A 144,179-nucleotide genomic window follows, 5' to 3' on the forward strand; every position below is an offset into this window, starting at 1 on the left:
TTTCTCCTTGGCAACCTGAAGCAGAGAGCACCTGCAGGATTACTGAGACTTATATCCTTTATTTAGTTCTCTGGTATTTTGGGACCCTGAAGTGCTGCTGTACCCTGATCTTCCCTGCTTCTCTGCTCATGCTGTGCAACAGTCCCAGCATCTGTGGAGAGAAATGCTTTAACATAAGGCAGATATTTTTTTGTTTGGTTGGGTTTTTTTTTTGGTTTTGTTTTGGGTTTTTTTTTAATGAATAAAAGGGTTGCTGGTTGAAAATAAATGGTCTGTAATATCCAGCAAACCAGCCTAGATGATCTGAAGATTCCTGAAGCCTCAAATTCTATGAAGAGATGGAAGGTTAACCAAAGTAATACATAACAGCAAAATAAGGTCCATTCCTTTAAAAGGGTTATGAACCACAGGATCCAAACATAAAGTCTGAATCTAAAGTAGCTCTTGTTCCCCCTCCCCCATTAGAGGGCAATATTTATGTAGGAAAAATTTCCATTAAGGTCTTCATCATCTATTTACATATATATTCACAGGACTAAGACACTAGTGGCTAAATTATCAAGTTGAACCATCAACCCATGTCTGCTCAATGGTTCTTCAAATGGCATTGAAATAAAAGAGTTTGTGTAAGAACAGGCAATTAGTGATATTAGTACCAACTTCTCCCACATCAGTAGATACAAGTGTTTAGAAAGTTGTGCTGGTTTGGGTGTTTTTCAATAAACAGGGAGATCACTGTAAGGCAACAACATCAAATAAGTTCAGAAACTGAGGTTTCTAATTAAATGCTAACTTTGTTTGCCTTGGGCCTGGAAAAGAGATAAGAAGCTGCTTCATGCTGATAAACAAATATGCATGCAACAAAATGGGACAGTGAGATCACTAACCTTGCTTTGCAATGTGTGGAATTATTACTTTTTCACTTCATTTAAATAAGAATTATAATACTTAACGGAATGTTTGTTTACACAGGTCTAGGGCATGCTCCAAGTTACACTAACGAAAATGAAAATCAAACTTGGTAAGGTGGTCTGTTTGTTGCTTGGCAAGATGTTTTCAGATGAGTGACCTGTAAATTATCAATAAATCCCTCTGTTTCATGAGCACTACAGGTGATGTTTGTCTATAGGCAATATAAAGAATTTATCTAAGTCCCTCCTCTTAAAAGCTTGCTCCCTTCTCACTAGTACTACCCTTGCGTCTGTATCTCCACATGTGACTCCTTCCTTAATATTGCAGTCTTTTGTAGATTATTAGAGGATATGGATGTCCTGAAGACTTAGTTACAAGGGTGCTGACTATGTATATATGCTGAAATCTGTATTTCTTTTACAGCAGAAACTTCCTAGTGCTTATAAGTGGTTGATCTCTTGGTGTTTTTGACTGTGTTTGGAGTAGGTTTTGGAGAGCTAAAGCTTACAGTCCCCAGGTGAAATTATGTAAGTGACCTCCAAACATTCAGTCTTCTTTGTTGAGAAGTGTGATTCAGCAATGGAAAAGAAAACAAGAACAAAAGTCAAACACTGAATAAAACCCCATCACTTTGTTCTTTTATTTATGTTGCTTTAGGCAGTCACTAATGCTTTTTCAGCTCAGTTTGATCCAAGAAACTATTTCACTTGAATGGTTTGCACATTATAAAAGCTACACAGGAAATAGAATATGTAAGTGGAGGAAATTATTTTGTTTCCTATCCTCTGTGCATATAGATGTTTTGGGAGAAGAGTTTTAAAGCATGTGAGTTTATCTGTAAAGCTGGTAATTGGAATTCAGAAAAAAGAATCACTTCTTTTCATTTGTTTCCTTGCTTTCTCCAGCCACAGGTTATGGTATCAAACTGATGAAAGAATGTATAAAAGAAAGTGTGAAAGAAGTGGAATTTGATGCTACATGATATCCGAGAGAGATCTAACTTGACTGAGCAGCATATCCCATTTGTAAACCCATTGAAGATGTAGAAATAAGTGCTTTTTCTCCAAACAGGTGTATAGAAATATGGTTCAGACTAAATTTTCAGACTGTGTCCTGACTTACATCAATAGTATCTGGTACCTCACAAAATACATCTGCAGCTACTGCTGTCTTTCGAAGTTCTTCCAAACTGATTTAATCACCTTTTCAGCTTGTGTGTTCATGCCCATGTTCCCCATTACAGTGTTTGAACTACAAGGAAATGGTCTTTTCTGGGTAGAACTACACTGAAGCTTTTTCATGGAATTGCACTTTCTGTATTGCTGTGCAAAGGTGGTGACAAGATTTGCTAGAAAATAAGAACATAAAAGAATAAGTATGACTTTGTAAGGCAGGAAATTCCTGTTGAGTAGATGATATGGCTTCTTTGCTCACAGGATTATTCTTGGATTTTATCAGATGACTAGGTAACATCAAACATAGCTTCAGAAATGAGAGATGGAGCAAGGAACTTGGTTGGACCTATCTGAGGTTCAGGCCCACATTACTGACATTGTAGTTGGACTTAGCTCTTTCTGGAGACACACTTAGGTACATTCTTCTCTGCTGTATATCTCACTGGGTATTGACCATGGGTCCTTACAGTTGGATACTTTCTGAGATACTTAATCCTTCTCTCAGACCACATAGAAAATAACAGCTGTCTAACCAAAGCTGAATCAGGCTGAAAGACATAATGGTTGTGCACTGTGACGACCTCTTTTTGCTACTTTGACTAGTAAATGTGATAATGCCAGGGAACATTTCTACAGGCTGAAACTTCATCATGTGAGTTGCCAGAGCAGTTCCTGGCATGTTTTTGAGCAGACACTTTCTCAAATGATTCCTTGGCATGGTTCTGGGTTAACCCAGGCCATGGACCACTCTTGCTAGACAACTTGCAGTCAGCTATCTTATATTGGAAGGTGATCTAGTGGAAGGGATGAAAGCTGTTTTGCCTAGACAGGTTTCTCTTTAAAGTTGTTGCTTGCCACATCTTGTGTGCAAGTAAAGTCATAATCTTAATTGTTCTTTGTGGGTCAAGTCCTTTTGTCTACAAAGACCGCTTATAGCCAAGAAAGTTACTGGGCTCCAGGCTCTAATATTCGCTTTCTAAGATTAAATCTGATTCAGTGAAAGACAACACAAATAGACAATCACCAGCTGCTATTTGGAAGTTCCAAATAGTGCAGAACGCAACATCAGAAACCCCTGCACAAGGTAAATGTGACTACTGGTCTTTACACCACCTTCCTCAAAGCACTTCATTGCCTCTCTGTTGGTCTTTCTGTTGCTCAATTCAAATGAATGAAATGAAGTTCCTGTGTTATCCTGTAAACATAATTGCAGAGAACTTTTTAATGGATTTCTCCTTATTTCAGTTCCTTTGTTATAGATACACAACTAGAATCAAGAAAATTTGGGAATATCTGGATTTAAAAATCATTCTGCTTAGTTTACACATAAATGTGGGCTTTCGACAAGAGATCTGTTGATCCTTTATTGTTCCAAGATGTTTCTTGTCAAATAGCAAGGGTTTATTGCAAACCACATGTATTAAATTTATTCAATAATGTTTAAATAATGGCAACAGAGTATTTATTTTGCTCACTGTACCTAAAAATTGCTGAACTGTTTTCACTAATGTCACACAAAAATGCCTCAGGCAGAAAACAGGCAGAAAATGCCATTATGAAAGTTTGAAATTTGGTAAATTTGAGTGTGAGTATAAAGAAATAGTTTTCAAACATAAAATCATACAGCCTTAGCTACTGAGGTTGTTACATAAGACTGTTTCAGTAATAGGTGAATTTATCAAAGTGATTTTCTTTTGCTACCTTTTAAGCTAATCTTAACCCAGATGAGTCCTAAACAATAGGGACTCATATCTGTTTCATGCCACTGAAAATATAATCAGAAGGTTCATTCATTAATAGCAGGATGACTAGAAGCAACCACTGTGATGTAGCTGTGAAAAAAACAAATGTGATCATGGACATTATTGGGCGATGCTTTTTTTCCAGGAAAGATAAAGAAATATGATTAATATTAGGCACGGGTAAAATGCATTCAGTAAAGATGATTCAAGCATTCTGAGGTGGCAAAAGGCACAAAAAAATACTTTATGAAAGTAAAAAAGCAAAAGTGCCTGTGCTTAGACAATATTGATATAGGAACAAAGAGATGTAAAGGAGCTATAAATATGTTTATGCTTGAGAATTACAAGAAGTCTTCCCAGGACTGAGGTTCTGGGAAGCTCCATTATGAATAGTGAGAGGAATCTGAGTTATGTGGATCTTGGTCAGTTTAATACAGTTATCATTGTCTGAGTACAGATTTGATCCAGGGGATCTCTTCCAGCCCTATACACCTTTATCCTGGTGCAACTTGAGTGTACAGGGGAAATACTTCTTGCAGACTCTCCTGGTGCAACTTGTACCCATTGCCTCTTTGTCTTCTCCATGTGGCTCCTTATGAAGAGAGAGGCTCTGTCCTCTTTGTAGGTACCCTTTAAGTACTGGAATATGTAATGAGGTCCCCACCTGAGCTTTCTCTTCTCAGGTGAGAAGAGACCTAACCCTTTCAGTTTTTTCTCATAAGGAGTTTTTCCAGACCTTTGATCATCTTCACAGCACTCCTTTGGACCCTCTCCAGTCTGTCCTCATCTTTCTTGAACTGTGGGGACCAGAACTGGACACAGTACTCCAGGTGAGACCTGACAAGCACTGAGTAGATTGGGGTGATCCCTTAGCCTTGAAACAAAATGTCACATGCAGGTTACCTATTGAGGGTAGTCTCTGGCCTGTACCAACCCTTTGGCATGCCCAATTAATGAGGACAGCACTAGCTGGACCAGGACAAAATCTGTCCCAGGAAGCATTGCAATAATTTAATGGCAAAAGCAATTCAGTTCAAGTGCCTACTTGAACACTATTTAACATACTAGCATAGACAAAACCTGCTATTCTAAGTGATAAGATTGTACTGCAGCGTGTAAGGGAAATGGCTTAACAGCATTTAGGAGAACTGGGGAGGATCACCTCTCACTGTGAAGGCACCTGACATTCCCATGAGTCACGCTGCAAAACAAGCTTTTCTTGTCTTCAGTACTCACAATTAACACATCAAGCAAAGCACCTGGAGGCTGCAGGAACTGGAGGCACAGGAACAAGCCTTAAAAATTCTTATGCAGCTGGCCTTAAAAATTCTTATGCAGGACCCTTTAATTCTTCTGCTCAGGTGATGAACCCTGATGATACTAACTGAGCTAGGTCACTGCAGCCTCTTTGGGTATTTGGGGAAAAAAAATCAAGGTGTTTAACACTTTCAAACAATTGATGCTTGTGCTATTGCATTTAGAGGTCAACATGTCAGCTGTGATGAAAGGGGTTCCTTTAAGAAAATACATGAAGGAAACAAGAAAAAACTCTTGCTGCAGCTTGGCTTTGTTTCACAGCTTGAAAGAAAGAAAAAAAAAATTTTTTTATGATGACAACAATCAATCACTGGAATAACCCCCCAGAGATATGGTAGAGTCCCCGTCACTGGAGGTTTTTAAGTTGCGACTGGACAGGTTGCTAGACAACCTCATCTAGGGCTCCCTGTCCCACAAAAGGTTGAACCAGATGATCTTTGATTCTGTGAATCAAAAGAGATGCCTGACTCTGTGGCCCTGGTAACGTTTACTTTACAAGCACAGCTGTAGTCCCAGAGGTCCTGGCCAGGCTGGCAAGGTTGCCATGAGAATGGCTGGTGTCTCTCTCCGAACAGAAAAGACAAAACAGCAGGTTCACAATGTTTCAGGAGTGCCAGGCTTCTGGGCAACCCCTGGCATCCTTGCTAGCCTGGCACCTGGTGCACGATGCTCACTGCTGAAGAGACAGGGACAGGCACAGCACAAAGCCAGTGCTTTTCTACCTGCATATACCACAGCTGGCTCCTAATGGCCTCTGTGGTTGGGGGTTTGGGAATAAGGTGCTCACTTTGCTGTCTTCCACTCTTACTTGCTGAAGAGCCAGGAAGTGACTTGGACAAAGCTAGGAGTTGATTGATAAAGCACCATCCTCTCTTGTCCAACATGGTGACTATACTATCTGAAGACAAGGCAAAATGTGGCCCTGGGGCAGAAGTGACACTCCATTTTTTGGGCTGCTAGCATTTGTGTGCAGTCTTCCTCCCTCCATTGCACCAGCACTGCTGGTCAGGGCTGGGGAAGGTCTGGGAAAAGAAAAAAAAAAAGTCTGATTTGGCTTGTGGACTCTGAATGTACAGTGCAGATGACAAAAAAAAAAAGGCAGAGCACTTTGCAGCTCCTCTGTTGTGTGGAGAAATGTGCCTAGGAGCATGAGATGGTGTTATGTGTGGTAGATACTGTAAGTCAAAATGGACTCTAGGATGCATATGGTACCAGCTAGCATCACATGGTTTTTTTCCACCTGTGGTATCGAAGAGTTTCATTCCCAGAAAGATTTGTTTTGCCCATCAAACTAAACGCAGGCATTTAATCTGCAACATCAAACAGGCTTTCTGGGTTTTAGCCTGGGGTGTCAGTCTGCCTGGAGCCCTTCCCACTCCCAACTGTAAGGTTGAGGTGGGTGGTAAAAGGAGAGACTTCCTTTAGCAATGAGAAATTATTGGGAGTCTTGTGAAGCTTAATGAGATTTTAAATTTTTTCTTAGCTGTGTGCCTTTCTCTGTGATAAGACCTCAGGTGCTTTTTGTTGTAGCCTGATGGTCCAGTTAAACAAAAAGACTAGACATATATATGTTAAAACAAGCACAGACTGGTGTGATCTACAGACACAGAAGTGATGCCTGAGGGTTTGTTCCTGATTGAGAAGGTGCTGGGAGGACAGTTTAAGGTTGGGCACTGCTGAGTGTGACTCTTCTGCAGCATCAACACTGTTGTGCTAATCTTGAGAACAGGCAAATACCATGGCAGTCAGGGAATCAGAGTACTGGAACACAGCTGAGACTGTCCTTAGGAGTCCAGCTGCAACCTGCAAGACCAGTAAACACTTTTTTGCAAAGCTGCAGAATATGCCAGTAGCAATCTTCATCTCCTGCTCACTGTTTCACAGCCTTCTCTCAGCTAAAATGAAATGCTGGAATACAAAGCATGAAGGATTTTAAAAAACCTGTTGTTTTCATTGTTCCAACAAGACAATGAATAAATGCATCTAAAACTGATTATAAGCAAAACAAAGAATTTAATCCAATTGGGAAGAAAAACTGTTGCTTGTTATTTTCAGGGTCTTGTAAAATTTAAATGGAAAAAAAAAATTGGAGGCAAGAACCTTTTACCAAAACAAAATGTTTAATTTGTTGATTTTTTTTCCAAATGTTATGTATTCTTTAAAAGTTCTGCTTACTAAATTTGGCATACATTTATAGCTGTTAGAAATTTCTGAATTTTGTTCTAATCTATAATAAAGATTTACCAAAATGATAAAAAACTCTGCAGATGTTAAGAATGTAAAAAATCTGCTTTTGTATGAGAATATCTTCCTTCTGAAATCTTTCTTCTCACTTCATCAGTTCACTAACTGCATGAGAGTACTCAGTTTCAGTCCCTGTAAGAACAAGTAGTTTGTTGTTTCAGTGTTTGCTACACTAAAAACTAGCTGTTCAATTTCTGTGTGATGTTTCCAGTTAGGTACACACATTTAGAATCAGAAATATCAGTAAAATATCAAGGTACAACTGTAAAATAACTGCAGGTACATATTTACTTTAATTATAATGACTGAAAGATTAGTGTAATGACAGGAAATGAACATATATGTTTACACCATACAGAAATTAAAATTTATCACAAGGTGCTAAATGTTGACATTTGTCACTCTGAAAATAGATTTTTTTTTTTCCCACTAAAAGCGTAAATTACAGCCTGAGCTGGTATGCTCAGTATGATGTAGTAGCATATAACCATTTCATCAATAATTTCTATATCACTTATTCAATAAGGAGAGAAGAGAAAGAAATGAATCATCTGCAGGTTTGATAAATTGGAATGTTACTAATTCAATGGCATTTCAATTCTAAACTTCCTGTCAAAGGTGTCTGAGAGAGAAGTGGAAATTTCCTCCCAGAAAATGTACAGCCTGAAGCCCATAGCCCTACTGTAGGATTCTGTTGGAGATTGTTCTGAAACACACTGCAATAGAGTAGAAACTAGCTAAAGATGATTAAATAAGATTTGTGAATCAGTTTTGTTTGTTTGTTTTTGTTTTTTGGGGGTTTTTGGTTGTGTGGGGTTTTTTTTTTAATTTCACAGAGGATCTCTCATTTCCACCTACTCGCTATATTAAAAAAAAAAAACAAACCCAAACCAACTTCTGAACAATGCAACTGTGTCTGCTAAAAATGTTCAAACCAAAAATTGCTTGCTATCTAATTCAGTTAATGTTGTGTCATTTTATTATTCACTTGGGAGAGATTCTTATTAGTTCATATAACCTGAGACAATGGTGATTACTGATTATCATGTAATTAGAACATAAATGTTTAATGTTGATTAGGTTACACTTCTTTTAAAATCCTTAATGAACTGTAAGACCATTTTCAAATTTTAATATTCTTTTACAACTAGATGATTCCCTTATACCTTGACCATTTCTACTAGTGTGATAGAAAGTAGATTCATACGTGAGAAAATATAGTATTGTTCTTATAATTACATCCATTTTCCTCTTAAAAGGTTTCTATTAGGAAAAGAAGACTTTTTAAGTACTAAGCACTTTGCATATTCAAACATCCATGAGTTATTTTAACTGTCAGATTATTTTATAACATGTGCACAGTATGTACTTTGCACAAAATTTGAGGAAGTTTAGAAGGACAAAAGCCATTTTTATATTGTAACTATTGCTCTAGGATTTTACTGTCAAATATTGCTTCTCCTGTATTTTTAGTCAGGCATCGGAAGAGACTGTACACATTGGAGCAACAGTTAAGTGTTAATCATACTACTGCTGCTGCTGCTGAATATACTTGTATCAACTACATCTATGACCAGAGCTTTTTTGGCTAGGGCCCAGACCCTCAGAAAACTGTGTAACAGTTCATTTCTCTCAAAATAAAAACATTATTTTAATATATGCTCTTTTACTTTGGACATGCTAATTGCCCATGTCAAGCCAGAACATCAAAACCAACAGCCCTACATGTGTGGGTGTGGAGTTCTTGGTTCCAGCAGGAAACCACCTCCACTCATTGCGGGGGGAGTCTAACAATCTGGCAGAAGAGATGCAGCAGACAACCTTCCTATTACTGAGAAGCTGAAGTCTGCGGATTACTGAATCAGAGAACACTTTATGTCAGAAGGCCACAGTGTTGGACACAACTTCTAACATATTTCTTAATGTTAAAGGATAAGGTAGTAAATGAAATCTAATGAGGCTAGAGTGAAAAATAATGGCTAAATGCCAGAAATATTTATTTTAGTTTAAGTAAAATGAGAAGAGATGCAAAATATTTTATGTCTTACAACGTATTTATCAACAAATTCTGCTACAACACATAATATCATACTGTTATTCAAGGTCTGATACATTTAAGCTCTAGCTATTTGACTGAATTTATGTGTTTACAGTAATTTTTGAATACAATATCAGTCTATAGTTGCTGAGAGCTTTCTTTCTAGATCAGATATTTTTTCATCTGAATCAATTTTTGATTAAGATTAATTCTCCTAAATTTTGATTCTACTTTCATCATTGTAACAGGGAATCATGTCCCATTGTGTGACTTCAATGTCTTTGCTTCTATTGTGTTATCAAAGTCTTCTTTCATATTACCATAAAATCACTAGGTTTTTTGACAAGATTTTTAGGATCTTTTATTTTGAGAAATACTTCTAGGAAGTTTATGTCTATGTCAAGTAATTTTAAAGGTTATTAAATGTGCCTTTCAACATTTCTCTCCTTTGAGGAGAGAATACTCCCATGTACTACCTGGGACACAAAGCAATAAGAAAGTTTCTGCTGGCCTTATAGCAGGTAGAATAAACAAGTAATAATAATGAAAAATTAAAAATATCTTCACAAATTAAGAAATCTCTATCTTAAAATTCCAGCAATGTAGAAGTCACACTAATGCCATGTGGCATAGCTAAAAAAAAAAAAACAAATCAAACTTCTAATAAGAAATTTATTTAAGATTATGTATAGCAACTTGTGTCACTATTAATGACAGGAACTGAAAGCTAACCAGATATTGCAAACACAGGAAAAACCCAACATTTGCACAATGTTGCAGCTTCTTTTCTTTGAGAATTAAAAAAAAAAAAAAAAAAAAAAAAAAGAAAATTGGCCCCTATTCTTCAGTTATATGACTCATGAGATCTCAGTAGATATTAATAGTATTTGTATTAAAACTGCCAGTCTGGAATTTTTGGTGTTAAATACAAACAGTAAAGAACAGTAATGAGAAGTGACTGCAAACTGTACTAACGTGTTATGTTTAACTAGTGTTGATGTTCAATAAAATTATATGCTGTTATCTGCAAGATTTTATAATGCAGTCTTAGAGCTTGCTGCTACATTGAAATGGTCCAGAAAGCATAATGTGGATATATTTGCTTTAACTGAAGATGGGTAAATGTACTGGTCAGTGACCTGATTTAAAAGCCATCAGACTAAAATTAAAAATAGATCCAAATCAAATAGCATGCCCAAATTTTGAGTAATAATATAGGCTCATTAAACTGAAATTAATAGACCAAGCTAATATTTACAAGAATTATATATTTTTTTCTTTTCTAGCTAATGATAGCCAAAGTATTTAAGACTAAAGAAAAGCAAATTTAAAAACGTAACACAGAGTCGTGTATGTTTGTGAGGAATACACCTGGGTGGTTCTTAATACTTTGCACTGACAGTACATATCGATGTTCTGCTGTTTTTTAATCTTTCACATCAGATTATTCCTGCACACTCAGGGGTTCTCAGGCATCTAACACCTATGGATTTAGAAGATAAGTGTTTAAATACCATCAAGGTCCTGGGCTTTGATCCCAGAACTAATTTGAGGAAAGCTGTGTCTATGTAAGTTTGTTGTGTGGTGCAAATAGAGGACAGATGCAATCGAACGGCTGGTGCTGAGGACCTGACATCCACACAGCTCTTTGAGGATTGTCTTCTGGAGCAGCTGGAGAGTGCTCCTGTTGACTGCATACCCATTAGCAACTGGAAAATGTTATGTGCACTCATGAAGCTTAGTTTCATCCAAAAGTAATTGAGTTTACATGCTCCAGGACTCAGAGCACGAAACAAAGTGTAGTAAGAGGGGGAAATGGAGAAATTTGGTTTGAAAGTGTGTTCAGTCTGTTAGATTGAAAATATACTTTATCCTGTAGACAATTATTATAATGGTGTTACTCTCTTGGAGATATGATAAGGTGAGTTTTCCAGGGAACACAGGGCTTGTTTTCTCTCAATCAATTTTATTTTTGTTTAGTACTTATTATACATGAAGCTGACTGGAAAGAGAACAATCTTCTTCAGAAAAATAATTTTGAAATTTCTTTCCATTAACCATATTTTATTGAAAATATGAAACAAGAAAATGTCACAAGTGGATAAACCTGAAAAATCTAGCTGTTATTTTCCTTGCTTGGATCTGGATCTTTACTGCTGTGAGGTCTCATGGCAAAATAATTTGGAATTATGAAACCTAAAATTTTAATTTTAGAAAGGTTTGATTTTCATCTTCTTCATCCCATGGGCTAATACCTGAACTTATTTATCATTCTGGCCCTTGCAATGGTCAGTGCACATACAGGGTTTAGGCTGGATAGCTCTGGCAGTTGTTTTTGTCTTCAGAGTTTATTATACTACAAATCATCCTATTTGTTCCTTCCTTCATGGGGAGAGTATGAACGACTATACTAACGTCAACAGACAGCAACTTTAGCTCTGCCTTAATATACCTATTCTCATCTCCAGGTTTGAATTTTATGCAGACTTTCAGGCAGCTGCTGTCCTCTAAAATGCCATAGATTGGCCCATCTGCCTTCTGTACTTTGTCCATTTGTTGCCAAAGGTCCTAGGGGAAAAGGACCTTCCCCTGACCATGGGGCTGCTGGGTCTTGTTTGGCTCTAGCAGGCTGTGTAGTCGGTGGACTTGGGGCTGAAAAGGAAGTTCAAGGAGGCTGGATTGAAGCTAACTGCATATAAGTTTGTGGAGGAGTTTTTGTTTATTTCTCATTAAATTAGTTCTTATATATCATAAATACTAAGGGGACTTGATCTCACTTTTTTGCATATGAGTTCTTAGTGATGGAAAATTTTGGTCTTAATATTATTAAAATAGATTTAGTTTAATCAAGATAAAAATGAAATGTCTGTGATAAAAAAATTGATTGAAAGTTTCCTTTTTTGCATCAAGCTCCTTGAAACTAGAAGGGTAAGTTCAGACAATTACATAGGGTTACAACCAGAGGGTTGCTTAACATTTATTTCAGACAGCTTTTCTGGAATATTTCTGTTGTAGACAACATTTCAATTTTTTTTAAGAGTATATTATTCACTTGGGAAATGGGGTCTGTTTTGTGTTTACTTGGGATTTTTTACAATATATTTCTGTTTCTATTTCTATGATTTCTATTTCAATTTTTTAACGTCTATTTCTAATTTATTTGGGTTTCTCTTCAATGCATAAAGCTTTCTTCATCACTTTTTGAATGTCTGTATTGATCTTGGCATAATGGCTTCTCCTGTGGCAGGTTCAGACCTCAGTTTCTTCCATGGAAATGTAAGTTCCCCAAGTACTGCAGGAATCAGTTCTGGATACCAGTTTACCATATGATTAAATTTACTGATGCCGAAATCAAATTATGGCTTTGAAAGCATGTTTAAATTTTCAAATTTCATTATAGGTTTGCTAATAAATAACTTCAATGATTCAAAATTAAGTATCTGGGATTTTGTGAAGTCCTTTGTGTTCTACTCTTTGGGATTTTTTACTCTTTTTGACTGAACCTGAGCCTTTGATTTATGAGATATATATTAAAATAACCAGTGGGTTAGCCATGTTCCCACTGGAATGCACAGACTGACAGCATTATTTTACTGAAGGATATAAATCTTCAGTATCAGATAATATGCTGAAAGCATTTTATCAAGTTGATGTCAACCAACTTTCAATCAAACTTCTGTCTTCCACTAGAAGTACATTGTGAAAGAAGTATATGTTTTTTTTCTTGGAAAAAATGTTGAGTCAGTGAAGATATCTTCCCATCATAAAAATGGCAGTGCAACTAAGACATAATTTGGTTTCTTACTTCTTGTTAGGTTATGTGTTCTCTTTATTTGTTTCTTTAAATCATTCCACAGAATAATATCTTTACCTCTGTCATTCCCGAAATAAGACAGAAATATCTCCTTAAGATATTGGTGATCATGATAGATGAAATGCTGGGGGATATGGTGTAGGGGACAACTTTGTAGAGTATGGCTGATGGTTGGATTCGATGATCCCGAGGGTCTTTTCCAAAACTGAATGATTCTATGATTCTATGTTTCTATGTTTTTGGAATGTTACATCTTGTGCTTTCTTGTAACTCATGCACATGGGCATTGACATCTGCTTAATCATCTTTCCTTGCCTTAACTTAAAATAAGGTATTAAAGTCTAGGAACTAAAGACAAATATGGCTTTATCCAAGTCTTATTATTCTGTGCTCTACAGTGTCTCAGGTTTGCATGAGATAACTTCCCAAACAAAGGGTCTAATTCAGAAGCATGGATGTTTGGCCTGTTCCCTAGAGGAGCAGAAGATAATGCAAGTTTGTTCCTACTCATTCTGTACAAGTGTCATTAAAAATATTTTTGATTCAAAGCTGTTCTCTGATCATCCATAAACAGCAAATTTTGAAGGAAGAAAGGAGAATGGGCATACATAGACCTTCCATCACGGCCAAGTCAGGACATACAAAGCCCCTAGCACAGGAAGGTGAAATGGTAGGAGTGGGGAAGTGGGAGGAAAGGCAAAGGCAGTATAAGGAGAGAAATGATGCTTATGAAAAAAAAGGAAAATATGGAACTCCTGAGGAAAATGGTGTCTGGGGACAAGAAAGGCAATAGAAAGAGGGAGTGAGGACTTGCAAACCATACTGTTAATATAACAGGCCAGAGAACATCCTTTTGTCCTGAGACAAAGTGATAAAATCTAGCTTGCATTCATATGCCCAAAATCTATTTTCTTCCAGACTAATTCACTCCAGTCTGTCTCCTGGGAACAGTCTCTAAAACATTTAACAGACAAAGCACTTTACAAACTTAGTTAACTCTGTTATAAAACTGCTGTTTACACTACTATATCTAAAGGAACGATGTTCCAGAATTTTGTAGTTTATTCTTATGGTTTAAAAAAAATCTATCAAGTTTCAGATTGCATTCATTCATGGTAATATCATACCATTTGCTTTAAAGTTAGAATTTGCTTTTCTTCCTTTCTTCCTGGCTCCACCTAGCACATTCAGAGACAGCAGTCATATTTCAGTCCTCATTGACAAAATGAAGCCAGCAAGTTCTTAAAAATGTGTTAAAGTCTGAATCCTTCAAAGAACCTAAAAGAACCACTTATCTTTCAGTATTTAATGTTGTCTAGCTCAATGAAGTCCTGCTTCATACCTGCAATGTCTTGTCACAATTACAGTACTAATAAGTAATAGATGCAGCAAGGATCTTTTTCTGTTGGTGGCATGTTTTGAATCTGCACCTTTTTATATTCCAGGAAGTGTCATGAGAGCTATGAACCAATTGCACTGTATTGTGTGTTGTGTGTGATGGATATTTTAAATTCCTCTGAAAAGAAATGCAGAGCCACAGACATGTTCAGAGACCCAAAGTCTTGAATCACAGCCTGATGAAGGCATCTAATTTCTTTTTATTAGTGTTGAGATAGGCATTAATTCTGAAAGAAACACATCAAATGGAGAGAGATAAATAAAAGCATATGAATGTAGTTGAAATAGAATGAAAAAGAGAATAAAATATGTGTGCCTAGGTCATGTATGAAAAGATTACCACAAAACCCATTCATGGTATCTTCATGGGAAAGCAGGTGGCCGAAATCCTTAGTGCTGAAGTATTATTAACTGGCTGATGTCAAATGTTTTCTTAAATTCTATATTTCCCCCTTTCCAAGGGGAGGAATATTCTAGTGGATTAACTGTATGTCCCAGATTTCTTCTAAATTCTTTGTAAATCTTCCCAATCTCTGGGTGCTTGGAGAACAAATTAAATGCACTGAGATAGTCCTGACTGATACCTACTGATGTGCTTATCCTTATGAATCAGAAGAGATAGCTGCAACTGCAAATGACAACTGGAAAAAAACTGTTAGGAGAATCAGAGCATGGGTTTGAATAGAAAAAAAAGAAAAAAAAAAAGTTTTATGGAGGCATGTCCAACTGCAGCTAAGTATTTAGTTGGAATAACATCCTCCCTGTCCCCATACCTGCACTAGCAAATATAAAATAACACAAGTTGTCCCCTAGCTGGGATAAGCACTTTAATAAGTTCCACTCCAAATGAAGATGTTAAAAAATCTGTTCCGTAAGATTGTGGTTGTCTAAGGAGTCTATGTTTTTACTCTCTGAATACAGTTCATGTAGTGATCTGTTCAGCTGCAACCCTTCTAAAAATTTTTTATCTGAAGAACACACAAGAGATATATTAGCAAAATCAGCTTCCTACCTATTTAACATAGTTGATATGCTCCCTCTTTATCTTGATTGCCTGAGCATCATTACTCTGACTGTCCATTCTAAAAACAATTTATATCCCATGATATTAATATATCTTTATTGTTATCTTCTAGCAAATTTTCAGTTAGGCTCATAGTATCACACATTTATCTGTGTGCAGATAACTGGATAGACTTTAATAATCTTCTATTAATGAGCTTATGTCCATCTTTATTAGTCTCCATAAATCCAAATTTAATCTCTTATTTAGCTCATTTCTACCTTGAGGGCACACTTTAGTTTTATCTTTATTTCTATCAACCTCTCTTTACGCCTTTCTTCCTTTGCTTTAAACTGCTCTGATTGCCTTTGTATGCTTTATTCTACTTTGAAAAATATTTTTCGTTTTTTAAAACAGGCCCACTAACAAAAAGCCATCCTCTGTTCAAATTTTTTCAGTAAATGACCTGTTCAATTCCAAATAACGCCTTGTGGCTTATATAAAACTTATTTCTTTCTGTCATTGTATCAAGATTTATAAATCAAATTATTCTGGACGATTTCTGTGCCAATCTCTTCCTATGTCCTCTTCCTATGTTATCTGACACTAACATCTTCTCATTTTCTATTTTCATGATGGTAAACACACCTTCTCCTCTGAGGGATCTGTCCTTCTGGTTCCTCCTATTTATTTTATTCTAGAAAGGAGAATGGACCAAGGCCCCCTAGACTGACCTCAAAACAAGCAGCATGACTTGACACGGCTAAACTCCATCCCTGGACCCACAGAGAGGAAAAAGCCATTATGGCTTGTCCTTACTGCTTGCTGGGCACAGCGTATACTGCCTAAATATTTTAATAAGGTTGACTCCAAATTAAGATGTTAAAAAATCTGTTCCATAAGCCTGTCATTGCCTAAGGAAGCCTTATTTATGCTGGGCACGGCATATACTGCCTGGGCATCTTAAGGGGGAAATCTTGGCCTGAGTGGAAATTCTGTTAAGAAATGTGTTGATAAATAGTATGGATATGCCAGCCTGACCTGTTGTCTACAGAAGTTTGCTGCTTGACAGAGGCCCAAATTTGGGATGTTGTGAAGAGACTGCTGAGTGTTGTTCAACCCTCTGACTATTACCCCCTGCTGTTTTTTTCATGTAGACACCAGTGGTACTGCCCAGGGCAACCTGGAGAGCACCAAAAGTGGCTGCAGAGGTCTAAGGGTGATGGTTGGGTGTATGTAAGACAGGTAGTATTCTCCAAAATCCTGCTGGTGAGGGCAAAGGGTGTAAGGAGGAGGACACTGGTTCTATGTGTCAACAATTGGTCACAGGGCTGGAACTGGCAGCAGGATTTTGGTTTCTATGACCGTGGGACTTTATTTGAAGATCAATGTCTGCTTGGGAGAGAAGGGATCCACCTCACTAAGCATGGCAAAGGTATCTTTGCCAGCAGGATGGCTGATCTGGTAAGGAGGTCTTTAAGCTAGGAATTCTGGGGGAGGTAGAGAGTTACCAGCAGCTCTGTTGGGAGGAGTGAAGGACAAGTTCAATAAGCAAAAGGCGTGGGGTGATGTGAACAAAAAGAAAGACAAAATCAACAAAGCAGTGCTGAAGCAGGGTCACCTCACGCATGTGCATATAAACAAGGAAATGACTACCAGTCACAACTATGGAACACCTACCTTTGACCCATTCTGGGAAATCAGCATGCTGGGATGCCTCCCTGAAGTGGCTGTACACTAATGCACACATTTTCACATGTCATTCAGATGACGAAGGGACTGGAGCATCTCTTATGTGAGGAAAAGCTGAGAGAGCTAGGACATTTTAGCCTGAAGAAGAGAAGGCTCAGGGGGGATCTTAGCAATGTATATAAATACCTGAAGAGAGAATGAAAAGAAGATGGAGCCAGGCTCTTTTCAGTGGTGTGCAGTGACAGGACCAGTGGCAATGGGCACAAAATGAAATGAAGAAGGTGCTGTCAGGACACGTGGAAAAACATTTTTACTGTGAAGGTGATAAAGCATTGGCATAGGTTGCCCAGAGAGAGGTTGTAGAGTCTACATCCTTAGAGATTTTAAAAAACTGATGGTACACAGCCCTGGGTAACCTGCTTTGGCTGACCCTTTTTTGAGCAAGGACATTGGACTAGATGATCTCCAGAGTTTCTTTCCAGTGTCAACCAGTCTGAGAACTTGTAATCCTGGACAAGTGATGAACCCCATGCCCTTGTCCTGTTCATTTACTATCATAGAAGTAAGCACAGGTTCTCACTAAGGTATTTGAAAGCATTTATTTAAATTGCCATACCTCAGGTGATGTCTTCTGTATTGCCCTTAAAGTGATACATTATGATTTAATGAAAATCAAGAAACAAACTAAGGCTAGATTGTTCTCAGCATATTTTTAAAATTGCTATTAAATTTTGAATATATATCCAGTAGCTTTAGATGTTCTGGACTTTTCCTTTGGACTCTCCTTTTAGGATTCTGATTTCTTGTGAGTGTGTACTTCTCTAACTGTCTCCTTCCCAATGACAGGACATGATAACTAATTAATTCTCCAGGTCCAAAATCTAATTTTAGTTATTCAAGTTATATTACAATTCATGAAGGCATGTTCCTTAGCCAGATTGTTACCGTCAACCAAGTTTCATACGTTAGAAACCAGAGCTGGATGTTTTTCTGATTAGCCTTTAAACTAATTTAATAGAGTTAGTTTTGCAGATCAGCAACTTAATAATAAACACAACAGTGTTTATTAGGCAGGAGAGCTTTACTGATATAAGCAATATCTTGTTCCACATACCTCAGAGATAAAGTTCTCCAAAGTGTATTTTACCTGCCCACTAATAGGAGTAATGGGAATAATTTTTAATCAGAACCTATAATATTAAAGATTTTTTTTTCATCAAGTCCAACAACAGACTTCATTGTTTAAGCTTCTTGTATTACTTGTGTGGGTAGCACTGTTTAAAAATAAGGACAAAAAAGGAAACAAAATAAAACTGGTCCTCTTGAAGGAAATAATTTCTTTAATTTAGCTCTGTACTAAGCTCCACTACTAGAAAGATAAATTGTGTCTTATGTAATTGGATATCACCAAAAGTTTAAAATGCTGAGTTACAACCTATTTCTGTCATTGTCAAAATAGGCTCGATTCTCAATTCTCCCAAGCTTTGTAAAAAATCATAATATCATGCTAGCAGTCTCTCTTCTAAATGACAGGAAAGTTAAAAAGAGGCCCCTGTGTTACAAGAATATCACCTCCAGTCAAGGACTGTGTACAAAGACTAGGGTGGGCTCTGGCCTGTCCTCCTGGGCAGTTGCATCAGCAGTGATACAGTCTACACCTTTATCTCTCTAACAAGAAGCACTGGACTATGGCAGAGTAACACAGATCAAATAATTCACCTTGCCCTTTACTGGCATAAAAGATGTTTTAAAAATTATTCCTTTGTTTCTGAGCTAGAATTTACACATTTTTTTGTTGTTGCTTTTGTTTCTGAGCTAGAATTTACACATTTTTTGTTGTTGCTTTTCCTTGCAGAATAATCCCAGTTTCAGAGTTAAATCTGCTAATTGCCTGTGCCATTTACTTTCAGAAGTCCACATGGCTCTGAGGTTGAGGTAAACCAGTTTGTATTCTTTCTTAGGGAAAGGATCTTCAGGTATACTTTCAGCTGTAAAGCACACCTATGTTGATACTTTATTATTGCATTAAAGTTTTACAGTGTTGAAGGAGGAAAAGCAGATTGGAACTGCCACCTTCCTTTTTCAGCCCATCTCTTTGAGGTGATGTTGGGTTGGCTGATTTTGAGTAGACAAGATGGCCTTGACACTGTTTGCTGCAGATACAGATGGAGCCTGTGCTACTCACAAATGCAGTGAAGATACATGGATTTGGGTTCTGCTAACCTTCAGGTAGCACCTGTGACCTCCCAGAAAAATTATAGTGTAGATATACCCAAGCATCTGGAGAGTGGGATGTTTTGTCCCACCTATTTCTCTCAGCTAGATGTGATATCACCTTTGCACCACTGAAAACTGAGTTCAGAGATCTGAGATGAATCAGAGCAGAAAAATTCCAGATGCAACCAAGAAAGCCAGGAGAAACACTCTTGCAAAATCCAGAAGCATTTCTGACCACTGTATCTTTGTCAGAAACAAATCTACTCAATGGACAGACAGACAGCAAGGAGATTCCTCAGCTGTTCGACTCATCAAGTCAATGTTGCATCTCCATTCAGAAAATACAGAAGTGATTCAGGACCCTTCACTTGAAGGAAAGCCTTTCCTTTGTAAAGAAGGAAAATAGAGATAGGAGGCCAAGTAGGCAGAGAGATCAAGGAGTGTAGCTCTCCTTGACTGGCCTAAGTGGTGGTCCTGTAACGAGGTTTCTGGGCCTTCTCTCTCTAAGGAAATGGATAGGATGGCAGGACAGAGAACAGAGGAGACACTGTCCCTTCTGTATTTGCCAAAAAGATGTCAACTAAAACCAACAGAAACCAGTAGAAAAAAAGGACAGCTGAGGATGCCAAAAAAAAGATCATGTAGATTCAAGAGAGAAATATTTGTATACCCTGAAACAGGAAATTAATCTGTAAACATGAGCTTGGAATACTGATGATTTTCCTTAGAAAGGCAGATCTAATTGTCATGTTTTGATTGCTGAATCATCAAGGCATAATACTTATAATGGGAGGCTGCTCACCACTCATGACAACATCATCATAAAAAACATGGAACCTGTTATGAAGAGAAGTGGAGGATATCCTCAAGCTACAGTGTTCATGTGGGATGTTTGCTTCAAAGAGGATCTAAAGATTATAGTGATGAATTAGAAATAAATATTTTAATATTTTCTGTTTCTTTTCTTGTCAAAACATTTTCCTCCAAATATTAATTTTGCTTAGCACACTGCATCCTTGTTGAAGAATATGTAAGTCTTAATGCGATCTCAGGTATATTCTCTACATTACACGGTTTCTTTTTCTATAACAGTCAAAATATTCATGTAATTAAATAAGATGACTTCACACAGGGTATGCTATGCATGCATATTCAGATACTGTGCATTAATACACCTCTGATTTCTCTAAGAAAGTAACCAAACCTTTTTAAGGATGTGCAAATTTTAAGTAGAGAGGGCTTACACTTTTGGGTAATGATTTCTGGCTCTCTTTAAAGTGAACTTTTAGTGTACCTAAAATCAGGCATATAAAGAACATAGTTAACTTTTTCAGTCTATTAATCACTGATGCAACAATCCTGTAAACATATATCAAAATTAATCCCTTATCCTTATCAATAACATTCAGGATTTGGGATTTAATATTTTTAATAATAAACTTTCTAAAATACCTTTAACTCCTCCAGTGGCAAAATATTAACATAATTTTAGCTCATGATTATCTTAGGAAGACTTTTATAAATGCATCCTAAACTGTTTGCAATTGAAATGAATATGTGCTGTGATTAATAGTTTTGCGTGGTAATTTGGTCACATTTTACTGCTTGATGAAAATGATGATTTAATTATGATAACTTGATGAGGTATGCATTTAAAAACCTCTCCAGAGTTGGTTATTTTTTTCTAAATTCTGATTAGGACCAAGGTCACTGTTCAAATGCAAGGTGATGTGTGAGTAATTTATAGTATAGTTATTCTGGTTTGAATATTCAGATTTCCTCTAATTTTGTTCTGTTTCAAATGTCCAAATCTTATATGTATAGGGATTTTGTAGTGCTCAGTTTACAGCATACGGAATCTGTCATTAGCAGCCACAAAGCAGTTTGAAAATGAATTACATCAGAACAATGGAAATTGTTCTATTCTCTACCATTTTGAAAACATACACCCCCTGTGGCACTGAGCAACTCTTTTTCACTTACAGAGGTAAAGATTCTATTAAGTCAATATGAGGTCAGGGTGAAACGTAAGGTAAGGCATTATTTATTGGTGTTTAGGACTTGTGCTTCCTTGGGGGAAAAATGGCTGAAGAGCTGGTGATAATTTCTGCTGGTGGATATTCTAAATATCTGTGTTGAAGCTGAAGACTTGTCACTTGCCATTTTAAAAAGAGAGTAGGAGGAAGTTATCAGTGCTTTCCAGAGTTGGGTTAAATAAAACAAATTGGAGGACTGTGGCATGACCCTTTTTGGGAATAGCTAATAAATTGATCAAGGAATTTAAATAGATGAGAGGAAAGCCAAACATGGCAAAATAACTGGGGGGATTCAGTTACACATATCTGCACAGAAAGAACAGTGACATAGAAAAGCTTATAGCAACAAGGAGCTGAGAGAAAGCATGTCAACAGTCAACTTCCTCATATGTTGAGCTTTTTCATGAGCCAATTAATCGGAAAAAACCCCAAACTTTTGAAGAAGTTCGTAGAGAGTTAAATTTTTTTTTTTTTTTTTAAGGGAATCATGCAAGGTCTCTTGAAATTTTGAAAAGATTAAAAAAAAAAATGTATTTCATGTAGACCCTCCATTTTGAGGGGTGTCGAAGGCCAAATATGCAAACAGGACCCACTTCATAGGGAAGTCTGCTGCCTCCCTGGGGCTCAGGTAAAGGATCTCAAGGTAAAGCTCCACCTCTAGTGAGGCCCAAGGACTACTACCCTCTCTTGGTTTTTCAGGTAGGTAGCAATGACATTACCAGGAGAAGTCCTAAATCAATGGAGAGAGATTTCAGGGCCTTGGAGAAAATTGTTAAGGGGCCAGGGGAACAAATAGTGCTCTCCTCCATTCCTTCAGTTGCGGAGATGGAGGAAGAATACGGGAGAATTCAACAGATGAACTTGTGGCTCTGAGACTGGTGTTACTGGCAGGGCTTTGGATTTTTCAATCACAGGTTAGTATACAAGATGCCAGACCTTTTGGCATCAGATGGGATGCACCTGTGCCAGAGGGGGAAAAGGATCTTGGGGCAGGAGTTAGCTGGGCTCATTGACAGAGCTTTAAACTAGATTTGAAGGGGGAAGAGGACAACACTGGAACTCCCACACAAAAGCCCCAGGGGAGATTACCAGAGTTTGTGGGCTGTTGTACCAGCAATGACCCTCACCCTGCCATCTCAGTGGAGGCAGGGGTGGAGACATGCAGCACAACAAAGATGTAAGGGACATGGATGGATCAGTAACCATGGTAACACCTGTGAAAGGTCAGAATGGAATTAGAACCTCTAAATGCAAAAAGGTGCTGGGGTCATCAGCCCATCTGAAATGCATCTATACCACTGCACACAGCATGGGTAACAAACAGGAGGAGCTTGAAGCCATGATGCAAGAGGAAAATTATGATGTAGTGGCTATCACAGAGACATGGTGGGATGTCTGCCATGACTGGAGTGTGCCAAGAGATCTCTACAAGCTCTTTAGAAGGGATAGACAAGGAAGGAGAGGTGGTGGGGTGGCACTGTATGTTAGGGACTGTTATGATTGCTTCGAGCACAAGTGTAGTGAAGACAGGGTGGAGTGTCTTTGTGTTAGAATCAGGGTGAAGGCCAACAGGGCAGATGTCATAGTGGGAGTCTACTATAGGCTACCCAACCAGGACAGAGAGGTGGATGAAATATTCTATAGATACTTTGGAGAAATCTCACGATCACTTGCCCTTGTTCTTGTGGGTGACTTTAACTTCCCAGACATCTGCTGGAAATACAACACAGCAGAGCAGGACCAATCCAGGAGATTCCTGGAAAGTGTGGGAGATAACTTCCTGATAGAGCTGGTGAGTGAACCGACCAGAGAAGGTGTGAACAGAGAAGGACTGGTGGATGATGTGGCAGTTGGAGGCTGAGTAGGGCACAGCGATCATGAAATAATAGAGTTCTCTATTCTTAGAGAGGCCAGGAGAGGGTGCAGAAGAACTGACATCCTGGACTTCCAAAGGGCTGATTTTGTCTTGTTTGGGCACCTGCTTGACAGGATCCCTTGGGAGATGATCCTGAAGGCTATAGGGGTCCAGGAAGACTGGACACTCTTTAAGAAGTCCTAATGGCACAGGAGCAGGCGGTCCCCAGGTGCTGTAAGAGAAGCCAGCGGCAGAGAAGGCCACCCTGGCTGAACAGGGAGCTTTGGCTGAAACTCAGGGAGAAAAGGAGAGTTTACAGCCTTTGGAAGAAGGGTCTACCCTTGATCATTACAAAGATGCTGTGAGGCTATGCAGGGCAGAAATCAGGAGTCTAAAGCCCAGCTAGAAATTAATCTGGCTTCAGCAGTCAAGGACAACAAGAAATGTTTCTATAAGTATGTCAACAGCAAAAGAAAGACCAGGGAGCCTCCATCCCCTGCTAGATGCAGGAGGAAATACAGCAAAGAGTGATGAGGAAAAGGCTGAGGTGCTTAATGCCTTCTTTTCCTCAGTCTTCAATAACAAGACTAGTTGTACTGAGGGAATCCATCCTCCTCAGCCAGAAAACAGAGACTGAGAGAATGAACGCCCACAATCCATGAGGAGACAGTCAGCGACTTGCTGCATCACATAGACATGCACAAGTTTATGGGACTGGATAGGATACACCAGAGGGTGCTGAAGGAGCTGGCTGGGGTGCTCGCCAAGCCATCATTTCCATCATTTGCCAGCAGTCTTGGCTGACCAGGGAGGTTCCGACAGATTGGAAATTGGCCAGTGTGACGCCCAGATATAAGAAGGGTTGGAAGGACGATACAGGAAATTACAGGTCTGTCAGCTTGACTTCAGTGCCTGGGAAGCTGATGGAGCAGCTCATCCTGAGTACCATCACACAACACATGCGGGACAACCATATGTTCAGGCCCAGTCAGCATGGGTTTATGAAAGGCAGGTCCTGCCTGACAAACCTGATCTTCTACGACAGGGCAACCTGCTTATTGGATGATGGAAAGGCTGTGGATGTTGTCTACCTTGACGTTGGTAAGGCCTTTGACACTGTTTCCCACAGCACTCTCCTGGCAAAACTGGCTGCTCATGGCTTGGATGGGCACACGCTTTGCTGGGTAAAAACTGTCTGGATGGCCGGGCCCAGAGAGTTGTGGTGAACGGAGTTAAATCCAGTTGGCGGCCGGTCACAAGTGGTGTCCCCCAGGGCTCGGTGTTGGGGCCACTCCTGTTTAACATCTTTATTGATGATCTAGACAAGGGGATCGAGTGCACCCTCAGTCAGTTTGCAGATGACCCCAAGTTGGGTGGGAGTGTTGATCTGCTCGAGGGCAGGGAGGCTCTGCAGAGAGACCTGGACAGGCTGGAGCCATGGGCTGAGTCCAACTGGAGGAGTTTCCATAAGGCCAAATGCCGGGGGCTGCCCTTGGGCCACAACAACCCCCAGCAGCGCTACAGGCTTGGGGAGGAGTGGCTGGAGAGCTGCCAGTCAGAGAGGGACCTGGGGGTGTTGAGTGACAGCCGGCTGAACAGGAGCCAGCAGTGTGCCCAGGTGGCCAAGAAGGCCAATGGCATCCTGGCTTGTGTCAGCAATAGCGTGGCCAGCAGGGACAGGGAAGGGATCTTACCCCTGTACTCGGCACTGGTGAGGCCGCCCCTCGATTCCTGTGTTCAGTTTTGGGCCCCTCACTCCAAAAAGGACATTGAATGACTCGAGCGTGTCCAGAGAAGGGCAACGGAGCTGGTGCAGGGTCTGGAGCACAGGTCGTACGAGGAGCGGCTGAGGGAACTGGGGGTGTTTAGTCTGGAGAAGAGGAGGCTGAGGGGAGACCTCATCGCCCTCTACAGCTCCCTGAAAGGAGGGTGCAGAGAGCTGGGGATGAGTCTCTTTAACCAAGTAATAAGCGATAGAACAAGAGGTAATGACCTCAAGTTGCACCAGGGAAGGTTTAGACTGGATATTAGGAAGCATTTCTTTACAGAACGGGTTATTAGGCATTGGAATGGACTGCCCAGGGAGTAGTGGAGTCCCCATCCCTGGAGGTGTGTAAGAGTAGCTGTTGACAGGAGCCCTGAGGGATATGGTGTAGTTGGGAACTGTCAGTGTTAGGTTACAGGTTGGACTAGGTGATCTTCAAGGTCTTTTCCAACCTAGATGATTCTGTACGAGAGATAAAATTTCCAGATGTGATCCAACAGTCCTGTTCTAAAATTTAAAAAATGCCCACAGTCTCATTAAATTGCCTTCCCACTGGCTTGTGGCTGTCAATGAGAACTGTTTTTTTCCATTCAAAAAATGTCTTTTTTTAATTTTTTTTTTTTCTTTCACAGATTACCCTTCTCTCATGGTCTCTGCTGAGCTTTTAGCTTACATTTGAGTTCTCATCTCCCTCATTTTCTCTTCTGCCCTCACACTGGTTCCTGATGAGGTTTTCCACCACTTCATTCAACCACTACCATTTTGTCATATCTTTGAATCTGCATATTTCATACTTTCTCCCCCCACAGTGGAATATTTTCTGAAGCTCTTGCGAAGTCAGTCTCTCTTCACTACAGACCTGCTTTTTCTGTTGAGTTCTACCATCTGTCTAGCTAAATAATTATTTCAAATCTACTTTAAATCTCCATAGTTCCATCTGTTTTTTCCCACCATTGGCTGAAACTTCAAACCATCCTCTAACATCTTCTTCCCTTCCTCCATCCATTCCTCCATCCGTCCCTCCATCCCTCCCTCTGCCCTCCACCCCTCCCTCTGTCCCTCTCTTTCTCTTTTCCTCCCTGCCTCCCTCCCTGCCTCCCTCCCTCCCTCTCCCCCATATGGGATCATGCCAGTTTCTTGCAAGGCGACATTGTTGAAATGCAGCATGACTTTCATCTCACCTTCCTTTCCCTCCTTGTTTTTTCCTGAAATTCAGTTCTTTCTTGCTGTTGATCTGCATATTTTCTATCAGTTTTTCCCTACCTTTGCTCTTGTTCTTGTGAGCTGTCTTCATCTCTGAAACTCTTCTACACCACTTACCCTTGCTTGAATTTTCCACATAAATTCTCAGTACTTTCTGTATCTTTTACTTCACAGTACAAAAAGGGCAGTCTTTGCTCTTTGAAAAATATCCCACCTTTATCTTAAATTTTCTCCTCATTTATTGCCTTATCTTGTTCTTCCCTTTTACTTCAAGATCATTAAACACAGCATTTACTTCTGCAGCTTGGATTTCGCTATCTATTCATACTCAATTTCTCCCTTACAATACAAGGGTATTACTTTTGCCAAAATCTTTAGTGACATTTTAGCAAAATCTCAGACTTCTCCAATGTATCTTCATAGTCTTTAACCTCTACACTGCCTTTTATTTTGTTTGAAATCTTTTTCTGACTTTGCTTCTGTGACTGATCTCACTTGTGTCTCTTTCTGTGTGTCTAATCATTCCTTTGACATATCTTTTATATGCCCTTCCATATCTTTGCTTCCTGTAGGTGTCCTATAGGTCATGTCCGCCATTCTCTTCCTTTATTTAAACTTTTTTTCTAAATAACCTTATTTATGTATCTATAATCTTTACTCATCTGTGTTCTTTGTGCTGGCCTTTAGATTTAGTTTTCTACACCAGTAGAACTTTCCTTCTGTGCAAACTAAAGCTAAATAAAACTACAGTCTCAGTCAAAAGGCTACGAGTATTGTAAGGTATTTCTTGTCTATAGAGGCATTGACTCTAGGAAAAAAAAAAAAAGAGCAACACACAAAGAAATTTGTAGAGTAAATGAAATATATAATCACTTGAGTAAAACCAATAGCAAACAGAGCTTTATTATGTTAGGGTTTCTTATTTTGCTTAGGTCTTCAAATAATGGTATTCTAGCAAGAAGCTTGATTTACCCATAGCAGCACAATGTAAATTGGCAAAAGTAAGTAGGAAAAGTTTACCATATTAGTTGCCAGTTGACATGGTTCTCTTGATAAATGATTTTCAAAACCTATTTAAATCCTGATATAAAAATATGGTGAGATGAGTTCCTCTGGGCTCTCATTCAGAGGTATTCGCAGCTTGGAGTAAGTAGTACTGGAGTCAGTTCTATGTCACAGTTGTGCTGCTGCATTCAGATGGCTATTCAGACTTCACAGATATTTTGGTAGCTTCTTAAAGTGGACAACAGTCAGTATCAAAAGCACTAGGGAGAGCTTGGAAGGAAAGAGGAAGGAGAAGGAAAATAAAGGCAACAAAGAAAAAACCTCAGACTCTCTAATAGAGGAAAGTAGTAGAATCCCCAAAACAGAAGTAAAAGATACTGAGAAAAAAGGTTAATAAAAACAATCTGAAAAACGAAAAATGTAGAAGAGAAACTGTTACGGCACATGGATGGAGTGAAATTTTACTTCGAAGTTAGAAGATTCAACCTTGACTCACCTCTCTCTTCCAAAGCTTCCACTGAAATCAGAGCAGTAATGCATGTCTCCATGGTTTATTGAGTTGAGAACCATGAACCATGGACTTGCAAACAGGAACTCACAAGACAGGAAATGCAAATGTCACAGTTTTTGTCATAAACTTTACATAGTGATGAAAGGAGATGACAATGTCAGTTTTAGGTTACACATTAGGAATTATTATCAGAGATGGAAGAGTTTTATAAGTCTTTTTTCATAGGTCATAAACCATTAATTTCTTAGTATTCACAGCCACTCTGATCCACAGAGCCTAGGTCTCTTTTCCTCATGTTAAGTGTGATAACTGATATCTTGGCATTCGAAAATAAGCTGGATACTTCAAAGAAGTCTCTGAAACATGGCTTCTCTACAAAAAATTGACAAAAAGCAGAGGGCAGATGGGAGGCACATAAATACAGCAACAGAGTGGCATGGCAGCTTAACTTAGGCATGTAAATATATTTGCCGATTCATTAATTTTCTTTCTCTTTTTTTGCAGCATATAAAAATAGAAAAGACGAATGTCGTGGTTTGAGCTCAGAGGGAAACTGAGCACTACACAGCCACTCACTCTCCCCTTCCCCCACAGAACTGGGAAGGAGAAATAAAGCAAATTGAGATAGAATAGGGAGGGATGCTAACCTGTTATGGTCACGAGCAAAAGGCAGGCTTGTTACAGGAAGAAAAAAAGAACATAAAATTTAATACAGACACTAACAACACAACAGACAGAGTAGGACAGTGTCCCGATCCAATGTTGGAGGAGGTTTCGATACGAACCCAAGAGCGAGATTAAGACACAAAAAAAGTCAAATGCCATATACCCAAAATGGGTTTTTATTATTACAAAGGTGAAGAGGAGTAGCGATAGGACAGAATGGAAGGAAAAGACAGAAATAAAGCCAGGATGCGGGATAGGGCTGCAAGAATAGTCACCACCATGGATCCAGTGGTGTCCCGTTGGTCCTAGGTCTTCAGTTCTTTGGTGGTGGGTGCACACAGATCTGGCTTTGATGGTAGATGCACAGTGAGCAAAATTTTCTGCTGCCTTTATAAGTTCATTGTATCCGCTAATTAGCATATCTGCTCACCTTTAATTTTTTTTCTCTGGTCCAACAGATGTTGTTGCATCTGGCTTCAGGGCAGGAATGTTTGCCTCTTCTCGGTTCATTAGCAATGCCTGCATGGGGTCTGCCCTACACAACAGAGCCACAAATGGCTACAGGATGGGGCCAGCTCAGCACAGCTCTGCCCCTTTGAGGCTTATCTAAAGAGTCCAGACAATGAAACCGCAAGGAAATGGGGGGGTGCATCCTTCAATACATTCCTGCTTCCCTGGGCAGCATCCCCCAGACCAATCCACAGGCCGCAGCAGCTTCTCTTGGAGGTTTGCACAGACACAAGCAAGCTTTGAGACAGTCATAGGACATTTCAGTCTCTCACAGACAGTATTACCACATCTTGAGATCACCTTCCCCACCCCTCCCTTCTTCCCAGGCCCAGCTTTGCTCCCAATATCTCTTCCTTCCCCTCAGCAGTGCAGAGGGCAGGGAATGGGGTTGCGGTCAGTCCTACCACTTCATTGACCTTGTGGCACGTGGAAATTCTGGCATTCTTCTCTTGTTCCAGCGTGGTTCCCCTCTCACAGGAGACAGTCCTTCACAAAATTTCTCTGACATGAGTAACACCCATGGACCACAGCATTTCCTTAGCTGCTCTGGCATGGCTCACCCCTGTATGTTGCAGTCCCCCCAGCACTGACCTACACCAGTGTGGGCTTCTTCTCCCCACAGAGTCCCAGCCTCCTTTGGGTGCAGTCACCTGCTCTGGTGTGGCCCCCCCCACAGGCCTCAAATCGGTATCTGCTCCACTGTAGACCTCTATGGGTGACAAGGGGGGTTGTCCCTTCCATCTTCCCACCGGATAGAGCGGAGTCTCTTCTCTAGTACGCCTCCTCCCCTTCTCCTCCTCCTCCTACCGACCTCAGTGTTCACACAGATGTTCTTCTTGAAACTCCTCCTCAATACTCCAACTCTTCCTTTCAGATTCCCTTTCTTAAATATGTTATTGCAGAGGCACGTGTAATTGTCCCAGCCTTGGTGAGAAGATGGGTCTGACTTGGAGCCGGGGGAGCTTTGAGAAGTTTCTCACAGGAGGTCACCTCCATAGCCCTCTCTTCTGCTACCAAAACACCCCACCACTCACTCAAACCCAAGACAATGAAAGTGTGAGATAATAATAGAAAAACTTTGTTGTTTTTTTTTTTTCCTAGCAAGTCTTTGCCACACACTGTTTAAAGATGTATTAAATTTTTTTAAAGATTTTGAAACATTTATTTTCACAAAATGACAGGTTAAGTAAACTTTTATTGTCCAGTCTCTTTCTCCTTAAATCACAAGTCAATAACAGTACTTTTGGTGAGACAAGGTCAGGACTGCTGAGAGATTACCAAGTTTTTAGTAGGTACAGTGTTGTGCATATTCTTTTAACAGTTACTATGTGACGTTGTCACCAAAGTGTTTACATCAAACCCTACAAAGCTGAATCAAATGCAGAGAAAGACACTCAGTAATTCCTAGCTTAAGAATTATACCAATTATGACTGATCTGCAGATTTTCTAAAACATGTGATCATGAACTGCACTTAATAGTGGCAGTTTCAGTAATAATACTAGTAAGGTCAGAGGGAAAAAAAAAAAAAGTAACGGTCAAATATAGCTAGAATATGGTCTAAAACACACAGAATTTCAGAACAACAAACATAGCACTTAATAGAGATTCCATAAAATTATTTGGCTCAGCAAACACCAGCTGGAGAGAATAAAATGCTATTAGTTTAACTACTTTATCATCAGGTCCTCACTAATGATGTCCTCAGCTTGTACTCCAATCACAGCCTCAAAACTTTATTAGACAACAGGTTTTAGGCTGCCCTCTGAAAGAATAAACTGTAAGTTAGGGTGGTAATCAAATAGTACTGTTAACTTCTGCCTATAAGCAACATTTATATATTTATGATCAACCTTAGTGGAAAACCATGTCTAAAATCTAGATATGTCTTAATGTAACCCAATTTATATTTTTAATTAAACTCTGCATTTGATATATGTTGCCTGGTAACAATATTAGAACACATGACAAACATGTAATGGAGTGAAACTTTCCACTTGTCTGTAAGGGAAGCTGATCTGGGTAAGTGCAGCAATATGCAATTTTGTTATTCCTTTACTGTTAGTGTGAATACATTATATGCATATGAAGGTATTTCTGAACATTTAGGTGCATGTTTCAAACACACAAATACAGAAACTAGATACCAGATGGTGTACTGTTCCTTTCTTATAAAGTTTTTTCTCATTGATTTCTGAGAGCTACCTGGGTAATTTGATTGAAGAAGTTCAAGTGGATGATCAAATTTCTGCTGACAAAAGAGTAAGAGGCAAGCTGTTAGCTGTTTCAGCTTTCTTTGTTCATTCAAGAATTTTTTGTTGAGCACAGATCTTGAAAATCAATATGGGTACTATCTTTTTTCGTTTGTATTTCATGTAACTTAAATGAATGTTCAGTTCAATATAATTAATCAAACCATGTACTTTCTAGTTTTACAAAATCTTAAAATAATCACCATATTAACTGTTACAATTTTTTTCTTGTATTACAATATAATAAAGAGATAGTAGAATCCTCTTCATTCTGTCTTTTGTATTCTAGTACTTATACTTGGGCACTTCACAAGTAATGACCCCCAAACCAGTCAGTGCTCCAGTTCCTGTTTTTATTCCTATTGCTTGTATTCTGTCAAGCCTGATGCCCCATTCCAGTGCACAGAGAGAAGAAAACATTGGTCAGAAAAACAGAGCAGAGAGCAAGGCAATGCATCTCTCTAGTCCTACGGCTGCAGTCTTGGTCCTGGACAGACTTTCTGGAGAGACAACACGAATCCTCTGGAATGTTTCTAAACTGAGATACACAGGTTAAATTTAAAATAAAATCCAACACAGAAAATAATCCACACTTCAGTGAAGTAAAGATCAAGTAATAGATTCCCTTTCAAGTTCTCTATTTTGATATAAATTACTACTGATTCTGATCTTTTCCTGCTTAACAAACTGGTCTTTTAGTATTTATTTAGAGTTCTAATGAAACATTGCCCTTATAGGTGGAAATATTTAACTTTTCATTGTTTACTTACACAAAAATTAAATCAGGAGGTTGGCTTTAGTCAAATTTTAGTCCTGTTACATCACTTCTAACCAAACCTGTTTAAATATACATTTATCCTTAAGCATGCCTGAGGCATTTGGCAGACAAAAAAGGAGTGGCCCCTTGTATTGGCAATCTGAGATACTCTCCATTCCTGTAAGATACCGGTGTCTGATTACATTTAAAAAGACCCAGGAATACCTACTTTGTGCCAGGATGTAATCATTCACCCTGCAAAGCAGTGTGTGACTATAATAGTTTCCTTTATGAGTGCTATGTAATTCAGGTAATGGAAAGGAATATTTACAATTGCAGTGAAGAGTCAAATAAAATAGGCAACAGTGTCACCAAAACGGCATAAAAGAACTTATTGACACCAATGTGATGTAGATAAGCAGACACTCCTTTATTAACAGTTGGGTGTATACGGGAGTAGTCTCACCAATGCACACTCATGTAGCATGTTGATTATATAGGATACAGTGATACATATTAATCAAGTTCTCATACATAAACATGTTAACTCCATAACTAATTTTCTTCTTCCCACTTCTTTCCAGTCATGTGCACTTGAGTCCTGAAATGAGTTGGGGGGCTACTTTTGTGACCACCACAGAATACTGATGTAAAAGAAAGACCCTCCAATGCCCTTGACCCAAGGATTTTTGGCTCACATTGTAATTTTAACTTGCTTCGAGGACCTTTCACAATGTAACTTTTACAGTACCTGGTCTACAGGGCAATAAATCATCCTCACTGGATAGTCTAACAATGGTACCTCATCACAAGTCTTATTCTTTGTATAGAAATCTGGTTAATAATTATCACTAGTCAAGTTGGCCTCAGCCTGGGACTTTAAATGAACTTTGTAACAGTATATATAACTGGTTATATAGTTACTCTAAATAATTCCTTATTTCAATCCAAATCATCAAAAATCATTAAAATCAACTCAAATTAATAACAAATCAGTAAAATTTCCCCCCTTTGAAAATTTTGAAAATAATTTCAATACTTTCATATCAAAATCTATTACGTTCCTATTTCACTGTATGCTGGTGGGAGTCTTGGGATTACTCTTATGATCATGTGATTGAATGCAATTTTGTTGGTAATTTGTTTCTTCAAGCAGGAATAAATCAACATTATAATTAGGAAAACAACCAGCAAGATAAATAAGGTGCCAATTAATGATCTTATCCATGAACTTAAATTCCAACCCAATACACTAAAAATTTTGTCTTTCCAATCTTCTGACATATATTCTCGAACATTTTCAGTATCTTCTTCAATTTTTCCTAGTAATTCTAGGTCATGTTCTACATCTTGTGTCACATTTGGGATATGTATGCAGCAGTGGTCTACTCTATTTTTGAGGTATCCACAAACTCCATGCTCTTTAGGCAAGAGCATGTCTAGTGCCATTCTGTTTTGCAAAGTCATCCTAGAGGTTGCCTACAATTGAAGATTTAATTCTTGAATGCTTTCCTTGTAACATTAACCAGTTTTTCTACCTGTCCTGTTAGTCAATACAGCCACTCCCTGTTTCTATATGATGCTATGGGATTCAAAAGGGATTCTAATGCCCAACCAATTCTTATTCCCGTCGAGGTTTCATTCCATATTTCACCTGTCTCTGATCTTTTAACCTGCTCTAATTTTAAATTTTCTAAGTATACTTTAAAAGGAGATTTCTTCCAAATTGGGCACAATGTTGGCATACCTAAAGTGATCTGTTTTACTTTTCCACCAAGGGCAGATGTGTTGTTCAGGTTCCGTCACTCATTGCCCAAAACAAATGTCCTGGACTCTGAATTGCAGATCTTCTACAGCTAAATAATGTTCCTTTCATGGGTATGTAGGTTTTGGTCAAATTAAGACTGTTTTATGACCTTGGCAAAACCACCCATATTTTAAGGCAGCAGCCAAAGGAGGAATCCTCTGAATTATTAGGTCTGCACTGCTGCAGTCATATACCTTCTCACATTTCCACCCAGACACTACATTTTCCTTTTCTCTCAGTGTGCTTCCTTTATTGTTTATTGATGGTAAGGCTGCAAAAACTGTCCCATCCCAAGTAAAACACTAAGGAGTTTTAGCAATATACTGAACACTGTTGTATTAAATTTCTTCTTATTTTAGCCCGGGTTTGTGCCTCACTGCCAGCCCGACCGGCTGAGGGTGGGGGAGGGGCAACAGCAACGTGCTCTCTGGTCCCGGCAGGGGTTAAACCACAACAGTTTGGAAGTTTCTGGATCTCTACTGACAACCTTCCAGGAAGGGGGCACCTTCTTTCCTCTAGTATAATGTATCCACACATCTGATTCTGCAGTGTTGATAGCTGTGAAGGTAGTCGTCAGTATCTGAAAGGGTCCTTTCCAGCGTTCTTGCAAGGGTTCGGAAGTCCATATCTTCACACAGCTGTAGTCTCCAGGTTGAAGGTCATGCACTGGATTTTACAGGGATAGAGGTGTATTCCACACTACTGCATTCCAGATTGCAGTCAGGGTTTTTCCTAAGGAAAGTAAATATTTATACACATCTTGTTTTCCTTTTACATGCATATTTGGATTTGGTTCTGGAGATTCATATGGTTTCCCATATGGATTCATAAGGATTAACTGATATGCCACTCTTTGTACCCTGATTCGCAACAATGCCAGTGGAAGTGCCTGAGGCCATTTTAAATTAATTTCTTGACATATTTTGATATTTGCCTTTTTAGAGTCTGATTCATTCTTTCTACCTTTCCAATGGATTGTGGCCTCCATGGTGTATGTAAATCCCAAGTAATTCCCAGAATTTTACAAACACTTTGCACTACATCAACAACAAAGTGTGGGCCTCTATCTGAAGAGATCCCAATAGGCACTCCAAATCTTGGGATTATTTCTCACAATAACCATTTCACCACTTCCTTTGCTTGACTGGGATGACAGGGAAAGGCTTCTGGCTATCCTGTAAAAGTATCAACCCTCACGAGAAGGTATTGATACCCATTTTGTCTGGTAACTCTGCAAAGTCTACTTGCCAATAGTCTCCTGGTTCCGTTCCAGATTTGAGCTCACCCATTTGGACCCTTTTCTTTATTACTGGATTATTTTTCAAACACACATCACATTTTGCAGTTATCATTTTGACTGATATGACTTGTCTTTTTAAAAGTGTTATTAAGGCCTCTACGCCCCAGACACATTCTTGATGTTTTGTCTGAATTATCTCTCTCATCAAAAGAGGCGGTACCACTACTTGTCCCTTGGATGTCACCCACCACCCAGCTAAATTTTTCCTAGCATTCATTAATTGCCCCAATTTATCATCTTCTTCTGAATATTCAGGTTTCTCCCTTGGGAGAATTCCTGTCTTGGTTGGAATCAATGCCACTTGTAACGTTATTTCTTTCACTGCTCTTCTGGCAGCCCTATCTGCTGAATCATCTTGTTCAGTCAGGACCACCCGGTACTTCATCATTCTGCCAATGATCCCCCCTTTTGTTCTAAAGCAGTTATCACCCCATGTGGGACGTATACTATTATTGTTCTTCCCAAAGTCAATTTCTGGGCCTCTTGAATAAGCATTACTGTAGCAGCAACTGCTCAAAGGCAAGTAGGCCATCCTTTACTCACAGTGTCCAACTGTTTGGAAAAGTATCCAGCTGGCCTCTTCCAACTTCCCGTTCTCTGGTTCAGCACATCCAGTGCAAGACGTTGTCTTTCATGAACAGGCAATTGAAAATCTTTGGTTAAATCTGGAAGTCCCAGCGCAGGTGCAGACATTAGAGCTTGTTTTAAATCTTTAAAGGCCTGCTGCTGGTGTGGACCCCATATGAAGGGAAAGTTCGTTTGAGCTTCATACAATGGCTTAGCTATTAGACTGTAATTCATTATCCAAAGGTGATACCACCCAGCCATTCACAAAAAGGCCGTTAGTTCATGAACATTTTTTGGCTCCAGTACAAATGGCTTCCTTATGGTCTGTTCCCAGTTGCTGCTGTCCTTTTGAAATGTCAAACCCCAGATATATTACAGTTTAGTTTGCTATTTGGGCTTTATTTCTGGATACTTAGTACCCATATAGTCCAAGAAAATGTAAAGGTTCTATTGTTACCTTTATGCAGGGGGATCTTTCTTCTGTAGCAATCAGTATGTCATCCACATATTGCAAAAGTAAGTGTCCAGGCTTTGGCTGTGAATCATCCCGTTTCTATACTTCAGGTTCCTTTGCCAACTGATTTCCAAAAAATTATTGCACTATTTTTAAATCCTTGGGGTTGTCTAGTCCATGTCAATTGCATTTTTCATCCAGTTTGTGGATTTTCCTACTCAAAGGCAAACAGTTTTCTGCTTTCCTTCTCCAGAGGTATACAAAAGAAAGCATCTTTCAAATCAAGCACTGTAAACCACTGATAGGATTCTTTTAATGCTGCCAACAATGTATATGTATTTGCCACTACAAGATAAATATCCTTAACTATCTGATGCACTGTTCTTAAATCTTGTACTAACCTATATTCACCTTATGGTTTCCTAACCAGTAAAATTGGAGTATTATATTCAGATTCACATTCCTCAAGAATTTTATACTCCAAAAATTTGTCAAGCAATTTCTCAGTTTCCTGTCTAACTTCTGTTTTAATTTGGTACTGTTTAATCCTTACTGCTCTTGCACCCTCCTTCAGTTGTATTTTCACAGGTGGTGTTAATTTTGATTTGCCAGGTTTATCAGTTTCCCATACTGTAGGGATTAGTGCTAGATCTACTTCCTGTGGAACTTCTTGTTCTTTTACTCTTTCTTGTATCATCAGGATTTCTCCTGTCTTTGACTCAGGTATTTTTAGGAAAAGTTCCCCTTTCACAAAAACTATTTGTGCATTTAATTTGGACAACAAATCCCTTTCTAACAAGGTTATCGGACATTCTGGTACATACAAGAATTCATGTGTAATTATTTTGTTTCCAAATTTTAAATCTAAGGGTCGTAGAAATGGCCTGTTTTCTTCTTTCCCTGTTGCTCCCCGTATGTTTGCTTTTTACGTTCCCAATTTCCCTTTACAGGTATTCAGTACTGAAAATGTTGCTCCTGTATCTACTGAAAATATAACCTCTTTTTCTCACAACTTAATTACAACCAGAGGTTCAACTGGGTTCCCTTCTGGATCCCTTCATTCATCTAGGATCATTAGTCTTGCTGTCTCTTGCTGACCACCCCTCATCTTTGGACATTCTTGTTTCCAATACCCTTCTTTTCTACAATAAGCACACTGATTTATTCCTAGGGGTGCCTTAAAATTTTGGTTCCCAGAATTTACAAATCCTTCTCTCCCGGTAGCTCCCCGTCCTCTCCCACGTCTTCAACCCTTCACCTGTGCTCCTGTAATTACAGCCAGTAATCTATTTTCTCTGTTTTTCTTCTCCTCTTTCTCTTGATTGTTATAAACTTTCCATGCAGCCTCCAACATTTTGCTGAGGTTTCTTGAATCTTCTTCCTCTAGTTTCTGGAACTTCTTCCTTATATCTGGTGCAGACCGCCCCATAAAGATTCAAGGCCAGTTGCATCTGAGCTGCCTCAGTTTCCACTCTCAAGTCATTATATTTTCTGGCATCTTCCTTCAGTCTTTCCAGAAATGCAGAGGGAGATTCCTTCTTATCCTGTTTTACCTCTTAAACCTTAGACCAATTCACAGACTTATGTATTTCATGTTTTACCCCATACAAAACCCATTTCTGATACTGATTTAATCTCTCTCTATGCTTCACATGGTTTGGATTCCACTGTGGATCTCCAGAAGGACAATTTTGCTCTAAAGTTCCATCAGCTGTCCCACTCATCACTGGCACTTCTGCCTGTGCCTTACCAGTCCTCAATACCTTTTGTTTCTCTGTCCTGTCCAATAAGTTATCCAATATAATTTGCAAATCATTCCAGTCTGGGTTCTGTGTTCTAATGATCACATCCACTATTCTACCTAGTCTCTCAGGATCTTCCCTATATGTCCCCGTAGCCTGTTTCCAAGCCATCAAATCCATAGCTGAAAAAGGCACTTTTACATATACTGGTCCATCATTATCAACTCATTGTTTCAGAGGGGCTATCACCTGTGCCTTATGTCTAGTTCGCCTAGATATAGGAGTATGAATTACAACTTCAGCAGGTCCCTCATCATCATCTTCTATTTCACTATTTTCTGGCTCTGGCACCTCTATTGCTTGATTTCTTCTATATCCATATCCCTGCCTCTGATGTCTCTTGTTGTCTTTGTAGAGGGGTTATATCTAATTCCAGTCCTACTTCATCCTCTTTGGGAGCTACATATTTTATGCATCTTTTCCCAATGTCACACGCAGAGTAACATTTCTTTATTTTCTTGTTTTCAGAAGTCAAAGCCATTACTAAGTTATCTCTATTAATCAGCTTACATTCTTTCTGCCCATCAGTTCATTGTCTCAAATAAAAGAACAAAACTACATATGGAACTTCATTCTATTTTTCTTTCCTTCTACAAAACAACATTAACTGTAATATGGTATTATAACTCAAAATTCCATTGGTAGGCCATTTTTCCTGATCTTCCAAAATATACAAAGGCCTCCAATGATCCCAATACTCTTATCATTTGGTTTTTATGTAAGTTATCATGTATTTCTCCCCAATGCTCTAACAGACATCCTAATGGGGAAGTTTTTGGTACTTTTTAATCAGAAGCCAAGTTACCAACACTCTTACTCTTTAGCAAATATGTTAGTTTGGATGTAATTTCAAAATATTTTATAATCCATACACACACAACCACTCAAATCTTTCGCTTCATTATTCTCCAGCTGTACCCTCACAGGATAACAGAACCACGGAACTGAGCTCTGCATTCACTTCGTACTCATTTGTATGTCTCAAACTCATGCAAACACCACCAATTTTTATATGTACTTTTTTTTTTTCCTATTTTTTTTCTCCAAAATACAAATACCAGCAAAACCCTATAGCATATAGTTTTTTTCAATATTTGTCCAACCCTTCAATAGCTTTTGTTTATGTCTTACAGGCAGGTATTCCAATACCCAAATTTTTCCAACCCTGCAGTAGCTTTCACTTAGGTCTTACAGGCAGACGCCTAGGCTCCCAGTGCAAAGAGGTACCCTTTGTCCAACCCTGAGCAGCTTTCACCACATCTGACAGGCAGACTTCCCAAACCAAACCAAATAAGAAGTGTCTTACCAATTCCAGGGAATGTCGCAAAAGCCTTATGGATCAGGGATTGATGGGTATCCCAGAGAAATCCTTGGTGCCGGCCAGAACCGATCTGGTCCCTGACTCCTCCAGTCTTTCTCAGCGAGATCCCATCTGGGTCATCAGAAACTATCACCAAAATGGAATAAAAGAACTTATTGAGACACCAACATATAAACTTTCCCACCCCTTAAAGCAAGAGTTCTGTGCAAGATTCTCAGGAGTACCAACTAAAAGAATGGAAAAATAATAAATAGGAACAGCTTCCCAGTTACTAATGGGCTTCTTTGCTGCTTGTCATAGAGACAACTGTATTCTAGGTGAGTAAGGAAAAAATTTCCACTAGACTTCTAGAAGAGCCTGATACTTTTTCCTGCTCAAGCAAATATCTGTCTCACAGTTATGGTTTTTACTTTTTGAGCTGTTATGCATTTTATATTTTAAGACCCTTCTTAAGGATTAGCATCTGTTTTGATTTTTTTTTTTATATATAAAGAGATTTCTATATTGTGACTGTCATTCTTACTGTTATTTATGAAATTTATTTGCTGCCACAACAGAATCTCTTCATGCTCTGACAAGAAATCATTCTACAGATGTAGTTGCAGACAGGCTAATTATAATTCCAGTAGCAAAGCCCTGGATCCAGACAATTTGCTGTGTATGCTACATGGCTTTCGAGCCCAAGTATCTGCCTTTACAGAGTGGGATCTATTAATTAAACATCAGCCATTTATCTTACCATGTATTTTATATTAGATACCATGACAACCACAGAGGCTTTTTTCATGTTCTGTTGATAGATTTTATTAAAAAGTGACTCACTGCCATTAATGAGTCCTTAATTCTTCTGCTGAATGAATTGTGGAGATTTAAAGTGTTTGCTTTACTTTTACCATTTATTATATATTGTGATCCACATTTGATGCTTACTTACTCATCTAAATAGAACTGAACTTGACAAATTTGATCTATGATTTAGTGCTTATCCTACTTAGCTAACTTTTTTCATAATGTAGAATGCTCTGGGATTCTAGAAAGACCTGAGTGAGTAAAAAAGAAGTCAGAACTCAGAATTGCCAGACATATTCACTCCTGCCTAAGCAGGTGTCCTGTCTGGCACCACGGGCACAGGTCTCTGCCAGCTGAAGAGATATTAACCCATTTGTCTGGCTCCCTCCCTACTTGCCTATATTTGCAGATAAAAGCTGCCGAAAAGAAGAGGGCTGAAAGTAGATATACCTTTTTGATGGTATACTATGGACAGGAGAACAAGATGTCTACAAGTCCAAACTAGCTTTATATTTTGCTGTTGTGTTGAGAGAAGCAAAGGCTGCCGTCAGGTCTTTCTTTTTGTTGTCTGTCTGTCTGGCAGACTGGCTCTAGGGAGGACAGGTTGCTGCTGAAACTGTATCGTGTGGGCTTGGGAGAACAGGAGGAAAGTGGTGCAGAGTCATGAAAGGTGGGAAAGCTGGGAGAGGAAAGGGAAAACTAAACTGCTGAAATGATAAATTCTGTTGACAATTCAGAATTTGTAATCAGAGTGATGCCAGAGGTATGGAAATGGACATGTTTTGGAAATAGAGGAAGCTTTTGTTGCTGAGCAGATTGTAGGAGGGGGTGGTAGGAAATGGGGGAGTTTAGTGGGAAGGATGTTGAGGGCCAAACTTTACCTTTCAGTGCAAGTGTGAATGTGAGTATAAGTCATTGCCACATGCTTTGCAGATTAACACAAAGTTCAAATGCTATAGATACATGACTATTACAGTATAATCTTTTAAAGAAGATCTTATTTATATTAACAGTTTGGTGTTTTCACTCATCTAATGGGAATTTTTGATCTTTTTAAATTGGTAAGACTACTTACTAATCATGGGGACTCTGAGCGACCTGAAAATATTTTTCTTCTTAAGATGAAAATGTCATCATCATTTTCATTGATCATATTATATGGATGAAATAGAAACTTTGTATTACATTGATCAGAACTTAAAAAGCACAGTTAAAAAAAATTTCATTAGTAGTGTTAAATTATGCAAATCAACCTTACAAAACAATTACCAGACCCTGAGTGTGACTACAAAAGTAATCTTGATCGATCTTTTTTTTTTCTTTTCACATTCAAACAATAGTTACTGGGATAATGAGTAAAACTCAGTGAATTATGAATATAGAATTTGTATAATCAGAGACAAGAAGCATTCAATTCAGTACCTTCTTCCAAGAGAAAGAAGAACTAGTTAGAAGATTTAAGTTTTGTTAGTACCTTGTTCCATGATCATGGTTCCCTGGTGTAAAACAAATATCTTAGTAGATTAGGGTTAAAATGAAACCTATATCTATAAATATACTATCACAGTAAACTTGTAGAGTTTAACACAGTTCACTGAAGAAGAACAAACTGAGTTCACAGTATCTGAAAAAAACAGCTCAGAGAGATGAATAGACGGTGATAAGACTCAAATAAGGTATTTTCTCATACACTTCAAAGCCTGAAGTCTGAAACAACTTCACTCAAATCGCTACCTGCTCTTGCTGTCAGAACAGAATGACTTGGAGTATTCTGTGAAAAATATTCCCCTTAAACACCATTTCCATTCCACTGCACTGAGCAACAGTTAGTAGAAAAGCTACTTATTTGGGAACTCACTTCAACAATCACTTCAATTGGAAAAAAAAAAATAAATTTCCACCTACTTAGTGGCCTAATATTTAAAGAAAAAAGCTACACACTTACATGTCACAGACATCTGGAAAATCAAGCATGTAGATGCTTGATTTTGGCAGATGACCATTTCCTTCAGTCATTTATCAATATTCATTCTGAGCTGAACTGAGCTTTGTAAAAGTCCCTTAGCAAGTATGCAGCAGCTCACTATATAGAAGGTACAACTCTGCTGATACGTGTAGACCAGGCAGGCTGCTAGCCCATGTTACTGAAGACTGGGAAGCTGGTGGCTGTCTGAACAGGAGCTCCATTTTATTCCTTCCCCCAGGCTCGTGTCAACCTTTGGCACAAGATAGGAATAGCATGTAACTGTTTTACACCATTTTGGGAAATGTTCTGCCTCCATTCAGTACAGGACTGCTTCCATTGAGAAGAGAGGCCTTTCTTTCCAGGCGCTGAGAATTTTGCTTTCAGTGCCAAAGTCTCCATCTATAACCATGTTCTTGTTTTGACTTTCACCAACATTTTCCCTCTTAGTCACTCTTAAATGCCCATAAAGTATTGGGGAATGAAGGCTCTACATAATGTCCTCAAAGCTTCTTCATCACAGTTAAGTAAAACCTGGCCTTTTCTTTTTTTCTTTCAATCTGAACCAATAAGAAAAAAAACTGTATGAAAAAATGTTTCTGAGGTCTCTTTTCTAACAGGCTGAAGTACAGCCTACATGCTTAAGAAGTTCTGAAAGCCTAGGATATTTTGAGAAATATATAAAACTAATTAAAGAGAAGGTTGACAATTGCTTAAGCAATATTATTTGGAGGTGTGCTTTATCTCAGTGCAAATCAGTAATGGCAGTTAGTGGCACTTATGATGATAACAATAATACAGCAATTTAAGAGATAAGGACTCAGATGAGGCACCATAACTACCCTAAGCACCACCATAACTATTCTTGAACTAACCCCTATCCTAATCTAGAAATGTAGGGACACTGTAATACTTCCCTGCCTGGTCTTCTAACAGGCATGTAACCGGGTAAAGAGATCCTGGAGGGCACAACTTCTTATCTCATAAATCATCCAGTAAACACTAGATAATGCTGATTCGCAGGTGTGGGACAATCTTAAAACAGAAGTGTCTTTTATCTAATCTATCTACTTCCTATTATGGCTCCTAAGAGTGTAGTCAGCTGCAGAAAATCATGGTTTTGCTTAGTGGTGGATATTTGAAGGATTCTATATATTTCAGCTCTCATCCACTTCTAAATTTATTCTGAAATAAAGCATTTTTATATAGTTATTATTATTAATAAAATATTACTGTATGCATAACAGGAAAATAACCCATAATATATGATGACATGACATAAAACAAATATTTCTTGTAAACTGTGCATTTAAAATCTAACAAAATACCTTGTATAAACTATATTTTAATGTGACATTTCTACTTCTTGTGTCCCCTTACAAAACCTTACCATTTCAGGTATTATAAGGTTTCATTAACTAATAATTCTAAAAGATTCTTAAATTCACTGATGAGAGAATGTATTCAGGTGAATTATTATATTACTTCATCATTTCAATTAAGAAGCACAAGGACACAGTGAGAATCAGACAGTCTTTCTGAGCTGTGGAAGAATTTTCTTTTTGTTGTACTTCACCACAGATATCCAGGTGTATGGACTGTCATGTCTCTATAGGTCTGTTATCCCTCTTGTCCCTTAACAGTAGGACAAAGATTATTTTAATGTAATGAGGTCATAAAACTAGCAACAAATAGAGTGGGCATTGCCTGAAAAGAATTTACATTACATCTTTAATGTGAACAAGAATATAGTTAGAGACCCTGGAGACTTCACCAGCTCAAGGTTTTAACCTAGGTAAAGAAAATTCTGTACTGCATTTGAGTGTCATGGCTGCATACAGTCAGCATCTAATCAACATTATGGGCTTAAGTTAAGAAATTTGAATAATTTGCTAAGAGCTGCACAACCTGCAATATTTTCTGCTGAGTTTGCCTTTTTCAACTGGAATTTGGATCAATAGTTATGCATCTGCTAGAGCTGTTCCAAACATTTGAATGCAATGTAAAGAAAGTCTTTTCAACATGTGGGAACAATAAAATTATATAAAGATGGAAATAGGAAAATACTCAAAAGCTGAAATAATTTTCAATTTGAAAAACCCTTTAGACAACTAGTTACCTCAGTATTTACAGAATTCTAGTCTTTACTATATGTCTGCCCAGCTACATATAAATACTAGTACTATTATACTATACAATGTATTAAAAATACTCCTACTGTACTCTACTACTAATACAGTACTGCTATTACTACTATCACTTTAGCTGATGCTACTACTACTTCTATACCTAAAATAATACTAATTCCACTTCCCTGCCACCAGAATTTCTGGAGGCTAAATACATTATAGAATATGAAGCACATATAGATACTGTATGAATAACATAAATACATACAATAAGTATTCCTACAATATAAATGACAGAGAAATCTAAAATATAAAGTATACCTTTGGGTATGTACTTCAAACTTTCAGGTGTGTGTCAGAAAATATTCAAATAATAATGGCAATTTTACATACATTTTCCCTTTGGGTTTTATCAACATTTAAGAAATCAATTAAAAAACAGTGAAAAAAATGGGTATTTGTAAAAATTGAGAGAAGCAGATGACAAACCCCCCTGTGTACTGTCTGAGGCCTACCATAATTTATTTTTTGCCCTGATTCCTGGATTTCTATAGCTATGTTCTACCTTTGAAATATTGGGCTGTACATATATGTCTGCTATGTCGATACAGAAAGTGTGTTTTGTGCTGGAGAAGTAACACATGTAGCTGAGGATAGGACAGGTTGACTTTGTTTTGCCTGGAAATACTTTTTTATTGTATAATTTGTGGCTCAGATGAACTCCCACCTCACCGCATCTTGTCTGTGATGAGAACTTAGAGATAATGAAACACTCTATAATCGCTAGGCTATAGGAAAAGGCCCCAATGTCATTCAAATCTCATTAATAAAAGCAGACATTGCTTTTCAGATTGTTGCCTCATAGATCTTGCCTGACATAACAGACCCTCATGGACTCTTAACCTCAAAATGTATGAGAAGGTCAGATTTCCTTGAAATTCAAACACTGATAAAATCATCGCTAGAAACTGTCATCCTAGTCTGTCTTCATACTGTGCAACAGAAGAAAAGATGTTTTCAGCCCGGCGAGGCCCTAAGGCAACCACGCTTCCACCTCTGAATCAGTATTGGAACTGCAAAAGAAGGTATTACATGGTTAGAAAACTGAGACATTTCCCTCAGACTAGCATTCAGCTGTATTCATTCCTGCAACTCTAGAGAACTTTCTTAAAATTAAAGGTAGAAATAGTGATGCTATTAGGAAGGAGGAAGACCATATAGAGGAAGACCACCTCTCCAAGGTGGGATATTCTCACATGCTTTCCCACTACCAGAGTAAAATAACCCTTCTCATCTCTTAGTGGCAGCTTCTGTGGAATAGACAAGTCATAGAAAGAACACAGATGCTGTGACGCAGGAGGAAGATATTTAGAGGAGAGTCAAAGGAAAAGATGGAGATTAGGAAATGAGAAATCTGAAAATTTTGGGGTCTCATGCCTTGTCTTCAGAAATGGAGTACTTCTAACCTCCAGAATTCCTGATCATCAGCAACAGAATGAACATTTCCATGTACTCCCAGAAATGCACTTCATATATTCTCCTTCTCTGAAATGAAAAAAAAAAAAAAAAGAAAAAAAAGGTGGAAATGAGGAATTAAGAACAGTGAGTGCATGAGAATATAATAAAATGCAAATCCATTGTTACAGTTCTCCTGTAGGAAAGCAGTCTGTTCAAATTTAAACAAGTGCAACTATGATAAATGGAAGAGTAAGTACTACCTTAGTAAACACAGGAAACATTTTATGTACAAAATCATGTGGAAAATTGCTAGAATAATTAACAATCAAATTGTCAGCGATGAGTATACATCGGATGTTATCCTTAAATAGCCATGTAATTAGTACAGAAACTTTTCTTTCAGGTATTTCCTGAGCAACTACACCAAAAATTTGTCTTTACACTTCCACCTCAAATAATCAAAGAAAATTTTGCACTTTGGAATTTATGATGTAGTCGATGTGCAGTAGAATAAATAATCACTTGCCCTTAATACACATCTCTGCAGTGAACTGCAGAAGCACATACAGTGAATGAAAACGAAGCATGCTATTTTGAATAAAGTGTGTGAAAAATCTTTTTAACTATATACAGATTTTCAATGCACTGGCTCAATGATATATCAGGTTATTTCCCTCAGTGAAGGTTGTTCTTGCAATCTCATCAGTTGAGGCAGAAAATGAATATTTGATTTGATGTGGTTACATATTTGTGAGTTGGTTTAAGCAGGTGATTTTAGAATAAGTTTTTCTTAGTTTTAGCACAGCTATTTGCATTGAAATTTAACAGTCAGTAACATATTTTTCTTTGCACTAGTGACAAAAGTGTCTTCTGCATGCCAGGCATTCCAATAGATGGCTAGAACTTAGTTTCCATTAAAAATGATAGATTTTTGATCTCAGATTTTGACTCTAACACACATATTCAGGTTTTACAGGCTTCTGTGCAGTAAAATAGGACTTGCCTTTTGCTTTGCACCTCTATTATCAGTGTTGTGTTATTGTATTATTCGTGTCTTATGCCTCTATTTAATTTTTGCAGTGCATAACTAAATTGTATATCAGTGAAAATACTTCTTAACAAAAGACTGCTGATGCATTTACTTCCTTAAAAAGGAAACAAACTGAATTACATAGAGGTGTCTGTTCTCAGCAATTCACAATTGATTCATGTGTTTGTCTTTCAAGACTAAGAATCTGAAAAGGACCTAGGGTTTAAATATCTGTTTCTAGCTCTTAGCTACATTTTAATCACAGTACCCTGCCTTTTCACCTATTAATACCTCACTGTGAAGACATTCCTCAGACTCATAACACTTTCCAGATGCTCAGTGGTGTCCTGCAGTGCTCCCAGGGTGATGGCATTGCAGGACACAGTTGGGAGTAGTCTGGGACATAGCTTAGGTAATGGTAAAGCAGTCAGCCCAGAATCAATATAGTTTCAAAAAAGATTCTTCTGCTGATGAGTAAAGAGTGTATCATATTGGCATTTGTACCCCTTTAGTAATTTCCAAGTTATCAGCATGTTTTGCTATTTATTAGCATATTTTGAGAAATACATGAATTCTGATTAATTTATCCATAGCAAAATTGCTAAATAATTTTACACTGTCCACAATTCAATTTTTAATGGAGTTTAGAGATTCATTAAGAGCATTCTGCTTTCAAGTGTTGGCTGGGAATGTGAAGCAAAGTTCAAGCACCCATTGTACTGGAGTGTAGGGAGTAGACATAATAGAAAAATAATCCCTACTCTGAAGAATTCATAATTTGAGATTAAATCAGTGAAAGAAACAATTCAGGAAGCATAGAGTACTGGTTTGTTCCTGTTCAACTGTATTGTAGTAAACGAAAGAGAAATTCATGCCTGGAGGAAAACAGGACAAACAGCATCAATATGTGTTTCTGTCATGTAAATGTGTACACATACAATTTAAGTAAGAATGCCTTGAATCCAAGACTTGGACTGTATACATTCTCATCTTGACTTTTCAAACCAAATTGTTTTCTCCTTTGCTTAGGTTTTGGCCCCAAAGGACAGCTTTGAAAAGAGCAGGCACTAACGTGCTTCCTTTATAATTCTGGACTCTAACAGAAGTGCTAACTGAAGGTGATGAGAACATACTACATTCTCATAGTAGAATGTAGAACAATAAGCATTTTGTAACAAACCATCACTCAGATAGTTAGTAAGAAGGCAGTGGAGTTATTTTAGATTTTCTGATCTAACTGTCATGCATCCTCACACACATAGCATGCCTTCCTAAAACTGATTTATGCACATTAATAAACATTAATAAAAGTTAATTGTACATGTCCACCCAGCATTCCAGCACTGCTTCTGGAACCATGTTGTGGACCTTCAAGGGCTGTACATGCTAGGAAAAGACAACAATATTAACAGTTGTACAGATTCCTCCAAATTAGACTGCAGTGAGGTCATTACTGACATATTAATTTGATAGGAACAAATAGAAAACTTGCCCATCACTTGCAGGAGAGCTGAGCACGCACACGACCAATGTGATCAAGCAATGCCCGTTTATTACAACTAAGAAAGCCCTTTTATCATGTTCTCCCGCACACGTGAGTAACATGCAGTACAAGTCCTCAAGACTGGACAGTTAACTTAGCCCGCGCTTTAAACCTTCTTATGATTGGATAAAAGGTGCCACGTCACCCTTGCCAGGCTTCCTGCCCTGTGGAACTTCCTCTTCCGTCCCAACCCCTTCCGGGGGTTGTTTGTCTCGTCGAGTTTCTCCCCCCTCATTCAGGGTCACTTCCTTATCACATTCTTGCTTGACTGAGGCTCTTATCAGTCTTGTTCTCACACAGGATTGCTCACATGTCCATTCTCTCGCAGAAAGTCCTCTAGAATCCCAACAATCACTGACATTCATCCCAGCAACCAATAGCTACTTCAACATGATTGTAAGAGAAATAAGCATTTCCAAAAAGAGGTTCATTCTATTTTAAGATAGCTATTTAATATATGGAATGAATCATCCTTGAAAAAGTGTAAGAATAAAAAAATGAGAAACATGACTTGATTAAGACCATGTGCATTACCTAGAAAAAAACATAGTAGGATTTGACAGTCAATGTGGAAAAAGCAGAACTAATAGGTGGCTTGTGTTTAGAAAGTCTTTAAACACAGAACTTAAACATTTGTCAGTTAGCATCCTAATGTTTTCTCTTTCAAAACTTTTTTTTTTTTATTTTTTAATTGATGCTAAACTTCTGTACATAACTTTGATAGGAAAATGTTCAACAGCAAAGTATAAATGAAGTGCACTTATTTTATACTCTGTGGGTCCCAGTGCACTAGCACTCTGAGCAGTAATATACTTGAACATGATGTTCTTACTCCCACAAGTGATATTAGATATCAGTGGGATCGCTTCTGTCATTAATGTTGACGGATTTGGCTTTAATTTCTTTGAAATATGTTTACTTCATTTATCACCACTTGCTCAGGCCACTCTAAAATTATCTAAGGAAAACCAGAATAAAGGAGTACTTTACTACAGATGTTTCCTCAATCTGTTGTCTTAGTAAAACTCATTTTAGGGTTTTTCTCACCTGTCCAATATCTTTTACTGAACAAAGATTTCCTAAAATCCACTAGAACTTTTACAGTAATGTTTGACGAGCCAAAGTAAAAAAATTGTTCAGGTTGAAGTGCATGATGCAGCAAAGACAGCTGCTTATTCATCTCCCCTGTTGTGAATTGTATTATTGGCAGCTGTATTATGAAGGCTGTACCACCAAGACAGTTTCCATTCCTGACCAAATTGAGATACTAGTACCTTTTTTTTCTTTTTTTTTTTTTTTTTTTTAAAACCAGAGTGAATCCTGCATTTGACCTATCAGCTTTACTGCCTGTTAATAATAAAAGACCATTCTATTTTCCATCCAACCTTTTAGTTTTACTTAAATCTTCCTCAATCTGGCTCTTTTGTTCCATTTCAAGAAATACATTCAGTTTGTGTCTCCTGAAAATAACCTTTCTTATTTTAATAACTTATCTTTCTAGTTTTTTCTTTATTTGTGTTATTTGAATAAACATCTCTAACTCCGAGAGCATGATAAATGTTGTTAAAAAAAGGGAGTAAATTGCATTCTCATCCACCGAATAATAATTCTAATAATCTCTGCAGCTATCCACACGATTTAAAGGTCCAGGAAGCCAATGGAAGCACTTATTTACATCTAAAAGGTCCTATATCAACATTTATCCTTAGCATTTATGGTGAAAGAATCCACATGAGAGGAACTGTTTGCAACACAAATTCATTTGTTTGATGAATACACAGCTAGCGAATGTTCTGTGGGATTGCACAGACCACTCTATAACATAACTACACTATGAAATAATTGCATTGGTGAGGCAAGATCCACACAATGGCCAGGGATGATGCCAGAAGCTGAGCAAGAAAAACTGAATTTTGCCTGTGTTGCCTCAGTGATATCTCCCTTGTGGACAATGTACAGGCTCAAGCTGTGTCATGGAGATCTGACCATGTACTGTGGCTTCTTGAGCTCTTATTCAGAAGAATATGCATGCTTGATCACCTGTAAAAGGGAGGTAACATTCATATGAACACCAGGGAAACAAAGAGAAGACAGCACATGGTCAGGCTTTTTCTCTGCCTCTTTTTCTAAAGGTTGAGGTCATCTGTCCCCTCAGAAGAGTCCAGGGTTTCAGAACATGTTTGAAATCTTTGACTCATGTTTCATCATGGTAAGCAAATGTCTTCATCTAGGAAGGTGGATGGTGAAAGAAGAAACTTTTTTCATCTCACAAAAAAAGGTTGCTTCATAGCCTGTCCAGATAAAATTTCTCTTGGGTTATGACTAAACAACAAAAGCAAGGCAAACTTTCATAATTACAAAAATTAGAATAAATCTCAGTGATCTGCCTACATCAGAAACTCTTTATCTCTAAAATAGAACCAACTTATGTTTTGATCAGGAAGAATTCTGTAACCTTTACATTTATGAATAGTGAATACAAGGTATTTTAAGCTGTTATTTTTCCAGTCATGCAGAATCCTATTTGAATTCATTTCCACAAAACAGCTAATTTTAATATCTTATTGATCATCTTGGGTTGAAACAAATCCCTGAATATCGGTTTTGTCATTAATATGTCAAATATCAGGTCCTACAATTTACCACCAATACTTTTCTGCATTTTATTTTACAAATCTTCTCTTCCATCTAAAAAAAATGTATATTTGAAACTTGTTTAATGTTAAGTGTTGTTAATGTTCTTTCTTGATTTAAATATTCAGTTTAAAATCATCCTCAGAAAAGTTGGCTAAAACCTAAGGTATAAACTGAATGGTACAGATTACATTTTATAAATCATTCAGAAATAAAAATTACACTTTATACCATTAATAAGATATTTTTAATATCAAATTTCAAGAATAAAGTTTGCATACTCCTTGAAGAATTGATCTCTATATCCAGTAGTCTATAATATTTTGATCTGTTATTGCTAAGACAGTAAAGCCTGCTGAACAGCTTCATTGGAAAGAAATTGAGCAAAATTAAAATTCTAATACCATCTTGTTTAAATCTTCATGTTTTCGAAAGGATGACAGCAGCTCAATTTTATATTCAAGCAATAAGATTAAAAAAACAAAGGAAAACAACAAGGAAAAAAAAAAAAAGGGAAAAAGACAAGGTAAGAAAATAACTTTGTCACCACATTGTGATCATGTGGTGTGGGTTATCTATATTTCACATTCCTGAAAACTTTTAATACTATATGCACATGAAATACAATAAAATGAAAGACATGAAAGGTAGCAATAGCCTCACTGACAGCATTGCACGCCACAGCAGCAGCAGTGCAGCAGCAGTCACACTGGGATGAGTTTGCCTCATCTTGAAGTTTGCTGAGAAGGTTTGTTTTCTGACAGAGTGGAGTTCAAAACTGTCCAGTCATATCATGGAATTAGATGTTGCTACAAATCAATTGAAGCTCAACTGTTTGTATACTCAGTGGTCTTACCTTAAGTCCCACAGCTTGTACTTTAAGCCTCAGTAGAACAATCCTGCTTCATCTTTGTTTTATCCAGGATATTTCCTGGGCACAGCTCTTACTTGTTACTCCTTTATGAGATATGGCTCCTGGTATACAAATCTCTTTGGAACAGATGAGGAATGAGGAAGGGTGGGGATAGGTCTGGATTGCTGGGTATGCCAGTTTTGTAAATTGGATCTATGTTTCTGAAAAGTGTTAAGACCAAAGTTATGATTTGCTCCAATGTGATGGTCCTGCTGGCTAGGCTGGTGAAATGAGATCTGGTTATCAACAATGAAAACAAATTCACAAATGCTGGACCCCAACAACAGGTGTAGCAAGCAGCCAACCTATAACAGACATTGAAGGTACAGATGCGTACTACAGTTCAGCTCAAAATACTTCTCAATGGATGACTCAGCCACCAAAACACTCACAAGACAGACAAGCCATAGCATTGCCCTGGACACTGCATGCCTTTGTCATGTCTGTCGCTTTCAGAAAGACCTTGAAAAAAATTGTGTGGGTTTTTTCTTTTTAGGAAGATCCCTGTGGAAAGCCAGGCATGCAGAATAACAGGTTTACTCTAACTTTATCTACTACTGTTCATTCTGTCTCTTGAGGAGATCCTAACTCACTCAACATAACCCACTCAACAACCCCTCCTAGCAAACCTACCCTCTCCATAAAGGGCACTGGACCAGAAAGTTGGCCAACACTGTACATTAGTCCCTGAGAACACTCACATGTCAGGCAGTGATAATGCATGATTTCTGCATGATGAGCTGTTTTGCTCATACAGTCTCCTTGCAAAGGCATCCAGCATCACTTATGTGAAGGTATCTTTTGCACATAGCATGGCACAGTCCAGCCTTGAAAGACAAGGATGGGAAGACATGAGGCAGAGTAGGAAAACGTTTATAGCACTTAAAAACATCCTGGGCATTTGATACCATGAACATGTTTGCAGCCCAAAACCCTTTCATCCTCTCTCAATTCTGCATTGCAAAAAAATGGACAGAAATGCTGTCAGACATCTGCATTTATATCCCTAAAAATATCATGAATAGCTTGTACACTTTGGTGGAGGATAACCACGGGCCTGCACACATTTTATTGCCTTATTGAAGCCAGCTTTTACACCTGTGGAAATCTTATCTTGGAATGAAGGCACAGGGACATATTTCTCATCATCCCCAAACTTCAAGGATATAGTTATGGCAAAGTGCACATGTATTACTGACACACATTATCTGGGCACATTGTTTTTCCTGCTTGGATCCCGACCCCCAAAGCCTGTGCATGTAAGCAGCACACTTGCCACAGAGCACTTCACCCTCTCTCATGGTTTAACAGACCTGGCTCTACTGCGGCCTTGCCACGTGAGTACACACAGGAAAACTGAGCAAACTTCTTCCTAGGCCAGACCAAGAACTGCTGTGAACTCAGGCTGCATCCAGACACTCCGAATGGGTCATTTGTATGAGTCCTCTGCTGGGAATGGGTCCTCACCTGCTCCCAGTCAGCCAGGGAGAGGCAGGGTAGATGGCTGGTTACAACTGCTTTTCACCTCACTAGGCAGCCTCTTTCCATGTTGTGTACTGAGAAGAAAAATCTGCTTCTTTTATATCAACAGATGGAATTTATTAACATTTAAATAAAAAGGATTGCATAAACAGTAACTAGCCAGAGTACATGCAAACCAAGTAAATAAGCACATCATATGCTGAGGTCAGCTGATGTTAGCTCTGAAAGTTTTGTAATGTGACTATAATTTCTTTATAAGACTTGGTATTTTACTAAACCAAACTGCAAATATATGACAGGAAGGACAGTAGAAAACCACTAGTAAAAAAAGTGAGTCATAGAAAGTAAACCAAACTGGATCCAAGGACAGTGAGCTCCATTCTTTTGTTCAAAAAATGATTGTATTTTTTGCATCACAGAAAAATGACCAAACGAAAAATATGTTTTTCAAAATAAACATGCAAAATGCAAGTGTAAAAACTATGTGACCTTACTTGAATCATATATAGAATATTTGTTCATATACCTTTGTTATTGAAAGGTAATATGAAAACAGATTGTATAACTATGCATATTGTAAATGTAGATACATACCAAAGAATCTCTATCTATGTATAAAAAAATATTGAAACTCCCTTAACTTTCTGTCATGATTTACAACTGCTGAGGCAGAAAGTCAGTCCCTGGGAAAATGAACAGAGAACTAAGGTTGTTTTGCATTTCTATAGAATTCATATCTCAGTGTGCTTAGCAAAAGAATAAATATATTTAAATATTCATATTGATTTAGAGAAGTTCTGAAAACAGGATGACATAAAAACTGTTTCCCTTTGAGAGAAAATTAGATCAATTTCAGTAGTTATTTAACTGTTCATGGGAACAATTATCCTTCATGATATAGGTGTGAAATGCAAGAAAAACCAAGATAGGCAATCTTTAGATAAGTGAGACTAACTATCTGCAGCTGAGCTGAATAGTTGATTGCTACTCAGAAAAAAAAAGGCTGAAGATTAAATATTTATTAAAGTAACTTGACTTTGACCTTAGCATTCAAATGGACTTATTTCATGGATCATGTTAAAGATATTTTCACTGAGTCTTCAAATCCTTTAGAGTGAGCAGAAGGAAATTCTGCATATATACAAAAGTGTGCTTTTTCTTGCATATGAGAATTGAGAAAATCTTCCCACTTTTTGCTAGGAGTAAGTAATACAAAAGCTATGGTCCAAACAGCCTACTTCATGTCTATGAATGAAAATACTGGGATAGATGACCACCCCAAATCTCTTCTTTAAAGAATGTAATCCTCTAGTTTGGTGAAACTTGAAACATCTTGTTAGTAAGAGAACTGGGCATGTTTATACCAACAAATATGTTGACCTTTTAGAGTCTATTACTTTTGCTCAACTTGCAAATGTACCTGGAAGTGATTAATGAACTATTTTATTTCAGGGACATCCATGAAGGAAATAGCTCATATTACTACATCCCCATTAAGAAGTCTATTCTCGCAGGCTGAGTGGAAAATGTTATGTATGTTTTATGTTCACCATTTACTGTTGAATTTTATGAACCAAAATGTATATAAGCAGTAATGAAAAGTATGTGCCATACAGTGAGATGAATGTAAAGGCTATTCTTTTTTTTTTTTTGGTATAATATTCCGTTTGTTACTCCCTGCTCAGTAGCTCATTTTGCTGATCTGCATAGACTAGTCTAAGAATTGCATTATATTTCTAATGGTACCTAAATTAGGCCTTTGAATTTTTCAGTGCTTTTCTCCTTGAACACAATACATAAGGATGGAGTTTTCAATAATCCTATTACTTAGTACAGAAATAGGCTAGGGCTAGTGGAGTGTCTGATGCTTTCAACTTCCAATTAGTGACTGCAGTTCCTGCATGTAAATTTATGGAGTAATTTAGAGGCAGTTATATTTATCAAACAAGAAACAGGAACATTGCACACCTTCTGAGAAACCAGATTTTGAAGTTATTATTACCTATAAATGACAATATTTACTGAAGTCTGCTTCTCCCATTACATATCATGACTATAGAATACCTTATGCTTCTATAAGATAAATTCTTCTCTCAGGTGACTAGGAAAACAACAAGAATGCTTCAGATGATAGCTTAAACTGTTATTAATTTCTTTATTTGAATTTACATGGCTGCATAGCAACACAAGTTAAATTGTGCTAATATTTTTTCTTCCAATGAATTTTAAGTTCTTTTTGAAATTACAGAGTTTAATTTATGCCTAGAACTTGGCAAGTATCAAGCACTTTAAAACTCTCTCATCCTTTTTCTCAGATAGATACAGACAATTTCTTAGCAAGGAGACGTAAAGCAAGAGATCTCGATTATAGGCAAGTGTATGTGTGAGTGAAGGATGACAAAACGGAATTTATAAGAACAGAATCCTCCTATTTATAAAGTTAAGTATCCAAGTATGGAACACCTCGTGCATTTGGAAATGATGTTGCTAACAGGAGGCAGCACTATAAGTTGGATAAAACCTGCTGGGGTGATTTTTTGATCTGTTCATTAAGATAAAAAATACAACAGTTCGTTCTATTGGGATAAAATGTGGAAGGGGAAAAAAAAAAGTGGCACACATAATGACCATCTTGCTGAAGCTTTGTTAGAGTTTGTGACCGACAGCTGATCTGTTCACAAGAGAATGGTCTAAATGGGGTACAGGGTGCACAGTTCTGACAGAGAGCAATAATGGGGAGAAAGTTGGTAAACACAGGGGGGGCCCTGTGTCTGTGTGATAGATATGGGGTAAAGACTTCCATGTCAGCATGTACCAAAGGCTCAAAATGGTTTAAAAACCAGAAAAAAAAATCTCTTCAGTAAGTTTTTAAATTAGTTTGACTTTTTTCCACCTCTGTACAAAAAAGGGAGTCAGAACCAAATAAGCTTTGTATTGACCCACAGGGTATTGTTCCATGCCAGTGTCCTGTTGTGGGCATGCATGTAATGATAATTTTTTTTAAGATACAATGTGACAGGACTGTGCTTTGAAAAATAACCTGGCTGAATCTTTGCCATTTGTGGTGTGCTAGCCTTGGTTAGCAGCCAAACTCCCACCTGTGTGATCGTTCACACCCCCTCAGAGGGACAGAGGGCAGAAAGCAGGAAGACAGGCATGAGAGAGGCCCTGGGTAGAGAGAAAGACAGGGAGACTTTTTACCAGTCACCATCACTGGCAAAACAGATCCTACTTGGGGAGAAAGAACTTCATTTGTTACTAATAAAGATAAATAATTAGTGATTCAGGTAGAGGGAAACAAAAAATCAAAGTTTAAAACAACATCTTTCCTTCCCACCGGAGCACCTCCTCCTCCTCCTCCTCCTCCTCTGCCCACTCCGCAGCCCCGCTGACAGCGCACGGGCAGACACCAGAGACAGCACTGAATCAAGTCTGTGAAACAAGGTTAGTTTTGGACTTTCCCAACTGTCATGCAATCAGAGGTTCTTCATGGACTTCTGAATGCTTATACCTTAAAAATCTAACTAAAAAGTCTAGTTGAAATATGTAACAAATATTACAGATATCTCAGCAAATATGTGTGTCTAAAGAATGTTTTTTCTTGTATACACGTATAGAGTAAAAGGACACAAGCTGTTACTGTGCAATGTTTCAACCTTGGTGACATTTATTGGTTTCATCACAGTGCTGAGGACTGTCCAAGGTGAAATGAGGTAGGTCCCTGTGTCATGTCCTGTTCAGACAAGGGAGACAAGTGACTCAGATTTGTAAATCCCCAACAGAGTGAACAACAGTGAGACAAGTCTCAAAGTCCAGACATTTATTAACCTCCCACAATGTACTAATTGGATACACAATAATTGGCTAAGTATATAATGAGTTATGGCAAGTGATACAGTATTCCTTGTGTTAATGTAGTGAGGGAAAAGGGGAAAAAGAGGAAGATAGAGAGAGAGTAGAGACATAGAGATCATGGGTCCAGTTTCCTGTGTTAGTCGCTTCCGAGTTTGTCAGGAATTCACCTGTCTTCCTCACTTCTTCATGTCTTCTTTTTTCTTTTTGTATTTCAATCCTCACCCCCCCTCAATTTATAGTCACTTTCCTTGGGTCTGTCCCCTAGGTCAATCCACATACATGCGTATCCCATGTATGGGGACGGGTAAGGTGTTTCACAGGATGATGTAATTAGCATGATCTTGTTAATCTTAGCATATTCAGAGGTGCATACTTAATTATTTTTTACTTTATTTTACACTACTTTAGAATCTAGTATTTGCTTCAGCGTATGTTGGTGGTTGACTGAATTCTGGTGGAATAGTTGGGACCTCTCTCATAATCATGCGATTAACTGCAATTTTACTGGTGAATTGTTTCTTTAGACAAGCATAGAGCAGCATGATCATCAAAAAGACAATTAGGAACAGAAACAAAATTTTAACCACAGATTGTATCCAAGAGCTCAAATTCTATCTTAACCCGCTAAAAATTTTTCCCAGCCAATCTTCTGACATGTCTTCTTGAATCATTTCTGTTCCTTTCTCAATTTTTCCTAGGAGATCTAAATCATGCTCTATGTCCTGAGTGACAACTGGACAGATGGCCCTTGAAGCTTTACAAGATGCACCAGAGCAGAACCATCCTGCCTTCACAAGGCTCCCACCTCCAGCTGCATCCTGTGCGGTCCAGGCGCCTTATTAGCTCCAAACTCCACACTATCTAGCCCGTGACCATAGTTTCACTACTTGTGAGTGTTTGAGACATTCCTTGGCTCGGAGGGTCTCCACTCACCCCCATCCCTTTTCTGTCTCAGGATGTTTTTTTTTTCTCACAGGCCTGTTTCTCTCAGGCCCTGTTTTGGGGAGTTACAAGTTGTCTCTCACACCCTGGTGTAGTCATTAGCAGTTGCTTTTAGCTCTGGAAGCTGTGGCTCTGAGTCCCCTCTTGGCTTCCTTCTGGGGCAGTATGGGATTGTTCACATGCTCTTTAACAGGATCATGATACTCTTGTTCTTTTCTGAAATATGGTCGGTGATTCTCACACATTATATATGTGCAGGACCCAGTGATACGTACTTACATGTCATATATAGGTGAACATACATGATGTGGTATTTTTATTTTGGTTGGAGTCCAGGTCTTTTTCATTCACCTCTACAACGATCTCCAGTGTCAGCTAGAGACTGGAGAGTGGACAGCAATGGCTGTTGACAGACACTTTGAAATGGAGTTGTGTCCTGAACACCTGGTTGCAAATATGTATTGATTCCTGGAGCTCTTCTTGACAAGAGGAGGCACAACTCAAAAGTTGAGGTCATCTGGAAGCATCTCTGTGTCATTAGAAGGGATCTGAGTGCCTGTTGGTGACTTGGTTCTTACCTTGAAATCTTTTGTGAGAAAAGCACACCCAGCAACGACTGCTAGATCTGGGCAGTTAGCAATAGTAGAACAATGCAAAAGAAATACTCCAGCTTTATCATTGCAGTTGTCCATCTTTTCCCTTGAACTTTGCTTGGGCACTGAACATACTGAGCTCATGAACTATTAATCCCCCTTGATATTCCTAGCTAGATGATTCTGTGGCCTTAAATTCTGTGCAAGAAGTCAGTCTGACTAGCTACTTGCCACATGCATACTCCAGTAAATACTAGAGGCAAACTTCTGAAAGCATTATCTGGGAGTCAGTACAGCATTTTTAAATGTTCATGAACAATAAGGTTTCAAGACTTTTTTTTTTTTTTTTTTCCAAAATAATAGCAACAAATATGTGTATCCTTAAATCAGTCAAAAGGGAATTACCTGCAAATTTACCAGTAATGTCTAAAAGACCTCTTTTTTCTTCCTCTCATTGACTGTTGTGCAATGTTGCTATAAAGCATTAAAGAAATAATTATGTTTCACTGTGTTATAGTTGCACTTTGATGACAGCTAAATAAAACTTTTTTATAGATGTTCTGAATGAGGACACATACATTGGATATCTTTCTAAAATACAGTGTTATTTTGTGTTCATTTTTCTGGAGTTACTACAGAATTACTTGTTCCTGATGAAGGTACAGATGCCACGTATACTGGACAATGGTCTGAGAGGGATGGAGGCTTGTGCATCATACAGCTGAAAGACCAACACGAATTCAGCCTTAAAGAATAAGCCATCAAAATTGTCTGGAAAAGATCCCCCCTTGATTTATCTGAAGTCTCATTAAATGTCTTTCGTACCTCAGCTTGTCTCACCGAAGTTTTACCTTCCTGCTGATCATTTTATTCTTCTGAATAGTTCCATAGTTTTGACTTGCACTTCTGAGAGTGTGACATCTGGAGTCCCAGTTTATATCTGCTCATGGGATTTGAGTAGGTTGCTGCATATTCACTGTAGGAGCAGAACGTGTCTATGGGCAATTTAATGGAATAGATGGTAGCTGTGATTTTGTTCCCAAGCTTATGCAGTGATAATTGTTCATCTGATCATAGTGTTTGTAAACTTAAATTAGCCTCTGAATTAGTTACATTCTGCAGAATTTGAGAAATATTGAGTTGGAACCTCTGCCTAAGAGACAACAGGAAGGGAGGAGATAATAGCCCTGTATTATGCCTGCCTTTGCTTGTGACAGAGGAAACATGGGTCTCTCAGCAAAGATGCTTGGTTTCAGACATAGATATACAAAAGTTTTATCTATCTGTCCAGAATCCCTGACAACAGCCTCAATTCTCGCTGGTTCTCTGCTACTCACAAACTACTTTTAGACTCAATCTAAACTTCAATAAACAGTAATTATTTTATAAAATAGGGCACTTGCATCCCACAACCTCTATCATTTAATCAGTCTGATAAGTTTTTAAGTGAGGTCTTGCACTTTGAATTAACTGCTGAGTTTAAGTTTAGATTCAGGCAAGAATGCAAAGGATCCCTTTTAATGGACAGATGTTTTCCATACAGGTTAATCAATCAATCATCCAGTAAATAGATGCTGGCCACTCTTCCATCGTTTATCTTCTTCAAAACATAGTTCTGAAAACTTGAAACCTCGTATCAGCCAAGTATACAAATCAGATAGCTTCAATGCAGGTTGATTAACATAACAGGTTTGGTTTGTCTTTGGGATAAATATCAAAATATTTGCCTGCCTTATTAAATTGGGAACCCAGACATCTAAAAAATTCTTAATTACTCAAAAAAATGTATCATAGACTGATTGTCAGATTATTGTCAGCCATAAAGTACCACCCTAACTAGAAGAATGAGACAAAATCTTTCTAATAGGATTGACCTTTGTATGCTATTGGAAAATGACACTAGCTTCAGGATGCAGAAATCCTTGGGGAAGAAGTTTTAAGGGAAAAGTTATTCTGCAGCTAACCAATAATGAGAATTTTCCTCAGAGAATAACTGGCAAATTAGCTACTTTGAAAAGATTGTATTAACATCAACAGCAGGGGAAGCTATTTGAGGATATTTTTTCAAGCAATACATAATTCACTAGGACTTGCATGGCCATATCAATGCTCATTTTCAATTTTTCTAGTGTTTTGGGGGACACAAAGGACATCTGTGAGTATTGTACATTAAAAAAAGCATTCAATATTTTAAAAAACCTAAGTTTATCAAACTTAGTTGGAGCCATATATCTACCTGAAGAATGTCAAAGAATGGGATCATCCATTAAAACTGTTAACCCTGTGAAGCTGATGCAGCTGGAGATGCAATAGCCAAATGGATTTCTGATTTAACATGTACATCTTTTACCATGTGCCCTGGTTCTGTGGGGGACTAGGCCTGTAGTTATGCAGGCAGTGGGCATATGTGCATGCAATATCCCTGACTAGGGAACAAGAAGCCTGGAAAAGAGGACACATGATTGCCTGATAAAGACCCTGGAGGATATTCTAAATTAGTGCAATCTACGGGTCATTTATTTAAACTCTTACTCTAAAAAGCAACAATAGTGCACCCAAATAAAGGAGGTCTGAAGTATAAACCACTATCCCTGACTCCCTTTATACTGAGTACTGGAATTCATTTATTACACATTGACATGTCCCTTTAGCTGGATTCATTGCTGTCACAGCACTTTGGTCACTTTTAATCACAGTGCCTTTAGAGTGGTGCCATCTGTAGAGGGTCTTTCAGTCTCTGTGATCTGAGTGTGTTAATTCTCTTGTGTGGAAGGAACTGAAGCATCCAGATACACAGCAACACTCCAAAACTGTCTGTGGTCTGAACAGAGGTAGTTTGCAATTAGATAGGGAGCACATACACGTGGTAAATAATTGAAAATGCACAGCATTTTAGTCTGTTGAACTTATGAGCAAGCTGGTGAGTTAATTAATACCTTTTCAATAGAGTAGAAGCAGAATAAGTATGATTTAGGGAAATGATTCTATCTATATGACTTTCATATCTAGTTCATTGAAGTCTGAGTCAGGTCACTAAGGTCCGTAAGTCATCATTATTCAGTTACGTAAATTAAGTTTATGGTCTGATTCCAGTTCCTGGTAGACTGGGATGCAGAAGCTTAATCTAACTGTTGCTGATGAAATAGTTCAGTATCTTGAGGGTCTGAGTTTCTACTTTGTTCCCAGAGGGCACCTTTCTCAAAAATTAATGTGAGTTAAAAATTAAGGCAAAAATATGGTTTTGCTGGATACTTTCTAGTTAGAAGATATAAAAAGCATGTCAAGAAGTTATGTGAGGGGGATTTGGACAGATTTATTCTGTATATACAGAATTATCTGATAGAAATAAACCCCTCATTTGTAAAACCATGAAAATGGAGTCAGAGTGTCTAGTGATGATTAGATAGTAAACAGATGGTATCTAGATATCTATCATAAAACCTAGTAACAGTGACCAACTATCACTTGAAAAAATAAACTTACCTAAAAAGGTAAATGTAGTTCTTCCTTTAAGTTTTGCTCTTTGTTATGAGTTTGACAGCATATGTTACATAGTGCTAACGTATTTAACAAAAGCTAAATATAAGATTGAGGAAAAAAGGTGAAAATCATCCGAAAATCTATAGCCAGAAATGCCAGCACCCTCTGGAAAAGAATGACTGTTCAGCATCACAAAAATGACTGCCAAAATCTTTACACAGAGGATGCAATTGGCAAACCCTAGTTGTCCAAAAACATTTCTGGTGAATACGGCTCATATAGGGAACCTAGTATCTGGTAGTCTATTGTCCTGGAGTTCTGGGTTGGAGAGGCAAAGGGTAGTGATGCTGAACATCCTTAAGGATAATGAAATGATCAAAAAGAGGGGATAAGAGGGAGTGAGGTAGTAAACAGGCACCTGGTAAAGAATATCCGCTAATAAAAATCAGAACAATATTGGAGTCTGAGTAACTAGCACACACAGGATTAAAAACACTGCTGGTATTTGGTAGTACAGATGAAGAGGATGAGCATTAGGAGAGACACTTGCAAAATCAGAGTGGAAGGTAGATGATCTCTAAAAGCCCATGATCATCCTGACAGCTCTTGGTAGGTAAATATGTCATCTTAAAAACCAAAAGGAAGGTTAGCATAAATCAAATAAGGCCAGAATATGACTAAAAGGAGAGAAAAATAATTAGGCAGTGAGTATTGCCAAGCTAAATAATATGGGCGAGAGGAGAAATTGCAATGTCAAGTCATGTAAATCATGGAACAAGATCCCTGCAGCACTCAGGGAAGGTCTGTTTGTATGCATAAGGAGGAGGTTCAAAGTATCCATTGACACTGGAATTTGTATAGTCCTGTAAGTAGTTACTTTCTGCAAAGATATCACCAACTTTTTGATTTATTTTTCAATCCATCTGTGCCAGAGATCTTAGCTGCATAATAGATGTGACCATACAGTTTACTAAGCAGACATTTCTTGCCTAGATTTATAAACATATGAACCAATGTTTCTGGGGGAAGCTGGTGACTGTAAAGTTCAACTACTAGTTTGTCAGGATTAATGATCCACATATTAAGGGAGACACTAATTCTTTAATGGGCTGTGGAGGACAGAGGTTGTTTGGGTACAACCCAATGTCTTTTATTCCAGCAATGCCTTTTACTCCAGAACAAACAGAACCTAGTACAGCAGAGCATCATCAGTCACTGTGGCATGTCACAGAAGAACACAGGTGTTACAAGGGGTCTGTCTGCTGAGCAGCAGGATCTCAGTTATGTCACCGTAGGATATAGACAGTTACACAGAAAATACTACACTACATTATGAGACAGTGTTGTGTCCTTCCCTGAGGGAGGAAATAGTGGGATAAAGTGAATGACTGTGAAGGATCCTCCTGTGACAGAGGAAGCTGTTGCTTTTCAGCTCACATTTAGGCTAATTCAGGCATGACTTCAGTCTGCCAGAAATTTTACTGCAAATACAGGGGAACTATTCCAGTGGTTTTACTCTTCAAGAACGACAATATTCACTGTTGGGGTGTTACTGCTTACCTCCAGATTCCTTTATGAGATGGACTGTAATACTTTTAAATGTGAGCTTTCTTCCACCAGAAATATTCTTTTCAAGGGCCCTAATTAGGCCCAGTGTATTTGTGAAGGCAAAATCTTTGAAAGGGAAACAGCTTGAAAGTTATCTTAGCCTCTGACACTAATGTAGGAGAAGGCAGAAAAATAATGTGAAGATTATTATAAAAGTTATTTCTTTTTTAAGCATTGTGGTAAGGATTGAAATGGAAAGAGATTTTCCATGAAAGGGTTAGAGCAAGAAAGACATTTCTATCAAAGAAAAGGTTACTGAGAACATATTTCTAAGCAACCCCAGGAAATTTTAGAGAGAAGTTAAATCCCAATGAAATTGGTAACCAATTTATCCCTTGCTGAGAGTTTTGACTAGAGGATAGACAAAAACTTATTTTTTCAGTCAGACTCCACTTGGCTTTATGTGAGCAAGAAACCAGAATTCCTGGTGTGGTGCTTTAGTCACAGCCCCTGATCAAGAGCCTCTGGCAATTGAGATGCTCCTCAGACTTAATCATGGCAGTAAGAACAGCAGACTGGAGATGAGGGCCATGACAGTACTTGTTTTGGTTGTTTTTAAGGCTCGTCACCAAGTGGCATTCAACACCCAATCAAACCAATCTTGTTCTGACATCTACAATCACTCTGTGAGAGTATCAGGAAATGTTACTGTTAGGAATGTGACTACTCCAGAAATAGGAATGGCTGAGCTAGCTCATTTATGGTCAAGAGAAGCTACACCTATACATTTTTATTTCTGCATTTTATACAGAAGTTTCACTGTTGTACCACACTGTGCAGGAGGCACTATCTTTCCATTTTTCACAAAGATGTTACCAGCCCAGTGTGTTCCCAGTAATAGCAGCTGCACTGTGACCCAAAGAAATAAGGGAGTTTGTGGTATGTAGTGTTCCTAGTCTTTTAACTGAACAGCATGAAGACTGCCCCAGTGTGTTTCAGCATACTTACCTTTCCTTCAAGGCAAGATATTGCCAAAATCTGCCTGCTTCACTAGGAAGGGGGTAGCGGAAGAAAGATTACTCCTCTGATAATTGAGCATCTGCCTCCAGTGTGCAAAAGGAGTGGTGTGTATCCAGAACTAGGTTCTGCGTAGAGTCAAGATATAGCTGTGTGTGCACCTAGATACTGGAGTGAGGTAAATTCTCGGATGTCTTAGCGTAAACATAACCAAAACACGTTACTGTCTTAACCTGTTCTTCTTCTGTTTTCTATTATCTAAGCTTTTTATTTGATGGAAGTCTACTTTTTAAGATTTTCTCCTTAGAAGTGATAAGGCCCACTACCACACTTTGGTTATCCTTTAAGATCCTTTAATTTCAGTAAATGTCACCCCTCTAGACAGGCAGTGGTAGTGATTTATTTTTTCTTTTTCTTGGGGTGCGAGTGTGGGAGGAATAATATTACACCAGTAAAATATACTGTTCTTGTATAAAATGAAGAGGAACAATTGGAGTTGCAACACAGACAGTAACAGAGAGAATACATATACTTTTTCATTACTGGCAGATTGCAACAGTATGCAAATCCTTAGATATGAGCAATAGTTTGAACTTTTGGTCTGAATGGTTAGATTTAGTTTCACCAAGCAGACAATGATTTTTTTAGCAAACAATATGCCAAGGTTAAGAAGAAATTTGAATACATTTATACCATCAGCTGTTTACATATTCTGGGAAGGGCATCCTCATCTATGAATGCTACGCTTTTCTGAACATATATTTGCTGAGAGGACAATATAATCTCACTTGTGCTCCAAGGACATGTAGATTTTATGTGATCTGTTTCCACTTACTGGTTGGAAACTATCACACTGTACCTTTGCGAGACTAGCACCCTGATAATCCACCGAGAAAGGCAGCTATATAGTGTGCTGTATATATCAAATACATGTTCAACTTTCCTTGTAATAGAATCCAGAACATATGATAAAAGTGAAGATATGAATCTTGCCTGGATTTTATCTTATGATAAAGATACGGCCCTAATGAGCTCTTGAATCTGAGAAATCAGACATACTTCTAGATGCAGTCCTATAGATGTTGACATGTGTTTTTAATCTCATTCCAGATGGTTTATGCCTCTTAAATGGCACCTGAGTACTTGGTGTCTACAGTTGACTTCAGAAATCCTTCCACATAATGGCAACCTTCATGTAAAATAGTCATTTTAGTCCAGCCACTGCTGACCATTTTTTTTCAGAAGTGTGGTCAGAAGAAAGAAACTCTCAATATGTGCAAAGAATTTTAGTCAGGATGACCCAAAGTAATCTGTTATGGAGGCTTTCAAATAAACAAACAACCACCAAAATTAAAAATTTATTATTAACACAATTAACTCGCCCTCTGCAAACTACAAGTTTGAATGTCTGTGAGAGGAGAACAGAACAACTTCCACGGGTTTAACGGCAACCCAAAACGCATAACAAATCTCTACTCCCTAGGGTTTAACGGCAACCCAAAACACTCTATCACTCACCTGACAAGTGAGGGCTCTCACCCGAGGACCTGCTCAGGGCAGCGCCCCGACCCAAGGCCCCTCGAGGAGTTTCCTTGGGCAGCGTCCTGACCCAAGGGGAGAGTCCTCGACCGCAGCTGCTGCTCCAGGGGACGAGCTCCAAATGGCTCCCCCAGGGGACTCCAGTGATCCCCAGGCCGAGTCTGACCTGGAGTCAACAGCGGCTCCCACTGGCCAAAGGCCCCAACTACCGTGAGGCCCCGAGAGCAAAATCAATCAGGAGCTGCTACACTTCAGCAGCCAAGGAGCCCTGTTTCCATTGGGCGGGTGCAGCTGCCACATGTCCTATTAACAAGTGTGGATATATGGCAGACCACATCTGAGTGGGAGAAAAAAATGGAAAGGCCACTGGATAATCAGGAAGATTAGATAACCATTATTTGAAACAGAGAAGAAATACAGTGTACAAGGAAGGAAACCTCAGTGACAAGAAGGGGAAAGGTTAAACAAGGGCATGAATACAGCACTGACTAGGGTGAGATTCTTATAGCGAATGGAATTAGAGTTTATAAACAGTGTGGAGAGAAATCTTAGTAATAGAAAGGTATCAGGCAGAGATGAACATCCTGAACAGGGGCAGAGAGGTATAACAGAGAATTACACTGCAATCCCTGGACAATCTTCAATTTGGTTTTAGGATATGGTTTCGGATAGTGTTATTCTTTCTGTGTGGCCGGAAGAAGAAAGATAATTATCTGCTGAGGGTGGAAGTAGTTGGGAGTGGTCGTGAACAATATAGTTTACAAATTAAAAGGAAACTTGTTTAATCATTTGACATATTAGAAAACATAATTATTTCAAAACATATTTGTTGATTAACTATATTCAGAGAAACCCTCTGTACCAGAGAAATCTGGAACTCTAATTTCAGTGAAAAGATACTGACTGGTATTTTTACTGAGCTCAGTCCAAAGGACAATACTTAAGCTTTAGCTAATAGAGAGAGACCTCCACCATACAGGAGGGGAACTTTGAACTGGACTATCTTGTACTGGTGGACGATGGCACATTCCAAGTTATAAATTTCAGCAAGTATGAATGAATATGCCTTGAGATTTCTCAGAAGCCTTTGCCAATACATTTTATTTTGGATGGAATAACATAGGGAGTGCTTGTACAAGAAAGTTACATGGCTGAATTGAGAAAACTGGTAACATGCAGAAGACGACCAGGGCAGCTGTCTGAGAAAAGGTATAATGGGGACACCAAACACTTTTTCTGTGAATTTGGTTGAAGAAGGAACTTACTCTGACAGAAGATAGTTAGGCAGGACCCTATTAGAGAATTAATATTTTCAACAGCAGCTGCAGTTTGCAGGCTATGAGTTTGCTTGCAAGTTTCTGTGTATTGGAGGCTGAAAATCCCAGGGAAGATGCATAAACAGCAATAAAAGTGATTATGACAATGGCTTGAGAGTGAACAGAAGACCTCAAGTCTTACAGTGTGGAAAACACTGGGGAGTCATGCTTCATGACTTGAGACACACAAAAAAGATTGTTTTTTCTTTAGACTTCAGGTAAACAAATAAAGTTTATCTTCTGTTCCTTTTTCAAACAGACACAAATACCCTGCTCCTAAACGTTGATTGCTATGGTAGACTTGTGGATCTTGTAAGCTGTGCAGTGTACAAGAAAGTGCAGCAAATCACTAGACATCATCATACACATCAAATACTCAGTTTTTGAGCAAGTTTATGGAATTTCATGTTACCTATACTCTTCTAATTGAGAAAGGGAATGAGACTGTTCCCTTGTCATGTCTTCTTTTTTTTTTTTTTTTTTTTTTTTTTCTTTCTGTATGTGCTTTCATTAGGCTTGGAAAATCTTCACTAGAAAATCCTGGTTGCTAGACTTTTGTCTTCAAGAGGTGAAAGAATTTCTGTTTATGGTCAGGCAAAAGAGACTATGAAAAGCAGAGGTAAAAAAAAGCATCATCCTTTAGATTTCATTTTTTTGAAGAAGATTTGAACAGCTGGCATATTTGAATAGAAAATTTCTTATGAAAATAAATTTTACCCCAGGCAAACATTGTACTACTTGATAACCACTTAGCATTCTGATTAACATTACAGAAGGAATATTTTAATGTGGAGTTTAAATACAATAGATTAATAAAATTGAAAAATGTCTTTATTAATTTAAAATATTAAATGGGAATTATGGAGTTTATACTTTCACTTTTATTTTAACAGAAAATTGCCCATTCACACATTTTCTTTCTCTGGAGCCATATTTCAAGCTGAAGACTGAGGTGCAGTACTTTTGGCATTTGATCTTTGATAAATACAGTAAAACCAGCAGTCTGATTATTAAACCACTGCCAGGCTAGGTTTCATTTGAACAAAGTTCAATAAAACACAAAACATGAAAATAAACAAAAGGGAGATCTGATCTTGGCTGAAGACTGGACAAATCCCTACAGAGCAAGTCGTACTTGGCCCTGATCCTCTTTGTTTAGAACAGATAACTCTGATCAAAAGCGCTGTTGTAAGACAAATAATAACCAAAGGCAGTAAGTCGTAAAACCCAATTTTATAATAATGAACTCAAAGACAGACATACTGAATATTGTGGTTTGATCTGCCAGTAGTCAATCACCATGTGGTCAGTTGTTTACTTCCCCGTCATGGTGAAATAGGGGAGGGACAAAAAAGAGAAATTCTTAGGTTGAATAAAAAAAATAATTAGTAATAGTAACAAGACAACAGTAACAATAGTAACTCCACATGGGTAAAATACAACAGTGGTTTACCTACCAGTGACTGGTACACAGCCCGTCTCCCAGAAATTATTCCGACCGCAACAGAAATCCCACCATGCTAACTGGGAAACAAAACCTGGAAAGGACCATGAGAGAGCATGCGTCTGCCTATACGCTGAGATGACATCGCAGGATATGGAATATTTCAGTGATCCATCTGGGCCTGGCCCTCCAGCTGTGCTCTCTCTCAGCCCAAGGAAAGTTAACTATCCTGGCAAAAACCAGGACACTGGGTCAATCCAAAGTGCATCTAGCCCAGTATTCACTCTCCCATAGTAGCCAAAAATGGGTGCCCAGTAAAGGATATAAGGACAGCAGAAGGGTACTACTCCACTTTTCACTCTAATATCTCATTTTCAACCTGTGATAATTTTCAGCACAGGGCTTGTGTCCAGTTTTTTATTGTTCAAGACAAAGTGGTTCCAGCAGAGTGCCACTAGAATGGATAGAGAGATGGAGCATACAGCATAAATGATGTTGGAGATGTTAGATTTGTTCTGTGGTCAAAAGGGGGCAATAAAGAGTGACCTAATTGTACCTAATGGGGAGTTAGAAAAAGGCACCAGAGTTTTAACAGAGATGCATAACTGACAAGTAATAGGCAACAGTCTCCTATTACTTGCAGTGAGAGAAATTTCAAGTAGACACATGGAAATACTTTTACTGTAAGAGTTGTTAAGCACTGGAACAGTTTGCTGAGAGTGGTTGTGGGATCTTCATTCCTGGACCTGAGTAACTTGTACTAACTTTGAAGTTATCTCTACTTTTAGCAGAAAGTTGGACTAGATGACCTCCAGTGGTCATTTCCAACCTAAATTGTTCCATGATTCCATGAGTTTATGACTGCCTGAGTTGGATATACAGTTTCCATGTGGAACCACAGTGAATTTCTATACTGAATTTGTTCAGTTTCCTTTTGAATCTTTGTAAACCTTCAGCATCCACAAAATGTTTTGGCAAGGAGTTCCACTTACTTAAAGAATCACCCCTTTGGCTATTTTTGAACTTTTCTAATGGATTCATTTGGTTTCTGTGTTCTCTGAAAGGGAATGGAAACAATCAAACAATATCCACTCGTTCCATGCCACTTGTGATTGTGTGGGTTTATGTTAAACTCTTTTTTTTTGTTTTCTTCAGACTTGAAGACTCTTGGTGCATTCATGATATTATAAATAATGTTCATCCTAATACAGTTATCAGATGTCTGTGTCTCTATGTAAATAGCTTTGCTATGGTACTAATAGATGGTGTTGTATTAGCCATAGTACTTATTTTAGATGAAAAAATACTGGTTTGCAGTTCTCTGATGGATTCTTAAGAATAGTTACTGGACTGCGTTACAACTTAGTATTGGTTGCCTATTACATTCATCTCAGAATTAAAGTCAAGCTCTCTTTTTCACACTTTAATGCCAAAGTATGAAAAATACTGAGCTTTGTGACAGCTCTTCATCACCCTGTCTTGACTTGTAGTTGTTATGCAATACCTTAATCCGCCAGTAGTTGCAGCAAGGATAAACTAAAGAAAGGTGGTAGAACATAAATACAAGGAACAGTTCTACTCTTTCCAAATTTGAAAGACATGTTGCTGAATAAGGAGAAGGGAACTTAATTCCTGTAATACTATGATTTGTACTACATAGCCAAATAAAATATTTTCTGTCTTTGCAAGAGGGCCTGATTCAGCACCACTGATTCCAGCAACAAGATATGCAGCTTCTCTGTCCTGCCTGTCAGCAAATTCGTAGTAAAGCTACTTGAGCTTTAGGGATTTTCTGCAGTAATACTGAACCTATTTTTCAATTAATTTCAGAAGGAAATTTTATTTGTGTATTTATCTCTCAGTCTGATATGCAAATGAAAGACTCATTTTTTCTTATTCCTTGCTTCTGTAAAAACAGTTCACTGATTTCTACAAAGGCACAGAAGCCCAAATTCCTCCCTCCTAACTTAAGGCATTTAACTGAAATACATACATTTAAGGACTTGGTCACCCTAGATTCCTGTAGACAATAGAAAGTGTTGTCTCTCTTCTCTCCAGAAGATGTTGTTGCCCTTCTAAGACCTACAGTTAATTCCAGAAGTGACACAGAATGAATCTGGACTGGAGTTATCTTGCCTGTGTTTTTCTCTTTTATGTGCAAAAATTAATAACCACTGCACTGAAATTCTGGGTTTGATTTCACTACAGGATCTTTTACACAAGAATATCAGTGTTACAGTGAAGACAGCCATTCTTGAAATATGAATAAACTGCACTAATCAAGGTTTCTGGCACATTATTTTCCTGAACTGCTATAGGTATGGTGGATAAACTTCATCCACCTATAAAATATATTTATCTACATCTGAGTCTGTCACCTTAGGCTCTCTTTATATTTAATGGGGAGAAACAGCGATTTTTAGAATGTTATAGCTCATGAAGATATTTTTTCTTGTCACAGAATTAACTAGATTGATGATATTTATTTTATTTTTGGTGTTTTTTCTTAATTGGCAGAGACTGGCCACAGTTGGAGATCTGACACTAGTCAAAATGGACTATAGCCCTGAGCTGTTGGAAGAGCTCTGTCTAAAAAAAGCATGTTGCTTACATTTTCAGGATCATGGATTTGTCCAGATTTAGGGATTGAAAACAGTTCCCATCGGGTCAGAATGTCTCACTTCTCACAAGTTTTCTTCTTATGCAGAATGGAAAAAAAATCTAGTCTGTATATTACGTTTTGTGTGTGTTATCTATCTTGCAGAGGAGTCCATTTATGGGCCTTGAAACCAGAGACTGGAACACTGATCTCTTCCAGACTGTGATATTGATCTCTACCTGTTCCTACACATGATACACAAATGGGTTTATATGCCAATTTAAATATCTGAGTAATTAAAATATTTGGTTGTAAAATAACTATCTCAGTATAAGATCTTCTGTGATATAACAGTGTATGAATCTCCATTTTGACTGATGAAAGACAAGTCTTAAAGAGCTTTTACAAGTGAAAATCATAAATATTTTAGAAACTTGTAAAGAGATGTGGGAAAAACTATGGGAATTTAATTTGCATTAATGTATGCATACTGTACGCATAATGTATGTTACAAAATATGAGACATGACAACTTTCCATCTAATTATTTAGCACATACATTTGCATTTCACTAAGATGACCATCTCTTTCCAAAAACAGTTTGCAAAAGGAAAAGTTATATGATGGGATTTCCCATTTTCATTGGAGCAGGGAACATTCTAGAGTAAAGTATACAACGGGTCCTTAGAACACAACTGAAAACAGTGATCATTCTCAGGCACTTCTTTATACTTATTCCTCTACTAAAATCATGTTATAAATGTAAGTATGTCAAGCTTTAGGTTTTTTTCCACAGTCTCATATTTTACAGTGCAATAATGTGCAACATATATATGAACTATTTAAAATAAAGTACACAGCATCTCCTTATAATAAAATGGTGCTTATTTGATGATAAATATAGCAGAAATATCTCAGTCATGCCACAAAAATATCTACTCTTAGTGGCTGACCATAAAAATGAAGCATGATAAAATTAGAGGAGAGATTCAGTTAGAAGCAGTTGTCTGCATGTAAAACACTTTCAGCTCAATTGTTTGATTTTATACTGGTATTTTTATTAAAAGGGCTGTCACAACACTGAAAATCAAAATAAAACCCAGCCCTGTTTATCCTTTGCTCAACAGGGGAACTTGTTTGGGATTGCACATTTTGGGACAAAAGTGTAGAAACTCTGTTTAAGAAGATCATGGTTTTCATACTTCATTCCTGAAGAATGTTGTCACAGGTCAATGAGCAGGAGAATCACCTCCACGGCTCCCCTTCATGTTAACAGTAGTGGCTAGTGTAAAATCCCTTTGCCTTAGTAGCTCAAAAGACTTATTAATGCTCCCATCATCATTAGCTTAATTTTTGCCACCTGCACTTTCATAGCCATTGACTCAAGTGAATTCTCAGCACAGCCTGGCTATTTGTTTTCACCTTACTTGAACATATTAAGTAAGTGGATGATTTATCCACAGGGGGTTTAGGAGAGTACCTAAAGTGCATGTTGATAAAACGATCTGAGAAAACAAAACTATTTAAATTTCCTTTTAGAAACAACACTATCTACATGCTAATTACCTAATGTTAAGACAGACCAGGCATGTAATCTCTTGGCTTGATTGCTTTCATGCCAGTGTAGCTCGCCTGACTTCATCAGTGTGGACCCTTTTATACATCAGTACAAATGAGAGCAGAAACATGTTAATAGCTTTTTACATTTTGTTGTTAACTTGTGCTTGGCAATGTTACAGGTGCCATAAAATGTTAATATCCAGTTTCTCTCAAAGTTAACTAGTAATTTCAAGTTGTTATCTAATGGTTCAGGAAAACTGAAAAGGAGATTAGAAAAAACACGATACGAGTCTATTTTTACACTGTAAATAACATGATTACTCTTTCCTTTGCCATGGCAGATCCCATAAATGTTGATTGAATTAATAGATGTCAACAAAATAAACAATAAGAATCCACAATAAGAATCAATGGAAATGGTTTACTTCCTGGAGATCAAATCAAATAACAGGGAGGATCAAATTAACTAGTGATGAAATTAAGGGGAAATCATTGTACTAGTATGTTGCTTCCTATAAGCTGATGTCAATAGTCCCATAAAACCACAGTGGCAAAAATATTTTCCCTTTGTTTATTCTCACTGAATCTGAAACACCTGTCCCTAACACTGTGTACCTCTGCAGACAGTAACATACACAGCTACCAAACTAGAATCACCAAATACGGATGCCTACTGAACTACTTATACAAAAAGACCCCGATAATTATGTTATGAATAGAAACCCTTGATCTGCTATTCTCTACTTTGTACTCATGAACACACTCTTTTCCAGGACCTGAGAAGAAACAACCACCATTGCAGAATGCTCTGAAAAATGTAACACATCTGAAATCTCTTCAGGAGTGCCCAAACACAAAATGCAAGAACAAAACTGTTATGAAGACTGTAATTATACCACTGTAGCAAACTAGTTTTATGTTCCCTCAGAACAAACTGTAGATATCCATTTGGATCCCTGTAGCAGTATCCAGCCAAGTCTTGGCTGTCCATGTGAAGTCACAATTCAGATTCTCATTCAGAATCAGCTTGTGGTTAATGTTAGCTTTGAAAAATATTCAGTTATATAAAGAGAAGAGCCAGGCTGCAAAAGGTTGTGATATTTGGTATTCAAAAGTTTTAACTAATGAAATAAACCCCAAAATCTGGCCATTGCTTTCAGTCTGATACTGCCTCCTCTTGCATATTTAGTCTTATCACCATAAGTTTTGAACAAATTTTTAATTACTTTTTATTTGTTCTTGACATGTAACACCTGGTTACTTTAGGATTATGCACAGAAGTGAGATAAACCTCACAGGTCTTTGCCCAGATAAATTCCTGCAGCATAGAATACAGATACCGACAAGCATCTAGGTACAAGTATTAACTCCACAGACCGAAGAAGACTGTCAGTCTTCCTCTAAGGAGGTTTTACCATCACAAAACATTCACATAAACAAATCTGTAGTCATCTCTCTGGTCCTTCAGAAACACCAGATTTGAGTGTGGATGTAGCAAGACTGGGGTGGATGCAGAAAAAGTAATTCAAGGCAGGCTACTTATTCAGGAAGAGGCATGGACAGAGAAATGGTGGATCTGGAAAGAACAAGCATAGGGAAACAGAGAGAAAAAGGAATAAAAGGGACCAATCACATTTAAGCAGGTAGCTGGTACGTTCACTAGACATTTTTCTGTGTAAATGTGCTCTCTACTCCATGTGTGTGTGCATTTGTGTATGAAAACTTCAAGGAAGACAAACTGGCAAGTAATTCAAGCAGTCTGTGAGATACTGAGGAGACCACAGGTCTATGGGCCAGCTACTGAAGAGATCTTTGTGTGTCTGTGAGACAATAGCAAATGTCAAGCTAGACTAGCCAGTAAGCATGACATGAGATCTGGGGCCTGGTTTCTGGGAAGTCTAGGCCAGCTACAGAGGGCCCTGTGTAAGTATATGTGCGTGGAGGGTGTGAGATCTGCTTGCAATCCGAGTCTGGTTAGGTGGCAAGTAAGAACACATTGGGGCCAGCTGATCGTCTTTCCATTCATTTGATCCTGATCAGGCTAATTCAAATTTATGTGAATGTTGTTTATGTTTTCAGCTCTAAAGGCACCATTTTCATATTGGGGTTGATCTGTTGGTGGTTGGCTGGTTTTGTACAGTGTGTATATTGTGTACAGAGAGTGTGTGTGCTCAGTCTTACTGCAGGCTGGTCCTGGACACCAGGAACCGTAGCGCCTTCATACCTAGAGGACCAGGAAAGTGTCTTGAAGTGTGGTAAATTTGTTTCAGTGGACTGAGAGAAGAAATCATGTTGGTCTCACTAGGTGTATCCTGTTGATTCCATAGGTTTGACTACTGTTTAGCATCCTATACAATCTAATTATGAATAAAATTCAGTTGGGAAAGAGATAACATGAAGACTGTTAATGAAAATAAAATTCCACTGCTTAAAAATAAAAAAATATATGTACACCCCAGGCTGTATATAGCACTCGTCATTTATGAAGAGGGTGATGAAAGCTTTAGAAACAGCTTTAAAGCATTTTGGTGTGGTAGGAAAATTTTTTTCCTATTTTTCAGATAAGGGACTGGGTTTTAATTGTCAGACAGGAAAATATGTTGTGGAAAAAGAACTGATCTAGTCTTTTGAGAAACTCATTCAGAAAAACTGATTCAAAAGAACTGATCTCCTGAACTGCAGTCTAACCTCTTAGGTACAAAGCTATCGGTTTTCCCTCTGCCATTCTCTGTTACCATTGACAAAGTTGGATACCATTATGGTAAATACGCTGTTTCAACGTCTCCGTTCTCTTTAAATGTTCAGAGTCAAACATACCACTGTGTACATCTTCAAAAGCTGATTTACACAGCTGAGTTTCTAGCTCCTAAGGAGAAAAGCAGTAGGAGGAATGTTCTAATTAGCATTCAAAAGTTGATCAAAATAGCAAATACATTACTGGAACAGCTGATTTAAATAACTTGTAATTGAAGACACCAATTTCCAGACCTTGAGGGTTTGTAATAAAATCAAGAACAAATAAAAGAAAAAGGAAACAAAACAAGCCTTACCCAGGCAACTAACTATTCAGGTTCAGAATATCAATAGACTGTTCTCTCTTCTAAACTGTCATTTACTGTTATCTTCCTGGAAAAGTGACTTTTCAGAGGGGATTTTTTACAGCATTTATCTGCATACAGTGAAGGTGATAAGGTAAGAGCTTACATTTTGCTCTCACACTGGTCTGATATGCAAGGTTTCCTTCTCTCATCATTCCTCTTTCTTCTATTTGATGCTGTGACCATTTGCTGAGTATTTAACAGTCCTTAATCACAGGTCCTGGGGCCATGCTTTTCCAAGCAAGACTCATTGCATGGAGAGCAAGAAAACCTTGGAGCAGATAAAACTGTGTGATAGTCTTTCGCTTTTACTGTTTAATTCCTTCAACAGACTCTGAGTGTGGTGAAATAGTCTCCTCACTTTCCTGAGCAAGCAAGTCATATGAAGACTCATCTGGGTAAGTTGGGGACATACATTCCAAATTCTAGCTATTTCAACTGTTAAAGTGGATTTTCTACACACACAGTGTAACAGGAAATTGGGATTTTTCATTATTCTATGTGGTGACAGACAGGAACTGACCTGAACCTTCACTCCAGACTTGAAGATGGTGTAGGCTGAACATTACAAAAGGATTATCATGAATATTTGTTCAAGTACATTTATTTTATTATGTGCACCTCTTTTAATGATGTCTTTCAAATGGACATTCAGGGCAGGATGCTTTTCTAGCATGAAGCCACAAAGAGAGGCAATCTGAGATTTATTCACAAAGAACAGAGAGACAATAATCTCACATTTACATCAATGAGCAGAGAGTAGGAAATATGGGAGACTGTGACAGCAAAGGGCAGGGTCCAGTTTCCCCTTGGAATACACTTGGTACTGAGGAAATTAAGTGAGCCAGACAAAGATCTAACATGTATGCTAGGACTTCTTGTGCTTATATATGAGCTGCTAGTAAATTGATGCAGTTCTGCTGAAGTGATTTTCATGGGTTTACACGAAGGTCTTCAATTTCTACTCTGCAGCTGGCTGCTAAATACTGTGGTAGCAAATTTATTTTATGGATGATAACTTAAACAGTATTTACAGGACCCAAACCCAGTATTTTAAACACATCTAAAATACTGCTTTTCTGCTAACTCTCCCAGAGATAGTCAAACTCCAGCTTTTTTTCTCCAACTATTCTTTCAAGAACAGTTACACTGAAAAAATAATGTATATTTGTAATGCGAATAATAACGTAAGTGCATAATACAAACGGAGACTTCATTAATCACATAATGTATTTGCTATGAATTATTAATTTAGATACCATTTAAATTAAGATTTTATAGGTGAGAAAAAGTAGGCAGTCTCTTTTTGCTTTCTTTTTGCTTTTCATTTCAGAATATCTCTTTTGCCTCAGAAGGATGCAGGATATATTTGTAAAACCAACTTAAAAAGGAGTAGCCGTAAAGCAGGAGTTTTAAGGAAAGTTTCAGAGAGAAACTTGTTATGACATGGCTTGTTTAGTTTGTAGGCCAAGTAGCTTCAGAAATATGTGCTTCAAATATACATCCAGATGTTACAGTGCTGATGAGAAAAGAACAGATTATGAATTTCTTTTGCTGGTGACGATTCATTCTGGTTACATATCTTTTAAACATTAACCATACATACATATTTTGCTGTTTTCTTTTTTATATCTCACCATTGCCACTGAAGACTTTACAAAGGAAAACTGTGGAACTGGAACTATGCTCAGGCATTGCTTGGAAAACTGACAATGGCCTGGTCCAGAGCTCTGTGAGGAACTCTTCTGGAAAAATAACCCAGTATGTAATAGAGTCCCAAGTCTGGGAACATTCCCTAACACTCTCTAATCTACTTAGAAGAGATACAAAGATAAGGGACCCTGTATTAAACATTATAACATCTTTTGCCTTTCTTTTGACCTGTAAATTTCCCATATAATTTCAGATATGCAGAATAAGGTGCATCCATCCTCAAAGAAATGGCCAGCATATTAACACAGTTAGCTGGTAGCCCATCATGTTTTCCAAGTAAAGCAAATTGTCTGTTATTCGTATTATAGGAAAGTTCATAGAACATCTCAAGCATGGCTCCAGAGGATAAGTTCATGAAGGCCAGAATGTATTTTAGCTGTCTTGATCTCATACAGGTGTTTTCTTATGTCTTGCTATTATAATGTAGTATGGCATGTTAATAAATATAACGAATATTAGATGTGGATTTTCAACACCACTTAGAATTAAAGTGAAGGACTGTATCAGATTTGCTTTCTCTGTTCAGCTCGAGGTCAGTGACTGTGACAATGTTTAAATTCCACTGCACTGTTTTCTCTAGAGGTTTGTAATTAGACCTTTGAAAGAAGCAATGCCTTTTTATTACTAGTGGCACAGAAATAGATTTGGAAGCAGAGAAATATGCAGTAGAATATCATTACATCTTCATATAAATTAACATAAAAAAGGTTTTGATTCATATCTATGCAGGCTTTTGTCAATCGTCAATATTCATGTATTTGTGAGGAGAGCACAGGGTAGAATATTTCAGGGAGCAATGAAAGCATTGCTGCCTATTTAAGGAGTGTGGTTTCTGGAAAGCTATCTTTTCCTCTCTGCTTGTTTATGGAAAACTATTTTTATAAGATTTTTGCTTTTGTTATTTTGAGGTAAATATTAAGAAAGGGAACATGACAATGATATTAATATTTAAATTAAACCAAGTGTTAGAAAACATTTGTGTCAGGAACAGCTTTAAAAAAGGAGATGCTAATTTATTTTAATTATGCCTGGGAATTTTCTTCCAATACATTCCTCTACACACAGGTGCTAGTTCCATTTGCTGTTTCTGCACAAATCCATCTCTCAGCCTTTTTGAAAGCTCTCAAATAATAATGGAATACCCTTCTTCATTCAAAGACCCAAACCATTTTCTTCTCTTTTTAATATGTCTTCCTCTAAGAATGCCACAAAGAAATGGGGCACCTAATCAAAGCATATCAGAGGGGTCAGTGGATTATAAATATGGCTGTTTACTGAATCAAAGAGAAGTTAAGTCCAAGAAGTATATACACATGCTGTTTCACATCAGCATTCAGCAGCTGAGCGTCAGACTCCAGGAATATAAATTGACCCAAGTTAAGAACGCCTCTTCTTTACCTTGTGTTTATAGATGGTCTTCTTAGACTACAAACTGAGTAAGGGACTATGTGGGGATGAAGAACACGGATTTTAGTGGTGTGAAAAGTAGTATAAATTATAAGACCAAGAAAACACATATGTGGGTGTGTACATATACGACTGTACATTTGCAAATGAAGAGAAACAAGAAACCTTCCTGATGGAAAGACTATGGGACCACTAGGTGTCGTTCTTGTTCCATGTTTCTCATTGGCCATATTTCAAACAGATAGTCAATAGGGAGTTTCTGCAAAATTTAAGTTTTTATACTGCTAACATTTTATGTCTGGTAGTTTTATTATGTGCACTACTGTCCTCTAGGGAACATACTGCAATACATATTTTCTTTCAGCCCACAGGTTATTGTTGTTCTGAGTTCTGTTGTCAAAAGTCACCACCTTGCTTGGCATTGCTGCTTTCATGGTTTCCTTAAAACAAAAAAATGAAATAATAAACAGTAGTCATGCCTTGCCTGAGGCATTAGTGTTATGATTTGTGCATGAAATATTAAGTGCCTCCTGTGGGTTTAATACTTTATTTTTAAAATAACGGTTAACATGATTTACTTCAAAATAATGTTTGGGTAATTTGCTAAAAAAAAATAAAAAAATCAGTATTTCAAGATGCTTAATCAGAACTTCTACATGTTATTTACTAAGTAAATAGTTACAGATTTTTTAGATATTTCAGCATGTTATACCATAATATTTATACTCTTATTAATGTATTTTAAACCCAAGATTTTGTCCCTTTGTCTTCTTTAATTTTAGGATTTTTTACCTTTCCATTCAGTCTATTTTAAACCAGTCTCTAGGTATTTGAAGGTTTCACCACTGCTTTAATTTCCATTGCCTTTGCTTGGTTTATATCTAAGGTTCAGTAACATCCCCTGTTTAAACCAAGACAGATTAACAAACTGGATTACAAATGTCTGCAGTGGAATTAGGCAAATATGATGGGGCACTAAAACGGTACTGGAAATATATCAAATATAGCCTATATTATACTGACAAAAGCTGCACCATGTTTAGGGAGGCTTCTTTCCCTGTATACCCAGGCACAGCTGACAAAAGGCTTAAGATGCATTTTAGGTATTTAGAAGTTTCTGGGGTTCTTTTAATGTATTTCTGACACATCACTGACCTTTTTTTGTAGCAAAATCATATCAGTATTTTGCCTGGGTAAAACAATCCACTTACATATGACCTGTTTACAGACTGTCATGACATTCTTCAAGGTTTAAAGTATCTACTTGATATTCTTAAATAATAGCATAAACATACATTTGATAACATCCAGCAAACTGAAGAACATGTAGTTTGGCTCAACAGTTCCCTGCTCATTTTTGTAGCTTTGGATGTGTGAATGGTAAATTACTACAAGTATTCACACTGCAATATGTTTTTGTGTATATTCTGTGCTCTTCACTACTCCAGAAGAGGATAGCTATTAGCCCTGAAATATCAAGGAGTAGATTTAGCAGGAAGCAGAGAAAGGTAAGAGAGTAAACAAAGCTCAGAACCTGGTCCTTTAAACTTATTACTGTCATTTGGAATTACTGTCTGGTTTTCAAAACTGTAGTGATATAAAGCTAGTTGGAAAACAAAATGCTGTATAATACCAGAAGGTGAAGGTATTGGGCAGCCTGGATTGAAATTCCATTGGTTTATTGGAAATAATTACCACAGAGAAAGATATTGTTTTGTTTGTTATTATTAGAAAAAATAACAATGCCATTAGAGTAAGTAAGAAAAGAGTCAATTCTACAGTACCACTGACCTTTGTTATCGGGGTTAAAGCACTTCATTAGGATAGTGAAGGGAAATTAAAATTGTGGTTACTTAGCTTTGTCTGTTCTCTGTTATCTTTAAGTTATTATCAGTTTATTGCAATCTACACAACTCTGCTAGAAAACAAAACCATTCATATTCTAAGTGAACTTTGACATGCGTTTTAAAGCAATGTTTTTGCATGTGTTAGAAGAGGTGGTCCAGAGCAGAGCTTTGATTTTTCCTTATGAACAGCTACCTGGTCATGACATTTCTTCATGAACAAAACACCTCCCTTTAAAGAACTGTTCACGGGTTTCCATTTTGTGAGTGCACTTTTAAATACATAGTGTACTTCAGACATAAAAGATACAATTTTCATAATTTGCTATCCTTTCTTAATGACAGACACCATTTCAAAACAAGTAATCCAAAACTGAAACATGGGCCTTATTTAATTGTATACAAACTTGACACGGATCATACATCTATGATGGTAGCTCATTTGTACCTATTCTTACTTGGATCATGTTACATTGTCATTTGCCTTAAGACACCCATATCAAGTAAAGGCTTTCCGTGGGAGAGATATACTTCATAAGTATGGGTGGACTTCTGCTTGATGCAGATGTTTCTACAGCTGCAACTCCATGCCTGTCATATGTTCTAACACAAGATACACCAACTTTCCTATTCAGCCCAATAAGTTTAGAGCAGGTTTTATTCACTCATGGTGATGCAATGTGCTTCCAAGAAAGCAATGCATAACAAAGGGAGTGCCACTTTTTTGTCTATTTGTCTTGCCACTTAGCTGTAGTATTTCAAGCTGGAGTGTGAGGTGCCCCATGAAGTAATTTGCTTACTTTTTGTACCTATGAGATGTCCTGATTCTATATACCTCCATGTACTCCTAATGTGGGTAAGGAGACTGTGATGAAGACCTGTGCAAGCCCAAGCATTATATGCTCATTGTTTTATAAAACTGGATTACTGTAAGATTATTTCTTACAGAATTAGTCAAAGGAAGCAGGGATCCTGGTAGAATCTCATATCTGAGCTGGTGGAAAAAGTTAGCTCAAGTACTGAACTGTCTGAATCATTTTGGGGTTTTTATGTTACAAGATTGTTGGTTTGTGTTGGGATGTTTAGAGGTATGCTGTCAGCTCACATTTTCTCTTTTAAAGACACATATATTCAGAAGTCTTTTCCATGGGTACTTATCTCTATAAACCACAAGCATCTCTGTGATACTTGAAATTTTCTCAGCATTAAATAATTAAGGTTTTGTGCTACATTTAGTTTGTCCAAGCAGCACATACTGTGGGCAGCTGTTTGGCTAAAATATTTGCTTCATACTGTCCAAGATAGTTACCTATAGCTTGCTAAAAAGTGGAAGGCTATAAACTTTCTATTTGCTGTAATACACTTAATTTTGACTCCAAAAGGAAGTAAGTTAAAATTAAATTTCAATGAGATATGAACCTACTGTCTCTCTTAAATAGGTTGGACAGACAAGTGTAAATCTGTAACATTAGCAAAAATTAATTATTGGCACTTTTTGTGAACCTTTTTGGTGAACCAGAATGTTATTTTAGAAGAGATTTCTGGAAGGCAGGTGTAGAAAAGGCAACAGAACGTTACAGAAGGTGACAGAAGTGTTGATGATGTACGATGAATGGAGATATAAGGCAATTGTCTGTCAGGAAGACTCAAACTTGTCTAATTATGTCTTTATAGCATGCCTAAGAGCTGAAACAGTGCTGGAAACCAGACCACTCTGGATACATATCCTTGACTACATTTCACATCAAATAATGAGGGAATACTTTATATACTCCAAATTTTATGTACTCTAAACACTACATGTTGTCATCTGTAGGGCAATATATAAATTTAGGAGCAAAAGAAATGAGTCACCACAGATATTTGTGTAACATAAAGTAATAATATCTCTAGGAAATAGAATTTCATATTTGAAGATGCAAAAATAGAAATGCTTTGTTTCTGACATTTAGAGACATAACTGACAAGTGTATGCTCTCCTAAATTTTTCTCTTTTTTTTCTTACCTCACTCTTGCAGCTTTTGTTTGACTTCAAGTTCCATCTCTTCAAATTCCTTTGTCAACTCGCTGCCTTTGCTGTGTCTAGAATTTAATTGCTGTAGTCTGGTCTCCTTTTCTCATTCAGAGTGAGATGGCAGTTGAGAAGGGTGAAGTACCGGCAATCCCTGCCAGATTTTTTTCTTCCTCTGCCTCCAGTTGCTTTTGCTATATGGCTTTGCATTAGGCTGTGGATAGTGGTTCAGCAACTGTCATATCAGTACAATCATGTTCAACTCCCTGGACCTGCAGCAAAGTAGAAAGAGCTGTGGGAAAATATAGACTGCTTATATGATGTTTGCCTAAATGAAAATGCATTGTATATATCATAGTACTTGCATGAAGCCAGAGGTGGAAAAGAGGACAAATATTATCCAGTTCACTTCTGTTTTGAATTCAAAAGAGTAGTAGCTCATCGGGGTTGTGTGAGGAAATGTAATGCAAAGTAAAACATACAAATCATACAATGTCTATTAATACTGAAGGGATCTACATTAGTTCTATAGTCTTTAACTAGTAAACACTGTACTGATGCGTGAAATAATCAATTAAAAACATTTAGTTGTTGAGCTACTTGCAGTGAATTTCCAACTGCTAGCAGAAACTGTAACACAGTCTCAAAAGAAGTCCTTACCTTTCATCTCTCTTGAAATTGGAGTGACAAACCGTGGTGCACTGAACCACATATTAAGTGAGGCAACAAAGCCTAAATTACCGAACTAACTGCTGCTAATCCCTGTCAGGACTAGTAATATGGTCTTTGATGTAGTAGACTTATACAACACCTTCCATAATCACAACTGAACTTGAACAGCTAGGTCTTTAGTCCAGGGCAGCTTTAGTCCAGTCCTGGGTTTGATGCATCTCTCCTATGAGGACAGGCTGTTCAGCCTAGAGAACAGAAGTCTCAGTGGGATCTTATCAACATATATAAACACTTGAAGGGAGGACACTAAGAAAATGAAGCCAGAATGTTTTCAGTGGTGCCCAGTGACAGGACTCAATCTGAAACACATTTTCACTGTGAGGGTAACTGAGCAGTGACACAGGTTGCCCAGAAGGATTGTCAATTCTCCCTCATTGGAGATATTAAAAAAACATCTGGACATGGTCTTGGACAATTGCCTCTACGTGGGCCTGTTTAGCAGTGGGGTTGGACCAGATGATCTCTAGAGGTCTCTTCCAACCTCAACCATTCTGTGGTTCTGTAGTTTATCTATCAAATGTTATGTCATCAATAATTTCTCTTAGTGGTGGAACAGAAACTAGGGCAGCTTAATATGAAAATTTAAAAAACTCCACCTGACTGATTATGATACAACTTTAGGGATATTCATATTGACATGCAAGAGTGATCAGTTCTTAGTTTGAGTTTTGATGAGTGACCAGTCTGGCTAAGTGACCAACTTTCTTCTTATTTGAAAGCTCTGTCTTGCTTTATGCAAAATATAAGTGTTCGCTAGTTACAAAATGATCAGCCCTGTCCTGTCTTTAATCTGCTCCTATACTTTCCAAAATACACAGACTCTATGCATAGTGAAAATATTGCTGTCAGGCCAACAAATGCACTAACAGTGATGTGGTCATGGAAACAACTTTGTTTCCTTTATAAAGAGTTTATTTTATCTTTGGGGCAGGCATACAGTTGAGGGATGGCCAGAATGCTGGCCATGATCTGTCTAGCCTATGAATAGATGGGCCATGAAGGGCAACCCACTACCCTCTGTGTGCATTACATTATACACAAATAAGTAACTGCCAATCAAAAACTACCGGTCATCTTATGGCCTATCTGTCACAGTAAAGAAAATGCATATACAGAAAGTATAGTTACCTGCAGTTTAGAAGACATGCTAAGTTTGTGGTTTATTATGTTTATAATTAATGAATAGAGATCAAGTGAGACAGAAATACTGCTTTCTTTCACCCTACTGATGGAAACTACTGGATGGGCTCATTCCTAGACACATAAATTACTTAAAATGAATTGTGGCATAACTCGCACTAGTGGGTATGCCATAGTTAAGAACAGAAAGAAAGAATAAAATCCATTAGGAAGAGAGATCCTCCAGCATTTTTCTCCTGTAGCAGCTCCATGCACTATACCTTGTGTTTATTGCCTGTTTAAATCACATAAATCAATCATATTTGTTTGATTCAGGGAAAATTAGAAGAAAGATTAAGTTCTTCCTTTTTCAATTTAATTATGTTCCAGCTTTTTATTTACCTTGGAAATACTATTTTCTATTGTATTAGAACTGAAGCTTAATAACGAAAAATTTAGATTTTCGCCAGCAAGTCACTGCTACAGACAATTCTAGATCACTGTACCCTGTGATGGCAGCATCTCTCCATTGCTCGTTTTAGACCAGTAAAAGATAATTTGGAATATTAACCAATTAACAGCCCTACCCAATTCAGTATACTCAATCTGATAGCTACTGTATTTAGTTGAACGTTCATGAAAAATTTACAATTTAATATTTTCTTTCCCCCTTTAAAAAACCAATGGTATAGAGATGGTACATAATTTTGAGCTTCTTTATTATGTATATTCTGCAGTAATATAATAGCAGAACTTCTAATAAACAGAAGAATTAATGAGATAGATTTTTATAGGCTTTACTTGAGGCTCACTTTTCTTGCCAGTAAGAACAAAAGTAATCTTTTCTTCTACAAAATTTCAGTCATATTTTGAGAAACCTGAAAATTAAAAGTTACTCAGGTGTGATTTTATGTTAACATATTCTCTTGTACAGCATATCTCGAGGCCACATTTAGCAGGCATGAAAACCAGTGAAGAAAATAAAGAATGACAATATATTTTAAATATCAAAAGGCTTTGTGGTAAAGTGGGAAACACAGTGACCTTGTCATTTTAACTTACTACTCCACACAGATCCTAAGCAAGTACAATTACACAGAGCCTGAAGGTGTACAATTGTAGGCACTGAATAGGTTCGGCATTTAATATTACTAAGTTACAGGTTGCTTAGTTCTCTCAGGCTACAGAATCACAGAATATTTGAGGTTGGAAGGGACCTCTGGAGATCATCTAGTCCAATGTCCCTACTCAAAACAGGGTCAGACAGTGTAGGTTGCTCAGGGCTGTGTCCCACCAGGTTTTTAATATCTCCAAGAATGGAGATTGAAAATATCTCTGGGCCACCTGTTCCTGTGTTTAACCACACTCATGTTAAAAAAAGTGTTTTCATATGTTCAGACAACATCTCCTGTGTTTTTGTTTATGCCCACTGTCCACCTCCCGCACCCCCATCATCAGATATTTACACTGATAAGATTGCTTTGATCCTTCTCTTCTCTAGGCTGAACAGTTCCAGCTCTTCCAGCCTCTCCTTGTATGTCAGTTGCTCCAAAACCTTTATTATCCTAGTGGTCTGTAGCTGGACTTACTACAGTATGGCCATATTCTATTTACTCTGGGGAACCTTGAGATAGGCAGAGCACTCCAGGATATAAAGTTCAGGTCATAGAATTCCTCAATATCATGTACTGCTACATTGTAACTGCACAAAGTCTTTTTAATCAGCATTCCTAAAAATAACCTTTTGTTGTTGTTTGGAAAAAACATAGAAAATGGAGTGCCAAAGAACTGAACTATTGTTGGTCCAAGGTATCCTGAGGGGGTTTTTCTTGTTTGTTCTGTTTTTTTTTTTTTTTTTATTATTTTTTTTTTAATTTTTTATTTTAAATTAAATTTAATTGGAAATAAATGTATGTCCCATTAAAAACTATTTAGCATGGGATTTCCCAGCATATCATGAGTCACATATATGGCATAAAAATAAAGTAAGGTCTTACTGGCAACCAGTTTCTTAGAAAAGGGTCGGCTAGGAACAATTCATCATCCCCCATGAAACACTGAGGCTACATCTACATGACCAAGAGTACCAACAGGTAAGTATGGCTGTGAAGAGCAAAATAATTGGTGGGCTTGAAACAACATTTTCAGGGTTTTTCTACTTTGAACTAGTTCTAGGCTGGCACTCATTAAATGAACGATGATTTGCTTCAGGAGAGCATTCAACATGTTACTGAAGTCTATTTCAAGTTTAGTTTCATCCTAAAAGAATCCATTTCATGTGTCCCAAGACACATTTTGCAATGTGAACCAAAGAACAGTAAGTGGAGATGACTGGGATATTCACTTCAAAGGTGTATTCTGACCCAATCTAAAACACTTAATATGGACACACTCCAAGGCTCAGAATTAATTTGATAGTAAAGGCCCAAGGAAAAGAAGTCTAGGTCAGTTAATGACCTCTTCTCTTTGAAATTTAGCTTGTAAGACAGTCTGAGAGGAAATTAATTTCTGATGCATTATTCACTGTTTGTTGGACCAATAATAATGGTAAAATAGCTTAGTGGAAAATGAAGTACTATTTTGCTGGTATTCATTCTTTCTGGTATAGTGCGGAATTCTTGGTGTTTCAGACAGGATGTTTACTTGAAATAGATGAACAACAACATCAGCTGTCATTACCATTTAACTGACTAGAAATTCACATCAAGGAAGTGCATTTTCAGTGACTTTTCCAAGCCAGTAATGTAACTTCTATTCTTTAAGTATTTTTCTTTTAAATCTGCATCCTTATTGAAAAGACACTCAACTAATGGGTGACTCTCTACTAACTTCAGCACATTTTGCATCAAATCTAATTTTCCATAGTTGTTCTGCAGATGTATTATACAGGAGAGAAATATAGCAAATATCAAGAAGAATTTACAGATGAAAGGAATAACTGAGCTTGCAGAACTCCATACAAATCAGCACAATAAAGTAAACTTTTTGTTTGTTTTTAAACTTGTGAATAGTTTGGTACACTAGGACTCACAACTTAGATAATGAGAGCAGTAATAAAGCCAGGACTGTACGTAAGAGAACTGATATTTATTTACCACCTTGCTCTTGATACCATGAAACTAGTTTCTAAAAAAGAAGGTGTTAGCTTTATTAGTTAACTTGTTAGTCAGAAGATTTTCAGTAAGCTATACTTCTATAATCAATGTGCAGGAACAGTATCATATTAAAAGAATTGGTCTTTTTCAATGATAGTGTCATATAAATCTGCCATTAAATTTCCATTTAATCAGGGAACTCTGTGGATTATGAGATGAGTAAGGATTCAAATACTTTTAAAAATGCAAATATTCAGGTATTTGCTATTTTAAGCCTAACATAAATTCTTAGACAACTTCTGTCATTTAATATTATTTGAAATTTGATAACCTTTAATACTTCAATAGTTATTTCTATATCTATATTTAGCATTATATTCAGCAGTTTCCTCAGAGAGCGCAAACTGGAAAGGATGAGCTCACTGTTAGAGGTAAAAATGAATGGACATCAGAAAGGCAGGTCATTGTTCAGGTTGTTATAGTATTACTTAAAGTCATATAATTATATAGCATTTCAATACCTCATAAAAACATACAACACAAAGAACAAAATGGAGAGAAAATCAGAAAGGTAACAAAGACCATGTCTGTGATCAGCCAACATGACCTCTACTTGAATGTGAGGTTTGGAAGGTCATCTGTCCTTCCTGACCAGCATGAAACAACTGTGAATGTAAACAATACTGCCGATAAAATCTCCTCTACTGATGAAATCTGATGAACAGAAACGGATGAAATAGTTCCCATATTCCAAGGAAATTAAGTTTGTTCAGGAGGATGATTTTATAAATGTATGTGCATTAACACACCTACTAGATGAAGTCATGTTGCATTTTGTTAAAATATCAACACATGCACTACAAACACCATAGTCTGAAATTCTTTTTCTTATCACTTCATGAAGCCAATTGAAGTCCTGTGCTTATCTACCATCTGAAAGAGATTTCTCAAAATTTCTTCTTCTCCAAAGTGTCATGACTCCTGACATCAATATCAGACACTGATTTTGACTTTATCAGAGAATATTTTCTTCTTTTCTTTTCTTTTTTTTTTTTAAAAAAAATCAGTTCTTATTATTTTTCCCAGAAGCTGACTACCATGGATGTAATCATCTAATAACAGTAATGAATGGCCACAGCATTCTGAGGCTAAGTGGCATCCCTATAGAGTGCCTCACGTTTTCTAGTAGCTGGGTGGGGGCTGTTGAAACTATAGTTCCCTGACCTTGTTGGAAACAACAAATTACATTTTTTTCTGTATCCCTTCAAGCTTTAATTTCTTATCCCACCACTTTCACACTTCTTGTACAGAATTTTCTGTGAGAATGAGTTAACTGACCCTTCAACTCATCGCAATTACTGCATCTGGAAAATGTTGCTGATATCACCAGCCTGTTGCATAATGATACTGTGAGAATTAAAGTACTATAAAAATGAAAAATATAATCTTATTATCTTCTATTTTCTTTTTTGCTAGAATAGCAGTTTAATTCTAAATATACCAGTTTTAAAACCCCAACTTTAGAAAACATACGCCAGTTCTTTCACAGCACTAACATTTACTAGAATACGTATATTTCAACTGTGCTTACCCATGAAGGCAGTTATTTTATATGTTTACTCTTTTATTACAAGACCTTAATTGGAAGTTTGCTCATCAGGCTATGGAGAGTTTAATTAAACTCAATGAAGAAAACACTGAGAGGAAAAAAAAGCAAGCTCTTAAATGTGCTATTTTTGTTCTGATTTTACAATAGCATTTTTCTCCCTGATTATGCTATCTCATATTAATAAACAAAACAATAAAAACCCACCTCTGGATTCTGTTAATTTAAATATTGGCAGCTTTCAGGCTTATTTTGTATTCTCAGCCTGGCTTGAGTTTTTTAGCATCTCCAAGAGAGCCTGGAGGGGCTTTTTTCATTCGAGTTCATATCTCAGGCACATGAAAAATATCATTTATTTGCTGCTGTTATTTTGTGGTTGGGGAGCGGGACTGCTTGCTCACTGAAGCATTTGTATCTTCTTCACCAAAGTTAATGGGAATATGCTTGTGCATCAACACGAAGGTAGGGTAATGTGCCCATCTTTTTATGGAGATGAGAAGAGACATTCTAAGATGGTGTTACACTTATTAACTAGAATGTTGTCTTACAAATGTAATCTGGAAAATGAAAGAAATAAACTAATGGTTCAAGATGTAGGCACTTATCTGATGGCACTCTGTCTTGTGTAAGCCCTCTCTTCTTGATGAGTATTCCTCCACTCAAGGAATCTTTCACTCAGAGAGGGTTTATGCAGGTCTTGAATGTGGAAATTTTGCTTAGTCACCATGCTGAGAGAACTGTGCTTTTCCACCAATAGTAATAACAGCTTAGCCACATACTTTCTCCATCTTTTAACCTGGGCTGCACTTTATCTCTTCCATGGCATCCATAGACATCTCCCATACAAAAGTACTTGGACCAGGGTTAGGCATACAAGTACCTTTTCAGTCTGTGGATTGAATGGAGAGGCTTTTCTTTTCCAAGTAAAGGATTTCTCGTATTGCTCTTTTGGAGTGCAGAAATTTTTCTTTGACAGTTACATGTTTAAATATAAAACCTAAAATACAAAATGACTGTAGAATACTGATGCTAAGAAGAAATACTCTAAAAGATTCTGATCTCAGCTTAGGCCAGTAATAGAGTTGGATTTACACTGTCATGGAACTAGAACTTGAGTCATCATTTACAAAAAGAGAGGACACTATCCTAAATTTTCTGTTACCAGACTACAGATAATTCTCAAGACAGCTGCAGCCTGCAGACTATATGTTCTCTCCTTCGCTTGCCTTGCAGCAGCGTGTAAAAACCTGGAGAGAAGTTAGGGATTAATTTAAAAGCCTGACCTGCAGGGAGAATGGCACACACCATGGGATAGATAAAAACAACAAATAACTATGTCACACTGATTCTTTAAGCCTGGCTGTCTAGAAGGTAAAGAATAAACCCTCCTGAGAAGAGGAGAAATCAAAAGAAGAAAAAAACCCAACAAACTGGAATAGAAATGGCTTTAGAAGACAGGGATCCACCAGTAGAGAACAAAAAACCAGTGAGCTGATTGTCCAGAAAATAGTATATTTACATTAATTTCAGCATTCATTCTCTTGAAATTCAACGATGTTGAAGCAGTAAAAAATACCATGAACAAGTAGAGACTCTAAAGGTGAAATTTTGCTTTATTCATACAGGTATAAATTTATTCCAGTGGAAAAAAAAGAGGTTTATGATGATGTAATAAAAGAACTGTCACTCATATTTTTCAAAAATATATATCTGTTATCTAACATTTTCAAAAAGGTAATTTTTTATACAAGCAGAAAGCACAAAACTGCTGCTGTCACATCCAGTATGAGATGTAGCTAAGACTTCCGAAGTGTGAGAAGCTGTGCAGGAAAAAAATGACAGACTAAAAAGGTGCCAGAATTTGCAATAACCTTCCAGTGAGAATCATAAGGGAGAAAAACAATGAATGTTTAAAGAAGACAAAAAGATTTTATATGTTCACTTTAGCATGGAAATGGATCTGAGTATCCTTTACTCTTTGGAACTGGAAAAAGAAGGTGAAAAAGGAAAAGGTCCCTGGAGAAGTCATGGGAATGTGTGAGACAGAAACTGAGAGGCCAAGGGTGTTCACTCTGGAAGCACACTTTGCTCTGCTTACAAAATGGTATTGCAGATCTCTGTTTCACACTGGGGGCTGGAGACCATGTGTTTGCCAAAAAGGCAAAAAAAATCTTGAAAGTAAGTTGCTCCTCTTAATTTCAGTCTATCTTCCTGGATAATTCAAGAAGAAATGGAAATGCAGCCTCTCAAATCAGCATAGATCTTTGTTTCAAGGAAAAATAAGATAAATTTTAAAAACATTTTTTTACCTCAGTGTTTTTTGAACTTCCATGATTTGGTTATTCAAAATAGCTAAAACCCACATGTATAGGAGAATAACAACTTATTAAATTTGAATTGCAAACATCTCTGTTTTGTAAGTAGGGGTAAGAAACATGAAGATGTTACAAGCTTTTCTACAGTGTCTAATCAGATAAATGCTCATGTTAGTCCTGCTTTGGGTTCAGAGGAGAGATAAATACACTCTCGTGTCAAGACTCTAAGAGAAACTTTTTTTTCAGTGGCACCCAAATAAATTTAAAGTAGTTTTCTCATGATGGTATCATAGTGCCACAACAGGATCATAAGTTAATCTTAGCCCTGAAGTGAATCTCCTTAAATATTTTCATCCTGGTGCACTCTCCATAGAAGACCACAAGAGGTTTTACACTGAAAAAGACAGCTTTTATCAAAATGTAAAGTAAAATCTTTTTTCACAGAAGAAAAAAGAAAAAAAAAAAAAAAGAGTGGGTAAAACAAAAGAGTAATGAGACAGATTTACACAAAAATCTGGTTTTGACCACTATGTCTCTGCAAGGAAGGTTCTCATTTTAGCACTTTCAGTGACTTTCAGCAATCTCTGGTCTCATCCCTAGGAAATATTTCTTTCTGTCACCACAAAGGCCTGGCCCTATCTGTCTGTGCCCTGCTCCTCTCAGTGGACTTGCCCAAGCTCTTAGCTTTGCTGACCTCTTTCTTGCTCCTTTCTTCTGTGTTGCACCTCACAGTCTCAAAGCATCTCTGCCCTCAGGTAGGGCAATTACACTACAGCAGCAATGCGACTGGGAAAGAAGGAGCTTCTGTTCTTTAAATGGATATTGGTGAACAACTCCTCATCTCTTCCAGGTGACTTTAAATTTAAAATGAGAACAAGCTAATAGGAAAAATTCAGTCAGGCATAATAATATTCTAGGTTCTTTCCTCTGGATGTAAAATTCAGAGTAGCCACTGTCTTGGTAGTTCATCAGAACCATAAATTATTGCCAAAAGTTTTTTTGTAGTGTTTTATAAGAGTGTCAGTCATCCATCAGGACCACTGCCCTCTGTTGTGCAAAGAATGAGCTCAGATCTGGTACCTGTTGCAAAGAATTTAAAATCTGTGCTTAAAAGAAGTGATATCAATGGATACAGATGGACAGGTGAACAAAGCTCAACAAGTAACAAAAAAGTAACAAAACCAATTAGTAGATTAGGTAGTTATTTCAGCATATGAAATATTGTCAAGTGTGGAAAAGTCTTTTCTCATGAAAGATTTTGTCTTTCTTATTCTTCCAGTTTTTGTGTTTCCAATGAAGAGATTTATTTTACTGTCCTGCAATCTGGATCAGTCAAAACTGAGGTAATGTAATTCTTACAGATCTGAGAAAGCTGTATATAATGCTATTAAACAGTTGCAAAAGTAGTCATATTATTGCCTTATTTAAAGTCATCACATATGGGGTATAAAGATGCATTTATGTGCACAAAAAGCAGCTGATCAGCAAAGGAGAACACAGGTTTTCAAAGCTAGAAAAAGAAAACAAGAGAGGGCATATCTTAAGCCATGATAACTGTTTCTGCTTTCATCTCTGCATATAGATTTGTTGGGAGCACAGGGTGAGGAGAAGGAATGTGCAAGAGATTCAAGATTCATGCAGTCAGCATGTTGCAGTCATGTAAACATCCCAACAACATCCTTACTAATCTAGCAAGTAGGACCTTAAACTAGGATTTGTGGGGATTGGAGATTGAAGCAAAAAGAGAAAGGAAGGAACAGGGGTCTGCAGCTTGAACTCAAGTTAGCAATGCACCCTTGCATCAGTGAAGGCTAACTACGTACTGGGGCATATTTGCAAAGTGCAACCAGTTGGTCAAAGGAAATTATATCCCTATCTACTTGGCTCTCCTGAGACTGCCTGTGGAGAACTGTGTCCAGTTTTGCATTTCACTGTACAAAAAAGTCCTCCAGCAGAGGAATACAAAGATGATTAAAGACAACAACCCCCAGCAGCGCTACAGGCTTGGGGAAGAGTGGCTGGAGAGCTGCCAGTGAGAGAGGGACCTGGGGCTGTTGATTGACAGCCCAATGAACAGGAGCCAGCAGTGTGCCCAGGTGGCCAAGAAGGCCAATGGCATCCTGGCCTGTGTCAGGATTAGAGTGGCCAGCAGGGACAGGGAAGGGATCTTACCCCTGTACTTGACACTGGTGAGGCCGCACCTTGATTACTGTGTTCAGTTTTGGGCCCCTCACTACAAAAAGAACAAAGAACAAACATAGAGTTACTCAAACATGTCCAGAGAAGGGCTACAAAGCTGGTGCAGGGTCTGGAGCACAGGTCATACGAGGAGCGGCTGAGGGAACTGGGGGTGTTTAGTCTGGAGAAGAGGAGGCTGAGGGGAGACCTCATCGCCCTCTACAGCTCCCTGAAAGGAGGCTGCAGAGAGCTGGGTTTGAGCCTCTTTAACCTAGTAGAAAGCGAGAGGACAAGAGGGAATGGCCTCAAGTTGCACCAGGGAAAGTTTAGACTGGATATCAGGAAGTATTTCTTTACAGAACGGGTTAGGCGTTGGAATGGGCTGCCCAGGGAGGTGGTGGAGTCCCCATCCCTGGAGGTGTTCAAGAGTAGGGTCGATTTAGAGCTTAAGGACATGATGTAGTGGGAACGGTGCTGTAGGTGTGAACTGAGAATGGTTGGACTAGATGATCTCCAGGGTCCTTTCCAACCTAGATGATTCTGTGATTCTGTGAAAGAGCATGTATGAGAGAGCAAGGAAATTGACTTTGTTCAACTTGGAGAGGGCTAAGGAATGATCTAATGCTGTCTTCAACTACCTAATAGATGGTTAAGGAAAGGACAGAGACAGATTTTTCTTGAACATTGTGAAAGAACAGAAGGTCATGGACACTGTAGAAAGGTAAATACCAGGTAGTTATAAGGAAAACTTTTTTGCCACAAAGGTGATCAAACACTGGAACAGGTTGCCTGGGAAAGTTGCCAAACTACCCTTGGTGATATCTGAAATTTGAGAAGGTTCTGAAGAACCTGATCTGAATTCAAAGTCAGTCCTGTTTTGAGCACAGATTTGACCTCCAGTGTCCAGTTCAACATTTTATGTTGCATTAAACCATCACTGAATTAAAACCAGAAGGCTTAGGCTGTTGTGTGAAAGAAAAGCATTTCCTTCTCTCTACTTCTGTTCATAGTGTCTGTAATTTTCTGTTGCTTGATGTTCAAACTTTAAATAAAATATTCTGAAAAAGGAACAATTTCATTCAATCCTAATTAAAAACATTGTGGAGGGGAGAAAGAAACACGAAAAAGGTAGGAGTTGAAATAGTATCCTGATGCTTTCATTTTTTTGTACTTGAACACGTACTTGAACACAGATAAAACTGTCCTCAAAGTAGCTTTAATTCATTATAAATTTCATGGTAGACTTTTGAAATAATCTACATCTATTTCCTTCTGAGCTGCAGCAATGAAGGAGTGATTTCCTAGTTTCCATGACCATACCTCATATTAAGTAGAGATGGTCATGATATTTTTTAAAATGCTCTCCTAACATCACATTACTTTGATTCTTCCTTTATATATATATATCTAATTTTCTATATTACTTTTCTCATCCAGAGTTCATTCTAAGTTCTTGCTGAATATTTTATATCTTTGATAGGTTATTTTCCTGCTTCAATTATTTTTAGACTTTCTTGTACATCTCTACTGACCTTCTTTATTCTTTCAGTATTTATTGCTACATGGTGTTCATAACCTTTGGATATATGTTAATTTAGCTTTAAACACTTTCTGTTTCCTTCCCTGCCCTTTCATCATGTTATTATTCCTCCCAAATTGCCCTGAGAATTTCAGCTTTTTTGGGGTGGAAATTCAGTTATATACTGAATGCAAAATCTTCAGGTTCAGTGTGCTATACTAAACCTAATTCCGCTCATTTCACTACTGCTTAGAAATATATATATTCAAATAATCAGTCTTTTTTCAAAAAATATTTTTCAAACTGTAGGCAAGGGTACTCCTTTAGTTTTTGTAGATGTTAATCCACTTGAACATAAAACCAGCTTTTACTCTATAAGGAATAAACAATGGTGTCCCTATCTCAGTGCAAGTCCAAGTTCTATCATAAGATAATTAATTGTATCAATAATATTTGTCATATTGTTTGATTTGCAATCATGTAGCCCTGCAATACAGTATTGACATTGTTAGTAACAGGCCATAATCTTTGTATTGAGTTTTCAGGCTTTCACGACTGAGACAACTGGTCTGCCTCAACTTTTCCCGCCTTGCCTGCAGCTTTGTTTCACCTGGTTTAGCAGTCATAGCAATTTCTCTGAAAGACCGGGTGCAGTGATCCTGACAGCGAGACCATCGTACATTGAAGAGTTAGTGATCCACATAACAGTGAACCTGAGTGGGCGCAGGCATGTGCTGTGCTGTGCTACTGTGCATGTACAGCGGGGCTTTCGGGCTGCACAGCTCCCCTGCCTGCAGGACAGCCACAGACGGCTGATTGTAACAGGGGAGCATGTGGGCAGCTCCCACCTGGCTAACACACCACCTGTGTGTCCTCTCTGTGCCTCTATCTAGAAGTGCAGCAAGCAGTTCTCATCTAAACATCCTTTTTATCTGATGGTAAAAATAACTAATAGCATTGCTTTCCTTTCAGAAAGTCCTATAAGAGTTCAAATGACCAAAATGAGGTAACATTTCCATGGATGGGACCTAAAACAGCATGCTGTGCCCTGGTTGGAGCCCATCTGATACCACACAACTTGGAGTTCCCAGCATCTGAAGGAACGTAAAATTATCTACATTATCCTATTTTTCTTTATAGCATTAGCTCCAGTAAAGAGTATTTTAAGAGATATTTTGCAAGATTTGAGTGTATTTCTCACTCAGATCAGAATGAACTAATATCCCCTTGAGGCAACATACCAGAAGCCTATGGCTAATTTATTTTGCTTTTGTTTATCTTTGTGTATTACAATCACGGTTTTATATAGATAGATATAATAAGTGGTTGCACAATTTAGAATGATAATGATGTAAAGCAGAGAAATGCGGGCTTGGTATAACTGCAGAGGCCTTTAGAAATGGAGATGCAGGATGCAGAATAGGGAAGTACCAGCATGGGATGATAAAAGATGAAGCACAAGCTTGGCTCTGGAAGCCTTGTGGTTATAAACATCTTACCCAGTAAAAGAAATGAAGATTTGGAGCTGGTAAAAAAATGTTTCTAGGGGTAACAGAGAGAACAAAGAAGTAATATCTAACATACATAAAAGACACCGTATACAGTGAGCTTGGATATAGCATGGAGCTGCAAACTAACAAAGAAAGAAGAAGGTGTAAAAATGTGTTACCAAACATACAAAACAGTCCCCAAGTGGATCCCAGATTTAGGAAGAAGCCATCAACATCATACTCCTCCTGGTGAAGTACTCCCCATGGTGGACAAAGCCCATAAAACTCCACCCAAGTTGAAACCACCAATCTTTGGACTTCAAACAGCAGGGGAAGGTGCAGCGACTGGGAAGTGTGTGCAGAACAGTTCTAACTGAATTATTAGTCCTTCTTTTTCTCTAACAATTAAATCTGGGCTAATAGTGTTTAGACACATAAGATTTCAATTATACTAACAATTAATTCTTGGACTTACCTATACATGAGGTGCGCCTCCTCTTTGTCTGTAAACAAGGTTTTGAGAGCAGATGTATGGATTTTACCCGTCTTGATTTTCAGTACAGCTTGTTTTCCATAACGGGCTATGCATCAGTAAATGTGCATGCTTTTCACTGTAGACACACATTTTAGGCAGTGCCCCCCATGTTTAAGCTGTCTTTAATATAAGTTAACAGGCAACATTTCAGGCTTTTTTGTTGCGACTGTTGTTCTTTATGTTAAGTATGTACTGACGTGCTTCTGCTGCCACTGAGCTAAATCATGTCTCCTCTCTCTAGGAATGCAAACGGTATCAACACATACTTCCAAAACTGCAACAGTCTGTTACAAAAATACCTGCAAGAGTCTCTACAAAAACTTGCAACAGTATAGTGCAGAGTGTACTGTTACACAGCACCAGTGTTGAGTTTCACTTATAAAAATGGAGTAATATGTGAAATAAGAAAAATCTACTCAAATGTATTTGCACTTCAGAGGTACACAAACCATTAAGAAAAAATTCCTCTAATGCTGCAGGTCACATCCTGGACTGGTGTAGCAGAATGTTACATAAATTTGTAATGGTGCAGAACTGTCTGTCAGCATTAACTGGCCACTAGATATAAAGAAAGGCTTGTAGCCCAACTGTGTTCCTTTCCTGCCCCACTCTCTATGGCCAACAAATAAAATATTTTGAGAATGTCTTCAATGACTCCTTTTGCAGTCCTTGGCCACCAGGACACAGAGAAACCCATAGCTACTCTGACTGATGAGAGGAGATGCAGCAACATAGATTGACAAGTGGTCGATGGGCTTAAGTTTATATTTTGTTTTCCCTGGCCCCTGTGGCTGAGCAATACTTGGCAGGCTGCTTTGGCTCTGGTCTTATTTGTTCTTCTCATAAACCTTTTTGATTTCTATGATATACTCAAAGGTTTGGTCTTCTGTGTCAGATTTCTGCTATTACTAATTTCTTACTCGTTCTCTGAAAACAAGTCATTTCCCTTGTCTTCATCACCCCTTTGGGTCTAAAACACATGTGTCATGTGTGCACTTTCTATAGACCCAAAGGGTCTAAAGGAGTGTATATTTGTACATGTAAATATGTACTTATATGTAGTAAAAGCAGGGAAGATATCAGATATTTAAAAGTTAAATGCAAATAAATGTATATGTACATAGAATGTATATGTGTGTGTTTATATATATAAAAGTATATGCAAGTATTGATATACAAACACATGTTCATATATTAAAATCCAATCCTACATAATAACATTTCTTAATTTAACATGCAATGCAAAGATTAGGAAAACATCTTAGGCTTGTGATATGGCTTTATGAACAGCCAACACTTAAAACATAAATTCTCAGCCAGTTATTTAGTTCCCAAATATCTCCCAACCTCCCACAGTCTCATGTGTTCCTTTTTATATGCTACCCATATATCTGCTAACTCATTCAACTTCAATTAAATCAATTACAAATCCCCACAGTGCCCTAATTAGAGAAATATACTTAACCAAATCTATCAATAATTATTTTGAACATCTCATAATATCACAGCTAGAAAAACACTTAAGTGAAAACTAATTAATTGCTATCAACAAAATAAAGATATCGTTACATCTCTAATGCCATCACACACATATAATTAGCTAATAAATTTTAAATGGGTAAATTATAGGGTGGGAAAAAAATCAAGTAAAAGTTAATTGTTAAATCTCTTTAACAGTTAAATAAAAATCATTATGATGAAGCAGGTTCTTATACAGAAAAAAAACAATAGACAAAACAATAATAACAGCAATTGGTGTAATTGTGCATGAGGTCTTTGCAGGAAAGATTTGGGCACGTGAGTCAGAAGTTCTCTATCACTGGCAAAGTGAGAGAGGGTTTGACCACTAGGAAGACTTGTCATTTATGATTTTTGTCACAGATACTGTGAAAGCAACTGATTATATCAGATGAGGGCACTGAAGGAGTTGAAATATGTCTTAGTCTTACTTGGAGGAGAGTTTTATAGTCATTATGATGCAAAGACTAGTGAATTAAATGACATATTTTTGTAGGATTGTGATTAATGAGAAATAGAACTTATGGCTATTAGAAGGATTGACCATAAGAACAGGTGGGTTAACAAATGTTCAGGTTTTCTTGTGAGTCAGAGGGATTTCACTCATTTTAATATAGTCCTTAACAGATTTGAATACAGTTAAACCAGAACTTTCCTGAAATTATTATTTTTATGTCCACATCTCTTAAAATACCTTACTAATCTTCCTGGTATGTTTTGCTGATTAAGGATACCAATTAAACTCAGACACCAGAGTGAAAAGAGTAGGTGTATTTTACTGGTGATAACCAAATAATGTAACAGTGTAATACAGAAAACATGCAGTAAGAAAAAGGCAGAATACTGCACCTAGAGCAACAAACAGGAAAATACAGGGTAATGCATCAAATTACTACATGGGAGAGAGAACAGCGATTAAGAAAGACCCCTCACCACTCGCACACGTCACCATCACCCAGCCCCGCAGTGGCTGGGCAGCCCCGGTCACAGCGAGGGTTTGCAGAGCCTGTCCCGGCAAGGGGGAAATCCTACGCGGGGCGTCCACCCACAGGTGAGGCTGCCAGAGTCTCTGTGAGCGGGTCCAGCCTTATATACCAGAGATCAACCAGCCAGAATAGCTGGCACCTTTGTTTTGAGTGGAAAATTTCTGGTTCCATTCTCCTGTTGGATTCCACCCAAAGCCTGGCCAGGGCTCAGTGGGGGGAGACCAAGGGAGTTTCTGACAAGGTCAAATACCTGGGTTCTCAGCCTTGAACAAGGCTAAACAAGGGGAGTTGGAGACATTCTCTCCTCACTCCTGATTATATTTTGTTTAAGCTGTGTCTTTCACTAGCGAGTTTACATACTTTGTTAATGATTAGAGACTAAGTTAGCAGCTTTGGCTTGGGGCCTGTTGTTCAGTCTTCAGTATTTCAATGCTTTAGGACTTTTTACATCAGCATAAGTGGTTTGTTATAACTCAGTACAATACCCACTAGCACAATGGTTAGCAGTTATAAAATATACAGGATTCATCTATAGGTCAACTCTGGCTTGGGCTTGTTGTCCAAGCCTTAGCACTTCATAGTTCCATTCCTATTACCATCTCAGGGTGTGAAAATTTTTTGCCCAAAGATAAATCACAGATCAATATTCTCTGGCCCCAGCGATTTAATCAGCAAGGAAAGGGGGGGGATGGAGGAGAGAACATTTCTTTCAGAAGCAGAATGAAGCAATCTTCATTTAAAGAAATGCTTGTATATCAAAGTCCTTAAAATTCCAGTGCCTTGCAGTTCCAGTGTATCCTTTCTGCCTGATGGAAATGTCCTTTTTCCATCAAACCTATTCCCACCAAGAGTCAACAAGCTACAGCCAGATTGTATTAATGCAGATGCTGTATAGGGAGATTTTAAAATACTGGTCAAAGGAAACTATAGTCCTATATGACATTGTCTAACTTAATTCAAACTTACTTCTCTTCCTCAATCCTTAAATCCTGTTTTTCTAATTTAATTTTGCTAATTACCATGCTTTTTTAATCTCAATTAAACTTGCAACCTTTTCCCACTTGAACACCTACAGATGAAATATGCCATTGAACACCAACTTAGCTACTTATCTGGGAATGAATTCTGTCATCAAGTTGTGCAAAAGAACCATACAATGTGACATTTGTATGCAAATTTAATAAAAAATCGACCATAACTCACTCAGGAGCAGAGTACTTGGACAGTGATAATTGCCTAATTAAGAAGACTGGTGGGGGAAGATAACACTAAAGATGTACTGTATATGAAATTAGACTGATTGGTCCTAGGCTCAGACATATTTCAGATTTCTTTTAATAGCTTCCTGTTTGTCAGTAATACTTATTCAAGGTGGTATTAACATCAGAGTTAAATATATGAGCATGAAGTTGGGTCTGAATGTTACTCATTAGAACTTTTCACCCTTAATTTGAAAGACTGTGTGATAATTTGATTTTATATTTGACAAGCAGTAACAATTGAGTTGTCTGATTGTTTTAAAATGAGAATATATAGTAAACTGGTTTTGTTTCCACCTGCAATAATTTTGTGCTGAAGTGATGAATGAAGCAGATAGATTAACACTGTGTAGAATGTCATTTGCTCTTTACAGCACTGTCCTCATGTATCTTCAGATGAATGAAATACCATGTCATAGATTTGGTCTTATCAGAAACAATGAAATAAAACTATGATTATAAGATGTACATCTTTAAAAAACATCTTATAAACCCAATTTACAATTTTCATAGTTTAACAAAATCTCAGGAAAAGTGGCAATTTTCCTTTCAAACTTTCTTTGAGCACTAGCTGAGACAAAACTTGAGATGAAGAAATACATTTGATGACATACTCATTGATTCACTATCAATTTTTTACATGGGGAAACCAATAAGCAGTCATACATGGTTCTGGTCCCTAAAAAGCAAAGAACACTTTTTATCCATGGATTTAAGACATTTTCTGAGTATATCACCTAACTCCGTTTAATCATGTAGTTAAGTTTTGATTTTATTGTTGCAGGAATGTGACTACACTCTGGAGGAAAACATTTTTTTTTTTTTTTCCTGCCTGAACAATGCTAAGATAGTCTATTTTTTTTCCATATCTGCCAATTTGAAAAGGCATTCTTGTGCACCATAATAGACTGTAGTTTCTCTGCTTTGAATCTTTTATATTTCACACAGAGTACCATAGTCCTACCAAAGCTGATCAAGCTATCAGAGAATCTGGAATCTCCTGCCATTCTCAGCTGCTACTCTAAATCCATCATTTGCAAATCTGAAAAAAACAATGGTGTCAGTACCCCAAAGGAGGAAACCTACTTTATTAACTTCTACAGAAATCGAAAGTTTTCTAGTGACATGTCACCTATAATTATTATAAATGATTATGTGAGCCAATTGATATTCTTTACACAGGAACTAATTTGAAAAACTTCTGAATGAGGGAAATAGAAATTTTTTTACATACTCCTGTGTAGGTGTTGTTATGCTAAATGAAAAGGGATCAAAATCCTCTAATTCTCTATCATGCCTATTACAGTATATATTATGCACTATGTACTTGTCTTGATGTACACTGGAGTGGGGTCCAGGCCTACTAATTTTGTTATTATCCACTTAAAAATCAGCCCCAAATTATTTTCTGTTGAGTGCTCCCTACCTAAAAAAAAAGAAAGGAAAAAGAAAAAGAAAATAGAAATAGAAAAAGACAAAGAGAAAAAAAAAGAAAAAAGAAAAATAAAAAAGAAAAAGAAAAAGAAAAAGAAAAAGAAAAAGAAAAAGAAAAAGAAAAAGAAAAAGAAAAAGAAAAAAAGGAAAACAAGTTGGTACTTCAGAAAATCTCTGTTGAAAAAATGTCATTAATGACACCAAAATATACACGCCAAAACATATCTGCAAGTAGCAAAATGTATGTAAGTCTAGAATGAAGGTTAATTGACACTGATTACTCCTTGCAAAGCTGAGGTATTCTCATTCACTGATCACCAACAGGAATCAGGAATTCATAGCATGGCCGTTTCAAGTTGACTATGAAATTATGAATAAGAGAGTGAACAGTGGAAATACTGAGTTTGTTCTTTAAAGGGAAATAATTTGATAAAAAAAGAGAAAGGCTATTAAAGAAACTAAGGCATGGGAAAGAGTTGCAAAGTTACTGAGAAAAACATTATGAATTGATTTCCCCAGTTTAGCAGCATACAAACATGTTTATGAGTATAATCAGTAAGGGGTTATATAAAACATGGAGTAAGGAAAAAAAATTTGCAAATGTCACTCTTTTTAAAAAAATTGAGAGTCAAAAGGAATGTGAAGAATTTTAAGGAATTGTAAAGGGGGAAAAAAATATAAACTAGATGTCAACATATGTGGGACACACAATGATATGAAAAATCTGAAGTACTCATGCAGATTATGTAAGAACAATTTTAAAATAAAGAGAGGGACAAATGGTTCTAAAGTAATTTAAATAACTTGGTTTTTCTTAACAGTTTGAATTCCAGTTGTTTCTAAAAGATCAAACACAGAGTGAATTTTTATGGAGAATGGAGAGAAATCAAAAAGATGTGGCAAACGAGCATTAACCATACACATTGTCGGGGCTAACATTACAAAATAAAATAAAAATTAAAGCAACCAAATAGTTTTGTAGTCAAATCAAAGTAAAGATTAAACTGTGTGGCTGAGTTAAAGGCAATATTATTTTAAAGAAGCAGTAAGTCAGATAATAAACTACAACCAACTTATCAGAGCACAGAATCAGATGCTTGAAAATTTCAATATTTCACCTAGTCCGCCCCTCTGTTCAAGGCCAGATTAACTATACCTTGTGTCACTCCTGATAGATGTTTTGCTAACCTGTTCATAAAGACATCCAGTACTGGAAATGTCAGGCAATCCATCCCAGTGCTTCACTATACTTCTTACTATAATATTTTCCTTCGTATCTAACCTAAATCTTTCTTGATGCAATATGCACCCATTAGTTTTTGTCCTATTCATCATGGTCATGAAGAAGAGATTTTTCTTTCCTCTCTGCAGAAATCTTTTTTGTTTGTTTTTACATGCTTGAAATCTATTGCCTTATTTCCCATCTTCTTCTCTTCTTGATGCTAAACTACAGAAATTCATTCTGTTTTCTCTCATAAATCACATTTTCAAGACCTCTTGATTATTGTCATTGCTCACCACTGCAAAAAATCTACATCTTTCACGGAATACTATTTTCCCGATGCCTTACCTTTAATAGCATTGCCTTGCATCGTATGCTTTGTAGGCCAGACTTCTAGGCCAGACAGCCTAGAATGGTATTGAGGAAACTCTCCATTTTTTCTGCTTTTTTGCATGTGTCTAGTTCACAGCTATCTTGTCATCCACTAGATCTAGAAATAATCTTCTGCGAAGTCTTGGCCAGTTGTTCCTCTTTGTGTATTTGTTTAACTTTTTCTGACTTGGATTATTGCACATAACCTTACCGAAAAGCACTACAGTTTTACACAGTCAATCTTTCTAATTTGTTAGAACAACACTGAATTCAGTGCAAGTTTTCTAAATTGTGTGTAGTCCACCATTACTGGTATCATCAATAAATTAAATAAGATGTGTCTCTATTACAATGAATATATGACTAGTCCCAAAACCAAAACAGATCTCTTTAGGATCTCACACAGTACATCTTACATGGTACAGTCCTCCAAACAGTTTGTATCCACCTTCTAATGCTTTCAGTTAGTTATCCATAGAATGTCATCTGAAGGAGCGTCAGAAAGTTTTACTGTATTCAAGACATACCTTGTCTGCTTTTCCCTTTATACATAAGGCCTGTCACAGAAGGACATCTGACTGGGTTGACATCTGACTGGGTTCATAACAAATCCCCATGTGCCATTACTCACCTCCTTACTCTGTCCTAAGTATTTCCAAACAGTTTGATTTCTTTGCTTTCCAGCTGATATATAAAGAATCAGATTATTTAGCTGCACCAGGAAGCAGAGAAGCATCTGGTTTACTTTAACACTACTGCTACCTAAAAATTTCTCAGTCAAGGCAGACAACCTGTGCAGCTTTTTGGCTTTAGATCCTAACAAAAACATCTGCCTTGTTTTGTATTACCCAGCTTTAAGGAAATTTGTTTTCTCTTATGATTAAACCTGAGCATCATTAAATCTCACTTTTATTATTTTTTTTGCTTCCTTTAATCTCTTTTATGCATAAAGTAAAAACAGGCAAAATTATTTCATAACAAAAGTAGCTACCTCATAGTTACATATTATATGGTAACAATCCTCTTTTATTATATTCCTGAATTAAGAAAATCCTTAGCATTGCACCAGATCTTTATTTCAGTTACTTAATCAATTGTAGTCATTTTCCAACAACAGACATTTCTGTTCAGTCCTGACATTCACTCTCAAAAGGGCTCAGGAATAATGAAAACATGGAGCACCTGAACACGATACAGAAAAGGAAAGTTTAAAATACAGTTTAAAGTCTATCTGTTTCAGAGCCTGGTGTCTTTCGCATGGATCTCAGAGCTGTGACCATAATGTCTGGGCTCTTGGTGGTGGAAGGGCTTGTCATAACTCTGTGTCCAAGCAAGGTCTTCAGTACTAGATCTGTATATCCATTGCCTTGAAAGAACTGAGATGAGGATAATTTGCCTCGTATCTATCCATAGAAGTCCATACTTTTTTGCATAATATTTATAATCCCATTCATTTATGGATCAAACATTTCCAGCTCTACCTGATGTTTTTCTGATATTAGTTTTGAAGTATTTATAAGTACATACAATACTGAAGAGATAGCTGAAAGGATTTGGTTTTATTTTAATTTTAATTTACTGAAATCCTGTGTAAAAGGTCATCATCCTTTTAAGAAGTCAGTATTTGCATGTGTTCATTTCAGTAATACACCCTCACAAATCCATCAGTCACTGGTCATACAGAATATAGTCCGAAAATTCTCAGTGCAGCTAGAAAGCTGCTGTTTAAAAAAAGCAATAGAATAGGGTGAAAGTTGTTACAAGTAAGAGGTCAGTTGTAGCATGTAGTTAAATGGGAGATTGCCAGGCTGTCTTCAATAAAATTTTTATTTAGTTAGCAACCCCAAGATTAACATGACCCAGAACATGAATTTTGTTCCAGCACTTTACAAGATGCTAATGCCACTTAAGTGTTATATTAAAGAATTTCTTGACCTTCACTTCTAAATTCTTTCCTTGTGACTCACAGTGTACATAATTCCATAAGCCATCAACAGAAGAAAACACTTCTGTTAAATCTGTCACCACCACCTCATTTTGATTTTCCTATATTTTTCCTATCCATTGCCTGATCATTTTGAGATAAAAACATCAAGTACATGGTCAATTAGTCTGGGTCCTGAGACAGCTCTGCTAAGATTTTTGGCCTAGTATAAATTCCCCAAAGATATTTATATATGTAACTCCCACTTCAGAGTTTACTGCAGAATGGAGACAATGTTCTGCTTTGCAAGGGTGGTCTGAGGTTGAATATGTTAAGGCATTATGAAAAACTTAACTACTGTGATAATGGGAAACTGATACATCATGTGAATGTGATGGACAAACAATATATAGAAAAGCTTGAAAAAATATACTTTTTAACTAGTTAGGAGCAAAGCAGAAAAATGAGGAATACAGCTCTTAAGATAGAGGATGAATCTCTCAGTCTTACAAGCAATATAGCATATATCTTGATAATTTGGGGGACAAGAGGAGTGAACCCCACTTGCAGGCAATTTCAGAATATCTCCATTGCAGCAAGGTAGTGAAAACTGCGATTTGTGACCCAGTTTTTAAGGCCATGTGGCCATATTGTCAACTTGCAGCTCTCTCCAGATGGCTTGTGCAGTTGAAGTCATTCTGGTTCACTCTGCTCTGGCTCTGCACTCTTCAGTGCAGCAGCATGCTACCTACAATTTAAACTGGCATTTTCATGGGCCTAGATTAATCCAGATAGAAAGGAACAATAAAAGAACAGTCATGTCAAACCTATCTCCAGTTATTGAGTACTGGTGCCCTTCTTCCTTTAAGGTTGAATCTACTGTCCCTCAAGACATTCATATATTTCTGGGTAGGTTAATCAGCACTTGGCCTATCTGCATCATCAGGGTCAGTTCTAAAGTTTCCCATCCAGGCCAGCAAAAACAATGTTAGGCTAATTTTTCCAAATCACTCTGTAAATCTATATAAATACACAGACTATATAGCTTTGTAATGTTATTTTAAGGTCGTGTATTTAATGCAGTGCAGGCCCGTATTTTTAAAATATAGACAACTGAAATTCCGATAGTCCTCTCTAATATAAACTGGAAGTAACTTCAGAGCCCTGTTACGAGTGTTTTTTCTCCTCATGTAATATATTAATGTAAATAATTACAAAAGATTCAAAATGCTTTGGAAATTCTACCAACTTACAAAAGGACAATCTCTTTCTACCCCCAAAATAACTACCTGGATCCATACATAGAACCCACACCTCTTTCCATGTATCATTCTTTTAAACGAGGTAAATCAGCTGCCATTGTGTGGTGTGCAACTGTTGACTGCTGTGCCCCTTTCTCCCCCTGCCCTCACTCAGCTTCTTCTACATGTTCCCACCCTTTCCCTGCAGCAGCTCTAGCGTCCTCCCCAACATGGACGGTTTTTCACTGGGTTAGTGAACTGAAATAGCAGGATTCAGCAGGCACAGATGACAGCACAGTAAATAGCCATTAGGTTGGCTGTATGGGACCTCAGCCTCAGATAAACTCCAAATCATTTCCTCATTAACCAGGCTCTTCCATTCCAGCTGGGTTCCCTCTGCAACAAATAGCTGTTTAAAAAGACAGCAGATGGACTCAATAGTAATGTTTGGTTTTCCCCAAGGAAAAAGAGAGATTGTGTCCTAGTCTGGGTTAGGGAAGAGCTTTGCTTCAGCAGCACTGCTTGAAAAGAAATGATGCTGTTTCACACTGGAAGTTAGAAACAGGGGATGTGAGAGGAAATGATCTAATGCACTGCACCATGTTAAGGTATCCTCTGTTTCACTGACATTTTCATGAGCTCTCTCTCACATACAAATTGCTCCATTAAATGTTCAAGCCACCATCATGCCATTCACAATTTGTTAAATTATGATTCATGCTTGAGACCAACTATAACTGTAATTCTTTAATTATTAGAATGGTGAAATACAGCCTTTGCTGTTATGCAGATTAACTTTATCTCTCATTATATAAGGCAGCAAGTAAAAAATCTGTTTAACTAAGAAAAGTATAAGATACTCGATAACATTCAAGAAGACACTAATCAGAATCAGTAACAAATCTGTAATTGATCACTAGAGCCTGAAGCTTTGCTCATCAGGCATTAGAGGTTAAATAACCTTTTCTTTTAATTGCTGCTGTTTACAGTTAATTAGATAATACATGTGAAAATAAATTTTTGCTAAGAATAGTAACATTACAAAACTTACTATGTACTAATGAAGAGATCCTGACATGCATGATGAAGAAATACTTTGCAGCAAAGACAACAATAGTTTATGGCATAGAATCTGCATACACAATGATGGTGTAAAAACTGAAAGAATAATTTTAATTTTTCTGAGTGTCTCTGTTTATTCCTCTTCCCCTGAGCTAATTTGTTAATGAGAGGCTAGTGACTTCAGAGTCTGCAGTTGTGCCTGAGTGTGTGAGCCATGTAAATGGTAGGGGCAAAGACGTGTCTATCATTTTGACGTGTTACAAGGTATCCAATAGCAATCAGGCTGGGCCACATATGAGAGGTTGAGAGATCTGGGTTTGCTCAGTCTTAAGAAAAAAAATCTTACTATGGCTGGAACTACCTAATGGGGGGGCGGGGATGTAGTGGAGACAGGCAGACTCTTGTTGCACAGTGACATGATGAGAGGCAGCAAAAAAAAGCTTAGACAATTAGAGACTAAGAAAGGCTTTTTCATCACGAGATTGGCCGAACCCTGTCACAGGTTGCCCAGAGAGGCTGTGGATTCTCCATCCTTGCAGATATTCAAAATGCAGCTGGATGTGGCCCTGAGCTGAGCAACCTGATCTCACTGGGTTGTGCTTTGAGCAGGTGGTTGGGCTACAGACCTCCAGATTTCACCCTTTGTGACAGTTTAATTCTTATGGTGCCTATCTCTGTACCAGCAAAAGGTATAGTGATGACATAGTGCTGAGGGATATGGTGTAGTTGGGAACTGTCAGTGTTAGGTTCACGGTTGGACTGGATGATCTTAAAGGTCTTTTCCAACCTAGATGATTCTGTGATTCTGTAAGGTAATGCTGAGGCTTAAGCTCTTGCTGTATGCTGCAGAAAAGGGAACAGGCACCAGCAGCCTATGGGAAAGCCCAGGAGTCCCACAGCAAAGCATGATATTTAGCAGCTATTGAGTTACCCTAAAACAGCATTTCTGCTTCTACTAAGCTGATGCTTTTCTTTGAACACTGTACTGCAGAGACACCTGCTCAATTAATCTTGCAGAGAGGAGATGGGTTTTCTAATTCTTTTAATCTATAGCAGTAGCTCTCACCCCAGGCAAATATGCTGTTTATCCTGCTCTCTTTTACCTTCTAATTTAGGACTTTAAATAATGCCACAGTTACAGAGATTTTTTTTAAAGCCTTGACAGACAATGAACTATGACTGGTGTTAGGCAAAAAAAACCCCCATATGTAGAACTGATTTAAGTTTATTTTCCTAGTAATGGTAGTAGAAAATAAAACTCTACATTAACGAAGAATTTAATTCATTCCCTAACATGATGAAGATGATTAGTCTGATGAGAAGAGTAAATTTGAAGGGTAACGTCAGGGAGGACTGAAGTTGTAGGAATTCATATATTGACATTGTTTTTTTGTATGAATGTGTGTGTATGTATATATATATATATATATATATATGTGTGTATGTGCATATATTATTTACAAAGAGAAAAATTTTCCCCTCTAGAAACTGCACTCTGAAAAGGTAGGTATAGAAGAAAGTGTAGGTGCATAATGATGAGAGGCAAAGCAGTGCGGGCAAAGAAAGGAAAACATAAAACCAAAAAAGACTGTCACAAACAATGACAAACCCTAATTCCCAATTTAATATATTTTCCTTTATCCTTTTCCTTCTACAAAAAAAAAAAGTAAAGAACTATGTAAGAATTTTTGCAAGGCTAAGTTACTGGCTAAAATTAATGAGATGATAATCAGATTTCAAATTAGGAACTATCCTCTCAAGAGGAGAGGAGAATCTTGTTTGCAATGAATTTAGATGGTAAGTGGGAAGAAAAATTATCTTACTGGTGTTTATGCCCCATTCTCAGAGGGCTCAGGAGCCTCAATTTTGATTTGCTTTAATGGCAGTGGGAGATGTTAAGTGCTATGTGGGACTGGATTCTTTCAGTATGATACGTATAAAACAGAGTAGCTTTGATATAAAAAAAATAATTCTCAAGCATCTAAATAATCAGGAAGTCCTGATATGTTTAAAGAAACCTGAAAATATCTTAATGTTAACTAATTATACCTAGGGTTACACATGGCACTGATGTATAGTAATTTCTTTAGGCTCTGGATAGGCAATAGTTTTTTCCAGAATAACAGTTTACAAATTTTTTTGAGTCACTGATGTTTAAGAACGATGCTTGGTTCTAGTTAATTATGTACCCTGAGGGTTAAATTTATCAAACAAATCATCTCCACCCAACCTAGTTATTTCCCATTTAGTAATGTCTCCTCTAATGTTAAGAATTTAAAACAGAATTAACTGCTTTGAGACATCGTTGTTATAAACACTTGGGAGGATTTTTTTTTAATTTTTAGAAATATATATATTTTATATATATATATATACATGAGCATTTATTACTATGAGTTTAAGGGTTCAAATTCGGGCTTTATAATTTATATACATTATAGTGATTTTAAAGTGATTCTTTAAGTATGATGAGCTGGAAAATGTCTCCTATAACCTTTGAGGAAGAGAAGATAGTAACAAAAATTCCTATCAACAGACTTTTCTTTTCATTGATTTATGTCCACATGTATAGAAACTGCCGTGAAAGGGGAACAACTGAGTCAATTAATGTAATTATCCAGATTGCCCCACCTACCCTGCTTCCACCAGTTTAGATAAGAGTAACTCCTGCTCCTTCTAACACTTATGTGGCAACGATGTCCTCTGTGTCTGTCTCCAGGCCTTGAATTCGGTCTCAAAACTAATTATTTCTACCAGGTTCTGTAGTTCATGCTGTCTTTCCTCTGGGCATATTTCTATTAGCAAGGAGAACAAAGATACAACACTAACAAAAAACTGATGTCAGGTTTTTCAATGTGGCCCCTGATTCTAATTTTTTTTTTTTTTTTTTTCATATGTAGTATAGATAGCCAAGACTTCATAAGGGGAGAAGAATTCAGAATCTGAGTTTAACTCTATCCTCTTTGCAAATCTTTGCCCAGTCTGGAGATTACACCAGTTTTCACAGCAATGCTGTTAACACAGGCAATGGAGACAGTGCTATCCACACCACCAGTAACTGTAGAGGGATATTCAGAAAGACCATAAGATTGATATTGAAATTCCACAGTGATACTGCTCAAAGGTTTTGCAGAAGATATATTCTTTAATTCTCCCAAACATGGCACTACCACAGAAACTATTATAAAAACTGACTAAAATGAGGTATCTAGAACAGTCTCTCTAAGAAAGTGTGCCATAGGATACAGTAGTATGAGGAGAGAAGGACGTGTTTTATTTTCAGTGAGATGATTTTCAATAGCTCATTGTATGGTCTTAAATTGTGCTAGAGTGATGCTTGTGAAGAAACATAGAAGTAATCATGTTTGAAAATGCATTAAGGAATATTATGAACATACAAATAGCAACTTGAGAGCTATAGGGGGTTTGAGAACTGTGAACGCTGTAACTCCATTACTGCTGTCCTCTCCACTGTCAGTCCATCACAAAGTTGAATCTTGTTTCAGATCATGATAGAATAACTTTGAAAAAAAATTTAAAAAAAAAAAGAAAAGAAAAGAAAAGCAAAAAGGCTTTCATAAGTAGGAAAAAGGTTGATTGTGCACTTCAGGCAGGAGCTGAACATGAATAATTAAATACAGGTACTTTGTCATCGGCATCTACTTATGAAACCTGGGGACATTTTGAATAAGTCCGTGTTTTAAGAAAGATTGAATTGAATTAATGTTTTAAGTTATATCTTTTCTTTAAAATTTGATAAGACAATAAAGAAACCTACAGCAGGATAAATTTCACCATTGAATGCTCTGTGATTTATCCTGATGAAAACCAGCAGTCCACATCTGTGCCACAGTATTGATTTACATTAGCTAAGCAATAACTGCATAATTGTATTCCAGTGCCTTTAAAAAATGTCAATTCATATAGACCTGGCAACTCTTGACTCTTTAAGGCTCTAAGCCTCTAGAAAGCTATTCAAAGGATCTTAGTTGCATCCCTATTCAGGGGGATGCAACTAACATTTATAAAAAGATATTACATAAAACCTAACATTTCTAAAAGGAAATATTAAACTAAATCACTTGAGGGTTAACAGTGATAAGACTTTTACTTTTGTTGCCTGTGTTCCAGGGCCATATGGAGATGAACACCACACTGGTATAAATTTATTAATGGAATTTATAAATCTCATGATTGAAATATTTCTACTATGTTCTCTCACTGTGTTTCTCTGCTTTTGAGAACTATATTGAACATACCACACAGTGACCTGTAGAGAAACAGGGTTTGTAGCAAGACAAGTGTTTGAAGTACCAGTACTTGTGGGAGTAAAACACCAGTTTCCAGATAAAAAAGCCTTCCATATTATTATACAATAGTAGGATTGCAGGAGTTACCTGGATTCTGTGATGGCAAGGAGTAGTAATTAGCATGTGTGGGGCTAAGCAACCAGCTGTAAACATTTTTTCTCACTTTAAAATCTCATTCATAAACAAACTCAGGAAAGACTGCAAACCATCACAGTGATGATAGATTTAAGTGGGATGAAAAGGAAGACACATCTGGAAGTGATATAGGTCAGCCTTGTGAGCAAAGCAGGGCTTATTTCAAAACTGTATTAAGTTGTTCAGAGCCTTCTCTAGCCCACTTCTGAAATTTCCAAAAATCGTGATTCCATAATTTCTGTGAGTAAACTGTTCCTACTGAACCACTCTCACTGACAAATTTCTTCTGTATGCTCAATTAAAGTTTCATTTTTTGCAGAGAGTGACCATTTAATCTTGTCCCTTTGCTGTGCAGCTCTGAGAAGAATCTGTCTCATCTCCTCTGTAGCCCATGTTTAGATGCTGCTAAATTCACCTCCCTCCCCTTTCCTTCTATTCTCAAGGACAAAAAAAAGCCCAGGTTCATTAACTTCTCCTATGGATTTTTTTTCTTATTTATTCTTCTTTTATTTCTATATTCATGTTCTAGTAATGATGTTCTTCAAAAATACAAGATCTTTAGATTTAGAAATTATAATAAAGTGAAATAAAATTTGACTGCTACATTTAAAGATGCACAACAAAAGCATGGATATTAAAAAACATTATACAGAGAGTCTTTTATTTTGAACTCTGGGTATCTGTTGCACAGTTGTATTTTTCTATGGTTTGTGGAATCAGGAGTTTTTAGAAATGAGATGACATCTGCCCATTCATTCTGCAAATGTATACAGGAGTAATTACTTTTAAATTTTGTTGTACACTTTCCTTTCTTCCATTACTTCCCTTCAAAAAAAAAATCCACAAATCCATTAAGTCAGGTAGTCATTGCAATATTTTGTTCCTTTTTTCCTGTAGTCAACACTAAGCCACTCCCTGGTTAACCTTGCTACTTTGGCAATGCTGGCAGAAAATCCTGCACAAGTGTGCAAGCTAAATTAATGCATTTATGAAACAGAGCTCTGTAGCGTGGACAATTTCTGTTGAAGGTATTATGTTTTCTTGCTTGACAACCTACTTTTTTTGATTGACTTTCTCTCATTCCAGGACAATACACCAACAAACTTCCGCCTTGATCTTAAGACATCAAATATCTGTAGATTTATGTTTATAATCCCCATCTTTGTTGTCAGTTAATCATAGTAAAAGAAACCTGAACATTTCAACCTTTCCTTACGTTGATTCCTTTCATACTCCTGGCAATTCTGTTACTCTGCCTATTTTTCTCTGTTTGCAAAACAGAAAGGTGAACATTTGCATGTTAAGCAATGGTGTTACCTGGCTGTATCTACCACCTGGCTGCTGAGACCATGATCACCGTTGTCTCAGTGAGGCACGTATGCTCGTGCCCTACTCTGAACACAACTGCAGCTGGGCTCTAGGTTTGATAAACAGTTGCTGGGCTTTACTTACTTCACACAAACAAACAGCTCGCCTCTAGCAACTGCGTCTCAGAAGATTCAGACTGTCTTATGGACTTTATACTGTGTCTTTCTGGTTGTAAAGTCTTATACATCCAAAGGAGTGCAAGGTCAAAACTGTAGTTTAATCACTTTATAACGATGCATTTTACAGTATTAATTTCTGTTTTTTCAAAGTGAAGTTTATTTTATGCTGGGCTTGCACTTTTAAAGTTTGAGTTCCATTGAATTATAGTATTTCTTTTTCCAAAATGATTTTGTTAAGGGTATTTTCACATGACAAGGAATCTAGCAACCATTCATCTTTTGATTTCTACTATTTATTCTCTTAAATGACTAGTTAGAATATAGAATCATGCAAAAAAAAGAACAATTTCTGAAATGTGCCCCCTGCTTTATAATCATGAAGTATGTTCTCTACTTGAACGGGTGAACACTAATAGTACTCATGTATCTCAAACCAGAATAATATACCACTGCTGTGAGATTATTGGTAAACTAATTTTTAAGCTATTACAGCAATTAATAAGGAAAAATGTAAAGGACACATCTTCTATTGCAGGGATGACTATCTACTACAGAAGTCAGGATCCAGCAGAGTGCCATGCAGATTTATCCACATGAAACTCATTACAGTCAAAATAACTATCTCTAAAGTAACTTGCTAAGTATGAATGTGGTGTACTATTTATTAGAACTATAAGCATACTCTCCCAGAGACACAGCACTCACAATATCTTTCCAGACTGAGTTTAATTTTTATAAGCTGGAAACCCCTTGTTAGCTGTAGCAGGAATATCAATGAAGAGGCACCAAAAAACTAAAAAACAAAAACAGTTTAAGAAAATATTACCTTCACCTTGAGAAATTTAATTCATCTGAGCCATCTTTTGCAGGAGTGGGTTTTTGGTACTTATAAGCCTTTTGACTCATGAATCATGTCTCTAACTGACATCTTAATTCTCACAGGTGAGAAAGTTCCTTCAAGACTGAGTTCCTTGATGACTCTGTTCCTGTTCAGTAGTACTGTAAACGGAAATCTTTACTGCTTTCAGTTCCTCTGCCATCCAGTAACCACTGATGGGGACTGGAAATTTTACTTCCTGCCTTTTATAGATCATTATTCCTCAAAATGAGGCTGACTCAGGAAATCAATTTTTTAAGAGTACTTTATACATGTTCCCAAATTCTTTCGAAAGATTAGTTTTATATTTGGCAAATAATACTGTTACTACTTTTTATTTATGTAATCATAGCATTTATGAGCCTGAGTGGTGGAGCAGCACCCTACTGTGTGATGCTGTGTGAACACAGAATAAAAGGTGGTCTCTCTGTCAAATACCAAAAAGTTACTTTGAATTGGCACTGCAGCCTGTGTAATACTTATGAATTTAAAAAAAAAAAAAAAAAAAAAAAAATCTGTTCATGGAGTACTTCTGCTTTTAAGACAGGTAAAGTGGCTGTTTTCAACTCTTTCATGCTATATTTATTTCACTGAAATGGATTGCATAGTTGCAATAATACATGTAAGAGAGATGGTAAAAAGAATGATCATCTGAATATATTGGTTTGGGTATAAAACGTGTGTTCCTTTTTCTGCTTTCTTACATGTCCCTTAGCAATATGGAGTGGAAGAGCCTAAATGCTACTTTAGAACCCAATGGGAAAATTTAGAATTTAGGTGCTTAAATCCAGATGAGCAAACCAGAAACTGTGTTTGATCAGCTGCAAAATACAGTGTCTAAATTTTTGAAGCATGACTTTAAATTTAGGGGATTTTATCTAGGGCAAAAGACACGAAATTTTCTTTCTAGGAGTAAGGCAGCAAAGGACCTTAGCTGTACTTAAGTCCTTGAGGCACTGCAGTTTAGCAGGCACTCCTAAATTCTATGCACATTGCAGAATCAGGCAGGAATAGTTATCTCATTTGAAATCATAGCTAGTGGTGAATATCTCCTGTATAATAGTTTTAAATGAATATTTAAAATTTCTTATTGTTGTCCTTAGTCAACATGCCATTACACAGATGAGTCTATACTATTTAGGTTTTATAGTCAACAGAAAAGAGTTGATTGACAAGAGAGAGAAACCAAGCAAGAAACATGTAGTGAGCAGGTTTTCACCAAGGGAGGTAAGAATACACGTCCTACTGCTTAGTATATTTCTACTGGTTTTATCCAGATTGCAGATTACTGAAAGAGGATACACACACAAAAGGAGCATAAACATGATCAAAGTATGTTAAATTGCATTAGTGAATATCAGTGAAAATCTGTGAAAGACTTGGGAGTGATATTTGACTGTGACAGGAATTTTCCCTAATGTCAGCCTGAGTGTTGCTGGGACAATGAGATGTAAAGTCACATTTATTTCAGTGACATTGTAGTGAAAGAAGCTTAGTTAGTTCATGGTAAATAGTCACTGATGAAAATCTTTAAAACTTTTAAGGAGTAAAGAGTTATAGATTTGAACTACAAATTCAGATATTCATTCTAACATTTGAAATTCCTTCTTTGCTTTGCCTTTAGCAGAGAATAAAGTAAATCCCAGTGTTTCACAAACTTTTTGTGTCATAGTAAAGATGGTCAAAGATTTCCTTAATCTTAGGAAAAAGAAGAAAAACTAGTTGAACAAACTGGTTGAATTTTAACCTCACTGCTAAGGACAAGCAGGCAAACCACATAATATTACTGGCCAATTAAGGATCTAGAAAAATTGTTCCGATATTGCTTTGTTTCTAATAACTGCTTTTTTAGTCACAAATTCATAGTCACATTGTATAAGAGGCACTTTTGCCTGGTTAAGGCAGTCTTTTTAAACAGAAGGCAGAAGAGGGAACTAAAATAAGAATCAGCTGACCGAAGAAAGAGACAGTGGACAAGGGACAGGAAGAGAATACTAAATCTCACATTATCAGGTGCCAGGCAGTACTGTCTGCACATTTCATCAGAAACTCCCTAATTCTTGTATTGTGAAAAACAGAAAACAGGATATAAATCTTTTTAGGACATTTAGATATCCTTTTTCTCCTCATTCTTTTCTTACTCAAGGTCATCTCTTGGTATACAGCCATGAGGCATTAGTTGTGCTATGGTGTCTCAGAGAATCCCAGGAAATATTTGCACTATTGCACCCATGTGTTTTCCTGGAGTTATTACCAGAGAAAAAAATTTTTCCCACTCTCCCAAGATGGTTATAATGGCTCATTGTCTTACTATTTTGCTCATCTTTTAAGCCTAATTTCACATGCTAGCATAATTTCTGGTTTGTATCACAGTTAACAGTCTCGATTTTGACATGATTCTTTGGTAGTATTAACAGATTATTTCCTTTTGATCAATGTAATTTCTCAGTCTGTGGTGTTTGTTGACTTCTAAGGAGTTCTGCATGGTGGCATGTGTGAGCCTTTTGCTACCTGGTACGAACCGGGATTCAAACTTCCATTGAGCAGCTCTGTGTAATCAGCACCTGACAGCAGGACAACAAAAAGAAAAGCTGTGAATTGTGGGCATGAGCACTTAGAAGAGACTGGAGAGAGGTGAAGAAAGTTTGAAGATTTCTGAAAGTGTATGGGAACTACAGGTAAGCAGATACAGCTGAAGTAATTGTTCAAAACTGTGATGCAGTCCAGTAGTCTGTAACTGGACAATATGCTGGGATCCAGAGAGAGAGAAAGAGCATTTAAGAAAGTGGTGGTGAAGAGAGAAAAAGAAAAAGAAGAGAAGCGGATATAAATGTGAAAAATATGTGCAAGGATATTAAAAATGTTATCCTTCTTTGTCCTTAGAGTTCCCTTAAAGTAAAAAAAAAAAAAAAAAAGTGTCATCCAAGAGTAGGAAGATCTTTTACTATATATTTACTAGTAATATTAGTAATATTAATAGTAATATTTACTATATTTAAGTGCTTTTCTTTTTCTGTAATGCTATGTCTCCTTGATTTTATTTGGGGGGAGTAGGGTTTTTTGTTTGTATTTTCTTTGGTTTTACTCTTTGATCTTTTTCAATAGCACATAGAGAAAGTTTCAAGGGGAGAAAATATAAAGAGGAACATCTCGGTTTTGGAAAAGTAGCAAAGACCTGTTTGGAAAAGAAAAAGAGAATCATTAACAAGTGAGTAGTCTTTTCACTTCTTTGCCATGTTCTTTCTTCTGCTTTCCAGGTTGGGAGAAAAACTAATGTAACAACAAGGCTCTGCTCTCCTTTCATTTGCTTCCAGCGGTGTGCCGGTTTGTTTCTAACAAAGTACTGTTCTTGCAAGTCTGTTATTTTTCTTTGATTACCTTAGAACCATTCATTGTTTTTTTTTTTCCCCCAGTCTGCTCATATTTCCCTTTCTTTGGATCATATTTAATGACTTTCTTAAATGCTTGACATCCTCTAGGAGCCACTGTCATCTAAGCTTTGGCTTTTCTCCCTTCTTTAAATATATATTTAGAAGTTTATTTTTACATTCTTTTGGGTTTTATACATCCCCTTATTAAGGCTATTTAAATTCAAAGTTCTTCGGTACATTTCAGATTTTCTTCGTTATGGGATATAAGACATATTCCCTGCTGCATTTCCCCTAAGAGTTTTTTGACCTTTGAAGCTGCAGTTCAGAATAAGATTACCAGGCATCTACTGTTTTGGGATGCAAGAAGTTATCCTCCATCCATACTTATGACATCTAGGTAGTCTGCTGCTCCATGTCCACTGAAGCAAGTGGTGCTGTTGCTGAATGTTAATAGTCTAATTTAATTATTTAGAGTTGTTGGTGCTGGGCACTTTGTGCTGGACACAGCCAAGAGGACGAACTTTGTGATGGTAATTAGGGTACCCGCTCTCTCTGAATGACTCAAAGGCAGGTCAAAGCATCTTAAGAGCTGCCCCAATTTGTACTAACTGAAAAGTACTTTCTGAGGGAACATATCTGAACCCACTTAAGACTGCTCATGTTCTCATCTACCTCTCCTTACCTCCATAGCTACCTCTACTAAGTAACAGAGGGCACACTGGAAACTGGCTGTGTCAGCATTACAGATACATCAGGACTGTCCCCTTTTGGGGTATGGAGGCAGAATGGAAGAAAGTGTGTGTTTGCTTTGCGCTAATAACTTTTACAAAGGACAGTATTTGGCATGGATGCAGATGATAAAGGAAAAAATGGGTTGATCTGTAATACATTTGGAGTTGTTTCTATATTCTTTCTCTAAGTTGCTGTTTTCACAGACATAGACTGAATGCACATATAGTCCAGTTCAGATATGTAATTCTGTTCGGATGACATGACTGCCCAAGTAAACAAGGGATATTTTATTTTTGCCTCTGCCAAAATTTTTCTGTGGGACTAGTAAAAATTCAACTAATCTCTGCCTCTTTTGTCTTTCTGGAAGCAGTACTGCAGAATAGTATTAGACAAACAAATGCAGAACAGAAAGTATTCTATTGTCATTACTTATTTATTAGCTGCATACATGGAAACCCTGCTGTGAATATCAGTCCAGTAGTGACAGTCTTTTAATCTGCTTGCTTGTATATTGAGTGCTAAGAGCCTCTGGCCAGGCTTTTAGAAGTGATTTTGACACTTGAACAAGCAAATAGCCGCCAAAGTGCACCAGGTAGGCAACAGTAACACATTCAGAGCTGGCACTAATCTCCCTGTATGCCTAAACTCCCTAAGGCATCTATGTTTCTACAGCTGGCATTTTCAAAGCAGCCTAACTGTTGCTGCCAACAAATGAGCTGATGAGAGCCCTAGCACAAGTGGAAACCCTGGGGGCCATGGGAACAAGATTTGTAATGTAGGCAGGAGAATTTATTTCTTACCATTAATGTCTGATTTCCTAAGTGTCCTCCGAGGGTGCTGAAGACGTGTTACTTGTCGTGAGTGAAAGAGACAAATTGGATAGACTGGCCAGAAACCTCTTACTGTCTTGGCATATAAAATGTGTGCCTGAAATCTTACATCTCCTCACAAAACATGTGCTGCATGTACATGAGGAGGAGCAGATTACATGATGGGTCATGTGCCAGGTCTAAGCTGTGGAAAATGTTAGCGATACAACATCTTTCTGTGTCCTGCCAGCTCCTCTCTTCTGCTCGGACAGGTTGTGCGCGTGTGATCCCGCCATGGCACTGCTCCTAGCTAGATTCAAGCAACGTGGAAGAGCTGGATACTCTGATAAGAGATTGCCAGCCTGAAGCCTAAAGTGAGGACTGTGCTTAGTGTATGTGTTTTGCTCAGCTTCTGGTTGTCAGTGAAGTCCATGATTTTTAGAATAAGTAGCAGAAATCTTACATTGTCTTTTCCACAAATACATTATCGGAATTGTGGGAAGCAGTCCTATGCTCAAAGCAGTGTTGGGAGGTATGTCATCTTGCTGCTTCTTTTGGTTGGTTGATATTATAGCACCATTTAGCTACTGCCCCATGGAAATAATTATTTTGGAGCAGTGGGAGAGCATCTGTGCTGTAGCACCAGAGGAACTGGAAGCAGCATCCATATGAGGATGCAGTGGCTCCTCTCTACTACTTGGAAATCACTGCCTTGCATATAACAGTATGTCCATTTGCTGTCCTCACCATACAATGTCCAGCTTCCCTTCCTTTTTGGTTTTGGGGAAGTCCCTTTCTCTATGTGAAGATCATTTTTCCATCTATTTCTGAATTTTGTAAGATACTCGCTAGTCTTCAAAGCTGTCACTGGGCAGCATTTTAGCTGATGGCCATGCAGCAGCAGTGGAATGGATATTGCTCATACTGGGGCCTTCTATCAAGGTATAAAATGTACATTCAGTGAGTTTGCAAAAATAATTCTTAATGCTATTTAAACGGTGCTTTCAGTTCATGAATAAAATATTATATCTTATCCTGCAAATATAAATATCTTAGTATTTTTAAAAAAAGATATTGACCCAAGAGCAACAATTCCTACAAAGATGTACATTTTTTAATTCTTAAATTATTGGCTTAAAGTTTCATTTTAAGAGATACTGTAGATGGGGGGGGGGAAGAAGAAGAAAGATTAAGTGAATATGTTCACCTTTACTCAACTGATTAAAAAACAACAAAAAAATTTCTCATGTTTATGCTTAAAACGATAAAACAAACAAATCCTGATTCAAATCTAGGTACTTGAATTCCAAGTTGCAGCCTGTGGCACATTTTTATAGTTAATTTATGAACCTCTGAATTTCACCTGTGGAAGGACTTTGTGGTCTGAGATACACTTCTCCCTCCCCTTCTTTTTTCCCCCATTTCCTCCAAAGTATTTTGTATCTAATTTAGACTCTTTTTCAGCTGGAGAATTCGCATATAAATTTTGTACTGCTTTAAAACCTTCTTTTCTCAAATGCATATTTAATGACTTTCTTATTCTCAAAATCCCAAGCCTTCTTCACTCAAAGTCCTGAGCACAAAATACAAACCCCTGTGGTATACCTATCAAACATAAAATAGTGACTTTCCGAAAGAACTTCCCATGTTTTTAATAAATGATCTGGTAAGCAAAAAGAAAATTTTAAACAATTTTCAAGACGAAAAAGAATGTGTAATAAGGCAAATATTCTCAGAAAGTTACAAGCTGTGGTCTTATGATAACTACATCTGTGAAATTTAAGACTTTCAGAGTTTCTTGACAAGGTCACTTCTATTTCTAGACTGTAATGTAGAGTCTGTCTAATGAATTCAGCAATGCACTAATCTCACGAGGGTGACTACTGATAATTGTTAAAGGTGGAAGCTCTAACGTTAGGGTGCTGACTCTGGATTTGAAAAAGCTGAGTTCGATGTTGGTTCCATCTCAATCTTCCAGCTGAACATGGACAACTCATTTAGATGAATACACACTATTCTTATGGGGGTTTAGGTGTCTAAGTTCTGCTAAAATTAGGTCTTGAGTATCTTCGCATCAACAGATAATCTGTAACTGGGAATTACTGTGTTTATTTTAATCAGAAAATGTTAGAAGACTAATGAATTAAAAATGTGACAACAGTAATGGTCAAATTCTTAAAACCAAACTTTTTTTTTGTTTGTTTTTAATTGGAATAAATGGGAGGCTTGTAGTTGATTTTAAAATAGACCAGCATCTAACTCTGGAAATTTAATAATACTAGGCCAGTAAATTAATGCATATCTGATTTAGATATAAATGATTATGAATTCACAGGTCTAAGACCTAGGTTTTGGTAGCTAGGCATTGTCTACTGATTTCAGAAAATTGCTTCAGAGTTTGAACGCCTGTACTCAGAAACTTCACATCTAAAAAGGATGGTCGACTCATCAGCTTGATTTAGGTCAAAGACAAACCAAAGGAGCTCCATCCATCTCCCTCACACTGTCCTACCTCACAGCTTCATGAACTTTCATATGGCAGAATCTGTAATTAGGGAAGGGAGTAAAAAGGCTGTTGTGAGTCAAAGTTTAAGGCATTCCTAATTTGAACAATGACACTGTTCCATATTCATTGCGTCACATCAACTTCCATATTAAATTTACACAGTTTGCACATAGAAGCTGAGTGACACCACCAGCAAGTCCTGCAAAGTTAGTCAAGGATGCTGCCGATCTGCTCTTTTGTTTCTGACTATTGTTAAGAATTTATAATATAGCAAAACATGGGCGACAAATGTTGACTTCCTTCACACCAATTTGATCTCTTGAGTGATATTGCTCAGATACCACTGAGGGAAGAACCTGGACAGAGTGGAGATGAATTTTGGTGTGTGTTTAGCCCAGATATGGGATCAGGACCTTGAGCTGGTTGATCTTCTGGTCTCTTGCTTTTCAGTCTAAATTGTGCTAAATAACAAATCAGATGTCAGAAAAAGCTGAGGAATAAATACTTGAGTAACAATTTCTGTTCCCTGGTAGCCAGTTTACATAGTTATGAAGTTGCATAGACTTAAGCCATGAGTTTCTCTCTTTACACTAGAAGGACAGAACATTATACAGAAAATGAGGATGCAGCTGACACTGCCAGCAGATAAATTAATCTTCTGAGCTTCACCCTGGATGGGAAGAACCCTCTGATTCAGGAACAGCCATTAACACTATGAGCCGTCACTTCGTCATTGATGAGACTTCCTGAGTGCTCATCTCCTCTACTACTGTACAAAATCAAACTGGCTTGCTTAAACCACTCTGAGTTAATCTGACCAGCCTGACTGTACCACTGCTGGATAAAAGCATTCACAGGAATGAATGCTTGAGAAGTACAGCCATTAAATGGTAGGTCTTTAAACTGTCTCACATCTATATTGACTAGGTGACTCCAGCTGCAAAATCAAACAGATTAAACAGCTGCTGAAAGTGGTCTAAACTCACTTGACAAAACGAACTAGGAGGAATCACACAATCACAGGTGCACTCAGGAGTTTTCAACATGCACTTTGTTTCTTCTCCTGAACCCAAGCTACATGCATCTTCTTCCTGAGTACCTGAATTTCATCAAGGCTGAGATGCACCCTTTTGGAAATCCCTAATATTTTAGAGAAAGATAGTTTAAATCCTAGTTTCTCCCTGATTATAGAGAAGGCCTGATCCTAAACACAAGAGGGCATGAGAGGGTCTATGCCTCAGAGCATAGGGTATAGCTAAAGGAGAAATCTTAGTCGAGTTGCTGAAACAGAAAATCCTGTCTGCCCAGCAAGCTCTATGCTTTCCAGACAACTTTCTCCTCTCTTTGAAGCTCTACTTGCCTCTGCCAATTTAGGGGCTTACACAAAAGCCCTTTTGCCTTTTCTATTTCATCAGGTCATTTCCCACAATGAATAAAGTTTCTGCAACAACAGGGCTCAGTCTTCTGTGAACTTCCATTTTTATGTTGATGTAACTTGAATGAGTTTCTCTCCTTTATGCTGGTGTAAACTGGGAAGAAAATCAGGTCCAATTGGTTAAAGTCTATAGTAGTACAAACTGGGGTCAGCAGTGGACTAAGAGCACTTAAGTTCATAACAAATTTGTGGAATTGCTGTGACAAGACATATTCAAAGATACCAACATCACTTGTCAGAGATTTTGTTTAATTAGGAACTCCTTTATGATGTAAAGGGAAGGGCTAGCACTCTCCTAAAGCCCAGGACAATTCCTTAGTAACTGACCTTCAATGTGGTTCTTTGGTTGTTTTAAAAGTCCTTTGGAAAAGACATCTCTCAACACTATTCTTACCATCTTTACAGGGTGTTCTGAAGCTTTTTCATATAGGAAGAAAGCTTTTTCCTCATTCCTTGTGTTATGGATGAAGGCATAGTAATTTTCAACTCTTTTGTACTGAAGAGGTGTCAGTTCTTTTGGGCACTCAGTAAGAAAGGCACTAACACTCAACACATGTTAACTAATAGATTGAGTAAAAGATGAAAAATATAGAAAAGGTGATAGCAATCTTACATCCTCTCTGATGCCGGGAATCCTGGCTGTTGTAGCATTGGACAAGAACCTTCTCATGTATCATGCCATGCTGCAGAGTTCCTATCTGTGCAGAGGTTCACCAGCTCTAAGTTCATTAGTACTTTTATAGGTCATGCTTGAAATACAGATTCATCAACCACTGACAACAGTCAAGTTTGGAGTGCGGACCTAGCCTTGAAGAGTCCCTTGGACAATATGCTCTAACACCCTTGTCTCAATAAATTTCTATTTTCCAAACAGGTACAAATAATATATCAGGTTGATGAGACAATGTACTACAATTATGTTTGAGTACACATTGCATGCATATACACTGATTGACTATGCATTTATTATGTATACATTGACTAAGTATATTATATTTTAGAAAATTCACAGAGTATCTATGATACGGAGGCATACACCTGGGAAGTCGTAGATACTCTGCCACAGATGGTTCATAAGTGGTCACAGGCTAATCAATTCACCTATGAAATTTTAGCAATGACAATATAAAAATGCAAATGCAAAATGGAGTTTTCAAAAAAGAACAACTGAAATCATGGTAGTGGAATGTCTTGCACAAGAATACCAACAATGGGAGCTGCTTTATCCAGCTAGTATAAAACTCACCAAAATGATAAGAAAAGTCAGTGTGTTCTTCAGTGATACTGACTGAGGAAAATATATACTCCTCAGGTTGAGGTTGATGAACCTCAAAGATTTCTAGAGGTGTTAGCTTTAAGCATATATATCCTGCCAGGAAGAAGGAAAAGAGAAACAGGTAATGTTTGTTAGGCAATGAATTAATCTTTGATGAATAGATGACTAAGAAAGAATATGAAGCTGTATGGTCAAGGAGGAAAGACAGTTACTGTCAAAATAAATAATGAAACCTCATAATGTGAGGACAAGTAGAGGTCAGATGCAGACATTCAGGGGAGAGGCAGACTGACAGAAAACCTCTTTCTAAGTATTAACGATAAAAAAGAAAAAGCAATAGTTCAGTTCAGACACATTGTTGGTTAATCATTAAAGTCGTTCTGAAGATGACTGGGAAGTACAGAAATATTTTTCAACAATCTCTACTGTGTATGCATTCAAATACCCTGTTTTGGAAGTTATACGGTGTTGAAACTGACTGATACTAGAATATATGAACACCAGGTCCCATGTCTAATAAAAGTAAAAAGCAGAAACTCACGTATTTGAAGAATACAGAATTAGATGATCCTGACTTCCTCAATGTAGTTTGCTAAATATTACTGTGAATTTTCCTTTTGTATAGTATTACTGTGAATCTTCCTTTTCTATAATATTACTGTGTGTCTTCCTTCTTAATGTAGAACACAGGCTGCATCCCTACTGTGATAAATACCCACATTCAAGAAAGGGGATAATGAATCTTTGTCTGGAATGAAAAGGTGCTATCTTGGGACCAGGCACAGAAATTTGTGTACATTTTCTGGTCTACTGGTTATTCGGGCAACTAGTGTTACAAAGCCAATTTATCTCTGAGGGTATCTGATCATTCAGAGATATTGTAAAAATGACAAGTTCTTTCCTTGAATTGTCAGAATAAGCTTACTTACACCAAGTTTGTGCTTCATTCCGTTGTTTTTCATCCAGATGTTACTTTCAGCTAGTTATTGAGATAAGAAGATGTTGCTTTGTTCTTCTTATAAAATAAATATTGAGTCATTATTGTTTTTCTGGTGCTTAAGTTTGTGTTGTCTCAATTTAAGCACCAATAGGCTAATGTTAAACAGGATTAGAATAAATTTTGCAGCACTCCATAGTTGAGAAGGTGTATGGGAAAACTGTTGCTATAGTCATGCTTTGAGCTAAGTTAGAGAAAAAGCTGTGATATCCTTTCCTTGATTCCCTGCAGCTTTATAAGTGGGGCCAAAATATCTGACAATTAATATAACCAAACACAAAAGAATGTCCAACAGAATAAGAAACATGGCATTTCACTACCCGTTCCTGCAATGGAAGGATGGATCTGACCTACATCCTCGTAAAACTTAGGGATTTATAGCTGATGTAACTACCCAGCCTGTACAGATTGCATACTGTATGAAATCCCACATAAAGTTCATAAATTCTTGTATGAAATCTAGGAGAACCATTAGACATTAACAGAGCTAATGGAATATTTAAAGCATTTAGATTAATTATTTAGTCCACAGATTTGGAAAGTACATGTGAGATAGAACATGCATGCCTAATTGTTTTTTGTGCAAATAAGATACATGTTTGCATTTGAATGAAGTGTTAAATGTTTATCTCTGCATTTATATAAGCTAAATAGGGTTATTTCTAGCTCAGGTATAATACAAGCATTCATTGTTGAAAGCATTCTCTACCATATGGCACCCTTTATACTAAATATTCATCTATGAAAGAAATCCTGAATATTAACTTAAAATTATGGAAAATGAGAAAATCTATTAGAATTATAATGTTTATTTGTTTTCTTTGTATCTTAATACAGGATCAGATCATTAACCCGCAATAGGTACACATGTAAATTCAGTACATGTCGGATTTGTACCAGTAGATGGCACTGCGGGAGTAATGATGGCTGTTTGGAGGATAACGGGTGTTAAGTACCTCATATTCCACCACACAGGCTACAAAAGAATTTTTGTCTCCCACTGGTTTCACCAGTTTAATCCTGTTATACCATGAGTCAGATTTTCCAGGCATACTTACTACTGCCAGTGAAGGATATACTGAAACTGCTGACACCAAGTACTTAAGGTATTTTATGTTATAGAAATAGTAATCTATATTAAATTACTTGCTCACAGAAGATACCTTTTCCTAGCAAGTTTTCTGTCATAATATTTACCTACATATCATCAGCTCACATTTTTGCTGCTTGGATGAGCTGTCTAACTGACACAGCGATCACTAGGGCCGTGAATAGTATTCACAGTGAAATTCAAGTCATCTGCCAGACTACCAGTGAAACTAACCCATTTTGTGAAGTGAGGGTCTTCTCCTTCCGCTCAGGTATCACACTCATTTCTGCAGCCCAGGAGCTCGCCTAAAGAGTGAAATGAACTTTTCCCGAGCACCAGTCTTTGAAACTCACTCTGGGTTCCAATAGGCAGGCAGGCTTCTTTCCACATCACATATCATCACCAGTAACAAAGTTTCTGAGGGCTAAATTATGCCCTTAGTGGTACCTGTGTGATTGTTTTGCCTGCAAGGCTTTTGAACAGGTGTAGCTATTGGGATTTAACGAGCAATTTTGCCGCTGATGCTCAAGATGGAATAGTATCCAGCTGTCTCAAATAGTTACTTCAGCAGGACTAAGAGAAATAATATATTAAACAAAGTGTTTACTAAAGTAAGTAGACATGAGTCTAAAAACACATGAGATTTGATCTATCCAGGAAAATGGTGCCAATGCTACTGTAATCCTTTTCTGCAGGAAAATTGTTCTTTTTTCTTTTTTTGATACCTGGACTTTAGAATACACTATACACATCCTCTGATAGCCTCTGACACACTTTGACTATCACATATCTCCTTATGGAAGGTTTCCAAATTGAGATTGAAAATACGTTAAATCTACTACCCATTTGATGGGCCCAGAAACCTGGGTATCTTGACAGGGAACTAATTGCAAGCAATAATGTATCAGAGGAATGAGAAGTTGAGGATCAGAGGTTTTCTGCAGTGAGTACCTATACTGGAAAACAAATATTTTCCTTTACCACACAACAAACATCAGCTACAAAGTACTTTGTCCAAGACTGTACTGAAAGAAGGGGGTTTGTGGGCTGAAATCTGTTACTTTGAAAAGTAAACTAGCCATGGTATCTGTACTGGATTAGCAGTATAAATGGTAGAATGAAGCCTAATTGGGCCCTACAGCACTTCTACTGATGGATCGCAGGACTAACATGCCTTCATAGGCAGAGGTCAAAGATACATCTAAGCCCAAATGGTTCACTAGTTTAATTGGTTCAGGCATACCAGTTTTTCTAGCCAGCAAAACACAAGTGTGCAACAAGGACAGCATCGTAATTGCCTGCCTTGGGCTCCACAGAATATGCAATCAGGAACCCTTTTATGGCTGGGTCAAATGATGACAGATTTAAGGAACAATTCAGAGGGATTTTCAGTTGACGAGACTGTATAAGCAGAAGGATGCTGTAATGACTGTCACTCAGCTGCCGTATCCCTTGTGGTATCTCAGTCATGGCTGCAGTCCTGCAGTCACAGTTTTTTCCCACCTACTGTGCCCAAGTCATAGTATCATATGTTGAACCCTGATTTTGGGACCTGATTTATACCAGGTTCCATCTGATAATAGATCCCAGGAGAACAGTAACACTGAGGAAGATTAGAAAGCAGACAGCAGCAGTCACTGTCTCAGTGCTGTGGTATGTCTCATTTGCAACTGAGACGGTGGGTTTTGTCCTGTTCTGTCACTAAAGACCCTTCCTGTCTGAAAGAGAGACTGTGAACTGGGGCATAAAAAGGAACTTACTTTTTTTTTGGTCTTGGATCAAGAAAGTGAGCCAAACAAATATGCATAATATGGTTTAGATTAAATGTAGTCTTATGAATGAAATTTTATTTTCTTTGATAAAACCCCAGAAATTAATTTCTCATTGACAGAAAGGGAATTACATAAACACCCGAATCTTTGTGTCTCCTTAGCTGTTTTAGAAACTCTTTATCTACTACACCTTATCTACAGAGTGTTTTATTAACTCCTCAAAAATGAAGAGTTTTCCTATTGTTCATTGAATGTAATTGGAACATATTGAAATTTCTGAATAAAACATACATAGAAAAATTACAAAATAAGAGGTGCAATATTTCAAAAGCAACAACAATAACTCTAACTTTTTACTCTGTATATTTTTGTATATATCCTCGTGAAATGCTACTTTCTTTGTGATTTTTCTCCAGTCATTAAAGACAGGTTATTTTCTTTGCAGGTAGGTCTACAGTTTCCCTCAGGTATAATTTCTTTACCATACATAGTATTTAAAGCCAGGTGGAATGCAGTTTCTGTAGCCTGGTACAACCTGCATGTTGGGAATGCACTCATGCTTGTGACAATCACCGAGCAGTGATATACTGGCCAACATCAGTGCAACTTGTAGAGGACCTTCACTTCTCTGCTTTGGTGACTTCCTCTTTTTTTAAGGATGTTTCTTTTTTTCTAGCTAGAATTTGCCCCTTCTGTTTTGAATTTCTAATACATGTAGTGCTTTGCATCAAATGATTGGTATAATAGTATTTTTTTCCCCATTGTGCTTTAAAGCCATTATTTTGACTCAGGTAATGATGCAAAAATTCTGGTCTCACTCCTCCAGCTTAAGGACCCATCTCCCCAGAACACTCAGGTATACCTTATTTCAAAAGGCATCAACAGCTTTAGAACCAATATTTCCACTTCTTGAATTAATTTAATTCTCCTTACCTTTCTTTTTGAAAAGGTATTCACAACAGAAATAAAGAATCATCAAGCTAAAGCTAAAACAAATCTTATTCGTAATAAAGGAAGGAAACCAAAAGCATTTTGAATTTCCTTACTAGGTAGTTTTGGACTCACTCAGTGAAGATTCTTGTCTACTTCAAACATGACTTCATGGTATTGAATCAGATCCAAGGTCTGTCTGTCTCAGTATCCATAGTGATCACCCAGTCCTCATGCATTACTAATATTTTTGTTTTTCTAACTGCATCTATACATCAAGCGTTGAATATTTACAGTATTGGTTAGATATTTTTCTAAGTTGTCTTGATGATTTGATAATTAATTTTGAATCTTGCTGAGCCTTTATGAAGGTTCTTCCCCCCCCCCCCCCCCCCTTCAAGGATAGTTTCCATCTATCAATATTCAATGAAAAAACCACTGGGTTTTTTACCATTATCATATTGCACATCCTCTTGGATTCTCTAGGCCCTTATGAAGAAGCTAACAGTACAGCATGGACTTGACCATCCTAAGCATCTTTGTGGCACCTGCAAAAGGTGCTTCTCACTACTCATCCCCTTTCCAGGTCATTAAGCATCATGGCACCTATGCTCGAGCCTTGAGGCCCCCACTATTAACCTTTTGCTAGGATTGAAAATTGGCCATTTAATCCCACTCTCTGCTTTCTGTCTCCAAGCTACGTTTTGATCCATGTTACAAATCTGGGCTATGACACATCCTGGTGGAGTCAATGGAGGTACTATAAAACTTAAAGATAGGTACGTGCTCAAGCTTTCTGTTGAACTGCAGCAGACAGAAAAAGTCCTAACTTCTTAACAGTAAAAATGGTCTCCAGTTATGGAAAGAAATATGTCTGAAGTACATTTTCCAAAGCAGTCTGAAAAAATCTACAGTTTTTGCATGATACAACTGTCTGCATGTAAATGCTTCTAAGTGCTAATATTCTGATAGTGAAAAAACAATTGCTTTCATCATGAAAAGAATTTTCCTAAAGATTCACTTACATAAAACTAAGGCTTGCTATTTTTATTACTTGAGGAAAAAAAAAAGAAGAAAATGTGCTCAATTTTTGATAGCTTATATGGCAATTTTGGTATTTCAACAGCAAATGGCTTGTGGATAACTTCAAACTCAATAGCTACCCTAACCCAGCATTCTTCTCCTAAACTACCTTGCCTCCACCTTTGCTCTTCATCTTTCCCATAATATCTCCAGAGATATCTTCCACATTCCTGCCAAAAGTAGTGCTTTTCATTTGTGCAGTACATTTCAAAATATCTGTATGTAGTCTATATTATATGGAACTTAAAAACAAGCATTTCTGGGAGTTTTTCATTCGAGAACAGTTTCTTTTTTTGAAAAGTATATGTCTGTGATGGCCTAACATTTCTGAACTATGGAGTCAGTCTTGCAGCAGGGAAGGCTCTTCATTCTGGTACATTAACAAGACTGACTGTTAAGTCAAATAGCCTTATCATGTTGGCTCTGAACCTCTCTGTTAGAGTCCAATTACAGTGAATCAGTGGATGCAAGATCCTCTTCTGTATCTGAATTTTCAGTACCAGTACAGAGGCATTGTCTCTGTCTCCTGTTCAATTTCTTTATGTAGAATTTGTTGTTTCACTTTCTAATATTATTTTCATTGTCTTCTGGAGAAGTACATTTGCTTTCTATTTCCTTTCTGTTTTCCCTTTATTTCCCCATATCTAAGCACCTCCATTTCCTACAATAGGACAACTTGTACAACTCAGTATACTAATGTCTTTCTGTAGAAAAGAAGTTAAATAAAATGTTATTATAGCTGAGTTGCTATATTTCATATGTGTCTTTTGACCGAACTGTATGTTCTGAAAACCCAGAAGAAAAGGCATTCTTCACTCATGGCACTTATCCTTTAGAAACTTGCAAAGTGTAACAGCTTCAGTAAATTTTAAAAAATATGGCAGCTTGAAGGATAACCTTAGCTGTCTCCTGTAATTGTCAGATCAGTTTGATGTTTGTAAACCAGAAAAGTCCCTTACATGCTATATTTTCCCTGTACTTATTAATAAGTTCATATGTTTTGAGATTGTATTTAATATTGTATGTTTTTGCTTAGAGAAAAGATACCAGTAAAGGACTTTTCATAAGTCCAATAAATTACAATGATTTTAACTTTGTTATTGACAGCAAATGCCAGACCCTCAGAAGTGCTAGGACAGCTCATGAGAAGTATCTTACAGGTGTAGCCTTCCAAGCCACTGAGTGAGTATTATATGATATTCTCCTGGATAAACTTCTGTATGGATTTTTCATCAGTCCAAGAAAAAAAAAAAACAAAAACTATTTCAAGCCCCAGAGACTTCACAGTTGGGGGCTGAAGGAAAAGAAACGATCTTTATGATAACTTTGGACAGAAACTCTTGATAAATACAGAGGGATTCCTAGAAGCAGATATATGCAACTTAAGGAAGGCAGAGGCCACTAGGACAAAGAGTCATGGATGTGATTTGGCTTGGTTGCATTTCCATAACTCAAGAGGAATACTTATCTAACTGTGCATGAAGGAAAGCATAATATGAGATGTTATATGTCAGTGGGCTGATTTTTTTAAAAGCCCTTTGCCTGCTCTTTTGTTCCAATTGCTGAACAAACAAGCAAACAAACGCTCAAACATCTTTGTTTTAATAGCTGCTGATCAGTGCTGTGGCACTGGGATTTGAGGATGTGAGTATCAGAGGCAGTCACAGGCGTAAGGATTTACAGGGGTGGAAAAAAAAGCAAAAAAGCCCTTTATCTATTTTGAGATATGCACACAGTGTTCAAGATGCAGCCTCTCATTCAGAGACACTTTTAAAGCTGGGGGACTGCTAAAGCTAGAGAGACTGTGTCACTCCCTGTATGCCAAATTTCTTACAATCTTTCCCTCTCTTGAACACTGCTGGGCTGACTAGATGTGGTAGTGCTTTATGCTCAGTCTGAGTGAATTTACGTTATATCCAAAGACAATTAAAGGCACCTAACATTTCAGGAATGTAGTCAGAGATACTGAAAAGACAAAGGTTCACATAGCTCTGAACGGTGGTAAAAAGAAAGTACTGTTTTGACATTTTCTGTTGATGCATGCTGGTACACGTTTCTACTCCACAACACGCTGCCTCTGCTCTTTGAGTTACAAAGTTAAAACTGCCTCATCAACCATAGCTGTTCCCTTAATAACCGTATAATCCCATATTTCACCCACATTTTTTCTGTGTGCGCTGCATTATATTTTAGTAAAGCCTTATCTCTTTGGTCCATTGTTCCTCAAAATAGAAATGGAAGAAGGATAGTATAATCTAATATTAATGCCAGTTCAAGAAAAAGTTGTAATATTGGAGAGTGGAAATGAAAAAGTGTCCATTTTTCTTTCCACCAGTGAGCCTGTTCTTCAAACAGGTATCTAGAGCAGAATATCTAGAAGTATCATAAAGCTAAGCACAGGGAGATTAAAACGGGTAGCTTTATCACATCGCCAGTCATGTGCACTCAGAAGGTGCACCCTACTCATAATATATAAACTGTTTCTGACTTACATCCTTTTCATCTAGAGTGTGTACATCTGGTGTACCTTAAAGCTGATGGTGGAGAAAAAGTGTATTAATGAAATTCCTAAAAATGGAAACATAAGTAAATATGGATTCAGCTGGTTCTTCTCAAAGTCAATATCTCCTTTTAGATTACTCAAATAAATATGAAGAAAGCTTCTTTCTATGTTCACAGTAAAGAAGTGAGGCATCCATTTTAACTTAGCTGGACTCAACTATAACTCAAAGCTTTTTATTCAGAGAGAGTTTGTAACAATTTGAGAAGATGATGGTATGCGCTTCTTTGGAAGGAGCAGAACTGACCAAAACGATGAATAAAGGACAAGGAAAGACAAAACAACTTAGGACAGGAGAAAGGACTGTAGTATAACTAAAAAAGGCAGCATTACTAAGGTAAGGAACTATTTTTGCAAATTTGAAGATGCTCAGTTTACTGGAATGAAAAAAATTTGGGAAGTTTGAATCTGAAAACAATGCAATTCTGATGCTATTCTTTTGCATAGTTCACCATTACACTGCAGTACTCACTGGTATTGCTTACCCACTGTTTCCTTCTAGATATAATGATTCTATTGCCAAACCTCACTATGTTAAACAAATAAACAATTTGTGGTAAATTAAAAAAACCCCCAACCTTTGTGTGTGCAAATTAAAGTTAAGATCCAAAAGATAATTGTATTGGGTTTGCATGGTAAGGTTTTGGTAGCAGGGGGGGCTTCAGGTGTGGCTTCTGTGAGAAACTGCTAAAAGCTTCCCCCATGTCCAACAGACCCAATGCCAGCCAGCACCAGGATGGACCCATTGTTGGCCAAGGTTGAGACTGTCGGCAACGGTGGTAGCATCTCTGTGATAGTGTACTAAAGAAGGGAAAAAACTTATGCTGAAGAGAAGATGCAGCCAGAGAAAGGAGTGAGAATATGTGAGAGAAACAACTGCAGCCCCCAAGGTGAGTGAAGGAGGAGGGGCAGGAGGTGCTCCAGGCGCCGGAGCAGAGATTCCCCTGCAGGCCGTGGCACAGCCCATGGTGAGGGTAATGGGGGGGCAGAGACCCACCTGCTGCCTGGGGAGGACCCCACACCAGAGGAGATGGATCCCCAGACAAGGCTGTGACTCCATGGGAAGTCCATGCTGGAGCAGGCTCCTGGCAGGACCTGTGGCCCTGTGGAGAGATGAGCCCATGCTAGGGCAGATTTGCTGCCAGGACCCCATGGGGGACCCAAGCTGGAGCAGTCTGATCCTGAAGGAACAGCTGTGGAAGGGACCCACACTGAAGCAGTTTATGAAGAACTGTAGTCCATGGGAAGAAGAAGGACCCATGTTGGAGGATTTTGTGGGGCACTGTTTCCCATGGGTGGGACTCTACGCTGGAGCAGGATGTATCTTTTGCCTCTGACTGTAATGGGTGAGTAATCGCTCTCTGTCCTCATCTCGGTCCCTGAGCCTTTTGCTTTATTTTCTTCTTCCCATTCCTGAGGTGAAAGGGGTGAGCTAGTGGCTACATGCTGCTCAGCTGCCCTTTCTCAAACCACCAGAAGCCACTTCGGAGTCACCTACTATTTGGGTGCCCAAATCTTGTGAAGGGATGATTGGGAGGCCATGCTCAGATAAAGTCTGAAATAAACTAACAACCTTGTATTTAACATAGAGTGCAGCAATTGGATTCTTACTCTTTCACTGATGACAGTGGCTCTGGTGGCCATCTGGATAATCCACATCCCCAAAATACCCTGGGGACCAAAATATTCAACCAGAACATCAAAGGCCTGGCCTTCAGTTGCAGGTGCCCTTGTCTCAGGCAGCAAGCTATGGTGGAAGTGGCTGAGCCATCTCCAGGTCTCTTGTCATAACATCTCAGCTGTGTTGTGAGTAATTTGTGGAGCTGATATAAAAGGGATGAGAAAACAAGATGAATATGGTTTTGTAATCCAACGATTTTTATCCATTTTAAGAAATCATGCTGTAATACAAAGTATGTATGCAGTACCTAGGGCTGGGACCATATCCTACCTGCTTACCAGTTCCTCCAGAATTCTCACCACAGAATTATTTCTTAATTACTTCCATGCTACAACCTAAACATGGGCATCTACAGTATTTCTTGTGACTCTTCCCTGAACTAGATCCACAACAGGTTTCAGTCCCCTTATATCTATTAGTTGCTTTCTCTGCTCTCTAGAGGTGTGCAGATTGTGTTTCTTCCTTGGGATCCATATTCTTCTCTGTAATTCCTTGGGGAGTACTGATCTGAGATATATGCTCCCAATGTACCTGTGGCATCCGCAGAATCAGCCTCTTCCCAAAAGACACAAAGGACAACTAATGCTTTCTGAATGGAGGTGGAAGTGCTCTAATATCCCTACTTTGGTATTTCAGCTTTACCCTGATTAAAGCCAACTCTTCATTTTCTTATCCACAAAGCTGGTGATTTTAGGTACAAAAATAGCTGATAATTTCTTTGGATTTCTGTATTCCACTATTACTCCTGTGAATTTTAGCTTTTGCTGCCAAGACACAGTGTCAGTAGGAGGGGATGATGCTTCCCTCGTCCCATGCAGAGAAGTGTCTGCAGTCTAGTATTTAGGACACTCACATACGAGGTAGAAGATGTGAAGTTAAATCTGCTCATGCTGAGCAGAAAAATGACCTTGGGTCTTTTGTTTGCAGAGCGAGTGCTCTGATCAGGGAACTATAATACCAAAGGTCAGCAGGAGAATCACAGTTTCTTCATTTTGAAAAATGCACCTGCATTTTTTGTACAGCCTGTGTGTGCTACACAAGCACTGTGTATGTATAACAAAATAGGGGCTTTGTGGTCTATCATCATGGAATCAATCCACTTCCCATATCCTGACATGGTTAACAGAGTCCCATGGCCCAGGGTGTTGCACATGTGCACTGATCCAAAAGTAAAGTTGGGGTGTTTTCAGGAGCTTTCAAGACAAACAGGGACATTCCTGTGACCCTGAAGCGCTTCCAGGACACAGCTCAACAGCTGAGCACTTCCTTGTCTTGAATTTTTAACAGTTTTTTTCTCTACAATCCACAAATCCATTTTTTTTCCTCCCCTCACTGTTTACAGATCTCTAAGCTTCTGAAATGGAGGATGGAGAGGATGGAGAGGAACTGGGGCCAAGTCCTTGCCATGTATAAAGAAACTGTACTAGAGTTCTTTATTTCTCCTTTTTTTTTTTTTTTTTTCCCAGCTTCCCACTTTCCAGTTTTGGCTATTTAGGTAGTACTGATATGAATGGACATTTAAGGTCATTTACAGCAGGTCCCTAGAAACAGGAACAAAACCAGCAGTAATTGCTGCTTTTTTATTCAGTTAACTGAATTGTTTTTTTCCCACTTTGTTTTGTTGAGAGCAAGTTTTCAGTGAAGCATCTCTTAGTATGATTATGATCTTTTCATCTGTAGAATAACCTCTGCAATAAAAAATCAATACTCATGCAGTGGGCAAATCAGACTGTTCCTGCCCACAAGTATCTGCAGCATTGTGCTTTAAGCAGCTGTTGATTTGCTTTGATTTGGAGAAATGGCTTGTCTGCAGAACTGTGTATGTATTTATGCACATGGTAGTTTAAACTGTAGTGAAAAATGCCAGAGCTTTAAAACCATAATCTAAAAACAGGGATAGGAGAGATTTCTAGTTTCCAAATGACAAATGACATTTCCTCTTTTACTCTCAGAAAAGAGTACTTCTATCTTGTCTCAAAATGGAGACATTTTAATAGAGGCTGTTTTAAAGGCCTTTGTGAAACTGACTGTGTCTTAGCTAGTTGAATTCCTGGTAAACATTGCACCTGGTTTTACAGACAAACTGCTATTAAGGAAGTACAACCACCACCATCAATAAAAATATATAAATACATAGATCCGTAACTCATATTTCTGCAACACTACAGAATGAATAAACACACAAATATCATGTTTCCCATTAAGTTTATACTTTCCCATTAAGTTTATACTGACTGTCTGTCTTCTGGGATAGCCAGGATATATCTCCCATTAATACATGTAATGATAATGTCAGATTCATGTAGTGTTCCGCACAAAATCATCACCTGAATTTGCCATCTCTTCACATTTTAAATCAGAAACAAATCCAGTAATGTAGATAAATGGATGCATTCATAATTCACAGCTGAAAAAGCAAGCCTGGTGCAGACTTGGATCAACGTATTAGCATTAAGAGTGTACATAAATAGCAGCACATATGGAAACAATCTGCAGTACAGAACAAGAAAAGCAGGAGTTTATTAATCTTTAAAAATCCAGAAGCATGTCGTCATTTGCAACTTTATATATTACATAATATATACTTATACGTACATATATGTACAAGAGACAGTGTAAGCTGTGGACAACATGCACACTTCAGACACGCATTTTGATTCTTTTCAGACTCGCAGAGCTTTCATACAGTGATCTTTGAATTCCCAGACAGAAATTTTGCATATTCTTTTCATGTATGGTTATGCATGCAAACAAATACACATAAACCCCATAATAACTATTTTAAAATTACAAAGGTTTACATACAACAATACCTTGAAACAGACCTAGTGTAACTCATACTGGTTCGGTGAGCATCAGGCAAGCTGCTCATTCTGATGTTACTCAGAGTTACTGAGTTCATATGTTGGATTTCTATATCCCAGCACTGCTACTAGATTCTCTTTAGGTGCCAGTGTCTGCCTGCCATCAGTTCTGGAACCACTGAGTAACATTTGGTATAATTAGCACTTTTTTTTTCTTTTTTTTTCCTATGGTTCTTGGGTTCCTCTGCAAATAGTGCGAACTGGTGAGAGAATCTTCCAGCAACGGTGTCCAGTTACCAGCACAGCTGGCATCAGCAGGACTGGGGGAAGCCAAAGACAGATGGTGTTTTAAAGGACAAACCAGAGTCACTGCCAGTTGATAACAGAGTATCACCAATTGTAGTCAAATGTATGTCTAGCATCTAAGGGACTTAAATGAAAAATGACAGATACACCTAAATGTGAGAAAGAGACTGAAATCCCAGTCTGGAAGGAAGTGGGCAGAGCAATATACTGCTGTAGAAATCTATGTAAGATCTCCTGCTATAAATTACAGATATAACAATATAGCTGGAGGCTGAATTCAGACTGAGGTGCTGCTGGGTACAGGATAAGATATTCAGAAAGAAAAATCTCATTGCTAACAGGAATGGTTGACATTGCATAATTTTAGTGTGTTTTTAATGAGTCATGCAGGGGCTTTGGATGAAACAAAGAAGCTGGACATTATCAGAAGATTGTTTTCTGCCTCACTTTTGTTCATAGTTCAAGATACACTTGATCTTGCCAATTCCAGGCATTTCTTGGGGGGGCTGAGTGTGACCAAGTCTCTCTGCTTTCTGTGTCAGTTAAGAGCACTCAGTACTTAGTAAGAGAGCTCTGCACCTTGGCAGATCAAGCCCCTGGGGCCTTATTTTTGTGAAGCAATCTTCAGCTAAAAGCACAAGTGGTGTGAGCAAGCTCTATCTGCATCAGCTCAAAATATCATTAATATTATCACACAGTATCAATTCTGCTGTAATTTTATACCAGTCCTTAATTAAAAGTGTGTTCTAATTTTTCTATCCCTGCAAGAATAGGTCTTTTACTACAGCCTTCTTAATGGGGATTAGTTGCCTGAAATGATGCATTTTACAGCCTGAAGGCAAATAACTGCTGCTGTTTCTGTTTTCTTTAATGGTGAAAGCTGCCAGTGACGCACAGCACTGTGCGAGGGAGGAGGTCTGCCAGGCTCTGCAGCCAGGAACTGTGTGGTAGGAGAAGTTCAGTCTTTCTCCAGGGGCAGCTACTTCATAGCCCATCAGGCAGTGATGAAGCTTTTGATCCTGCAGCCTGCTTGAATACCAGAGTCTATGTTTTGCTTTTGATATAAAAGAAGTGAGCATATCATAGAATTATAGAATCACAGAATGATTCTGGTTGGAAGGGACCTTAAAGATGATCTCGTTCCAACCCCCCTGCCATGGGCAGGGACACCTTCCACTAGCCCAGGTTGCTCAAAGCCCCGTCCAATCCGGCCTTGAACACCGCCAGGGAGGGGACAGCCACAGCTTCTCTGGGCAACCTGTTCTGGTGTCTCACAATCCTCACAGTAAAGAATTTCTTCCTTACACCTAATCTAAATCTATCCTCTTTCAGTTTAAAACTGTTACCCCTCATCTTATCACTACTACTACTATCTGGTAAAGAGTCCCTCCCCATCTTTCATGCTGGCCCCCTTTAAGGTCTCCCTGGAGCCTTCTCTTCTCCAGGCTGAACAACCCCAACTCTCTCAGCCTGTCCTCATAAGGGAGGTGCTCTGACCATCTTCGTGGCCTCCTCTGGATCCGTTTGAGCAGGTCCATGTCCTTCTTATGTTGGGGACCCCAGAGCTGAACACAGGACTCCAGGTGTGGTCACACAAGAACAGAGCAGAAGAGGATAATCACCTCCCTCAACCTGCTGGCCACACTTCTCTTGATGCAGCCCAGGATACAGTTGGCTTTCTGGTCTGCAAGTGCACACTGCTGGCTCAGAGTCTGTTTTCCATCCACCAGTACCCACAAGTCCTTCTATGCAGGGCTGCTCTCAATCACCCAGCCTGTGTTTGTGTTTGGGATTGGCTCAACCCATGTGCAGGAATTTGCACTTGGCCATGTTGATCTTCATGAGGTTCACATGGGCCTACTTCTGAAGCCTGTCAAGGTCCTTCTGGATGACATCCCTTCCCTCCAGTGCGTGGACCGCACCACACAGCCTGGTGTCGTTGGCAAACTTGCTGAGGGTGCACTCAATCCCACTGTCCATGTCTCCAGCAAAGATGTTAAACAACTAGATCTGGACAACTGAGAATTATATAGTCAGTTTTATTTTCACTTGTGTATTCTTGCCTATGCCCTTACCCATATTCCAGTAACGTTTAAGTCTGTGTTTAAAGGTGTAACTGGATTCACAGCTCTGTGGTGGCAGTTAGTATGAGACAGGTAAATGCTTCTTGCCATTTAAAATACAGTTGATGTAATTTTATATCTGGAGATTTTCATTATTCTGTAGTTAATAATGTTACCAATTTATAGCATGCATTTCTGATCAAATTTTGCAACATTTTTCCAATAGAATTGCACATTTTATAAAAAATCTCTTTGATTCTTCTAATTAAAGCTGAAAACTAAGTAGTTATTTTCATTCTTAAATTTTAATGTTTAAATATACTCTCAGGAAAGTAAGATTATAGCTGCCTCCCTGATCTTACCTGTGCATTCCCTTTTGTTCAGAATATCCTCAAGCTTGATACTATAGTTTGATTTAATGTTGCATTTCATTAATGCAGGAATATTCCCTCTTCTGCCATTTTCTTGCTCTTTATTTTAAACATTCTCCTAATGTGTGAGACTATTCACCTGTTCTGTGAATGGGTCAGTTCTGTTAAAAACTCTGCATTTTTCTTGGGTTTTCCATGTTGTTGGTTGTTTGTTGTGGGTTGTTTTTTTTTTTGTTTTGTTTTTTTTTTTTTTTAAATCATGATAAAATGGAGGTTTTTGAATTTGGCCTTTGCTGATGGTCACTGATATCCAGCTAATGGTATCATCTGATCTCTTTTCCCATCAGTTATTATTACTTTAATGGGTTCTAATTTGTATTTCTTACTGGTTTTAACTTTTGAAAAGCAAGTACTCTTATTTGAAAAATTGATTTTTGTTCCATAAATGTTGTTAGAATAAACTAATATTTAGTTACTCCCTTGTTACAGTCTTTCTTCTGTGTATTGACCATGAAATGTTATTTTAAATGAGTCCTATCTTTCAGTTTCATTAGAAGATTATACGGTCACTATATGTTCTTAGATGCTATACTGACACTGTTCACTGGTATGCATGTCAGGATCTGCTGAATTGTTCTATATTATTCAGAGTAATCAATTTAATCTTCAGAAACACTAGTTCTATTGATGTGTGATGATTTGATCCTGATTATAGCTGGTTTAATTTGAATTATTTCCAAGCCATATTCTTTCCCAAGTAAGTCATATTAAAACAAGCCTGATATATATTTTTTGACACAAAAAGTCTTTGCTGAATAGCATTGAAGAATTGATTACGCCAATAAATTAATACCAAAAAGAAGGAATTATTTGGTCATCATCAGTGTAGATCTCCGAATAAAGTAACATACTGAAATTTCATATAAAATCTAACAAAACATAGAGGTACATTTATTCATTTATGTGAAAGTCAAGTTCAGAGTATTCATAAGCCTTTTGGTGTGTTAGAAGCTAAGTCATTAAAATAAAGCTTTCCTGACATTGAAGTAGGCTATAAACTTTCTGCAATTTATTTATGCTAGCTGATTTTCACTGAATAAGCACAAACAAATCTCAGTCCTTAAACAAGTGTCCCTATGCCTCATATTATTAAGTCGAACAACCAAGATAGTTTCAAGTTTAGCCTTTATTATTAGCTTGAAAAGTATAGCACAAAAATCTAATGATCAAAAGGGTATACTTTTATTATGAGCCTCATAATATAAAAATACACAGTCATAAAAATCTTGTGATAAAAGGCATCAAAGAAGAGTTTTATTAGAAGACCAGATACCTACTGTATATTGTGTTAACCCAGGGAACATAGTCCAGGGATTTTATCCAACTGTCTTAAGGTAAATGTGACTAAAATCTGTAAGTAATGCTGAATAATTTGGAAAGGTTTTGATGTTGTTGCTGTTAGATTACTCTGGTCTCGCTATGACTTCAATCTGTTCAGCAGAGCTGAAGAGGATTTTGAATTTAAGCATAATGCTAAAGTGAGAAGCAGAGTGTGTGTTGCCCATGACCTGACAAGAGCTCTGTAGTTGTGTTAACAGGTGACACCCAAGGAAGGTATAAAGAGTGATGATTAACAGAACAACACATCTGCCTATTGAGGGTGAGGCTCCAACATTTGCCACTGATTATGTAAGAAAACAGTAGGAATTACTTATTGGGAAGCTCCATCCACCAAAGGTTCACCCTCCTCCCTCGTTTAAAGATAGTCTTACAACATTGTTCTGTTAAAAAAGAAGGTATAGAGTATGAAAGATTCAATTTTTAAATTTTTTTATTTTAAACTGCCTATAATTTTAAATAACTCCCCACCAGCGAGAGCAAGGGCCTGGGGAACGAGGTCCTTCTCAGACTTAGCAGGCTGAAACCACAGCACACAGGCTAAATGTACCTTTCACTCTTCTGTTTGAAGCAGAGCCCTTCTGCAGCTAGCATGGCCAGAGAAGAGGCAACAAGGTGTCTGACTCTCACTGAGGGTGGAGCAAAGTGGTGCTGCATTTGCACTAGCTACAACTGGCCAATGACCATCAGTCATTACTGAAGGGGAATGTTGATCCTGAGCCTTTTCTGTTACCAGGTGCCCTGATTATGACTGCAGTATAAGGCTTGCTCCTGCTGTTTTCTTCTGCCTTGTATTTTTCTGCTTCCTTTCAGCCCAGAAAGTGCTTTCACTCAGAGTACCTCCAAGTATGGTAGTTTAGGCTTGTAGGATGTGGGAGGGATGGGATAAATATGCTTGGAGGTTTGCCACTCTCCTTTATTTGGTGTGCTCTTAGAGCATTACTAGCTCAAGATATGGAATGGCATACCTCTTTCTCACAGCAGAAAGTCTGAACGTTTCTTCATAGTGATAGGTGCCCATGCAATAAGAACATAGGTGATTTTAGGGATTTGAAATATTAGACAATGCTACAAAACACTGGATTTCTGCATGGAAGTTAAACAGTCTCTTCTGGGGAGGCAGAACATCAGATAAACTGACACAGGAGCCTGTGGCACACAGCTGAATCCCCACCCCACTTTCTAAAACTAGACTTTCGAATACCTTGTAATTTTCTTTGTTTGTTATTGTTATTTTAACCTTTACTCTTTGCAAATAAGATTACAGGAAGACAAAATCGCTGGAATTCCCAATCTCTTTGGGATTTTTTT

At 37.7% G+C, this 144,179-nt stretch overlaps 1 long non-coding RNA gene across 2 annotated transcripts; it reads right to left on the bottom strand.

The window, feature by feature from the left end:
* Positions 1–31,985: 31,985 nt before the first annotated feature.
* Positions 31,986–100,422, bottom strand: LOC141968019 (uncharacterized). 2 transcript variants are annotated; one of them, XR_012634798.1, is made up of 5 exons: positions 100,309–100,422; positions 83,263–83,540; positions 45,710–45,788; positions 39,348–39,488; positions 31,986–34,650 (listed from the first exon to the last, which is right to left on the bottom strand). It is a non-coding gene; the product is annotated as an uncharacterized LOC141968019 (long non-coding RNA). The 2 variants fall into 2 exon arrangements; XR_012634797.1 differs by having other exon boundaries at positions 45,681–45,788.
* Between the last annotated feature and the right edge of the window lie 43,757 nt (positions 100,423–144,179).

Source organism: Athene noctua, chromosome 1 (genome assembly GCF_965140245.1).
Source record: "Athene noctua chromosome 1, bAthNoc1.hap1.1, whole genome shotgun sequence".
NCBI lineage: Eukaryota > Metazoa > Chordata > Aves > Strigiformes > Strigidae > Athene > Athene noctua.